Source organism: Delphinapterus leucas, chromosome 4 (genome assembly GCF_059928025.1).
Source record: "Delphinapterus leucas isolate spDelLeu-1000000601 "Yukka" chromosome 4, BTC_Dleu_Yukka2, whole genome shotgun sequence".
In the NCBI taxonomy this organism is placed as follows: Eukaryota; Metazoa; Chordata; class Mammalia; order Artiodactyla; family Monodontidae; genus Delphinapterus; species Delphinapterus leucas.
In genome coordinates this window covers 68,757,948-68,881,822 of record NC_143132.1, presented here as the reverse complement: position 1 = coordinate 68,881,822, position 123,875 = coordinate 68,757,948, and the positions used below count along the sequence as shown (strand labels likewise).

Sequence of the window (123,875 nt, the reverse complement as noted above, 5' to 3'; positions counted from 1 at the left end):
TTGAGATGTCTGTTGCTTTAATTAGCAGTAATGTTCGACTACCTGTTTTGTTTTTTTCTGAAAAAACTCCTCTATATCCTAGCTCCTCCGTTACCTCTTCAGTACAGTCCCTGTGAGCTATCCAAGAGGCTGTATCCTGGGCTTATATCCTCAGTAATGCCCCAAATAAGACATAATTCTCAACTTTCAGGTTGTGAATTTTTCAGTTGACAAGATGTTCATAGATGGAAGCAGCTTTAGGGACCAGGGCCAACACAAAGCTGTGTATGTGGTACTGACTCATCAAAAGACACTGGAAGCTGAAGCCCTTCCCCAGGCACCTCTGCACAAAAGGTGGAACTTAACAGCCCTGATGAGAGTCTTCCACCTAGGTAAGGATGAGAGAATAACCATTTTCACTGATTCCAAATATGCTTTCTTGGTGGTCCATGCCCATGGGGCTGTTTGGAAAAAGGACTGTTAACTGCAGAAAAGAAGGAAACTAAACATGCCAAGAAATTTTAAACTTATTAGAAGCTGTCATGGAGCCAAAAGAATTGGCTGTTGTCCACTGTGCAGGACGTCAGAAATCTGGTTGTCTGACTGCTTGAGGGAATAATCTAGCAGATCAAGTGGCAAAGCTAACAGTCAGGACTAAAACACCTGGGTTCCCAATTTGGCCCTTACCTCTGATATGGATTTGACAAAATGCTATCCAAAGTAGTCTTCTGAAGACTTAGAAAGGGCCAGTGAATGGGGATTTGACTGGAGTCCTGTCCATTCTCAGGAGGCTGACTATACGTAGGTACACCAAGGAAGGGTGGGTTTAGAATAGACAAGGCAAGGTGCTTGTACATGAGTACCTTATGGAAGATATAATAAATTATATACAGGGATTTTACATAAAATCCCTGCAGTGGATTCAGAAATTCACTATAGGACCAAACATGCAAAGGGCAATTCAAAAGGTGATACAGAAATGCATGGTATGTGCTAAAAATAACGCTAAACCTGGGCTACCACCAATCAAAGGAGTTGAGACTGTAGGTGCTAGACCCCGAGATTGGTAGACTGACTTCACTGTGATGCCAAGAGCCACTGGAAACCTTAGGTACTTACTAGTATTTGTGGACACTTTTACTGGCTGGTGAGAAGCATTTCCCTGTTGGTCTGAAAAAGCTTCTGAGGTTGTAAAAACCCTACTAAAAGAAATAATTCCTAGGTTTGGGTTAACTGTCCATTCAGAGTGACAGTGGAGGGGCCTTTATAGTAACTCAAGCATCTAGAGCTTGAAACCTTCGTTGGGGTTGCCATGAAGCATGTAATTTCTAATCTACTGGCAAAACAAAAGATGAATCATAATCTTAAAAAGACTAGTTTCTTGAGCTTCCCTGGTGGCGCAGTGGTTGAGAATCCGCCTGCTAATGCAGGGGACACGGGTTTGAGCCCTGGTCTGGGAGGATCCCACATGCCGCGGAGCAGCTGGGCCCGTGAACCACAACTACTGAGCCTGTGCGTCTGTCAATTTGTCAAAATTGTCAATTTTGTGACCATCCCTAACATCACTGTGACTTAGGATAAAAAGCCCTCAGATATAACCAGGTTAGGCTAATCAACAATTTCCTGCCCCCTGTTTTTTTCTTGACTAAGCCAAAATTTGGTCTTCTCCTGTCCTAAAAACAAACAAAAAAAAACAAAGAAAAACAACCCCCCCAAAAACAAAACCCTGGTGTCTACCTTTGTCAAAATTCTACTTGGTCAGGATATTGTAGAAACAGGACTGTTTTTCCCAGTCTATGTCCCTTCCATATATAATATCCGAGTGTTTCACCCAAACTGATAAAGACATTTCAATATATAAAAGGTAAAACAAGAAAAAACGTACTCTCAAGGGGCGCACACACCTCTGCCTATTTGCTAATTAAATGATTCCTCATGGATGTTGCCTTATACGGATCCCTGGCTTGACTGTGTCCTAGATAAAATTCCTAAAAATAGCATAAATTTTAACAATATATCTGGCATTCTGTGTCCCTTAGGCTACATCTTTGTGGTTTCGATTGCTAATCTTAGGCCTGTGAATGCCTTGACAGCTGGTACATAGGTAGTATTTGTTTATTGGGATACTTAGTCACCTCCTTTCTGTCCACAATCCAAATGAGACCCAACATTGGACCAGGTCTTTAAAATTGTTCTCTAGAATAAAAAGGACCACCTACTTGCTTGGGTATCAAGAAGATGAATTGCTCGTTAGAGCAATTTTGCCGCATCAGGGAGTCTCATCACATGATCAGAAACCTTACCCCTAGGCTAGCTGAATCAGCAAATGAAAATGCTTTAGCTATGACTGGCCTACAAAGAGAAATTGACTCATTAGCCAAAGTAATCCTAGAGAACTGCATAGCTCTAGATTATATTCTGGCCCAAGAGAGTAGGATTTATGCTATTGGTGATACCTCCTGTGTATAAATTAATGATTCTGCTGAAACAGAAAACAGTATAGACAATTCAGCAACTGGCTATAAGTATCCCCAGAAGTATTGGGTCCAGACTGGTTTTCAGGACTATTTTCTTGGATTCTCCAAGAGATTAGATCTATATGTCAGAGACTATTAAAACTTGGTTTATTTATACTTCTCATCCTTTTATTTGGGTATTTAGCTATAAACTGTACCAAGACTTGTTAAGCTTGAAACCAGGAACAAGAGTATTTTCAATGAATGCTAAAGAGTTTCATTCCTAAAGCCCTTGTTAGGGCTATGCTACTTAGCATGAAGTAGCCCAGAGTGGTCATAACCCCTCTTCCCTCAAGATTGAAAAATAATCAAAAGATTCAGGGGACTGAAACAGTAGGTAAACATTAGTTAATTCCATTTCATCTGTAATCTGCCTTTGTTAATCAAGGTCATTCTAATTGTTGCTACAAGACTTGCATATCCTCCAAGCCTCATGTAGCCTAAACAATAAGATGTTTGCCCGAGTTTTCCAGGAACTTGAGTTAGCTGTGTCTAGTTCAGCTGAGCCAGAGTTAGCTGTGTCTAGATAGAGCTGAGCTGGTTAAGACTGGATGGGACCACTAACCCTTCAACCGGGCATGTGTGAGCATCTTCTCAGTGACCTTTTGACATGAGGGCTAAAACTGCACCCTCAGAACATGCAGAGGCCTGTAGCCTAGTTATACCTGCACAGAACGTGGATTACCACACCTTATTCCAATCACCTTTCCCCACACTCCCCATGCTTCAGACTGCCCTGCTTCTTTATTCTTCATCCCATAAATACCCTGAACCCCTTGCCTTCCTGGAGGAAGATTTGAGATTTGTTCTCCCACACCTCTCCTGACTGCCTTGTGAATCAACAAGGTTTGCAGTAAACAGTTCTCAGCATTTTGGCTTGCTGTGTGACAGGCAAAACAAACCTAGTTCGGTAACAAATTTGGCAAGCCAGCCAGGTTACCTCCAGATGGAGCTTTTGCCCATGGATTGTTGGCCCCTTGCTGGTATTGAGAGCCTGTGGACAAGTCTCAGCTGTTCCCAGATTCTAGGGACCATCCCCTGGAATTCCCCAGGGAGGCACTGCAGACTTCTGGCACTTAATTTTCTTTTGCAGTGAAAAAACAGTTTGGGGTTTGGGTTGGAAGGTGTCTTTTGGGTGAGTAACCTCGTTAAAGAAATGTCCCTGTGCCAAGATTGTTTGGCAGTCCTGTCCAGGTCCTGGGTTGGAGGTCCCCCTGGTGAGAATTTGGCAGACAATATGAAAGGTTACAGCTGCTGAGGTACTCAGTGCCTGGGTTAAAGGCTCCGGCCTCTGGATTGTTTTGTTTGCTTGTTTTGGTCTTGTTCATGTCCATCTATGTCATTGTCTTAGTTATTAATAGCTGTCTTGGGGCTTCCCTGGTTGCGCAGTGGTTAAGAATCTGCCTGCCAACGCAGGGGACACGGGTTTGAGCCCTGATCCGGGAAGATCCCACATGCTGCGGAGCAACGAAGCCCGTGCGCCACAACTACTGAGCCTGTGCTCTGGACCCTGTGAGCCACAACCGCTGAAGCCCGCGCGCCTGGAGCCCGTGCTCTGCAGCAAGAGAAGCCACCACAATGAGAAGCCTGTGCACCGCAACGAAGAGTAGCCCCTGCTCGCCGCAACTAGAGAAAGCCCGCGCACAGCAAGGGAGACCCAATGCAGCCAAAAATAAATAAATAAATAATTTTTAAAAAAAAGTTGTCTAGCCAGAGGAAAGGTCATGTGAGCACTAAGTGGCCATTTTCAAGCCAAGGAGAGAGATCTCAAAAGAAACCAAACCTGGTGACACATTGATCTTGGATTTCCAGCCTCCAGGACTATGAGGAAATAAATTTCTGTTGTTTAAGTAAAAAAAAAAAGAAAAAAAGTCTGTTGGGGGCCTGAGTTCCTTTGCAACAGTAGCAAAACTTTGTTGCTGTGGCCACCTGGAGGAAAAACCTCTTCAAAATGAGAAATGTTGGGCCTTGCTGGTGGCGCAGTGGTTGAGAGTCCGCCTGCCAATGCAGGGGACACGGGTTCGTGCTCCGGTCCGGGAAGATCCCACATGCCGCGGAGCGCCCGGGGCTGTGAGCCATGGCCACTGAGCCTGTGCGTCCGGAGCCTGTGCTCCGCAACGGGAGAGACCACAGCAGTGAGAGGCCCGCGTACCGCAAAAAAAAAAAAAAAAAAAGGTTTAATTCGATTTTCCCCTTGGAGCATTCTCCACAATTGGGTGACTTTCAAAGGAAAAACTTTTTTGTAAGCGTGCATGGCTACAATACTCCTTAGAGTCCAGAGAAAAATGCCCAAGATGGGGCTCCTTTGACGTTCCAAAACTGGTCTTGTGTATGTGTTAGAGAAAGCTGGCTTGATTAAAACATTTTCAGAATTCTGACCCTAAGGAAACAAGTCTTTTTAGGAAGAACTTGCATTTCTATCCCTGTGCCTTTGAGATGTCAGTGTTCAACCAGGACTCTCAGGAACTCCCATCTTACTCTTATTTAGACTATCTCCAAGTCCTGAGATGAGAGAAGAAAAAGAGGCCTTTTTAAACTCAAGGAGGAAAACTGAGATCTGTCTGTGTCTATAGGGATGTATGTATGTCTATGTGTACAATTATAAATATGTCTCTACCTCTGGATTTTACCAAAATTAACTTGTAAGTGAGCTCTATTTAATTGGCTTAAAGGAAATTAAAGTTTATATGAATCCTAAAACACAACAAAAACTAAGCTAAATTTTTAAAAGGATCACACGATCTAGGATTTCTTCAATGAATAACAAGTTTAAGTTGTTGATTTAATACAGACATATCTTTAGAGTCATTAAGTATAATACTTTCATTGTACCTAGATTTACTATGTCAAGTTCATATTTGTTACAAAATGTTTCAATAAGAAAATTAACTTGGTATGATAAAACTTAAGTAAATTAAATGTAAATAAGAAGAGGTTTTTAGGTGAACTCTTCAGGAATAACTATGTTTTTGGAATGTCTAAAAATAGTCTCTACAGATTTTGGTAACTTGAAGCTTCAGAGTTTTGCTAAATTAAATAAATTCATTAAATATCCAGATTATTTCAAATAAGATACCGTTAGAACATTAATTGCTAAACAGGTCTAAGTTTACTTTTTGTCCTCTTACTAGAGAGGAACTCAAGGTGTTTGGGTTTACTAGACACACCTCTTATACCACATTGAGGAAAGAAATTATGCTGTGAGAAAATGTTTCTAGAGGCTATAGAATATGTTCATAAGTTGGTTAATCAGGAAATGCTGGTATGACAGACAGTTCACAATTACTTCTTGTTTTTTGCTGGAGATGAAGGTTTTAAAGGGTTAAATTGTAACTAAAACTACTAGAAATATGGGAAATGGTTCAGTATGCAAGGAAAGTAGGATGTATGTGTTCAGTAAAAAGGTATGAGGAATGAAAATCTATTGTGTTAAGGGAAAAGAAAGTAATTTTGTCCTAAAGCTGGTTATTTCAAAATAGGAAAGAAAATAAGGGATTAACTAACAGATACAGAAGTTTATGGGAAGTTTGTAGAAAAGGAACCTTGATGAGTTTTGTGCATGGTCAGGGCTGGTTAGATTGGATTGAATACAATGGTGAATGAATTTTTATTAAAAACCAGTGAGACTGGAGTTTGATTTCTCTCTCAGGAGAACAAAGTTTTTTTTGGGATACTGAGCTGCTATTGATAACAGATTTGATGTTTCTTTACCTTTTTAAAGTGATTTGTTGTAACTTTCTATATTGTCTTTGAAGTCTTTGAAATCTCTGTCACAAGTGAATAAGTATAATTTCACAGTGAACTATGAGCCTATTTGACCGTTTTAAAGCTTTTCTCAGATACATTTTTAATAAACTTCCAAAGAATAAAATTCCAGTTGAAGTTTGTTTGACCTCTAGCAAAATTTTATTTAGCGTTTTCCAGAAGGTCCCTGGAACACCTCAAGAGATTTCTTTTCTCTCTGTAGCAAAGAAAGATATTGAACTAATTAGGATTATATGATATGTTAAATTACATGGGAAGCACTGTCAAATGAGTGGTAAACATTTGATTACATTTTATGGGTAAATGTCATTAATATAAATGTCTTATTATCTGAAATATTTTATGGCACAGAAATACCCAAATTCCCTTGATAGTTGCATTGTAATCAAGTCTTTAACTGTGTCAAGTCTTTTTTTAATTAATTTTTATTTTATAGTATAGTTGATGTACAATTTTCTGTTTCAGGTGTACAGCAAAATGATTCAGTTTTACATATATATATCCACTCTTTTTCACATTCTGTTCCCATATAGGTTATCACAGAGTACTGAGTAGAGTTCCCTGTACTATACAGTGTGTCCTTGCTGGTTATCTTATACATAGTAGTGTCTGTAGGTTAATCCCAAGCTCCTGATTAATCTCTCCCCCACCCACGGTTCCCCTTTGGTAACCATAAGTTTGTTTTCAATATCTGTACGTCTGTTTCTGTTTTGTAAGTAAGTTCATTTGAATCAGTTTTTAAAAATTAGATTCCACATATGAGTGATAGCATATGGTGTTTGTCTTTCTGTCTGACTTCACTTAGTATGATATTCTCTAGGTCCATCCATGTTGCTGCAGATGGCATTATTTCATTCTTTTTCATGGCAGAGTAACATTCCATTGTATATACATACCACATCTTCTTTATTCATTCCTCTGTCTATGGACATTTAGGTTGTCTCCATGTCTTGGCTGTTGTAAATAGTGCTGCAGTGAACATTGGGGTGCATGTATCTTTTTGAATTATGGTTCTCTCAGGGCATATGCCCAGTAGTGGGATTGCTGGGTCATATGGTAGTTCTATTTTTTAATTTTTTAAGGAACCTCCATACTGTTCCCCATAGTGGTTGTACCGATTTACATTCCCACCAACAGTGCAAGAGGGTTCCCTTTTCTCCACACCCTCTCCAGCATTTATTGTTTGTAGACTTTTTGTTTGTTTGTTTGTAGACTTTTTGATAATGGCCATTCTGACCAGTGTGAGGTGATACCTCATTGTAGTTTTGATTTGCATTTCTCTGATAATTAGTGATGTTGAGCATCTTTTCATGTGCTGTTTGGCCATCTGTATGTCTTCTTTGGAGAAGTGTCTACTTAGGTCTTCTGCGCATTTTTTGATTGGGCTGTTTGGTTTTTTTGATATAGAGCTGCATGAGCTGTTCTATATTTTGGAGATTAATCCCTTGTCAGTTGCTTCATTTGGAAATATTTTCTCCCATTCTGTGGGTTCTCTTTTCATTTTGTTTATGGTTTCCTTGCTGTACAGAAACTTTTAAGTTTAATTAGGTCTCATTTGTCTGTTTTTTGTTTTCATTATTCTAGGAGGTGGGCCAAAAAAGATATTGCTGTGATTTATGTCAGAGAGTGTTCTGCTTATGTTTTCCTCTAAGAGTCTTATAGTATCCAGTCTTACATTTAGATCTTTAATCTATTGTGAGTTTATTTTGTGTATGGTGTTAGAGAATGTTCTAGTTTCATTCTTTAACACGTAGCTGTCCAGTTTTACACCACTTATTGAAGAGACTGTCTTTTCTCCACTGTATAGTCTTGCCTCCTTTTTTCATAGACTAATTGATCATGGGTTTATTTCTGGGCTTTCTATCCTGTTCCATTGATCTATACTTCTGTTGTTGTGCCAGTGCCATACTGTTCTGATGACTGTAGCTTTGTAGTATAATCTGAAGTCAGGAAGCCTGATTCCTCCAGCTCCGTTTTCTTTCTCAGGATTGCTTTGGCTATTTAGGGTCTTTTGTGTTTCCATACAAATTTTAAAATTTATTGTAGTTCTGTGAAAAATGCCATTGGTAATTTGATAGGGATTGCATTGAACCTGTAGATTGCCTTGGGTAGTCTAGGATGGTCGTTTTAACAGTACTGATTCTTCCAATCCAAGAACACAGTGTATCTTTCCATTTGTTTGTGTCATCTTCAATTTCTTTCATCAATGTCTTATAGTTTTTGGAGCACAGGTCTTTTGTTTCCTTAGGTAGGTTTATTCCTAGGCATTTTATTCTTTTTGAAGTGATGGTGAATGGGATTGTTTCCCTAATTTCTCTTTCTGATCTTTTGTTGTTAGTGTATAGGAATGCAAGAGATTTCTGTGTATTAATTTTGTATCCTGCAACTTTACCAAATTCATTGATGAGCTCTAGTAGTTTTCTGGTAGCATCTTTAGGATTCTTTATGTTTAGTATCATGTCATCTGCAAACAGTGACAGTTTTACTTCTTTTCCAATTTGGATTCCTTTTCTTTTTCTTCTGTAATTGTTGTGGCTAGGACTTCCAAAACTATGTTGGATAAAAGTGGCAAGAGTGGGGCTTCCTTGGTGGTGCAATGGTTGAGAGTCCACCTGCCGATGCAGGGGATACGGGTTCGTGCCCCAGACCGGGAAGATCCCACATGCTGTGGAGCGGCTGGGCCCATGAGCCATAGCTGCTGAGCCTTTGTGTCCGGAGCCTGTGCTCCACAACAGGAGAGGCCACAACAGTGAGAGGCCCGCATACAGAAAAAAAAAAAAAAAAAAAAGTGGCAAGAGTGAACATCCTTGTCATGTTCCTGATTTTAGAGGGATGCTTTCAGCTTTTCACCATTAAGTATGATATTAGCTGTGAGTGTGTCATATATGGCCTTTATTATGTTGAGTTAGTTTCCCTCTATGTCCACTATCTGGAGAGGTTTTTTTTTTTTTTAAATCATAAGTTGGTGTTGAATTTCATCAAAAGCTTTTTCTGCATCTATTGAGATGATCTTATGGTTTTTATTCTTCAATTTGTTACTGTGGTATATCACATTGATTGATATGCAAATATTGAAAAATCCTTGCATCCCTGTGATAAATCCCACTTGATCATGGTGTATGATCCTTTCAATGTATTGTTGGATTTGGTTTGCTAGTATTTTCTTGAGGATTTTTATGTCTATGTTCATCAGTGATGTTGGCCTGTCATTTTCTCTTTTTGTGGTATCTTTGTCTGGTTTTGCTGTCAGGGTGATGGTGGCCTCATAGAATGAGTTGGGGGGTGTTCTTTCCTCTGCAGTTTTTTGGAAGAGTTTCAGAAGGATAGGTGTTAACGCTTCCCTAAATGTTTGATAGAATTCGCCTGTGAAGCCATCTGGTCCTGGACTTTTGTTTGTTGGAAGTTTCCTAATCACAGTTTCAATTTCAGTACTTGTGATAGGTCTGTTCATATTTTCTGTTTCTTCTTAGTTCAGTCTTGGAGGATTGTACCTTTCTAAGAATTTGTCCATTTCTTCTAGGTTGTCCATTTTATTGGCATATAGTTGCTTGCAGTCATCTCTTATGATCCTTTGTATTTCTGTGGTGTCGGTTGTAACTTCTTTTTCATTTCTAATTTTATTGATTTGAGTTCTCTCCTTTTTTTTTGATGAGTCAGCTAAAGGTTTATCAATTTTATCTTTTCAAAGAACCAGCTCTTAGTTTAATTGATCTTTTTGATTTTCTTCATCTGTCATTTATTAATACTTCTGCTCTGATCTTTATGATTTCTTTCCTTCTACTAACTTTAGGTTTTGTTTGTTCTTCATCCTCTAGTTGCTTTAGGTAAAAGGTTAGGTTGTTGACAGGAGATTTTTCTTGTTTCCTGAGTTAAGGTTGTATTGCTGTAAACCTCCCTCTTAGAACTGCTTTTGCTGCATCCCATAGGTTTTGGATCATTGTGGTTTTTGTTTCCCTTTTAATAAACTTTTAAAATTCAAATATAACGTATTCCAAAAAGCATACAAATCATGAATGTACAAAGAACTTATACAAAGTTAACATACTCATGTAACTACCATCCTAGTCAAGTACAAGAAAACTCCAGAAACTGACCTCATATACCATCCCATCAACTAATCTCCCTCCCTAAAGGTAGCCACTCTACTGACTCCTTACTCATATATTAGTTTTGCTTGTTTTTTTTATTGGAGTATAGTTGATTTACAATGTTGTGTTACTTTCAGGTGTACAGCAAAGTGATTCAGTTATACATATTACATATATTCATTTGTTTTCAGATTTTCTCATATAGGTTATCACAGAATATTGAGTAGAATTCCCTGTGCTATAAAGTAGGGCCTTGCTGGTTATCTTATATATAATAGTGTGTGTATGTTTATCCCAAGCTTCTGATTTACCTCTCATCCCTCCATGATTCCCCTTTTGTAACTATAAGTTTGTTCTTGATATCTGTAAGTCTATTACACTTTGGAAATAAGTTCATTTGTATCATTAAAAAAAATTAGATTCCACATATGAGTGATATCATATGGTATTTGTCTTTCTCTGTCTGACTTACTTCACTTTAAATATATCGTGCCACTCCCTTCTGGCCTGCAGAGTTTCTGCAGAAAAATCAGCTCATATCCTTATGGGGATTCCCTTGTATATTATTTGTTGCTTTTCCCTTGTTGCTTTTAATATTTTCTCTTTGTTTTTAATTTTTGTCAGTTTGATTAACATGGCCTCAGTGTGGTCCTCCTTCAGTTTATCCTGTATGGGACTCTCTGTGCTTCCTGGACCCGTTCCATACTTGCTGGATTGGACCTTATGAGGTGCTACTTGTGACCCATTCCTCAGTGAAGGGAATTAAGAACGGAATTAAGACATGGATTCATCACACTCGCAGTAAGCTCCTCTTGCAGAGATCAACAGAGCCACACATCTGTCTACAGGAAATGGAAACCATGTGGAAGGAGAGAACTTTGACAGATCATGCAAAACATGGCTGGTTTCAGACCCTGACACAGGCTTCTCCAAGTGGGCAAGTGAACCTCTAACCGTTCTTAAGTTGCTTTTCAGAAGGAAGCTGCAAGAAAGAAATTGAGGTGAACAGAATTGCTGCAGTGGTAACTTTGTAAAGTAAAACTTTTCAGAAGGCAATTTAAATATCAATAGCTTGTTAGTTACCAGAATGATTGTTTTCTTTTATTATGCTTCTGCTTTGTTTCTAACTTCCCAAGCTTGGAAGAACAATTCAATAATGAGGATTTCTCAGACTTTGGCAAAAGCAGGTAATCTCTCTAACTGTTGGATATGTCATCCAAAACTATTTTCTGTATTTGACATGCTGACCCCTGGGTTGTGCCTCTCATGAATTTTCAACCATCCCTAACGTCACTGTGACTTACAAAAAAAGTCCTCGGTTGTAACATATCAGGTTAGGCTAATCAACAGAATTTCCTGTCCCCTGTTTTTTTGACTAAGTTGAAATTTGGCCCTCAGATTAAAAAAAAAGACCTTTGTGTACCTATATTTCCCAGCGTATGTCACTTCCATATTTAATATCAAAGTGTTTGAGCCAAACTAAGAATGACTGAGAAAGTCCAATTTGTAAAGGTAAGACACTGATCCCTAGCTTGACCATTCCTAAAAGCTTAATAATAGGTCTGGCATTCTGTGTGCTCCCTCAGGATATGTCTTCTGTCTACACTTTGATTACCAGTCTTGGGCCTATGAGTGCCTTGACAACTGACACATAGGTGGTATTTGATTACTGGGATTGTGGAAAGGGAATGTTGTCTGCCATTCCAGTTCAAGAATCAAGCTACCAGTCATGACAGCCACTGCCTGTTGCTCCCATGGTGTGCACTGAGGGGAATTCAGTATGGAAAACAGGACGCATGCTGTGCTTTGGATGATGGCCCTATATAGTAAAGATGCATATCTAAGGAATAATCTGAATGAGCCCAGACTCCAAAGACCCCAAATAGCCAAAACAATTTTTATTTTTTTTGAATTTATTTTTTTTATACAGCAGGTTCTTATTAGTTATCCATTTTATACATATTAGTGTATATACGTTAATCCCAATCTCCCAATTCATCACACCCCCACCCCCACCCCCACCACTTTCCCCCCTTGGTGTCCATACGTTTGTTCTCTACATCTGTGTCTCAATTCCTGCCCTGCAAACCGGTTCGTCTGTACCATTTTTCTAAGTTCCACATATGTGTCTGAATATACAGTATTTGTTTTTCTCTTTCTGACTTACTTCACTCTGTATGATAGTCTCTAGATCCATCCATGTCTCTACAAATGACCCAATCCCGTGCCTTTTTATGGCTGAGTAATATTCTACTGTATATATGCACCACATCTTCTTTATCCATCCGTCTGTCTATGGGCATTTAGGTTGCTTCCATGTCCTGGCTATGGTAAATAGTGCTGCAATGAACATTGGGGTGCATGTGTCTTTTTGAATTACGGTTTTCTCTGGGTATATGCCCAGTAGTGGGATTGCTGGGTCATATGGTAATTCTATTTTTAGCTTTTTAAGGAACCTCCATCCTGTTCTCCATAGTGGCTGTATCAATTTACATTCCCACCAACAGTGCAAGATGGTTCCCTTTTCTCCACACCCTCTCCAGCATTTGATGTTTGTAGGTTTTCTGATGATGCCCATTCTAACTGGTGTGAGATGATACCGCATTGTCGTTTTGATTTGCATTTCTCTAATAATTAGTGATGTTGAGCAGCTTTTCATGTGCTTCTTGGCCATCTGTATGTCTTCTTTGGAAAATGTCTATTTAGGTCTTCTGCCCATTTTTGGATTGGGTTGTTGTTTTTTTTAATATTGAGCTGCATGAGCTGTTTATATATTTTGGAGATTAATCTTTTGTCTTTTGATTCGTTTGCTAATATTTTCTCCGATTCTGAGGGTTGTCGTTTCATCTTCTTTGTAGTTTCCTTTGCTGTGCAAAAGCTTTTAAGTTTCATTAGGTCCCATTTGTTTATTTTTGTTTCCATTACTCTAGGAGGTGGATCAAAAAAGATATTGCTGTGATTTATGACAAAGAGTGTTCTTCCTATGTTTTCCTCTAAGAGTTTTTTAGTGTCCAGTCTTACATTTAGGTCTCTAATCCATTTTGAGTTTATTTTTGTGTATGGTGTTAGGGAGTGTTCTTATTTCATTCTTTTATGTGTACCTGTCCAGTTTTCCCAGCACCACTTATTGAAGAGACTGTCTTTTCTCCATTGTATGTCCTTGCCTCCTTTGTCATAGATTAGTTGCCCATAGGTGCGTGGGTTTATCTCTGGGCTTTCTATCCTGTTCCACTGACCTATATTTCTGTTTCTGTGCCAGTACCATATTGTCTTGATTACCGTAGCTTTGTACTATAGTATGAAGTCAGGGAGTCTGATTCCTCCAGCTCTGTTTTTTTCCCTCCAGACTGCTTTGGCTATTCAGGGTGTTTTGTGTCTCCATACAAATTTTAAGATTTTTTGTTCTAGTTCTGTAAAAAAAAAAAAAAAAAAATGCTATTGGTAATTTGATAGGGATGGCATTGAATCTGTAGATTGCTTTGGGTAGTATAGTCATTTTCACAATATTGATTCTTCCAATCCAAGAACATGGTATATCTCTCCATCAGTTGGTATCATCTTTAATTTCTTTCATTACTGTCTTATAGTTTTCTGAATATAGGTCTTTTACCTCCTTAGGTAGGTTTATTCCTAGGTATTTTATTCTCTTTGTTGCAATGATGAATGGGATTGTTTCCTTAATTTCTCTTTCTGATCTTTTGTTGTTAGTGTATAGGAATGCAAGAGATTTCTGTGCATTTTTTGTATCCTGTGACTTTACCAAATTCATTGATTAGCTCTAGTAGTTGGCTGGTGGCAACTTTAGGATTCTCTATGTATAGTATCATGTCATCTGCAAACAGTGACAGTTTTACTTCTTGCTTTCCAATCTGTATTCCTTTTATTATTTCTTTGTCTTCACTAATTGCCGTGTCTAGGACTTCCAAAGCTATGTTGAAAAGAGTGGCGAGAGTGGACATCCTTGTTTTGTTCCTGATCTTAGAGGAAATGCTTTCAGTTTTTCACCATTGAGAATGATGTTTGCTGTGGGTTTGTCATGTACGGGCTTTATTATATTGAGGTAGGTTCCCTCTACGACCACTTTCTGGAGAGTTTTTATCATAAAAGCGTGCTGAATTTTGTCAAAGGTTTTTCTACATCTATTGAGATGATCATATGGTTTTTATTCTTCAATTTGTTAATATGGTGTATCACACTAATTGATTTGTGTATATTGAAGAATCCTTGCATCCCTGGGATAAATCCCACTTAATCATGGTGTATGATCCTTTTAATGTATTGTTTGATTCTGTTTGCTAGTATTTTGTTGAGGATTTTTGCATCTATATTCATCAGTGATATTGGTCGGTAATTTTCTTTTTTTTGTAGTATCTTTGTCTGGTTTTGGTATCAGGGTGATGGTGGCCTCAAAGAATGAGTTTGGGAGTGTTCCTTCCTCTGCAATTTTTTGGAAGAGTTTGAGAAAGACGGGTGTTAGCTTTTCTCTAAATATTTGATAGAATTCACCTGTGAAGCCATCTGGTCCTGAACTTTTGCTTGTTGGAAGATTTTTTTTTTGTTGTTGTTGGAAGATTTTTAATCACAGTTTCAATTTCATTACTTGTGATTGGTCTGTTCATATTTTCTATTTCTTCCTGGTTCAGTCTTGGAAGGTTATACCTTTCTAAGAATTTGTCCATTTCTTCCAGGTTGTCCATTTTATTGGCACAGAGTTGCTTGTAGTAGTCTCTTAGGATGCTTTGTATTTCTGCGTTGTCTGTTGTAACTTCTTTTTCCTTACTAATTTTATTGAGTCTTCTCCCTCTTGATGAGTCTGGCTAATGGTTTATCAATTTTATCTTCTCAAAGAACCAACTTTTACTTTTATTGATCTTTGCTATTGTTTTCTTTGTTCCTTTTCATTTATTTCTGCTCTGATTTCTTTTATTTTTTTAACATCTTTATTGGGATATAATTGCTTTACAACGGTGTGTTAGTTTCTGCTTTATAACAAAGTGAATCAGTTATACATATACATATGTTCCCATATCTCTTCCCTCTTGCGTCTCCCTCCCTCCCACCTTCCCCATCCCATCCCTCCAGGTGGTCACAAAGCACCAAGCTGATCTCCCTGTGCTATGCGGCTGCTTCTCACTAGCTATCTACCTTACGTTTGGTAGTGTATATATGTCCCTGCCTCTCTCTTGCTTTGTCACAGCTCACCCTTCCCCCTCCCCATATCCTCAAGTCCATTCTCCAGTAGGTCTGTGTCTTTATTCCTGTCTTACCCCTAGGTTCTTCATGACTTTTTTTTTTCCCTTAAATTCCATGTATATGTGTTAGCATACGGTATTTGTCTTTCTCTTTCTGACTTACTTCACTCTGTATGACAGACTCTAGGTCTATCCACCTCATTACAAATAGCTCAATTTCGTTTATTTTTATGGCTGAGTAATATTCCATTGTATATATGTGCCACATCTTCTTTATCCATTCATCCGATGATGGGCACTTAGGTTGTTTCCATCTCCGGGCTATTGTAAATAGAGCTGCAATGAACATTTTGGTACGTGACTCTTTTTGAATTATGGTTTTCTCAGGGTATATGCCCAGTAGTGGGATTGCTGGGTCATATGCTAGCTCTATTTGTAGTTTGTTTTTTTTTTCATGTAGTACTTCTATGTTATTTATTTATTTTTTAACATCTTTATTGGGGTATAATTGCTTTACAATGGTGTGTTAGTTTCTGCTTTATAACAAAGTGAATCAGTTATACATATACATATGTTCCCATATGTCTTCCCTCTTGCGTCTCCCTCCCTCCCACCCTCCCTATCCCACCCTTCCAGGCTGTCACAAAGCACTGAGCCAATATCCCTGTGCCATGCGGCTGCTTCCCACTAGCTATCTACCTTACTACATTTGTTAGTGTGTCTATGTCCATGACTCTCTCTCGCCCTGTCACAGCTCACCCTTCCCCCTCCCCATATCCTCAAGTCCGTTCCCCAGTAGGTCTGCGTCTTTATTCCTGTCTTACCCCTAGGTTCTTCATGACATTTTTTTTCTTAAATTGCATATATATGTGTTAGCATATGGTATTTGTCTTTTTCTTTCTGACTTCACTCTGTATGACAGACTCTAGGTCCATCCACCTCATTACAAATAGCTCAATTTCGTTTCTTTTCATGGCTGAGTAATATTCCATTGTATATATGTGCCACATCTTCTTTATCCATTCATCCGATGATGGGCACTTAGGTTGTTTCCATCTCCAGGCTATTGTGAATAGAGCTGCAATGAACATTTTGGTACATGACTCTTTTTGAATTTTGGTTTTCTCAGGGTATATGCCCAGTAGTGGGATTGCTGGGTCATATGGTAGTTCTATTTGTAGTTTTTTAAGGAACCTCCATACTGTTCTCCACAGTGGCTGAACCAATTCACATTCCCACCAGCAGTGCAAGAGGGTTCCCTTTTCTTCACACCCTCTCCAGCATTTATTGTTTCTAGATTTTTTGATGATGGCCATTCTGACTGGTGTGAGGTGATATCTCATGGTAGTTTTGATTTGCATTTCTCTAATGATTAATGATGTTGAGCATTCTTTCATGTGTTTGTTGGCAGTCTGTATATCTTCTTTGGAGAAATGTCTATTTAGGTCTTCTGCCCATTTTTGGATTGGGTTGTTTGTTATTTTGTTATTGAGCTGCATGAGCTGCTTGTAAATTTTGGAGATTAATCCTTTGTCAGTTGCTTCATTTGCAAATATTTTCTCCCATTCTGAGGGTTGTCTTTTGGTCTTGTTTATGGTTTCCTTTGCTGTGCAAAAGCTTTGAAGTTTCATTAGGTCCCATTTGTTTATTTTTGTTTTTATTTCCATTTCTCTAGGAGGTGGGTCAAAAAGGATCTTGCTGGGATTTATGTCATAGAGTGTTCTGCCTACATTTTCCTCTAAGAGTTTGATAGTTTCTGGCCTTACATTTAGGTCTTTAATTCATTTTGAGCTTATTTTTGTGTATGGTGTTAGGGAGTGATCTAATCTCATACTTTTACATGTACCTGTCCAGTTTTCCCAGCACCACTTATTGAAGAGGCTGTCCTTTCTCCACTGTACATTCCTGCCTCCTTTATCAAAGATAAGGTGACCATATGTGTGTGGGTTTATCTCTGGGCTTTCTATCCTGTTCCATTGATCTATCTTTCTGTTTTTGTGCCAGTACCATACTGTCTTGATTACTGTAGCTTTGTAGTATAGTCTGAAGTCAGGGAGCCTGATTCCTCCAGCTCCATTTTTCGTTCTCAAGATTGCTTTGGCTATTCGGGGTCTTTTGTGTTTCCATACAAATTGTGAATTTTTTTGTTCTAGTTCTGTGAAAAATGCCAGTTGTAGTTTGATAGGTATTGCATTGAATCTGTAGATTGCTTCGGGTAGTAGAGTCATTTTCACAATGTTGATTCTTCCAATCCAAGAACATGGTATATCTCTCCATCTATTTGTATCATCTTTAATTTCTTTCATCAGTGTCTCATAATTTTCTCCATACAGGTCTTTTGTCTCCTTAGGTAGGTTTATTCCTAGACATTTTATTCTTTTTGTTGCAATGGTAAATGGGAGTGTTTTCTTGATTTCACTTTCACACTTTTCATCATTAGTGTATAGGAATGTCAGAGATTTCTGTGCATTAATTTTGTATCCTGCAACTTTACCAAATTCATTGATTAGCTCTAGTAGTTTTCTGGTAGCATCTTTAGGATTCTCTATGTATAGTATCATGTCATCTGCAAAGAGTGACATCTTTACTTCTTCTTTTCCGATTTGGATTCCTTTTATTTCCTTTTCTTCTCTGATTGCTGTGGCTAAAACTTCCAAAACTATATTGAATAATAGTGGTGAGAGTGGGCAACCTTGTCTTGTTCCTGATCTTAGTGGAAATGCTTTCAGTTTTTCACCATTGAGGACGATGTTGGCTGTGGCTTTGTCATATATGGCCTTTATTATGTTGAGGAAAGTTCCCTCTATGCCTACTTTCTGCAGGGTTTTTATCATAAATGGGTGTTGAATTTTGTCAAAAGCTTTATCTGCATCTATTGAGATGATCATATGGTTTTTCTCCTTCAATTTGTTAATATGGTTTATCACATTGATTTTGCGTATATTGAAGAATCCTTGCATTCCTGGAATAAACCCCACTTGATCATGGTGTATGATCCTTTTTTTTTTTTTTTTTTTTTGCGGTACGCGGGTCTCTCACTGTTGCGAAGCACAGGCTCCGGATGCGCAGGCTCAGCCGCTCCGCGGCATGTGGGATCTTCCCAGACTGGGGCACAAACCCGTGTCCCCTGCATCGGCAGGCAGACTCTCAACCACTGCGCCACCAGGGAAGCCTGTGTATGATCCTTTTAATGTGCTGTTGGATTCTGTTTGCTAGTATTTTGTTGAGGATTTCTGCATCTATGTTCATCAGTGATATTGGCCTGTAGTTTTCTTTCTTTGTGACATCCTTGTCTGGTTTTGGCATCAAGGTGATGGTGGCCTCGTAGAATGAATTTGGGAGTGTTCCTCCCTCTGCTATATTTTGGAAGAGTTTGAGAAGGATAGGTGTTAGCTCTTCTCTAAATGTTTGATAGAATTTGCCTGTGAAGCCATCTGGTCCTGGGCTTTTGTTTGTTGGAAGATTTTTAATCACAGTTTCAATTTTAGTGCTTGTGATTAGTCTGTTCATATTTTCTATTTCTTCCTGATTCAGTCTTGGCAGGTTGTGCATTTCTAAGAATTTGTCCATTTTATTGGCATAGAGTTGCTTGTAGTAATCTCTCATGATCTTTTGTATTTCTGCAGTGTCAGTTGTTACTTCTCCTTTTTCATTTCTAATTCTAATGATTTGAGTCTTCTCCCTTTTCTTCTTGATGAGTCTGGCTAATGTTTTATCTATTTTGTTTATCTTCTCAAAGAACCAGCTTTTAGTTTTATTGATCTTTGCTATTGTTTCCTTCATTTCTTTTTCATTTATTTCTGATCTGATTTTTATGATTTCTTTCCTTCTGCTAACTTTGCGGTTTTTTTGTTCTTCTTTCTCTAATTGCTTTAGGTGCAAGGTTAGGTTGTTTATTCGAGATGTTTCCTGTTTCTTAAGGTGGGCTTGTATTGCAATAAACTTCCCTCTTAGAACTGCTCTTGCTGAATCCCATAGGTTTTGAGTCGTCGTGTCTCCATTGTCATTTGTTTCTAGGTATTTTTTGATTTCCTCTTTGATTTCCTCAGTGATCACTTCGTTATTAAGTAGTGTATTGTTTAGCCTCCATGTGTTTGTATTTTTTACAGCTCTTTTCCTGTAATTGATATCTAGTCTCATGGCGTTGTGGTCGGAAAAGATACTTGATACAGTTTCAATTTTCTTCAATTTACCAAGGCTTGATTTTTGACCCAAGATATGATCTATCCTGGAGAATGTTCCATGAGCACTTGAGAAAAATGTGTATTCTGTTGTTTTTGGATGGAGTGTCCTATAAATATCAATTAAGTCCATCTTGTTTAATGTATCATTTAAAGCTTGTGTTTCCTTATTTATTTTCATTTTGGATGATCTGTCCATTGGTGAAAGTGGGGTGTTAAAGTCCCCTACTATGAATGTGTTACTGTGGATTTCCCCTTTTATGGCTGTTAGTATTTGCCTTATGTATTGAGGTGCTCCTATGTTGGGTGCATAAATATTTACAATTGTTATATCTTCTTCTTGGATCGATCCCTTGATCATTATGTAGTGACCTTCTTTGTCTCTTCTAATACTCTTTATTTTAAAGTGTATTTTTTCTGATATGAGAATTGCTACTCCAGCTTTCTTTTGGTTTCCATTTGCATGGAATATCTTTTTCCATCCCCTTACTTTCAGTCTGTATGTGTCTCTAGGTCTGAAGTGGGTCTCTTGTAGACAGCATATACATGTGTCTTGTTTTTGTATCCATTCAGCCAATCTGTGTCTTTTGGTGGGAGCATTTAGTCCATTTACATTTAAGGTAATTATCGCTATGTATGTTCCTATTCCCATTTTCTAAATTGTTTTGGGTTCGTTATTGTAGGTCTTTTCCTTCTTTTTGTTTCTTGCCTAGAGAAGTTCCTTTAGCATTTGTTGTAAAGCTGGTTTGGTGGTGCTGAACTCTCTCAGCTTTTGCTTGTCTGTAAAGGTTTTAATTTCTCCATCAAATCTGAATGAGATCCTTACTCCGTAGAGTAATCTTGGTTGCAGGTTTTTCTCCTTCATCACTTTAAATATGTCCTGCCACTCCCTTCTGGCTTGCAGAGTTTCTGCTGAAAGATCAGCTGTTAACCTTATGGGGATTCCCTTGTGTGTTATTTGTTGTTTTTCCCTTGCTGCCTTTTTTTTTTTTTTTTTGTGGTATGCGGGCCTCTCACTGTTGTGGCCTCTCCTGTTGCGGAGCACAGGCTCTGGACATGCAGCCTCAGCGGCCATGGCTCACAGGCCCAGCCGCTCTGTGGCATGTGGGATCTTCCCGGACCGGGGCATGAACCCGTGTCCCCTGCATCGGCAGGCGGACTCTCAACCACTGCGCCACCAGGGAAGCCCCCTTGCTGCTTTTAATATGCTTTCTTTGTATTTAATTTTTGACAGTTTGATTAATATGTGTCTTGGTGTATTTCTCCTTGGATTTATCCTGTATGGGACTCTCTGTGCTTCCTGGGCTTGATTAACTATTTCCTTTCCCATATTAGGGAAGTTGCCAACTATAATCTCTTCAAATATTTTCTCAGTCCCTTTCTTTTTCTCTTCTTCTTCTGGAACCGCTATAATTCGAATGTTGGTGCGTTTAAGGTTGTCCCAGAGGTCTCTGAGACTGTCCTCAGTTCTTTTCATTCTTTTTTCTTTATTCTGCTCTGTGGTCGTTATTTCCACTATTTTATCTTCCAGGTCACTTATCCGTTCTTCTGCCTCAGTTACTCTGCTATTGATCCCATCTAGAGTATTTTTCATTTCATTTATTGTGTTGTTCATCATTGTTCGTTTCATCTTTAGTTCTTCTAGGTCCTTGTTAAATGTTTCTTGCATTTTGTCTTGTCTATTTCCAAGATTTTGGATCATCTTTACTATCATTATTCTGAATTCTTTTTCAGGTAGACTGCCTATTTCCTCTTCATTTGTTAGGTCTGGTGTGTTTTTATCTTGCTCCTTCATCTGCTGTGTGTTTTTCTGTCTTCTCATTTTGCTTATCTTACTGTGTTTGGGGTCTCCTTTTTGCAGGCTGCACGTTCGCAGTTGCCGTTGTTTTTGATGTCTGTACCCAGTGGGTAAGGTTGGTTCAGTGGGTTGTGTAGGCTTCCTGGTGGAGGGGACTAGTGCCTGTGTTCTGGTGGATGAGGCTGGATCTTGTCTCTCTGGTGGGCAGGTCCACATCTGGTGGTGTGTTTTGGGGTGTCTGTGGACTTATTATGATTTTAGGCAGCCTCTCTGCTAATGGGTGGGGTTGCGTTCCTGTTTTGCTAGTTGTTTGGCATAGGGTGTCCCGCACTGTAGCTTGCTGGTCGTTGAGTGAAGCTGGGTGCTAGTGTTGAGATGGAGATCTCTGGGAGATTTTCGCCATTTGATATTATGTGGAGCTGGGAGGTCTCTTGTGGACCATGTCCTGAAGTTGACTCTCCCATCTCAGAGGCACAGCACTGACTCCTGGCTGTAGCACCAAGAGCCTTTCATCCACATGGCTCAGAATAAAAGGGAGAAAAAGTAGAGAGAAAGAATTAGTAGAAGTAGAAAGAAAGAAAGAAAGAAAGGAGGGAAGGAAGGAAGGAAGGAAGAAAGAAAGGAGGGAGGGAGGGATGGTGGCGGGAAGGAAGGAGGGAAGGAAGGAAAAAACAAAGAAAGAAAGAAGATAAAGTAAAATAAAAATATAATACACTTATTAAATTAAAAAATAATTATTAAGGAAAAAAAGGACAGACAGAACCTTAGGACAAGTGGTGGAAGCAAAGCTATACAGATAAAAATCTCACACAGAAACATACACACTCACAAAAAGAGGAAAAGGGGAAAAAATCATAAATCTTGCTCTCAAAGTCCACCTCCTCAATTTGGGATGATTTGTTGTCTAAAGGAGGGAAGGAAGGAAAGAAAGAAAGAAAGAAGAAAAAGTAAAATAAAATAAAGTTATTAAAATTAATTATTAAGAAAAAGATTATTAAAAAAAAACGGACAGATAGAACCCTAGGACAAATGGTGGAAGCAAAGCTATACAGACAAAATCTCACAGAGAAGCATACACATACACACTCACAAAAAGAGAAAAAGGGGAAATAATCTTAAAATCTTGCTCTCAAAGTCCACCTCCTCAATTTGGGATGATTCCTTGTCTATTCATGTATTCCACAGATGCAGGGTACATCAAGTTGATTGTGGAGCTTTAATCTGCTCCTGAGGCTGCTGGGAGAGATTTCCCTTTCTCTTCTTTGTTCTCACAGCTCCCAGGGGCTCAGCTTTGGATTTGGCCCCGCCTCTGTGTGTAGGTTGCTGGAGGGCGTCTGTTTTTTGCTCAGACAGGATGGGGTTAAAGGAGCCGCTAATTCGGGGGCTCTGGCTCACTCAGGCCGGGGGGGGGGGGAGGGAGGGGTGCGGAGTGCAGGGCGAGCCTGCGACAGCAGAGGCCAGCTGACGTTGCACCAGCCTGAGGCCTGCCGTGCGTTCTCCTGGGGAAGTTGTCCCTGGATCCTGGGAACCTGGCAGTGGTGGGCTGCACAGGCTCCCCAGAAGAGGGGTGTGGATAGTGACCTGTGCTCGTACACAGGCCCTTTGGTGGAGGCAGCAGCAGCCTTAGCGTCTCCGCCCATCTCTGGGGTCCGCACTTTTAGCTGCGGCTCGCACCCGTCTCTGGGGTCCGCGTTTTTAGCCGTGGCTCGCGCCTGTCTCTGGGGTTCGCGCTTTTAGCCGACACTCGCGCCTATCTCTGGAGTTCCTTTAAGCAGCGCTCTTAATCCCCTCTCCTTGCACACCAGGAAACAAAGAGGGAAGAAAAAGTCTTGCCTCTTCAGCAGCTCCAGACCTTTTCCCGGACTCCCTTCCGGCTAGCCGTGGTGCACTAACCCCTTCAGGCTGTGTTCACGCAGCCAACCCCAGTCCTCTCCCTGCGCTCCCACCAAAGCCCGAGCCTCAGCTCACAGCCCCGCCCACCCTCGGCGGGTGAGCAGACAAGCCTCTCGGCCTGGTGAGTGCTGGTCGGCACCGATCCTCTGTGCAGGAATCTCCCCGCTTTGCCCTCCGCACCCCTGTTGCTGTGCTCTCCACTGTGGCTCCAAAGCTCCCCCCTCCGCCACCCGCAGTCTCTGCCTGCGAAGGGGCTTCCTAGTGTGTGGAAACCTTTCCTCCTTCACAGCTCCCTCCCACTGGTGCAGGTCCCATCCCTATTCTTTTGTCTCTGTTTTTTCTTTTTTTCTTTTGCCCTACCCAGGTACGTGGGGAGTTTCTTGCCTTTTGGGAGGTCTGAGGTCTTCTGCCAGCATTCAGTAGGTGTTCTGTAGGAGTTGCTCCACGTGTAGATGTATTTCTGGTGTATCTGTGGGGAGGAAGGTGATCTCCACATCTTACTCTTCTGCCATCTTCCCCTCCGCTTATGATTTCTTTCCTTCTACTAACTTTGGGTTTTGTTTGTTCTTCTTTCTCTAGTTCCTTTAGGTCTAAGGTTAGATTGTTTGAGATATTTGTTGTTTCTTGAGGTAGGATTGTATTGCTATGAACTTCCCTCTTAGAACTGCTTTTGGTGCATCCCATAGGTTTTGTATCGTCGTGTTTTCATTGTTATTTGTCTCTAGGTATTTTATTTCCTCTGATTTCTTCACTGATCTCTTGGTTATGTAGTAACGTATTGTTAACCTCCATGTGTTTGTGTTTTTTACGTTTTTTCCCTTGTAACTGATTTCTAATCTCATAGTGTTGTGGTCAGAAAAGATGCTTGATATGATTTCAATTTTCTTAAATTTATTGAGGCTTGATTTGTGACCCAAGATGTGATCTATCCTGGAGAATGTTCCATGTGCACTTGAGAAGAAAGTATAATCTGCTGTTTGGGGATGGAATGTCTTATAAATATCAATTAAATCATCTGGTCTCTGTGTCCTTTAAAGTTTGTGTTTCCTTATTAATTTTCTGTTTGGATGATCTGTCCATTGTGTAAGTGAGGTGTTAAAGTCCCCCACTATTATTGTGTTACTGTCGATTTCCTCTTTTATAGCTGTTAGCAGTTGCCTTATGTATTGAGGTGCTCCTATGTTAGGTGCATATATATTAATTGTTATATCTTCTTGAATTGATCTCTTGATCATTATGTAGTGTCCTTCCTTGTCTCTTGTAACATTCTTTATTTTAAAGTCTGTTTTATCTGATATGAGTATTGCTACTCCAGCTTTCTTGTGAGTTCCATTTGCATGGAATATCTTTTTCCATCCTGTCACTTTCATTCTGTATGTATCCCTAGGTCTGAAATGGGTCTCTTGTAGACAGTATATGGGTCTTGTTTTGTATCCATCCAGTGAGCCTGTGTCTTTTGGTTGGAGCCTTTAATCCATTCACGTTTAAGGTAATTATCAATATGTATGTTCCTATGACCATTTCCTTAATTGTTTTGGGTTTTTGTAGGTCCTTTTCTTCTCTTGTGTTTCCCACTTAGAGAAGTTCCTTTAGCATTTGTTGTAGAGCTGTTTTGGTGGTGCTGAATTCTCTTAGATTTTAAAGCTTTTGATTTCTCCATTGAATCTGAATGAGATCCTTGCTGGGTAGAGTAATCTTAGTTGTAGCTTCTTCCCTTTCCTCACTTTAAATATGTCACATCACTCCCTTCTGGCTTGTAGAGTTTCTGCTGAGAAATCAGCTGTTAACCTTACGGGAGTTTCCTTGTATGTTTTTCGTTTTTCCCTTGCTGCTTTCAATGATTTTTCTTTGTCTGTCATTTTTGCCAATTTGATTACTATGTTTCTTGGCATTTTTCTCCTTGGGTTTATTCTGTATGGGACTCTCTGTGCTTCCTGGACGTGGGTGGCTATTTCCTTTCCCATGTTAGGGAAGTTTCCGAGTATAATCTCTTCAAATATTTTCTCAGGTCCTTTCTCTCTTCTCCTTCTGGGACCCCTATAATGCAAATGTTGTTGTGTTTAATGTTGTCCCAGAGGTCTGTTAGGCTGTCTTCATTTCTTTTCATTCTTTTTTCTTTATTCTGACCTGCAGCAGTGAATTCCACCATTCTGTCTTCCAGGTCACTTATCCGTACTTCTGTCTCAGTTAATCTGCTGTTGAATCCTTCTAGTGTATTTTTCATTTAAGTTATTGTATTGTTCATCTCTGTTCTTTAAGTCTTCTAGGTCTTTGTTAAACATTTCTTGCATCTTCTCCATCTTTGCTTCCATTCTTTTTCTGAGGTCCTGGATCATCTTCACTATTATTATTCTGAATTCTTTTTCTGGAAGGTTGCCTATCTCCACTTCATTTAGTTGTTTTTCTGGGGTTTTATCTTGTTCCTTCATCTGGTACATAGGCCTCTGCCTTTTCATCTTGTCTTTCTGTGAATGTGGGTTTTTTCCCACAGGCTGCAGGATTGTAGTTCTTGCTTCTGCTGTCTGCCTTCTGGTGGATGAGGCCATCTAAGAGGCTTGTGTAAGTTTCCTGATGGGAGGGACTGATCGTGGGTAGAGTTGGCTGTTGCTCTGGTGGGCAGAGCTCAGTAAAACTGTAATCTGCTTGACTGCTGATGGGTGGGGCTGGGTTCCCTCCATGTTGGTTGTTTCGTCTGAGGTGACCCAACACTGGAGCCTACGTGGGCTCTTTGTTGGGGCTAATGGCAGACTCTGGGAGGGCTCACGCCAAGGGGTACTTCCCAGAACTTCTGCTGCCAGTGTCCTTGTCCTCACGTTGAGACATAGCCACCCCCCCGCCTCTGCAGGAGACCATCCAACACTAGCAGGTAGGTCTGGTTCAGTCTCTTATGGGGTCACTGCTCCTTCCCCTGGGTCCTGATGCGCACATTATTGTGTGTGTGCCCTCCACGAGTGGAGTCTCTGTTTCCCCCAGTCCTGTTGATGTCCTGCAATGAAATCCTGATAGCCTTCAAAGTCTGACTCTCTAGGATTTCCTCCTCCTGTTGCCAGATCCCCAGGTTGGGCAGCCTGACGTGGGGCTCAGAACCTTCAGTTGGTGGACTTCTGTGGTATAAAAGTGTTCTACATTTTGTGAGTCACCACCCAGTAGTTTTGTGATTGCACCCCTCCTACCATCTCATTGTGGCTTCTCCTTTGTCTTTGGATGTGGGGTATCTTTTTTAGTGAGGTAGTGTCTTCCTGTCGATGATTGTTCAGCAGTTCGTTGTGATTCTGGTGCTCTCACAAGAGGGAGTGAGAGCATGTCCTTCTACTCCACCATCTTGAACCAATCCATCCAAAACAATTTTTAAAGAACAACTCAAATCACACTTCCTGACTTCAGACTATACAACGAAGCTACAGCAATCAAAACAGTATGGTACTAGCACAAAAACAGACACACAGATAAATGGAACAGAACAGACAGCCCAGAAATAAACCCACGTACCTATGGTCAATTAATCTACAACAAAAGAAGCAAGCATACATACTGGAAAAGAGTCTCTTCAACAAGTGGTACTGGGAAAACTGGACAGCTACATGTAAGAGAAATGAAAGCATTTTCTCAAACCATCTACAAAAACTCAAAATAGATTAATACCTAAATGTAAGACCTGAAACCATAGAACTTCTAAAAGAGAACATAGGTAGAACACTCTAACATAGATCTGGAAAAAATTTTGCTACAATTTGTCTTATAAGGCAAAAGACACAAAAGCAAAAATTAATGGGACCTAATTAAAGCTTTTGCACAGCAAAGGAAACCATTAATGAAAAGAAGATCCTACTGAATGCAAGAAAAATACCTGCAAATGATATGGCCAATAAGGGGTTAATATCTAAAAGATATGAATAGTTTATACAACTCAAGATCAAAAAAACCAATTAAAAAATAGGCAGAAGACCTGAATAGACATTGTTCCAAAAAAGATATACAGATGGCCCACAGGCATATGAAAAGATGCTCAACATCGCTAACCACCAGGAAAATGCAAATCAAAAACACAATGAGATATCACCTCACACCTGTCAGAATGGCTCTCCTCAAAGAACACAAACAACAAATGCTGGCAAGAATGTGGAGAAAGCAGAACCCCACCCAACAACTTGTAAGCACCAGTGTTGTGATGCCTCAGGCCAAACAACCAATTGGGCAGGGACACAGTCCCACCCATCAGCAGTAAGGCTGCCTAAAGGCTTCCTGAGCCCATAGCCACCTCTAGACACATCCATAGACACAGTCCTGCCCACCAGAGGGCCAAGACCCAGCTCCACCCACTATTGGGCAGGCACCGGCCCTACTCTCGAGGAAGCCTTCACTAGCCTCTAAATGAGCCTCACCCACCAGGGGTCAGACACCAGACACAGGAAAATTACAATCCAGCAGCCTGTAGACCCAGCTACCCACAGCAGGCCAGACCCTACTCTGTGACCATCTGGGCCCTGTCCACTAGCAGACCAATGCAAGCTTCAGGACACCCCAGACCCCACACTCAACTGTATTAGAAATTGCCCTAACAGTATCCACCACCCCAACAATCTGAAATGAGCTCTGGGATCCCTGGACCCTGCAGCCAGATTCCAAAAGCCAGCTCTACCTGCCAGCAGTCCAGCACTAACCCCAGGATCTGGCTTCACCTGCCAGTGGGTGGACAACAGCCCGAGTCTTCCAGACCCTGACTCTGCCCACCACTGAGCCAGCACTAGCCCCAGGGCCCCCCTAGGGTTCTGCAGCCAGCTGCCTTGTGACCAGGTCCTGCTAAGCAGCAGCCAGCAGCATCCACCCAAAGAAGGGACTGGCAACCAACCAGGCTAAGGGCCAACCAAGCCTACCAGAATGCCCACCTAGTCACCTGCCAAAACAGAAGGACCCACACAGCCCTCTTAGGGGGAACCCCTAGAGCATATACCTTGGGTGACGAGAGGGGAGTGCACTGCTGGGGCTCATAGGACGTCTCCTACAGAATGCCACTTCTCCAAGGTTGAGGCACATAACTAACCTACACATACATAAAAATACAAATAGCAACTTAGGCAAAATGAGGTGGCAGAGGAACATGTTCCAGACAAAAGAACAAGCTAAAACCCCAGAACAACAAAGTGAAGGGGAGACAGACAATCTACCCAAGAAGGAGTTCAGAGCAATGATCATAAAGATGATCAAAGAACTTGGGAAAATAATGAATGCACAGAGCAGTAAGTTAGAAATTATCAATAAAGAGAAAATATAAAGAGCAACCAGCCAGAGATGAATACAATAACTGAAATGAAAAATACACTAGAAGGAATCAATAATAGATAAATGATACAAAGGAACAGATCAGTGAGCTGGAAAACAGTACTGGAAATCGCTGTCATCAAACAGAAAAAAGAATGAAAAATGTGGACAGTTTAAGAGATCTCTGGGACAACATCAAGCGCACTAATATTTGCATTATAGCTGTTCCAAAAGGATATGAGAGAAAAGACCTAAGAAAATATTTGAAGACATAATAGCCGAAAACATCCCTAACCTGGGAAAGGAAACAGTCACCCAAGCCCATGAAGCAGAGAGTCCCATACAGGATGAACCCAAAGAGGAACACACCACAACATGTAATTAAAATGACAAAAATTAAAGATTAAGAGAATATTAAAAGCAGCAAGGGAAAAGCAACAAATAACATACAGGAAATGCCCATAATGCTATCAGCTGATTTTTTTAGCAGAAACTCTGCAGGCCAGAAGGGAGTGTCATGATTATTTAACATGATGAAAGGGAAAAACCTACATCCAAGAATATTCTACCCAGCAAAGCTCTTGTTCAGATTTGATGGAGAGATCAAAAGCTTTACAGACAAGCAAAAGCTAAGAGCTCACCACCAAACCAGCTTTACAACAAATGTTAAAGGAACTTCTCTAGGTGAAAAAGAAAATGCCACAACTAGAAACAAGAAAATTATGAAATGAAAAAGCTCACCAGTAAAGGCAAACATACAGTAAAGTTAGGAAATCATCAATATACAAAGCTAATAGGGAGGTTAAAAGACAAAAATAGTAAAAATCATCTATCTCCTCAATAAGGAGGGATACACAACACACTTAGATGTAAAATATATCAAAGGGATTTTTAAATGCATTTGAAATTAAGAGATCAGCAACTTAAAACAATCATATATACATACACACACACACACACACACACACACATATATATATAGACAGCTATACAGATACTTCCTACCAAAAATCTATAATATATATACACACAACAAAGAAAAAGCAATCCAAACGTAACACTAAAGACAGTCATCAAATCATAAGAGAAAAGAAAAAAAGAAAAAGGGGGAGAAAAGACCTAGAAAAACAAATCCAAAACGATTAACATGGCAATAGTAACATACATAATGATAATTACCTTAGATGTAAACGGACTAAATGCTCCAACTCAAAAGACAAAGAGTGGCCGAATGGATACAAAAACAAGACCTGTATATATGCTGCCTACAAGAGACTCACTTCAGACCTAGAGACACATACAGACTGAAAGTGAGGGGATAGCAAAATGTTTTCCATGCAAATGGAAATCAAAGCTAGAGTAGGAATACTTATATCAGACAAAATAGACTCTAAAATAAAGACTGTTATAAGAATCAAAGCACACTACAAGATGATCAAGGGATCAATCCAAGAAGAAGCTATAACAAATCCAAGAAGCTATAAATATATATGCACCCAACATAGGAACACCACAATATATAAGGCAAATATTAACAGACATAAAAGGAGAAATTGACAGTAACACAGTAATAGTGGGGGACTCTTAACATCCCACTTACATCAATGGACAGATCATCCAGACAGAAAATCAATAAAGAAACACAGGCCATAAATAACACATTAGACCAAATGGACTTAATTGATATTTACAGAGCAGTCCATCTGAAAGCAGCAGAATACACATTCTTTTCAAGGGCACTTGGAACGTTCTCCAGGATAGATCACATGCTAGGCCACAAAACAAGACTCAGTAAATTTAAGAAAACTGAAATCATATCAAGCATCTTTTTCAAACACAATGCTATGAGACTAGAAATCAACTACAAGAAAATAATTGTAAGAAAACACAAACACATAGAGCCTAAACAAATATGCTACTAAACAACTAATGAATCACTGAAGAAATCAAAGAGGAAATTAAAAAGTACCTAGAGATAAATGAAAATGAAAACATGATGATCCAAAACCTATGGGAGGCAGCAAAAACAGTTTTAAGAGGGAAGCTTATAGTGATACAATCTTACCTCAGGAAACAAGAAAAATCTCCAGTCAACAACCTAACTTTACACCTAAAAGCAACTAGAGAAAGAAGAACAAACACAACCCAAAGTTAGTAGAAGGAAAAAGATCATAAAGATCATAGCAGAAATAAAAAAAGTAGAGACCAAAAATACAATAGAAAAGATCAATTAAACTAAAAGCTGGTTCTTTGAAAAGATAAACAAAATTGATAAACCTTTATCCAGACTCATCAGAAAAAAAGGGAGAGGGCTCAAATCAATAAAATCAGAAATAAAAAAGTTACAACCAACACGACAGAAATAGAAAAGATCATAACAGACTACTATGAACAACTACATGCCAATAAAATGGACAACTTAGAAGAAATAGAAAAATTCATAGAAAGGTACAATCTTCTAAAACTGAACTAGGAAGAAACAGAAAATATGAAGAGACTAATTACCAGTAATGAAATTTAATCAGTAATTTAAAGACTCCCAATACACAAAAGTTCATGACCAGATTGCTTCACAGGTGTATGATACAAAACATTTAGAGAAGAGTTAAAACCTATCCTTCTCAAACTATTCCAAAGAATTGGGAACACTTCCCAACTCATTCTATATGGCCACCATCACCCTGACAAAGATATCAAAAATCAAGAAAATTACAGGCCAATATCACTGATGAACATAGTTGCAAAAATCCTCAACAAAATACTAGCAAACTGAATCTAACAATACATTAAAAGGATCATACACCATGATCAAGTGGGGTTTATCCCAAGGACGCAGTATCCACAAATCCATCAATGTGATACACCATATTAACAAACTGAAAAATCAAAACCATATGATCATCTCAATAGATGCAGAAAAAACTTTCACTAAAATTCAACATCCAGAGAGAGAGTCATGGACATATACACACTAACAAACGTAGTAAGGTAGATAGCTAGGGGGAAGCAGCCGCAAGGCACAGGGATATTAGCTCGGTGCTTTGTGACAGCCTGGAGGGGTGGGATAGGGAGAGTGGGAGGGAGGGAGACGCAAGAGGGAAGACATATGGGAACATATGTATATGTATAACTGATTCACTTTGTTATAAAGCAGAAACTAACACACCATTGTAAAGCAATTATACCCCAATAAAGATGTTTAAAAAAAAAAAAATTCAACATCCATTTCTGATAAAAACTCTCCAGAAAGCAGGCATACAGGGAACATACCTCAACATAATAAAGACCATATATGACAAATCCACAGCTAACATCATATTCAACAGTGAAAAGCTGAAAGCATTTCCTCTATGATCAGGAACAAGACAAGGATGTCCACTCTCACCACTTTTATTCAACATAGTTTTGGAAGTTCTAGCCATGGCAATTACAGAAGAAAAAGAAATAAAAGGAATCTAAGTTGGAAAAGAAGTAAAACTGTCATTGTTTGCAGATGACACGATACTAAACATATAAAATCCTAAAGATAACACCAGAAAACTACTAGAGCTCATCAATGAATGTGGTAAAGTTGCAGGATACAAAATTAATACACAGAAATCTGTTGCATTTCTATACACTAACAATGAACTATCAGAAGAATAAATTAAGAAAACAATCCCATTTACCATCACATCAAAAAGAATAAAATACCTAGGGATAAACCTACCTAAGGAAGCAAAAGACCTGTGCTCCAAAAACTATAAGAGATTGATGAAAGAAATGGAAGATGACACAAACAGAAAGATACACTGTGTTCTTGGATTGGAAGAATCAGTATTGTTAAAATGACCACACTAGACTACCCAAGGCCATCTACAGGTTCAATGCAATCCCTATCAAAATACCAATGGCATTTTTCACAGAACTAGAACAAAAATTTTAAAAATTTGTATGGAAACACAAAAGACCCTGAATAGCCAAAACAATCTTGAGAAAGAAGAATTGACCTGGAGGAATTAGGCTCCCTGACTTTAGACTACACTACAAAGCTACAGTAATCAAAAAGTTTGGTACTGGCACAAAAACAGACACATGGATCAATGGAACAGAACAGAAAGCCTAAAAGTAGATCATGCACTTATGGTCAATTAATCAATGAGAAAGGAGACAAGAATATACAAGGAGAAAAGACAGCCTCTTCAATAAGTGGTGCTGGGAAAACTGGACAGCTACATGTAAAACAATGAAATTAGAACATTCTATAACATCATATACAAAAATAAAATCAAAATGTGTTAAAGACCTAAATGTAAGGCCGGACACTATAAAACTCCTAGAGGAGAACATAGGCAGAACACTCTTTACAAATTGCAGTAATGTTGTTTTTTGGATCTGTCTCCTAAAGTAAAGGAAATAAAAGCAAAATAAACAAAGAGGAGCTAATTAAACTTAAAAACCTTTTGCACAGCAAAGGAAACCTTTGAGAAAATGAGAAGATAACCTACTGAATGGAAGAAAATATTTGCAAATGATAATCCGATAAGGGACTAATTTCTAACACATATAAACAGCTCATACAATGCAGTATCAAAAAAAGAAAAACCTGATTAAAAAATGAGCAGAGGGCTTCCCTGGTGGTGCAGTGGTTGAGCATCTGCCTGCTGATGCAGGGGACACGGGTTCGTGCCCTGGTCCGGGAAGATCCCACATGCCACGGAGCGGCTGGGCCTGTGAGCTATGGCTGCTGAGCCTGCGCGTCCAGAGCCTGTGCTCTGCAATGGGAGAGGCCACAACAGTGAGAGGCCCACGTACTGCCAAAAAAAAAAAAAAAATGAGCAGAAGAACTGATTAGACATTTTTCCAAAGAGGAAATGCAGATGGTCAACAGGCACATGAAAAGATGCTCAACATTGCTAATCATCAGGGAAGTGCAAGTCAAAACCACAATGAGATATCACCTCACACCTGTCAGAACAGCTATCCTCAAAAAGAACACAAATAACAAATGTTGGCAAGGATGTGGAGAAAAGGGAACCCTGGTGTACTGTTGGTGGGAATGTAAATTGGTGCAGCCGCTGTGGAAAACAGGAGTGAGGTTCCTCAAATAACAAAAACAGAACTACCATATGACCCCAAAATTCCACTCCTGGGTATGTATCCAAAAAAACCAAAAACACTAATTTGAAAAGATACAATGTTTACAGCAGCATTATTTACAATAGCCAAGATACGGAAGCAACCTAAGTGTCCATCAACGGATGAATGGATAAAGAAGATGTGGTATATCTACACAATGGAATACTACTCAGCCATAAAAAAGAACAAAATTTTGCCATTTGCAGCAGTGTGGATGGACCTGGAGGACATTATGCTAAGTGAAATAAGTCAGACAGAGAAAGATAAATACTGTATGGTTTCACTTATATGTGGAACCTAAACAATACAACAAACTAGTGAATATCACAAAAAAGGAGCAGACTCACAGATATAGAGAACAAACTAGTGGTTACCAGTGGGGGGGGGGAGGAGGGGCACTGTAGGGGTGGGGGAGTGGAAGGTATAAACTATTGTAAGATAGGCTACAAGGATGTATAACCCAGGGAATATAGCTAATATTTTGTAATAACTGTAAATAGAAATGTAACCTTTACATAAAAAATTTAAAAATAAATTTTAAAAAAGTTGAAAAAGCAAAACAAAAATAACACATTGCATGGACTATCAACCAAATCCTCATCTGTCCTAGGAATGAAAATTCTTGGCACCATGGGATAAATAAGTCATGAAATGCCTTCCAAACCTTGGTCAAATTTATGACCAAGAGGGGGCCCTGTGGAAAGGGAATGTTGCCTGCCATTCCAGTTCTACAAGGATCAAGCCAACAGCCACTGCTGCCCCCTGATGGTGCACCCTGAGGGGAATCCATTAGGGAGCAATACAGGAAGCATTCTGTATTTTGAATGCTGGCCCTATATAATTAAGATGCATATCAAAGGAATAATTTCAATGAGCCCAGACTCTTGCATCTTCCCATACACAGAAAAAGACTAAAATCATTACCTTGAGATGTCTGGGTTTTTTTGTGAATAGGAGTAATGTTTTGATGGTTAACTACACTTTTTTTTCCAGCAAAAAATCATATATATACTGGCTCCTCCCTTACCTCTTCAGAGCAGCTCATCAGAGATACCTGAGAGACTGTCTTCTAGGCTATAGTTCTCAGTAAGGTCCCCAAATTAAACTTAACTCACAACTTTTAGGTGGTGTGCTTTTCCTCAGTTAACAGGGTCAAAATGTTAACTTGAAGCAGGGAACAAGAGAATATTTTCAAATGAGTGCTAAACAGACTCATTCCTTAAGCCCTCATGAGGTCTAGTCTACATCCCTTATCAGCAGGATGTAGCCAGAATGGTCACTGCCCTGAAACAGGGCTCCCCTAAAACCAAGTTCCTTTGCCAAGATTATGATTAACCTCTCTATCCCAAACTGTATTCCCTTTCTTATCCCTCCCCTGTTCCCTTCAGGATTGAGGAGTATCAAAGAAAAGGGGGGACTGAAACTGAGCAGGACCTTGCAGGGCCATTCCAGGTACAAAAGACCCTTTGTGTTCCCTGTTTCCTGTTTGTAGAAAAAAGGTTTTAGTCTCCTAGGCCTTCCCTGAGTTCCAAAGAGCAGACTCAAGCAGTTACTAATTAGGGAAGCGAGAGAATGCAGAAACCAAAGAAAAGCAGTCAAGCAAGTAATGATAGCTTAAACAAAACAGTCCTAGTTCCTCCTCAAGGGACATATATATATAACAATCTGATGCATATCTCTGAGTTCTGCAGAAACTAAGATCCCCACCTAGGTTGAGGATAGTGACTACATGCTGACCACAAGCAGTAGAACCCAGACTGGTTGGAACCAGAAGGTTGATGATTAAAATTCCTGAAGCACTACCCTGTTACCTCACCACCAACCAATCAGAAGAAGGTCATGCCCCTTGCAACCCTTACCCCAAATGTTGCCTTTCAAAACCTTCCCCTGAAAGCCACCAGGGAGTTTGGGTCATTTGAGCACAAGATGCCTGTTCTCCTTACTGGGCACCCTTCAATAAACACTGTACTATCCACCACAGCCAGGTGTCAGTATATTGGCTTTGCTGTGCTGTGGCTAGCAGACCTAAGTTCTGTTCAGTAACAGCCCCTCTTCCCCCATGACTGAGGAATGATCAAAAGCTAGGGGGAACTGAAACCATGGGTTAAATCCATTTCACCTGTTTTCACTAATCAAGGTAGTTTTAAGACTTGCATGCCTTCCAAGGGGCACAGAGCCTAAAAAACAAGATGTTTGCAGCTGTGTCTAGTTCAGCTTAGCCAAGAGTCAGCTGTGTCCAGTTCAAGATGAGCTGGTTAAGACTAGGTAGGACCACCAATCCTTCAACTGGGCATGTGCAAGCATCCTCTCAGTGACCTTTTGACATCAGAGGGCTGAAGACTCCATCTTCAGAAAACGCAGAGGACTATAGCCTAGTTATGCCTGCACAAAACGTCAATTACCACACCTTTTTCCAATCATCTTTCCCCACACTCCCCATGCCACAGTCCACCCTGCTTCTTTATTTATCCCATAAATACCCCAAGTCCCTTGCTTTTGGGGAGGTGGATTTGAGATTTGTTCTGTAGTTTCCTTGTTTGCTTTGCGAATAAACCCTGTCTTTGCTGCAAACCTCAGCATCACAGCATTTTGTCTTGCTGCACATCCAGCAAAATGAACCTGGTTCAGTTAACACTCCCACCCTGCTGTGGGTGGTGGAGACCAAGCCTCAGGCAGGCCCATGAAACCATGCACGCAGGCATGTGCACACCCAGGGCACACCACGACAACAAAGGACACATCTCAGACCTTCCCATCCCCATCTCCATTGAGCTAATCTCAGAGAACATGTTCGTTTCTCCCATAGAGATTTATACCTTTTTTTTCAAAAGCACATCCATACCTAGAATGTTAACTGGCAAGGGCACCATTATTATGTAGAGTGAGTTTTGAACACCACTTTAATGCCCACTGACAGCAAAGAAGTAAACACTGCTAAAACAATGATCTGACTTCACCCAACAGGGGGATGACTTGATGGTGGTAGGGAGGTAGCAATGTTAGCAGGAAGGCACAGTGAACCTTGGTGTACTGAGAAAGCTGAAGGTAAACATTCACCAGGTAGCCATGTTACGTTAAGACTTTCAAAATTACAAATAAATTTACAGAACTTTTCCTAAAGCAAATTTCACCTGAGTGGCACATAGATAAATCATGCTCAAAACTGTAGTCTTTACAAGATAAAACATGGGTGTTTCCATATGCAATCTGGCCATGAGTTGCTAATCGATAGAAAATGAGCTTCCCAGAGCCTGCAAGAGATGTTGAGTTCATGTTGTCATAGGGCAAGAAAGCATTCTTAGGCACAAGATGTACACACCCAAAAGTAGTGCTGAGCAGACTCACTGCCACCTGAACAAGAGAACTGCACAGGTAGGGACAAGTACACTATGAAAACCCACAGCTTTTGAATTTTTCTAGATCGAAACAACTCCACAATGAAGAGAATACTGTACAGATCATCATGTCCAGAAGGGAGGAGTGACACGGCTGGGCCACGCTGGCTGTGGCAAGCAGCATGGAACACAGGTGTCAGGAGGAGAGTTGGAAGCGCTGGTGTTATCTGTGGGGCTGGGGGGTGAGGGGACAGACGACCGGAGAATATCATGTCCCCTCATTTGGATGAACTTCACAGTGAATAAAGAGCTTTCACGTACATTTTCTCACTGTGCTTCCCCCTAGGCCTAGGAGGCAGTGGGAGAAATTGGTGCAGCTCCTGCAGTGGCTTGGACACTTGGGGACAAAAGCTGTGGCATTAGCCCAGGGGCACTTCTGTTCATTGGGCCCACCTGGCTAAGTACCGATGATCTTGGCAGGAACAGAGGGCTCGCCACTCTTCAAGGTTGACAGTAGGTGAAATGAGATCCCATTACTGTGGTACCATATAGCTTTTCTTATCTTTCCAAACTTTCAAAAAGGCCCTATGGTGGGTTTTTTCCTCTCTGTCTTGGGAGGAAAAATATATTTGCTCTCTTCCTCTAGCCTGTCTTTCTTTCCTACCGGCAAAGTCACTGCTTCACAAGACAGACACAAGAACAAAGCCAAGTGAGGCCATTAAAATGGCTGACCTCCAAGGTTTCTTCCTCCTATGGCATTCCCTAACTCTAAATATTTGTGCAACTCTTTATCCTATCTTCATGTGCCAGACTACATGGATGGTGAAAACATAAAACACAGTCCAATTAGGATTTTAAGATGCTAGAGTCAACAGCAGAGACAAAAATGGGATGAAAACATGTTGCCAAGGGGGCTCTGTGGGAAGATCACCTTCAAATCAAAGTTGGAAGCAGCCTTTGTTCTATCCTCCTCCTGCCAACCCAGCAGCGGCAGCAGTGATGCATGATGGATGCCCTTTTCTATCAAAAGCCCTGATCCACGGAGTGGGGAGAGGTGATGGAGGTCAACCTAGGTTCACAGAGCAATCAGAGGTCCAGAAAGGCAGGATGATGGTGAGAAGACAAAGAGAAGGAAAAGGATTCTTTGGGGCTGAGGGGTAAGTAGGCATCCTGTCCCCACTGGCTTGCCTGCCCCAAACCTCACCGTCTGTTTCTAGTGAGCAGAGCTGAGCTACCCTCTCCCTTGGTGAGTGCATATTCATCCCCAAGGCCCTTTTCACATTGCTGGTCTATTAGGCCTGTGAATTTAAAGTCTCACTGGCACAGATGTAGAGAACGTATGGACACCAAGGGGGGAAAGCAGGGGGTGGTGGTGGTGGTGGGATGAATTGGGAGACTGAGATTGATATATATACACTAATATGTATAAAATAATTAATATGTATAAAATAGATAATAACCTGCTGTATAAAAAAATAAAATTCAAAAAAATAAACTTCACTAGAATCTATTGGGAGCCTCCTCACTTTTTCCCTCCCAGCCAATTTCCAATTTAGACCCGCCTGTAATCTCTAGTTTGTCAGCATCTCTGGTTATTCTAACTTAGACTATTTTCCAATTTTGCAAAATTTGCTTCTCTGCTTTGACTTTGTTAGCTAAAGTGGCATTTCCCTGGCTCACATGGGATTTTTTTTTTTTTTGGAGGGGCGAGGGGGGCATTCTCTTCCGATTACTCTCAAGAGCCACACTGCATTTGCGCTTTTTAAGAGTGCCTTGAGCTCTCACGTCCTGAGCGTCTATATATTTCCATACTGCGCTTGAGGGCTGCTGGCTGCCTTCCCCACCCTTTCTCTCATCCATACACAGACCACATGCACATACACACCCATGGGGGCCCTATAGAGTAGTGGACATTAGGTGGCGGCCATCCAGGAATACCCGATAGACCGAAATTGGATGTTCAAAGCAAAGGATGATGGGGCCATAGTGCTGGTGCCACACTGTATAAGGTGAGGTTCCCAGAGGTACCTTCCCCACTTGACAGCAGTGCTCCAGTACCTAGGAGACTTCAGGGTCCTGGAGAGCAGTCTACTTCTTCCAGGCTGAGTGACACTGGATTAAGTGAAAACTTAATCCTGCTTACTTACCTCAAATGGAATTTGTTAAGCTCACATAAAGCCTGTATGTAAAACACCTGATGTACAGCAGGCATTTGGCAAATGTCAATCCCTCAATTCCCTTCTCTGTCTTTGAATGCATCCCCAGTGCACTGCCCAGAAATCTTCACACAAGAGCTTGCCAGGGCAGGGCACCCGCCTACTAAATATTTCAATAGGATCCTCTCTTAATTCACAATTTCCGAAAAGCTATGTGCAATGATATATTTGGGGGCATTTGTGATTTAAAAGACTCCTATTATCTTGAAAGTAATAGTAACACCAACCAGAGAGACCACAGCGAGGTAGCAAATGCTGTCCTAGCACTTGCTGCGCCAGGCTCTAGGTGATGTACATTTATTGACTCATTCAATCCTCACAACACTTTGCCCAAAGCACTATTATCTCTACTTCAAAGATGAGGAAACTGAGGCAGAGAGGTTACATGCCTTGTCGAGGTCACAATGCCAGTGGCAGGGAGAGCCAGGGGTCTGGCTCTAAACTCATTATCACTATTCGATAAAGCAAATAGTTACCTTCTATCTTTTGTTTAATGTTTTCAGATGTAGGGACTACTTAAAGCAGAATTCCCATGAAATTACTTCATATTAAAGAACCAATCTATGCTGGCCTTCAGCTAGAAAAAGTAAATATTTTTAACACATGAATCACCAATGAAGCTTTAACATTCTATGTCAAGAATCACTAACTTGGGCTTCCCTGGTGGCGCAGTGATTGCGAGTCCACCTGCCGATGCAGGGGACATGGGTTCGTGCCCTGGTCTGGGAAGATCCCACATGCCGCGGAGCGGCTGGGCCTGTGAGCCATGGCCGCTGAGCCTGCGCGTCCGGAGCCTGTGCTCCGCAACGGGAGAGGCCACAACGGTGAGAGGCCCGCGTACCACAAAAAAAAAAAAAAAAAAAAAAAAAGAATCACTAACTCATGTTAGTTTTATGAGAAAGAATAAACTTTATACCTCCTTGCCCTAAAATCTAAGGCACACTTAAGGTTCACTATACCTATGGCAGCCATCTGTCCTATGTGACTGTTATAGATGTAGGAGTTTTAGGAAACAATTTTATTCAGTCTAGGACATCTATACTGCAGGAATTAGCAGTGACCTGATCTCTTTTAAGAGCAATGTGTGTTACTTGTGTATATATATATTCCTTATATATTTCAACATATCTCCTAGCTTAATATTTACAGGGTGGTTAAAGAGTGTGAGTTCTGAGTAAGACTGATCTGGATTGAAATCCTGGTGCCACCACATAGGTTAGATTGTGACTGTGTTCAAGTCACTTAACTTCTGTAGGGCTCAGGTGCTTCATCTATAAAACAGAAGCCTTCATAAAGCTTCCTGTGAGGATGCTTAGCATACACAGTGCTATCTTCCCCTCCCTGATGGCTTCATCTGTTCTCTCTGCTGCTGTAACAGTAAGAGCCCAGTGTTGTCAGCACATGAAGAACTTTCTCTCTGAAAGGCTCTGTTGGCATGGAAAAATGAGCACCAATTTTCGAGTCGTTTAATCCTGAATCCCAGGTTTGAACCTGAGCCTGTTTCCTCAAGTGAACATGAGATAGTGCCCATCCCCGCCACCGTAGGCTGCCATAAGGATTAACTACTATGTAGGAGGTCCTCACTAGCGCAAAAGGTGCTAACAAGCTTTCTTACAACATTAGTCCTAGGTATGGAGGAATTCAAAGTGCAAGGGCAAAATATTCTTTGTTCACCTTCAGGCAAGGTCCCCTTGACAACCCAGCCTTAAAGAAAAGTATTGGCCCAGAGGAGGCAGGTGACCTAGGCAGAGCTGGGAAGGGGCTGCTGGGACCCGACAGGCAACAAAACATACGAGCCCTATTTTCCTACTGTTAGATGGAGCCTGAATGTGCTTCTGCAGGCGATGCTGCACTGCTGTACTGTGGGATGTAGGAGAAAAGGGCAAATGTGAACCGTGGGTGGGGTTGGGCTGAAAATACCGTTTGTTGCCAAGAAAACATCAGGAAGAATTCATAAGGCTACGGTACTGATTTCAAGAACTCTGAGAATGAAGCCTGTTCTCTCCTTGAGTTTCCTACGGACTCCACTGTGCTTAGACTATTCATTACACACCAGCACCACCAATACAGAAGAAAACGTGTGCACACGTGTCAATGCCACTCACTGTAAACAAGCAAGGAGGATACAAGCCATGTGGCTTCCAACCATGCAGTGCTGCAACACTGTGATTTCATCTGCTGAATAAAGAAACCTAGAAAGGTTGGCCACCCAAGGAAGAGATGTTACAAGAGTGGCAGCCACAGATACCACTTCTCTTTGAAAAGCTCAATGCTCAAACAGAAGGCTGCCAGCATTCAACAGCAGTCTTAGAACATTGATGAAGATGAGCAGACACCTCTACTCCTAATCAGTAAGACTAGAAGAGTAAAATCCTCAGCTGACATGGCTTCTATACACAATTCATTCATAACCCTTGCAGTTGGAGGGGTTTCTTCCATTAACTTTAGGCTTGGCTATTCCTAAAGCCAATTTAAACCAAAAATCAGGTTTGATTTTACCACAGTATTTTTAGGTGGAAAGACTCCATTTCCTTAGAGATAATAAAGCAGAAAAATACAAATTGACCACAGACAAAGAATGCAGCCCTGAAGAGTGACCCATAATGTGTGGTAAAGCTAAGTGTTCAATTTGGCCTGAGTGGTGGCTGATTTTGAAATAATTTATTTGTTCTTTTACCACATACACTATTATAGCTCTAACTTTTAAAGTGAACAGAAAGTCTGTTAAAATAGCAAAAAGTGAAGACACACACACACACACACACACTTTGCTGTGTCTCTTGGAAATCCAACAGCCTGGAGTGGGTCCTTGGGTTACTCAGTAAACCTTCTGGAATAAAGGCCAAGCGACTGCCTTTTTGGTAGGTAGCTAACCCCAGGAGGAAGCCCTTTTGTGACATGGGGGTTAAAGACTCACCTGACAAAGCTGGTCGCTGTGAAGCCTTGACAAATCAGGAATCTAATGAGATTCCAGACATAGCCCAACAGAAATGGAGCTATGTGTTTCTCCAGACTGCATTCCACTATGAAAAAGACCATATTTAATACCAAATAAATGTGCTAACCCAGGGACAGCAGATTCATTTTACATAAGTTATAAAATTATAAAATTGGGTAAAGGTTTTCCATGTCTCAAGGCATTTGTCTTGAATGGATTTTCAAGCTTTAACACAGATACTTGTCTTTAGCTTAGGAGCAGAATTCTCATGGGAACAAAATCCTCTATTAACCACACAAAAAAAACCTTGAAATGAAAGCCTTTGAAAGCTGGTACAAAGTTGAGGATCCAAGGCACAATCGTAATACAGAAATGTGTGTAAAACAATTGAGGATTTTGTTCATTTTAGCATTTCACAGGACCCCCAAGAGCAAACATTTTTACCTGAATTCATCAGGAAGACGTCTCCTCTGAGAAACACGCTTTGACTTATAGAATATAGATCAAGGCAAAACTTGTTTTCCTTCTTCTAGCCTTGACTTCCAAGAAGTTCAAGAATCAAATTTTATACTAACAGCAATTTGTTCACCCTTCCTTCCAGTTTCATTGGTCTTGCTTTTCCCCCCTTAAAGTTCATATTTTGTTAACATTATTTGGTATGTCTTTTCTGGGTATGCTGCTTCGAATTGTTTGGGGAAAGAGCCCAGGTATAAATACACTTCGAATACAGACCAAAAAAAGCAAGCAACTATTGCAATTACTTTTAGGATATAAAAGGAGTATCTTTGCCCTCATAGCATACCTCAATCAAAAGCAGTATTTCAGAATTACCTTAAGGAAGAAAATATACACCTAGATTTGACAGTAGCTGGCTAAATCTCATTATTTTAAGAAGTCCCCAGTACCTCAATTTTATCAAGGACATATTCCCTGAATATAATCTTAGTTATCTTCATTACTTTCCACTCTAGTGGAAAAACCCTGGGCTAAGAGATTAGAAACTGTGTGTGTTTTGCTCTTGACCCTAGGTAAGTCATTACCATCTGATTACCTTAGTGTCCTCCTTCCTAATAGGAGAGCAAATACTATTCCCCGACACTACAAAACCCATTATGATTAGGTAGGTAAATGCGGACTTGCTCTTAGAAGTAAAATTGCAATATAAACACAACGTATTACCATCATACACATTAGAAGCCTAAGTGATTCTCTCTCAAGAGCTTAAAAACTTCTTTACATTCATGGCAAAAATTTATCTTTCCAAATTAAGTTTCTTTGGCAACAACATGATAGAGGCAGGGAAGTTGTATGAACACTGAGAGATGCAGGCACCAAATAATGAAAGAAAGCATTTCTATACATAAAACATTATTTATACCTGTTTTCATTTTTTACATTAAAATGTAAACATCCCCTTATCCAAAATAGCTGGTGAAAAAGCAAAACAAAAACAAAAAACAAATTAAGCCTTTAAAGATAGCTGGTGAGTTTTCAAGTGTCCTTGCTCAATGTATCCAAATACCAAATATTATAATTCAGTAATTAGGAGAACCAAACTGGTAAAAGAGCTATAAAATATCAATATACAGCAAAATCACAATGAACCAGAATACTCCAATCTCCTGGTTAATCAACTATTTACAAGAAAACACCTCTTGCTTTAACCATTAGTTTAGAAAAAAAACTTTCTAAATTGAACCACTTTATTTTCCTGGCTCAGTAACTACAAAATGCCAAACATAAATCAATTTTATTTTGATGATTTAGGATCATGTGGTACCTTGGGATATCTCTCAGAATATTCATAATTTCTGTGCAGTTTTGTTAGAGGCAGAAAATTGGAGGGAACTGGAGTTTCTTGCGTTAAATAAATCACCGAAATCGTTAAGCTTACTGTCTTCTTTTGTCTCATTCTCCTGAAAGAAGAGTGTAGCAAAAAGGTTCTAATTAAGCAAGATTTCTCATTGTAGACATACCTATGTATACTGGTTCTGGAAACAGTGCAGTTCAGTGACTTTACCTCTCTGGACAATTTCTTGTGGAAAATTAATATACCCAGAACATGAATTATATGTAATGGGTCCACTGTTTTTCTGGATATCAAATTTCAGTACCTTATGAATTCCTTAATTGGAATCTTTTCTCAAGAAAATCACTCATGAAGATGACTTCGAAACCAGAAGAGCTGTAGATTTTTGCTAATGGAAACAAACTATGCTTCCTCTATTATTAATTCAAAGCTGCTTAAACAATCTTTATAAAGTTATCAAAAAGGAAGTAAGTTCTCTAAGATAGTAGGTGCTTAACTCCTCAAAGCCATAAAATAATAAGAGGAATAATAAGTGCTGAGAGAAGAGTCACCTTCTGATTCTTTTAGAACAGCTCAGTGTCTCCATAGTGCAGGACCCATGCCACTTGGTGGCATGCAAGATGATTTTAGGTGATACACAACACAGAATTAAATAATGCTGAATCACAGTGAGAATGGCATTCCCTTTATAATTTTCTTTTAAACTTCTGATAATTCCACAGACAGAGCTCCATTTTTGTGCTGGGTAACGTCTCCCTCACTGTAACAAAGAAAGAACAGGCTTTTTGGATTCAGAGCCTTGCCAGGAATTAGTATCCAGCTAGAATTTAATAACATCTTTGTTTTATTTTTATTTATTTTGTAGTTATCATTTTTTATGGCAAACTGATGCTGGTTTTCTACTTGGAATAGAGGTTAGTTTCTTTTTTAAATATTTTAAAATTTAAAAGATAAATATTAAGTAAATAATAGCATATGTAATACTCAACTGATAGAAGTTTGGCAAACAATGGCTATAGCCTAACAAATATTTTTAAAAAGTGATTTCAAAAGAAAGTATAAACATGGCCTAGGAAAGAAACATGTGTCACTGTGTTTTCAATACTTGCGATGCTCCAGGGATGAGCTCACCAGAGCCTTCTCCTACATCGGGTGATTTCCAGGGTTAAGATTCAAGCAAAAATATAAAAGGAAAAAGAACCCATTCCACACCAATCTGGACTTCACAAACTCATGGTACCATAAATGTGCAAAATCTAATATTTAGCAAGTAATTTGTTTTACACATAAACTTTCCAATTCACTGCAGCATCTTTTTATTTGGTCTACACTAATGCCTCACAAAGGCAAACCCAGGTTGTAGAGCTCCTGCTTAGTTCTCAGAGCAAGTACCACACATAATTTTTGACTGAACTCTCCAGCCAGGATTCAGGGCTGCTGGCCAAGTCTTCCAATGGCATCTGACTGTTCTTCCACTGCCATGGCCCTGCAGAGAGGTCTCCTCATCTTCTTCTGACTGATAATCTCATGGCCAGCATTCTGCTGAGAGGAGTTTGCGTAGCAGGTATGGCATGCTCATTGGCATGCCATGCTGACTTAAAACGAAAAGGACAGCTGGAGAGAAAGACAGCAAAGCTTCTCATTGGTGGTGAACAGTTTCTTCATCACAGTGGTAGTTAAGATATGCTCCCTCCTTTTTCCCCTGAAGCCAAGGCAACAAGTCTGAAGGATGGTGTCAGACATCATAATCAGGAGCCTTGCCCTGGGCTTGCCTCAGCCAGATCTGGAGTGTAACAAATGCTCCCACAGTCACGTGGAAGAAAAGCTGCCAGAGGTTGCGCAGTTCATAGAGATACATGTTGCATAGACAGATTAAGCCAAAAGTCAAAAAAGATTTGACATTCCGCCAGCTGGTGTAGTAGACAAATAAATAACACTGTTGAAAATATAAAAATGAAAGATGATTAGGGTTACAGGAAAAGAAACAGATGCTTCTACTATAAAGCTGTAACAGGTCACAGGGTAAAATATGAGAGTGGAAAAGGGGATTTTTCAACTACGGATAAGACAGTGTAATATCTTTAATACACTCAGCTATACACTCAATGTATCTTTAATATACTCCCTATTTAAAAGGGAAATAGGTTTAAGAAATAGGTTTGCATAACCTGGAATCAGAGGAAAAGAGCTATAGAGAACATTTTGGAGACAACATAATCTGAATATGAATCCTCTATTAGATAATACTGTATCAATGTTAAATTTCTTGGGTGTGATAAAGGTATCATGGCTACGTAGAACGATGTCTTTGTTCTCAAAAGATACGTGTTCAAGTTTTTAGAGGTGAAATATCTTGATGTTTGTAACTTATTTTAAAAACAACTGTGCAGGAACTTCTGCTTCTGGGATCATGGAGTTGATGCACTTTCCTCTATTCTTCCCACTAAGTACAACTAAAAACCCTGGACATTATATATCAAGCAAAAGATGACTCTGGATGATGAAGAGAAGAAGGCAGATAGGCTAAGGACCTTGAGACCCAGGGAATGACACAGTGGTAAACTACCTTTTTTTTTTTTTTTTTGCCTCATATATCCCAAACTTGGAGCTGAAGAAGCTGGCAACTAGAAACACCAATGGATGCACACCAACAAAACAAACAAACAAAAAAACACTCAGTAAAATCTTGTTCTCTCTAGCCAAAAGACCATGAGAGGGGTACCTTTCCGAGACACAGAACTTTTACATAATAACTATTCTACTCCAGCCACCAAAAACAAAACAAAGCAAAGCAACCCACAAAAAAACTGTGACCACCCACACCCACCCCATCAAAGCCTATGTGGGGAGCCTATACTGCTCTAAGGAGATGTTCTAACATTCCAGGGCTTCAGAGAAGGCAAGTGGGAAGCCAGAACTTTGACTCCCACCCTGTGGTGTCAGTGGAGACCAAGTGGGACTCTGGACATTCACCTCCACTTGGCATTAGCAAGGCAATGGATTTCTCATCAGAAACCATAAAGTTCAGGTAAGAGTGGAACAACATTTTTCAAGTGCTGAAAGAAAAGAGCTGTCAATCCAGAATCCTATACTCAACAAAAATATCCTTTAGGAATGAAGGGAAAATAAAGACATGAGAGAAGACTAAGAGAATTTATCACCAACAAATGTACTCTAAAAGAATGGCTAAAGGAAGCTCTCTAGATAGAAAGGAAACAACAGAAGAAGGAACCTCGGAATAATGAATAGAAAAGGAACTCAGCAAAAATACAGGTTAATGTAATAGGCTTGCCTTTTTAAGAACTTTCTAAAATGTTTGATGGTTGAAGTAAAAATTGTTAACACTGCCTGATGTGGTTCTAAATATATGTAGAGGAAATATTTAAGACAATTATATTATAAATAGACGAGGACAAAGGGACATAAAGGGAGGTACACTTCCTATGCTTCACCTGAACTGGTAAAAGGATAACACCAGAAAACTGAGATAAGAAGGTGAAATGCAATACCTAGAGCAATATTTCAAGCTATACAAAGAGACATACTCAAAAACATTATAGATAAGCCAAAATGGAGTTCTAAAAGAATGTTCAAGTAATCCACAGGAAGACAAGAAAAAGAAAACAGAAAAATGAAAAACTGAAAACAAAAAATAAGATGGCAGACTTAAGCTGGAACATATCAATAATTATACTGAGTATAAATGGCTTAAATATAGCAATTAAAAGATAGAGATTGGCAGGGTATATTAAAAAACATAAATGAACTCCATGTTGTCTACCAGAAAATCAATCCAAATGACATAGGCAAGTTAAAAGTAAAAGGATGGAAAAAGATATAGCATGCAAACATTAATCAAAGGCAAGCAGGAGTGGCTATCTTACTATTAGATAAATATAAAAATATTTCTGGACTTCCCTGGTGGTCCAGTGGTTAAGACTCCAGGCTTCCACTGCAGGGGGCACGGGTTCTATCCCTGGTCAGGGAACTAAGATCCCATGTGCTGCATGGCGCCACCAAAAAATAAAAACTTAAAATAAATAAATAAATAAAAATATTTCAAAGAAAGTAAAAATAACCAGGGACAGAGAGGGATATAATGATAAATGGATCGGAGAGAGACCTTCAAGATGGTGGAGGAGTAAGACGGGGAGATCACCCTTCCCCCCCCCCCACAAATACATCAAAAATACTTCTACATGTGGAACAACTCCTACAGAACACCTACTGAATGCTGGCAGAAGACCTCAGACCTCCCAAAAGGCAAGAAACTCCCCACGTACCTGGGTAGGGCAAAAGAAAAAAGAAAAAACAGAGACAAAAGAACAGGGACAGGACCTGCATGTATGGGAGGGAGCTGTGAAGGAGGAAAAGTTTCCACACACTAGCAAGCCGCTTCACCCCCCGGAGATGGGGGGTGGTGGTGGGGAAGCTTCAGAGCCACGGAGAAGAGTGCAGCAATAGGGGTGCAGAGGGCAAAGCAGAGAGATTCCCGTACAGAGGATCGGTGCTGACCAGCACTCACCAGCCTGAGAGGCTTGTCTGCTCACCCACCGGGACAGGTGGGGGCTGGGAGCTGAGGCTTGGGCTTCGGAAGTCAGAGCCCAGGGAGAGGACTGGGGTTGGCTGCGTGAACACAGCCTGAAGGGGGCTAGTGCACCACAGCTAGCCGGGAGGGAGTCCGGGAAAATGTCTGGACCTGCATAAGAGTCAAGAGACCACTGTTTTGGGGTATGTGAGGAGAGGGGAGTCAGAGCACTGCCTAAACGAGCTCCAGAGACGGATGTGAGATGCGGCTATCAGCATGGACCCCAGAGATGGGCATGAGACACTAAGGCTGCTGCTGCAGCCACCAAGAAGCCTGTGTGCAAGCACAGGTCACTATCCACACCACCCCTCCTGGGAGCCTGTGCAGCCCACCACTGCCAGGGTCCCAGGATCCAGGGACAACTTCCCCGGGAGAACACATGGTGCGCCTCAGGCTGTTGCAATGTCATGCTGGCCTCTGCTGCGGCAGGCTGGCCCTGCATTCCATACCCCTCCCTCCCCCCAGCCTGAGTGAACCAGAGCCCCCAATCAGCGGCTCCTTTAACCCCGTCCTGTCTGAGCAAAGAACAGACGCCCTCAGGCGACCTACACGCAGAGGCGGGGCCAAATCCAAAGCTGAGCCCCAGGAGATATGCGAACAAAGAAGAGAAAGGGAAATTTCTCCCAGCAGCCTCAGGAGCAGTGGATTAAATTTGCAGAATCAACTTGATGCATCCTGCACCTCTGGAATACCTGAATAGACAACAAATCATCGCAAAATCAAGGCAGTGGAATTTGGGAGCAACTATAGACTTGGGGTTTGCTTTTTGCATCTAATTTGTTTCTGGTCTTACGTTTACCTTAGTTTAGTATTTAGAGTTTATGATAATTGGTAGATTTGTTTATTGATTTGGTTGCTCTCTTCCTTTTTTTTATATATAGATATATATACTTTTTACCTTTTTCTCTTTTTGTGTGTATGTATATGCTTCTTTGTGTGATTCTGTCTGTATAGCTTTGCTTTTACCATTTGTCCTAGGGTTCTGTCTGTCGTTTTTTTAAAATTTTAATATAGTTTTTAGTGCTTTGTTATCATTGGTGGATTTGTATTTTGGTTTGGTTGCTCTCTTCTTTTTCTTTGCATTATTTTAATTTTTTAAATTTTCAATAATTTTTTAATTTTAATAATTTAATTTTTTCTTTCTTTCTTTTTTCTCCCTTTTCTTCTGAGCCATGTGGCTGACAGGGTCTTTGTGCTCTGGCCAGGTGTCAGGCCTGTGTCTCTTGAGGTGGGACGAGTTCAGGACCCTGGTCCACCAAAGACCTCCTGGCTCCACGTAATATCAAATGGCGAAAGCTCTCCCAGAGATCTCCATCTCAACACTAAGACCCAGCTCCACTCAACGACCAGCAAGCTACAGGGCTGGACACCCTATGCCAAACAACTAGCAAGACAGGAACACAATTCCACCCCCATTAGCAGAGAGGCTGCCTAAAATCATAATAAGGTCACAGACACCCCAAACACACCACTGGACATGGTCCTGCCCAGCAGAAAGACAAGATCAAGCCTCATTCACCAGAAGACAGGCACCAGTCACCTCCATCAGGAAGCCTACACAACCCACTGAACCAACCTTACCCACTGGGCGCAGACACCAAAAACAACGGGAACTATGTACCTGCAGCCTGCGAAAAGGAGACCCCAAACACAGTAAGTTAAGCAAAATGAGAAGACAGAGAAACACACAGCAGATGAAGGAGCAAGGCAAAAACTCACCAGACCAAACAAATGAAGAGGAAATAGGCAGTCTACGTGAGAAAGGATTCAGAATAATGATAGTAAAGATGATCCAAAATCTTGGAAATAGAATGGAGAAAATACAAGAAACATTTAACAAGGACCTAGAAGAAAGAACTAAAGAGCAAACAAACAAGGATGAACAGCACAATAACTGAAATTAAAAATTCTCTAGAAGGATTCAGTAGCAGAATAACTGAAGCAGAAGAATGGATAAGTGACCTGGAAGATAAAACAGTGGAAATAACGACCACAGAGCAGAATAAAGAAAAAAGAATGAAAAGAATTGAGGACGGTTTCAGAGACCTCTGGGACAACATTAAACACACCAATATTTGAATTATAGGGGTCCAAGAAGAAGAGGAGGAAAACAAAAGGACTGAGAAAATATTTGAAGAGATTATAGTTGGAAGCTTCCCCAACATGGGAAAGGAAATAGTCCATCAAGTCCAAGAAGCACAGAGAGTCCCATATAGGATAAATCCAAGGAGAAACATGCCAAGACATATATTAATCAAACTATCAAAAATTAAATACAAAGAAAAATATTAAAAGCAGCAAGGGATAAACAACAAATAACATACAAGAGAATCCCCATAAGGTTAAGAGCTGACCTTTCAGCAGAAACTCTGCAAGCCAGAAGGCAGTGGCAGGACATATTTACAGTGATGAAAGGGAAAAACCTACAACCAAGATTACTCTATCCAGCAAGGATCTCATTCAGATTCAACGGAGAAATTAAAACCTTTACAGACAAGCAAAAGCTAAGAGAATTCAGCACCACCAAACCAACTTTACAACAAATGCTAAAGGAACTTTTCTAGGCAGGAAACACAAGAGAAGGAAAAGACCTATAATAACAAACCCCAAACAATTAAGAAAATGGTAATAGGAACATATATATCGATAACTACCTTAAATGTAAATGGATTAAATGCTCCCACCAAAACACATAGGCTGGTTGAATGGATACAAAACCAAAACCCGTACATATGCTGTCTACAAGAGACCCACTTCAGACCTAGGGACACATACAGACTGAAAGTGAGGGGATGGAAAAAGGTATTCCATGCAAATGGAAATCAAAAGAAAGCTGGAGTAGCAATTCTCATATCAGACAAAATAGACTTTAAAATAAAGACTATTACAAGAGACAAAGAAGGATACTACATAATGGTCAAGAGATCAATCCAAGAAGAAGATACAACAATTGTAAATATTTATGCACCCAACATAGGGGCACCTCAATACATAAGGCAAAAGCTAACAGCCATAAAAGGGGAAATCGACAGTAACACAATCATAGTAGGGGACTTTAACACCCCACTTTCACCAACAGACAGATCATCCAAAACGAAAATAAATAAGGAAACACAAGCTTTAAATGATACATTAAACAAGATAGACGTAACTGATATTTATAGGACATTTCATCCAAAAACAACAGAATACACTTTCTTCTCAAGTGCTCACGGAACATTCTCCAGGATAGATCATATCTTGGGTCAAAAATCAAGGCTTGGTAAATTTAAGAAAATTGAAATAGTATCATGTATCTTTTCCGACCACAATGCTATGAGACTAGATATCAATTACAGGAAAAAATCTGTAAAAAATACAAATACAAGGAGGCTAAACAATACACTACTAAATAACCAAGAGATCACTGAAGAAATCAAAGAGGAAATCAAAAATACCTAGCAACAAATGACAATGAAAACACGATGACCCAAAACCTACGGGATGCAGCAAAAGCAGTTCTAACAGGGAAGTTTATAGCAATACAATCCTACCTCAAAAAACAAGAAACATCTCAAATAAACAACCTAACCTTACACCTAAAGCAATCAGAGAAAGAAGAACAAAAAAACCCCCAAAGTTAGCAGAAGGAAAGAAATCATAAAGATTAACTCGATCAGAAATAAATGAAAAAGAAATGAAGTAAACAATAGCAAAGATCAATAAAACTAAAAGCTAGTTCCTTGAGAAGATAAACATTAATTGATAAACCATTAGCCAGACTCATCAAGAAAAAAAGGGAGGGGGCTTCCCTGGTGGCGCAGTGGTTGAGAGTCTGCCTGCCGATGCAGGGGACGCGGGTTCATGCCCCGGTCCGGGAAGATCCCACATGCCGCGGAGCGGCTAGGCCTGTGAGCCATGGCCACTGAGCCTGCGCGTCCGGAGCCTGTGCTCCACAACGGGAGAGGCCACAACAGTGAGAGGCCCGCATACCGCAAAAAAGCAAAAAGCAAAACAAAAACGGGAGAAGACTCAAATCAATAGAATTAGAAATGAAAAAGTAGAAGTAACAACTGACACTGCAGAAATACAAAGGATCATGAGAGATTACTACAAGCAACTATATGCCAATAAAATGGACAACCTGGAAGAAATGGACACATTCTTAGAAAAGCACAACCTTCCGAGACTGAATGAGGAAGAAATAGAAAATATAAACAGACCAATCACAAGCACTGAAATTGAGACTGTGATTAAAAATCTTCAAACAAACAAAAGCCCAGGACCAGAGGCTTCACAGGTGAATTCTATCAAACGTTTAGAGAAGAGCTAACACCTATCCTTCTCAAACTCTTCCAAAATATAGCAGAGGGAGGAACACTCTCAAACTCATTCTACGAGGCCACCATCACCCTGATATCAAAACCAGACAAAGATGTCACAAAGAAAGAAAACTACAGGCCAATATCACTGATGAACACAGGTGCAAAAATCCTAAACAAAATACTAGCAAACAGAATCCAACAGTACATTAAAAGAATCATACACCATGATCAAGTGGGGTTTATTCCAGGAATGCAAGGATTCTTCAATATATGCAAATCAATCAATGTGATATACTATTAACAAATTGAAGGATAAAAACCATACGATCATCTCAATAGATGCAGAAGAAGCTTTCAACAAAGTTCAACACCCGTTTATGATTAAAAAAACCCTCCAGAAAGTAAGCATAGAGGGAACTTACCTCAACATAATAAAGTCCATATATGACAAACCTACAGCCAACATCGTTCCCAATGGTGAAAACATGAAACCATTTCCTCTAAGATCAGGAACAAGACAAGGTTGTGCACTCTCACCACTATTATTCAACATAGTTTTAGTTATACTCCAATAAAGATGTAAAAAAAAAAGGGCTTCCCTGGTGGCGCAGTGGTTTAGAGTCCACCTGCCGATGCAGGGGACACAGGTTCGTGCCCCGGTCCGGGAAGATCCCATATACCGTGGAGCGGCTGGGCCCATGAACCATGGCAACTGAGCCTGCGCGTCTGGAGCCTGTGCTCCACAACGGGAGAGGCCACAACAGTGAGAGGCCCGCGTACCACAAAACAAAACAAAACAAAAAGTTTTAGCCACAACAATCAGAGAAGAAAAAGAAATAAAAGGAATGCAAATCAGAAAGGAAGAAGCAAAACTGTCACTGTTTGCAGATGACATGATACTATACATAGAGAATCCTAAAGATGCTCCCAGAAAACTACTAGAGCTAATCAATGAATTTGGTAAAGCAGCAGGATACAAAATTAATGCACAGATATCTCTTGCATTCCTATACACTAATGATGAAAAATCTGAAAGAGGAATTAAGACAACACTCCCATTTACCACTGCAACAAAAAGAATAAAATACCTAGGGATAAACCTACCTAAGGAGACAAGACTTGTATGCAGAAAACTATAAGACACTGATGAAAGAAATTAAAGATGATACAGACAGATGGAGAGATATACCATGTTCTTGGATTGGAAGAATCAACATTGCGAAATGACTATATTACCCAAAGCAATCTACAGATTCAATGCAATCCCTATCAAACTACCAATGGCATTTTTCACAGAACTAGAACAAAAAATTTCACAATTTGTATGGAAACACAAAAGACCCCGAATAGCCAAAGCAATCTTGAGAACGAAAAATGGAGCTGTAGGAATCAGGCTCCTGGACTTCAGACTATAGTACAAAGCTACAGTAATCAAGACAGTATGGTACTGGCGCAAAAACAGAAATATAGATCAATGGAACAGGACAGAAAGCACAGAGAAAAACCTACGCACATATGGACACCTTATTTTTGATAAAGGAAGCAAGAATATACAATGGAGAAAAGACAGCCTCTTCAAAAAGTGGTGCTGGGAAAACTGGACAGCTACATGTAAAAGAATGAAATTAGAACACTCCCTAACACCATACACAAAAATAAACTCAAAATGGATTAAAGACCTAAATGTAAGGCCAGACACTATAAAACTCTTAGAGGAAAACACAGGCAGAACACTCTATGACATAAATCACAGCAAGATCCTTTTTGACCCACCTCCCGGAGAAATGGAAATAAAAACAAAAATAAACAAATGGGACTTAATGAAACTTAAAAGCTTTTGCACAGCAAAGGAAACCATAAACAAGAAGAAAAGACAGCCCTCAGAATGGGAGAAAATATTTGCAAATGAAGCAACTGACAAAGGATTAATCTCCAAAATTTACAAGCAGCTCATGCAGTTTGATAAGAAAAAAACAAACAACCCAATACAAAAATGGGCAGAAGACCTAAATAAGCATTTCTCCAAAGAAGACATACAGATGGCCAACAAATACATGAAAAGATGCTCAACATCACTAATCATTAGAGAAATGCAAATCAAAACCACAATGAGGTATCACCTCACACCAGTCATAATGGGCAGCATCAAAAAATCTAGAAATAATAAATTCTGGAAAGGGTGTGGAGAAAAGGGAACCCTCTTGCACTGCTGGTGGGAATGTAAATTGATACAGCCACTATGGAGAACAGTATGGAGGTTCCTTAAAAAACTAAAAATAGAACTATCGTATGACCCAGCAATCCCACTACTGGGCATATACCCTGAGAAAGCCATAATTCAAAAAGATATATATGTACCACAATGTTCATCGCAGCACTACTTACAATAGCCAGGACATGAAAGCAACCTAAATGTCCATCAAGAGATGAATGGATAAAGAAGATGTAGCACATATATACAATGGAATATTACTCAGCCATAAAAAGAAACGAAATTGAGTTATTTTTAGTGAGGTGGATGGACCTAGAGTCTGTCATACAGAGTGAAGTAAGTCAGAAAGAGAAAAACAAATACTGTATGCTAACACATATATATGGAATCAAAAAAAAATGGTTATGAAGAACCTAGGGGCAGGACAGGAATAAAGATGCAGACACAGAGAATGGACTTGAGGACACGGGGCGGGGGAAGGGTAAGCTGGGACGAAGTGAGAGAGTGTCATGGACATATGTACACTACCAAATGTAAAATAGATAGCTAGTGGGAAGCAGCCGCATAGCACAGGGAGATCAGCTCGGTGCTTTGTGACCACCTAGAGGGGTGGGATAGGGAGGAAGGGAGGGAGACGCAAGAGGGAGGAGATCTGGGGATATATGTATATATATAGCTGAGTCACTCTGTTATAAAACAGAAACTAACACACCATTGTAAAGCAATTATACTGCAATAAAGATGTTAAAAAAATGATAAATGGATCAATCAACCAAGAAGATACAGCAATCCTAAATGTGTATGAACCAAACAACAGAACTGCAAAAGCTGATAGAACTCAAATGAGAAATACACAATTACAGTTGAAAAATTCAATATTCCTCTCTCAACAATTGACAGAACTAGCCAGAAAATCAGCAAGGATACATAAAAACTGAACAAAGCCATCAACCAACAGAACCTAATCAAAATTTATAGAACACCCACTCAGAAACAGCAGAATACACATTCTGTTCAAGTGCCCAAGGAACATATACCAAGACAGACCATATTCTGCGCCACAGAACAAACCTCAACAAATGTAAAATAACTGAAATCACACAGAATGTGTTCTCAAACTACAATGGAATCAAACTAGAAATCAATAATGGAAAGAAAACCAGAAAATATCCAAACACTTGGAAACTAAGCAACACAATTCTAAATAATCCATAGGCCAAAGAGGAAATCCCAGGGAAAATTTTTTTAAATACACTGAATTAAATGAAAATGAAAATACAACAGCTCAAAATTTATGGAACACAGCTAATGAAGTGCTAAGAGGGAAACCTGTAACACTAAATGTATACATTACAAAAGAGAAAATTCTCAAATCAAATCATCTAAGCTCCCATCTCAAGAACCTAAAGAGCCAAATAGACAAAGCAAGCATGAAGAAAGAAATAATAAAATAAAATAGAAAATAGGAAAAAAACAACAAAACAAAGAGCAGGCTCTGTGAAAAGATCAATGAAATTAACAAGAAAGACTGATAAAGAAAAAGAGAAGATACAACTGATCAATATGATGACTGAAACAGGAAATATCACTGCACAGCCTACAGACATCAAAAGGATAGTAAGGGAATACTATAACCATTCGACACACAAATTTGATAACCTAAGTGAAATGGACCACTTCTTCATAAAACACAAACCACCATAATTCACCCAGTATAAAACATTATTTGAATATCTCTATAACTATTAAGAAAATTGAATATAAGACTTATTAAATAGCTGAAGTAATCAAAACTATATGGTATTGGCAGAGGGACAGACACATAGATCAATGGAACAGATACACAGCCCAGAAAAAGATCCACATAAACATGCCCAACCGATTTTTTTTAATGCAAAAGCAATTCAGTACAGAAAAAAAAAAAAAAAGGGAAAAGTGAAAAATTAAACTTCATAAAAATTTTAAATGCTTGATCTGCAGAAGACTCTGTTAAGAGGATGAAAAGACAAGCTAAGACTGGGAGAAGATATTTGCAAACTACGTATCTGACAAAGGACTAATATCTGGAATATATAAAGAACTCTCCAACTCAACAGTTTAAGACAAACAATCTCATTAGAAAATAGGCAAAAGACATGAATAGACATTTCACCCAAGATGATACAAAGATGACAAATAAGCACATAAAATTATTTTCAACATCATTAGCCACTAGGAAACTGCAAATTAAAACCACAATGAGATATCATTACACATCTATCAGAATGGATAAAGTATTAATAAAACAATAGAGACGACACCAAATGCCAATAAGGATGCAGAAAAACTGGATCACTCACACAACGCTGGTGGGAATGTAAAATGGTACACTATTCTGGAAAACAGTTTGTCTCTTAATAAGCATGCAACTACTATGTACTACCACATGACCCAGCAATTGCACTCCTGGGCATTTATCTCAAAGAAATGAAGACTTTTTTGTTCACACAAAAGCCTGTACATGAAAGTTTATAGCAGCTTTATTTATAACAGCCAAAAACTAGAAACAACTCAGATGTCCTTCAAATGAGTGACTGATCAAACTGTGGTACAGCCATACCATGGAATATAATTCAGCAATAAAAAGGAACAAACAATTGATACATCCAACAACTTGGATAAATCTCCAGAGAATTATGCTGAGTAAAAAATGCCAATCACAAAAGGTTACATACTATATGATTCCATTCATATAACATACTCAAAATGAGAAAATTATATTAATGGAGAACACACTAGTTGTTGCCAGAGATTAAGGAGGGGTTAGGGCAGGAGGGAACTATAAAAGGCAACATGAGGAGTCTTTATGGTGATAGGACTGTTATATATCTTAACTGCATCAATATCCATATCCTGTTGGGATACTGTATTATAGCTTTGCAAGATGGAACATTGCGGGGAAGCAGGTAAACATTATACAGGCGCTCTCTTATGACTCCACATGAATCTAATTATCTCAAAATAAAAAGTTTAATAAGAAAAACAACTTTATACATTCATTTTATCTGCAACTTACATTATAAACAACAAATATACACACTATACGCACAAACATACAAAGAGAGAATGAGATAAAGCAAGTGCTGCAAAATGCTAACAATTGGTCATTCTAGGTGTACCAGTTCCTCAACTTTTCTGTAAGTCTGAAGGTTTTCAAAACAAAACACTGAAGGAAAATAGTCTCTAGTTTCTTCAGACTTCCTCTGATTTCCTATTTTACCTTTTTTTTTAGGTCATGCCACGTGACTTGCAGGATGCTAGTTTCCCGACCAGGGATCGAATCCGTGCCCCCTGCAGTGGAAGTGTGGAGTCCTAACCACTGGACCACCAGGGAATTCCCTGATTTCCTATTTTAAATGCTCCATATCAAGATTATCTCTATCTGGCTGAACGCTGTGATTCCCTAAGTACCCATGGCCTGGAGGAAAAGGCAACAAACCATGTAGTAGTGGCCTTTGAGGTCTGATCTGACGGAGATGAAAAAATATCCTGACAATTGGAGATAGTGCATATTATATGGTAAAATGTAGTTTTTACTGTGGGAAAAACATTATTATCACTCTGCTCAGCATATTTGGAAAGCATGCAGTTTCATGACTGTCAATATGAAGGAAATTGGTTTTTTGATTTTCTTTTTTAAAGCATGAATTTGTTTATTTTTCTCAAGTTAAAAGGTCACCTGGGTGACACTGCTCCACCATGAGGCAACTCTAAAAACTACTTTTAGGTGTTCTGAGAAAGGTAACAGAGGTGTGTCTATCTATAGGCAAGAGCACTGGTTCTGGAGTTGCCTGGGTTCAAGTCACTGACTGGCTGTAAGAACTGTCTGGGCCTCAGTGAAAAATGGTGATAATAATAGGATTAGTGTGGGGCTTTCTTTGAGGATTTAATGGTACAAGGAAAGCAAAGAGCTTAGCACAAAGCAAGAGCTCAACGTATTTTTGCATTATTATTAGAATTTAAAATTATTTCACTAAGGCAAAACAGCTAAAAGTATATTTTATAAGAACAATCATTCAGGAAATTATTTTAAAGTTAATATTTACCTCACACTGTTTTAGAATCATATGAAATAATGCCTATAAAAGTTATTAAATTGTAACTTTATAGCATTATAAAAATCATGTAAATATAGGAATTTTGCTTAGAGACAGCATGATATAGTGGAATGAATATGACACTGAAAATCAGAAGACTCAGACTTCTGACTCTACCACTTACTGGCTATGTGACCTCAGGATAGTACTGAAACTGTCTCAAATTTTTCCTTTTCAAAAATGAGGATATATACCCTGTGTGATAGGACTGTAGAGATTAAAGTAGAAAATCTACATAAGAATATTTCATAAAATTAAAGTACTTGTGACATCAACGAATACAAGCCTTCACATTTCCTGCATGAAACGTCATTAATTAAATTCAATCTGCCAAATTTTACAGGAAAAATCTCTGAAGCTAATATAAATGATTAAGAAAAATTAGGGGATTGAAAAAAAAATGGTGCTGGGACTTCTCCGGCGGCCCAGTGGTTAAGACTCTGCGCTCCCAATGCAGGGGGCCCAGGTTCGATCCTTGGTCAGGGAACTAGATCCCACATGCCACAACTAAGAGACAGCATGCTGCAACTTTAAAGATCCTGCGTGCCACAACTAAGGCCTGGAGCAGCCAAATAAATACATTTTTAAATGTGGCCACTGAAACTGAAATTTCTAATATATCTTTACATAAAAGTCAAATGCATATATTTAAAATATTTCCTGGGACTTCCCTTGTGGTTAAGACTCTGTGCTCCCAATGCAGGGGCCACAGGTTCAATCCCTGGTCGGGAAAGTAAGATCCTGCATGCCGCACAGCGCGGTCAAAAAAAAGTGTACATGTACTTTATATATATATATATATATATATATGTATGTATGTATTTTTATTTCCCTAAAGGCTTCTACCGAGTTTTAGGTAGTCTTTTATTTGCAGTCCTGAACCTTTCTAATGTTTTTCTATGCAAGACAGAGAAATGTGCCACTTAGAAAAGTTAGGTCAAAATGCCTTGCTTGCTCTAAATGTCTTTAGCAAAGACATTCTTTTTTTTTTTTTTTTTTTGCGGTACGCAGGCCTCTCACTGTTGTGGCCTCTCTCGTTGCGGAGCAACAGGCTCCGGACGCGCAGGCTCAGCGGCCATGGCTCACGGGCACAGCCGCTCCACGGCATGTGGGATCTTCCCGGACCGGGGCCCGAACTCGTGTACCCTGCATCGGCAGGCGGACTCTCAACCACTGCGCCACCAGGGAAGCCCAGCAAAGACATTCTTGAATCTGGGTAATTGGCATGGTTACCTCTCCCTTCCCTAACACATCTGTGCTTCCTCTGTTCTTAGAAATGGGAGTACGTATCTCCCTATCACTCAGGTACAAAACCTCCTCCCTCCTAAAGTCTCAGATCTATTCTGTCTTTGAGTCCTAGTGAGTCTTCCTTCTCAGCGTCCTTCCTTTTCCTATCCCTCCTGCCATTACCATTAGCTTAGGCTTTCATTACCTTCTGCCTCTCAACTCATTTCCTTGCTTCTAGTCTCTCTGTTCTGACAATCCATCCTGCTCATCAGTGCTAAATTAAATATCCTAAAATCCTGCTTTTACTGTTCCCTCTTCAAAGACTTTCCCCAAAGTACAAAATCCTCAACCTGGAGTAAAAGCAGAGCTTTGAAGCTGAATAATAAGTCACCAGAATATCTAGAAGTATAGTCTTTACTGCCATAGGCTGAGGACCTGCCGCCAATGAAGCCCCAGCACAGGAGAGGGCTAACACTGAGTTCACTGGGATCTATGTCCATTCAAAAGGGTCACAAAGCTAACAGAGGCTCAAATTTAAAAAAGGGGCAAAAACTCAGACATTATTTTTATTTATTTAAAGTGCACAAGAAATTTTTAGAATTGATACCTGAAACAAGCAATAATGGGAAAGTGTTTCTTAAAATCAGAGAGAACCTACCTGGTAAAGGCAGGCTGCTGTTCCAAGGAAAAATGCAACAATGTAATTAAAATCCTCGCCGTCACTCTGCAAAAACAAAATAAAAATTACTTTTTTTTTTCCGGTGCAAGCCCATTTCCAAAAACAATCCATTGGGATAGGATACGACAACATTTATGCACAAATGGTCAAAATTTTCAAAAGTGGCATATAAAAATTCTCAAGAGTCCTGAAATAGAAACATAAAATACATTATAAGAACCAGGGAGTGTGAGGTAGAGGAAGGCTACCAGTCTTCCTCTATGTCTGGGCCTCTCCATCAATTATATCTTATCCAAGAGAAGATGAAAGCCAATGGAAACAAATTTCCATGTAACGTAGAAAGCCTCTCTTCTTGCTACTAAAGAAACCAAATAAAAATGTACAACACCCCAGGGACTTCCCTGGTGGCGCAGTGGTTTAAGAATCCTCCTGCCAGTGCAGGGGACATGGGTTTGATCCCTGGTCCGGGAAGATCCCACATGCTGAGGAGCAACTAAGCCCATGTGCCACAACTACTGAGCCTGCGCTCTAAGAGCCTGTGAGCCACAACTATTGAGCCCACGTGCCACAACTACTGAAGCCCGCGTGCCTACAGCCCGTGCTCCGCAACAAGAGAAGCCACTGCAATGAGAAGCCCATGCACCACGATGAAGAGTAGTCCCCGCTCGCCACAGCTAGAGAAAGCCTGCATGCAGCAACGGAGACCCAACACAGACAAAAATAAATAAATTAATTAATTGAAAAAAAAAAAAAAGTACAACACCCCAGTGGCCTATAAAGTTAAGCCTGCTTGATAGGATTACTATTTGGCTCAAATAAATATTGACAAACTTTACCATCTAGTAAGCACATTACTGAACTGTCCAATAAAGTCTCTGGCATGATTTAAAAAAAAAAAAAAAAAAAAGACAACCCAAACTGAAAAGCTACTGTCCACTAGAGTGTGCTATATCCCAATGAGGAAATTCAGTTGTACATGATATGCTAGAAAAAAAAGCACCCAGAGGAAAAACAGAGATAGATTATTCATAGAATATTTCTTTTAAAAGAAAACTAATAGAGACATGTAACAAACCCTTTTTTTCTATTCCTTTCTGATTCTTCTTAAATATCTATATCATTTCTTTCAATGTTTTTATGAAGTAGAACATAAAGCCCACGCAGGAGCATCAAATTTCTTTCTTCTAGGTAGAAACATTAAATTTGGCCCTTATTTTAGAGAAAAAATCTCTTTATACAATAAAAATTTCCAGAAGACATGGGAGTGTCTCTCACGACCATGTCTTCAGGAAATAATATAAAGAGAAAATTGCTTTTCCATTTGCTATTGGACAACAGAAGTGCCTGTAAGGCAGAGGGAGAGGGGCTTATCCTAGTGAGAGGATCTTAAAATAGAAACCATTAATCTGTCTGGGATGGTTAGGCCAGTTCAATCCCAGAGGCGGGGAAGGTCAACACAAAACCCTTCTACTTTAATAATTCTAAGACTTTTAAATAAGTTCTGCTTGATTGTTTTTTCTTCAGTCCATTAAATGATCTTTTTTGATTATAAAAGTTCATGTTCATTGTAGAGAATCTGAAACAGAATGTTACAAAGAAGAAACTCGTATAGTCCATAATATCACAACTTTGGGAGAATTACTATTAACCACTTAGGTACTTCCTTCCAATCCTTTCTGTACAAAAATATATGTACGTTAAAAAAATGGAATCATACTTTTACATACTGCTTTCTAGTACTTCACACTATATCATAAACATGTTCTCAAGATACTAAATATTTCTCAACTACTTAATTTGTAATAATTATATAACCTTTAATTGTGGGACTATATAATAATTTAATTACTGTCTTACAATTGAATACTGTATTTTCCCTAAATTTACACTATCACTTTATAACTCTCTTAATTGCCTTTGGAACACTTAAAAGCATGTTTCTGGATAATCAGATCTGGGTTCAAATCTTTACTTATTAGCTGTATGATCATGGACTATTTATTTAACTTCAATTCCCTTTTTTGAAAATAAAAGTTGTAGAATTCAATGAAATAACATTGGCAAAAATATAGAACAGTAACTGACACACAGTAAGTATTCAAAAACATTCTCTAACTTCTCTTTCCCAGAGGTTACTGTCTGCATCATTCATCAGATAATTAGGATTACCTTTCAATATTGTTTAAATCTCTAATGTACTGGCCTTGTCTTCTCAATGAGATCCTAACCTTCCTTCAGGGCAGAAACTAAATCTTACTACTTGCATGAAACTGTGCACATAGTAGGAATTCAACAAATGCATGCCAAATTGAGTTCAGCTTTGAAAAATCTTTATTTCCCCTTGCTAAAGAGAATATCTATAAACATATTCTTCCATTCAATAAATAGTCATTCATTAAACACTTATGGGCCAAGTACTGTGTTACTAGACCAAGGACAGAAAACAAGTCAACAGCTACTCAAGAAGCTCAACTCTAAACAGGAAGGCAGATACAAAGAGCAACAATTCCCACCTGAAGTGGTAACTGATGGGATAGGAGTGTGTACAGGGTACTACGGGAGCCTGCTGGAGACACATTTAATTCTACCTGGAGAAAAAAAGGATCAGGGAAGGTTTGGCACAGAAAATAAAGCTTAATTTGCATTTTGAAGGACGGACTAGTAGACAAGGTAGGAAGAGAATTCCAGGCAAAGGGAGTAGCTTGTGCAGTTTCAAGAAGGAAGAGGCTAGGATGACTCCAAGGTCTCCTATTCAGGCAACATTTAAATGATACCATTCACCAAGTTGGGGATATAGGAGGAAAAGTAGGTCTGAGAGCAGAAAAAACTTGAGTTCATTTTGGACAAGGTATTTTGGAGTTGCTAGTGACACATCCAAATAATTATGTTTAGTAGACATTTAAGTCAGCTTCAGGGAACAGTTTAACTAGAGCTCTAGTTTAGTTGCCATATATTTAAATAGTAGTTAAATGAAATAAAGGACTATGACAACCAAATGCAAAGCTTAATTCTTGATTGGCTGATAGACTGGAGAGAGAAAAAAGTATATATAAAGGATATTCGGGGTCAATTTTGAATTGTGAAATTTGAATATAGATTTTATATTAGCTAATACTGCACTGATCTTCAATGTCTTTGGTGTAAGAATGGCATTGTGATTATGCAGGAGAATGTCCTAGTCCTTAAGACAGACATATTGAATAATTTTGGAATATAATGTCATAATACCTACAATTTTACTTTCCAATGATTCAGAAAAAAAAGAAAATAAAGAGATAAAAGAAGAAAGGTAGGTATGTATACAGGTAGATGTTAATTGTATTGTTTTTTTAAAAACTTTCTGTAGGTTTAAATTCTTTCAAAATAAAATGTTGTGTGGTGGGGGAAAACAGGGATACAAATGAAAATAAAAATGCTATGCAGTCACTAAAAAGGATCTCTATATACTGCTATGAAATGATCTACACATTGTCAGGTGGAAAAAGATGCAAATCACTATGAACAGTATACTGCCATTTATAAAGGAATAATTTTAAAGGAATAATTATATAAGTAAATATAGAAATACATATGTATTAGCATATGCACATAATCGCTCTAGAAGGATACACCAGTGGTTGACTCTGGGGAGGAGAAATGGGAAGAGAATTACTTACTGTGAAAATTAAAGGCTTTGAAATTTACCATCTACACATTTTACTGTGTGTATGCGTGACTGTGGATATTTGTCGATATACATGTATTAGCTCTTTAAGTTATGAAAATATCCAAAGAGAAGGTATAGAGTTAGAAGAATATAAAGCTCAGGACATGACACAAACGCTACTATTTAAAGGAGAGGTGGAGGAAGAAAGTTTACCAAATAAACTGAGGAACAAGAAGAGATAGGAAAAAAATACAACAGGAGAAAATTGTTTCACAGAACTGAAGGAATGAGATAATGTCAAGAAGAATAAAGGAACACATCAAACTATTAATAGTGAGCTGTTTCACTTGCTTCTAAGTTTTCTAAAATAAACATTATTTTTGAATTTAAACAATGAGTTATTTTCAAAAGGAAGAACTGAACAGTGTGTGAGATGAGACAGAGAGGAAACATCAAACAAGGCCTCAAGAGTGGCTGCAATATTTGGCAACCAGAAAGACACTGGTGAACTTAATGGTCGATGTTTGAAAGAATTATGAGGGCGGAAAGAGATCACAGTAAACTAAGAGAACAGAGGTAAGAGAACGGGGGCAACAGGCATAGTCTATGCTTTCAAAATATTAGAAGGGAACATGCATCAAGAGGTTTTTTTTAGGGTTTTTTGTTCGTTTTTTAAAGATCAGCAGGCTATAACATATTTATGAGCTGAGAGAACAGAGCCAGTAGAGAGGAAGCAGATGAAAAACAGATGAATAGCTAGAGGTTGGGGAAACATGGGGCAGAGATTTAGAGAATGGACAGAAGTGGGAGTGGGGTGGGTGCAGGGTCGACACGAGAAGGGATAAAGGTGGGGTGGGGAAGGAAGGGCTAAGGTAAGGAGTTCAAATTTTTAAAAATCACATTCACTTTCAGAGGATGCTAGATTACCAACATTGCTTGAAAAATAACAAATAAAGGGAAAGAATTTTTTTTTAAGGTGATGATAAAGAGGTAAGCAGAAGCTTCATATAATAGCCATACAAATGTATTAGAACGATACTATTTAAATGTTTGTAATAATTGGGAAAAATTCACTGTTTAATCTTAGGTGAAAAAAAGGACACAAAGTTACATAATGGATATGATATGTATATATATGGTATATATTAATAAAATAAGAACATTTGGGATTTTTCTTTTCTTCTTTATACATTTTCCCCCAATTCTTTAACAATGAGCATAGAACTCAGGAAAAATACATTTATTTTTTTAGAAGAAAGCAAGCAATGCATCTTAGCATAGATATTACGCTACTAAATAAATCCAAACTTCCAGTGAGCTTTAATAGGTATGTAATTTCTTTAAAAGGTAGCAACAAATCTACTGGAAATAAAGAACTCAAGGAATAAAAGCAAGCTGATTACTTTTAGTTGTAGTATCCATTACAAACAATTTTAGAATCAGAGAGTTAGCACCTTAGTACTGAAGTGGTCCTTGAGCCTATGTAGTCTAAAACTTTCCTCTTGCAGAATAGGAAAATGAGCTCCAAGAAGGTAAAATAACCAATCCAAGGTCACAAAGTTAGTTAACTGGCAGAGGGGATCCAGGTATTCTGACTTCCAGGTCAGCATTTCTACTGCTGTATCAGAATACTCATATTTTTTCCTAATGTACCATGTGCGAATTACTTCTAGGTTGGCATCAGCTTAATTAAGATCATTGCTTCAAGGCTGATCCTTAAAGGAACACAGGAAAAATAAACCCAATGTGATAAAAGCTCATACATTTGTGAGGTGTCAATTCACAATAAACTTATTAACATCTCTAAACTCAGAACGAAGTATGGAAATGAGTGAAAATAATCTAATTTACACATTACTGTGAACACCAAATCAAATTCACCAACTTAATAAAAAAAACCTGTATTCATCCTAAACCTCCTCAGTCTGAACTCAAGATACCAAAGAAACACTTCAGTACTACACATTTTAATAAATCCCTCCTTATCACCCTAAGAGGCAGTTATTAATCTAGAAGGAACAAACCTGTGCTGAAGCTTCAAACAGCGTTATACAGGTATGTTGGTTCATGTGGGTTCTGAAATTTAAACATGCCTTAGGCACCAAGCTACATACTAGAAGATAAACGTGGCAATCATTTTTAGCATTCAAGAAGAGTATTTAGAATTCACAGCCTTAAGAAAGCAAACTTTAATTTTTTTTTTTTTTTTTTGCGGTATGCGGGCCTCTCACTGTTGTGGCCTCTCCCGTTGTGGAGCACAGCCTCTGGACGCGCAGGCTCAGCGGCCATGGCTCACGGGCCCAGCCGCTTCGCGGCATGTGGGATCTTCCCGGACCGGGGCATGAACCCGCGTCCCCTGCATTGGCAGGTGGACTCTCAACCACTGCTCCACCAGGGAAGCCCCAAGAAAGCAAACTTTAAATTAATATCGATATATTGCTCACACTCAGGAAATACACTACACACTTTCAGCTAGATCTAAAAATATGATCCCCAAATAAATCCTTTGCTCTTAAATCAAGTATTAAAGAAATGTTGAGGCCACTTAATTTAGGTACTGTCTTTCCACCTCCTCTATCACCACCATGATCTATCTGAGTTAACACCAATACAGGTAACTTCAGGACAGATAAAAGTTTAAGCCCCATGTCCTGGATTTTGCATTCAAGTCTACACAGCAGACTACCTCAAAAAGATCTACTTTACTGACCAAAAATTAACCAGCGACTCTAGAGATTATTCCTAACACAAAGTACAATGATGAACCAGAGAGAAGGCTAAGAGTACGTCTTAAGTTCAATGTCTTTAGTGAGAATAAAAAGGACCTTTTAACCAGTACAAGTCATGAACAATGATAAAATAGGTGCTAATGCGGGAAAATTAAAAGGGAGAGAACTCAGGCCCCTAATTTCGTGTATATTTTTTTTCAGGTTAATTCAAGCTATAAAGGATGTACTCACTGAAATTAATCTAGCTTGCACCCCTAATCCTATCCTGCTAAGAGGTCTAAGTTTATCACAGTGCTCTCTGCATTCTGACATTCATCTCCATTTGCTTGCCTATGGTCCATTCCATCTTTTAGGACACGGAATCCAACACTACATAGTACTCCCTCATTATTCTCATAACAAGACAAGGAAGCATATCTCCAAGCACCAGTCACTTACCAGAACATTATCTCTATGCAGATGTAAAATCCCCAATAACTGGAACAATGGGATCTCTACTTTTGGTCCAGTGAATTTCCAAAAGCAGTATTTCTCATTTAGGTGAGGATCAGAATTTGCTGGAAAATACCTTAAAACTACCTATGAGTGACAAAGTACCTGTGGACTACATTCCCCCAACTTTGCACTCTTGTTTCCTCACTGCTCTCTTAAAGCATCACTGTTTTAGGAACCTCAACTGTTGATGAGTTGATGAATGTATGTGGGTTATGGCAGAACAAAGATTTGAAACAATGCTAAAAGAACAGAATAAGCAGGTGTCCCTAGTTCCCAGACAGCTAAAAATCCCATATGGGCCAATTTACAGTTCCCTGGGTCAAGTGAGAAAGCAGTGCTGTTGGAGTGAATTTAGTCTAGGACGACAGTGAAAAAGAAAGAATTCCGTATCAACCATCAGAAAGACACATCTTGAAAGGTACAAGCATCCAGAGAGTGCCCAAATTATAAATGATCTACTACTTTTACTATGAAAAAGACCACTCTAACCTTTTCTCCATCCAAAATGTACCCCATGCTGCTTTCACGCCCTACCACCACAGTTTTAAGGAACTATTTAAAACAAACAAAAAAACGCTTGAAGCTTCTACAGAAATTGTAGACTCTAAGACAGAGGCAAGAAGCATGTGTATGTGTGTGTGTGTGTGTGTACGTACGTGTGAATAGACTGCTATCTTTAGAGCAGTTTTAGGTTTACAGAAAATGAAGCAGATAGTACAGAGTTCCCATATAACCATTTTTCCCCTACCCAGTTTCCTCTATCATTAACATCTTGCATTAAGGGGGTACAACTGATGAGCCAATAGTGACATACTATTATTAAAGTCCATGGTTTACATTAGGGCCCACTCTTTGTGTTGTACATTCTATCGGTTTTGACAAATGTATAATGACATAACCACTATTACAGTAACATACAGAACAGATTCACTGCCCTAAAAATCTCATGCTCCTACTATTTATCCCTTCCTCTCTCCCTCCAAATCTTTTCATTTTACTGTCTTTAGAGTTTTGCCTTTTTCAAAATGTCATACAGTTGGAATCATATAGTATATAGTTTTTTCAAACTGGCTTCTTTCATTAAGCAATATGAACTTAAGGTTTAGCCATGTCTTTTTCTGGCTTGATAGCTCACTTCTTTTTATATATTACTGAATAATATTCCATTGTATGGATTGCTGAAGTTTATCCATTCACTTTTTTTTTTTTAATGATGGATTTATTTGGGTGTATTCTGCTTTTTTTTTTTCTTTTCGCCACGCCACATGGCATGTGGGACCTTAGTTCCCCGACCAGGGATTGAACCCATGCCCCCTACATTGGAAGCACAGAGTCTTAACCACTGGACCATCAGGGAAGTCCCTATCCATTCACCTTTTGAAAGGCATCTTAATTGCATCCAGCTTTTTGAAATTACAAATAAAGCTGATACAAACATTCATGCACAAGTTTTTGTGTGGATGTAAGTTTTCTACTCATTTGGGTATATAATACCTAGAAGCATGACTGCTAGATCATACGATAAGTCTATGTTCAGCTTTGTGTGAAACAGCCAAACTGTCTTCCAAAGTGACTGTATCATTTTGATTTCCCATCAGCAATGAGTGAGAGTTCCTATTGTTCCATTTCCTCATCAGCATTTGGTATTGTCAGTTTTTTGGATTTTGCCATTCTAATAGATGTTTAGTGGTATGTTGCTGCTGTTTCAATGTTCATTTTCTTAATGACATATGATGTTGAGCATCTTTGTATATGCTTATTTGCCTCTTGTATATCTACTTTGTTAAGGTGTCTGTTCAGTTCTTTAGCCCATTTTTTAATTGGGTTGTTTGCTTTCTTCAGTTTTAGAGTTCTTTGTATATTTTAGATACAAGCCCTTGTCCCTTGTCAGATGTGTTTTGCAAATATTTTAATACTTTCTTCTAGCTTATGGCTTATCTTTTTCATTCCCTTAAAAATGTCCTTTGCAGTTTTAAAATTGAGTCCAACTTACCAATTTTTTCTCTCATGGATCATGCTTTTGTTATTGATCTAAAAATTCATCACCACACCCATGGTCACCTAGGTTTTCTCCTGTTACCTTTTATAAGTTTTATAGTTTTGTTTTATATTTAGGTCTGTGATCCATTTTGAGTTAACTTTTTTGTCCAAGGTGTAAGATCTGTGTCTAGCTTTTTTTTTTTTTTTGCATGTGGATGTGCAGCTGTCCAGCACCATTCATTGAAAAGAAAATTTTCTCCACTGAATTGCTTTAGTTGCTTTGTCAAAGATCAGTTGATTATATTTGTGTGGGTCTATTTCTAGGCTCTCTATTCTGTTCCATTGACTAAATTATTTGTCTGTTCTTTTGCCAGTAGCACACTGTCTTAATTATAGCTTAACAGTAAGTCTTGAGATTGGATAGCATCAGTTCTCTTTGTTTTCTTCAGTATTGTGTTATTCTGGGTCTTCTGCCTTTCCATATAAACTTTAAAATCACTTTGCCAGTATCTACAAAATAAATTGCTGGGATTTTGATTGGGATTGTGTTGAATCTACAGATCAAGTTGAGAAGAACCAACATCCTAACAATTTTCAGTCTTCCTATCCATGAACATGGTAGCCCTTCTTTTACTTCTTTTATCAGAGTTTTATGGTTTCCCCATATAGATCTTCTATGTATTTTGCTAGATTTATTCTTAAGTGTCTCATTTGGGGGGGGCCAATATAAATGGAATTGTAATTTTAATTTCAAATTTCAATTGTTCCTTGCTGATATATAAGAAAGCAACTGACATTTATGCATTAACTTTGGATCCTGTGGCCTTGCTACAATCACTTATTAGTTCTAGGAGTTTGCTGATTCTTTGGGATTTTCTATATAAATAATCATGCCATCTATGAATAAAGGCAGCTGTATTTCCTCCTTCCCAAACTGTATACTTTTTGTTTTCTTTGTCTTATTGCATTCACTAGGTCTTCCAATGTTGAATAGGAGTGGTGATAGGGGACATCCTTGTCTTGTTCCCGATCTTAGGAAGACAACATGTACTTTCTCATCATTCATGATGTTAGCTGTAGGGTTTCTGTAGATATTCCTTATCAAGTTAAGGAAGTTCCCCTTTATTCCTAGTTTGCTGTGAGTTTTATCATGATTTTGTCAAATGCTTTTTCTTTTTGTTAATTAATTTAATTTATTTATTTTGGGCTGCATTGGGTCTTCGTTGCTGCGCGCAGGCCTTCTCCAGTTGCAGCGAGCGGGGGCCACTCCTCGCTGCGGTGTGCAGGCCTCTCACTGCGGCAGCCTCTCTTGCTGCGGAGCACGGGCTCCAGGAGCGCGGGCCTCAGTAGCTGTAGCATGCGGACTCCAGAGCACAGGCTCAGTAGTTGTGATGCCTGGACTTAGTTGCTCTGCGGCATGTGGGAATCCTCCCAGACCAAGGCCCGAACCCGTGTCCCCTGCATTGGCAGGCGGATACTTAACCACTGCGCCACCAGGGAAGCCCCCAAATGCTTTTTCTGACAAAAAAGCATGATATGACCATATGATTTTTCTTCTTTAGCTGTTGATGTGATAGATTGTATTAACTGATTTTCAAATGTTGAATCAGCCTTGCAAAACTGGAATAAAACCCACTTGGTTGTAGTGTATAATACTTTTAATACATTGTTGGATTCAATGTGCTAATATTTTGTTGAGGGCTTTTGCTTCTATGTTCATGAGAGATACCGGTTTGTAATGTTGTCTTTTTAAAATATAAGTAGGCTGAGAAGTCTCAGAGCTATCAGTCAGTTACACATAAGCAGTAGTTTAATCATATTACTATTTTTCTGAAAACCTCAACTGTGATGAGGCAAAGACACTACTGATCAGAGGGAGAACATGAAACACTTAGGAATCAAGGCAGGCATCAGTCGGGGATATCAGCTCAAAAGCCATGAAAAGCTGTAGTTTATACTACTTGCTTAGTTTTTTAAAAAATTTATTTTACTGAAGTATAGTTGATTTACAATGTTGCATTAATTTCTGCTGTACAGATAAGTGATTCAGATATACATATACATACATTTTAAAAATATTATTTTTCACTATGGTTTATCACAGGATATTGAATATAGTTCCCTGTGCTATACAGTAGGACCTTGTTGTTCATCTGTTCTATACTACTTGCTTAGTTTTGAAGTTGTGAATCAGAGGAAAGAATCAGTCCAGAAAGAGGAAGGATAGGATGTGAATGCCTGAAAAAATTGTGAGATATGACAGCCTTGCCTGAATTTTAACTTAAAAATCATGCAGACTAAACCCCAGGTTCTGCAACTTATGTACTGTCTTCTAAGTCAGGGATGGTAAAGCTCTCCTTTCCTCTACCCAGGCCTGCTCCCTCCCTTTATTAGTTTGCCAATTTCAAACAACCAGAGAATTATTTTAACAATGAAATTTTAACCTCACAGAACCACCTTCATAATTTTTGACAACTCTAAATACTAATTATACCATTATTTATTAAGATATGTCATAAAGGTGACTTTTATTAAAATTAATTTCTTTTAAAAGGAAATTTTCATATCTCTACCATTAACAGAAACTAGTATCCCTTACCAAACACAGACACTATACATTAATATACATTAAATACATAACTCTTAAAATTAAAAATGTTTCTCTCTCTACCACCTAAAGTCATCTATTGTGTAACCAGGTGTAAATGTGTCCTATTCTTAGAGAAATACTCATCAAATCCACCTTTCTCCTTCATTTTATAAGCAATAAAACTGAGGACCAGAAAGTAAGGTGAGCTACTTAAGGTCACCGAGCTAATCAGTAGCTCAGCTGGAGCCAACCCTCTCTCTCGCTCTCTTTCTTCCACAAACAAAAATCAACTCTTCACACTCCTATGCTACTGTTCTTTCCACTACATCAAGTTAAAAAAAAAAAAAGGCAAGAGAGGATCTTATTTATTAGTATTTTGAGTCAGCAGTCTCCAAATTGCCTTTGTTTCTTTTTGGCAGGTTGTTTAACGAGCTCGAAATTGAAATCCTGCTGGAATAAAGCTAACTGGCTAAGGAACAGGGGCAGGAATGACAAGAGACAATAGCCAGCTGTCCTGTGCCTGAAAGGGAAGAGGGGCTTTACCTGCATGCCCAGGATGTTCGGGAGAGGAATTTGGAAGTCATGAAAAGACCCCCAACCCCCTGCAGGCAAAGCTCAGCTGCCTGGAACCTGTGATGTCCTCAGCTATTGGCTTCATATGGCTGAGGACGTTCAGAGGGTACTCAAAATGGCACTCTCTTGAGTATTCCCCCAAACTAACAGCTACTTAAAAACAGAATAGAAGGTGTCTTGATTGGGTTTTTACAAATGATATTCTTGGCTTAATACTGGCCAAAAAAAGAACTAATTTACAACATGGGAGTGTCAAAAAAATCTTCAGGGGAAGTGAGTAGAAACATGGAAAGGAAGGCTGAGATGTGCTTAACTTTAAGAAAGGGAGTTTCAAAAGTTTACAAAAAGAATAAGAGAAAAAGTATACTCTGATAGCTTTACTCTCTGGAAGAAACTCCTCTGGAAAACAAAATAGTTGGCAATATCTCAAGAAATTAGTGATTTCACAGGCAGCCACCAGTAAAAAAGGAAAAGGAGCAGATAACTAGGTAGGAATACCCAGCGGTAGGACAAAAACCTGCCCATGAATGCTCTCTTCTTTCTTCTACTCCTCTCTGTCCACTCAGATCCTTCTAGGTCCCGCTCACCCCTCCCAGAGTTTCCCTCACCACAGAGCTTCCTTCTCCTATCCTGACTCACACTGACCATTCCTCTTCCAAACTTTCTGTACTTGACATTTGTTTGTGGACTTCTTTGCCTCCCCAATTCAACTCTAGGGTCTGAGACTGCAGGGCCCTCGTCACATGTATCTTGGTGTCCCCGGAATACCTCTAAACAGTACCTCCTGGGAGAGTAGATAATAAATAAATATGTGTTAATTAGGTCAAAGAAGTCAACTAGAAATCAGTGTTTTTAGAGGAAGGGGAAACTAGAGTAGGTATAAAGAATACAAAATCTGAGCATGCATTTTAAGTTGTACTAATACCCAAATCAATTTAAATCAATTGTGTAACAAGTAAAATCAAAAGGCATAGTCACCTGAAATTGCAAAAATAGCACAGTACCTGCAGGAGACTTTCTATGGCATGAAAGCCTCGAATTAAATTCAGAGCTGCGCATAAAAGACTAAGGATAAATGCCACAATCCCTGACAGAGTTGCTGGTTCCAGTCGCTGGTGAGCTGGAAAATAAAAGAAGTGATTAGGAATAAACATCAATATCTCACGTCAATACCTACAGGTATGTAAAATGAAATTCACTGCTCAATTTAAAGGGGTCAAATACTGATGAATCTTCATAAAATTATTTAATAATGCACCTTAGAAATTAAATATTTTTTAAAATGCAAAATGTCTGACATGACAGCTTAATTCCCCTGAACTCAAATTAACTTCTTTTTCTCTACACTTTTAACAAAGACACCTAATTTGCATTTGGGGTATACAGTGCTAAGGTGTCCTCATATCTGGCAGTAAATCATATAGGAAAAACCCTTATGCCTAAATATGTCTACCATTTACAAGTAGCTGCAAATATTTGCAAAGGTGAGTCTGCTCAGAAATTCACTACATAATTCCTACTTTTTCTGAAAATGCTTACAAAACAGTTTTAAGGACAAACATAGCTTGCTTTTAAGCAAAGCTCTTCCTTATCTGGGTTCCAGCTCTATAAATACCACAGGATACATGTGAAAGCTCATCTATAATCACCGATCTGAACTCTACAGTAGAATGGATTCTTATAGTTAGGAGGTTCCTGGTCTCTGAAGACCATTTGAAAGTAAAAAAGCTAAAACAACAGTTGAAGAAGTTGCAGCATAAGATACTTAGATATACAACAGCTTCCCTTCATCATCTTGCGGTTAACAGAATTAACTATAGAGTCAAATGAAAACACGAAACTAAATACATAATCATCTAGACCTCAAAAGGGAGAAAGAGAGGACAACAGAACTACATTTAGATCATTTGATTTAAATCACTGAAGTGTAAAAGCCCTAACAATGAAGTTAATGAGGTGGAACATTAATATAAGGAAGGGCTTAAATCTTTGCAACTTATATTCAGCCATTACAGCAGAAAAGCTTCCCTAAACAATTCATAAAAACACGAAAACCCACATGTCGCAAAAAAGTATTTATTCCCCAGGTTCAGCAGAAAATCCACCTAATACAGGATGAGTTTTCTTAAATTTCTTCTGTGCCCGAGCTGACTGCTTGGTCTCCTAATCAATTTCCTTGAGATTTTAATATGAAAACAAAAAACTAAATGCCTTTGTAAAGTACTGATACCAAATTTTCTATCACTACAGAAAAAAATCTCGCAATTTGAAAATCTATCCAGTTGGTCTATCAATTAGTCATGTTTTACATCCCTCCCTCCATGCTTCCCCACTCCCTCTGAGTAGTAAGGGGGAACTGGGCTCTAAGTAAAAAAGAGATCCTTAACAAGGGCCTCAAGCATAAAGGCACCTGATAACTAAATAGATTATAGAAATAATATTTCTAAAGTATACAAAGCAAGTTTACCTTACAAAAAAACCAAACAATATTCTGTACTGTAATTAAGAACCATAGTTTTAAAAAAAAATTTTTAATGAGAATTCAGATAGCACTCCATCCTTATCGTTCTTTTTAATATAACTTGGAAGTTAACCATAGTTTTAATTTACATTTTCATTAAAATTAATGCAGTTATCATGAGTTTTTTTTTAAAAACATACTTATTTATAGTATATATATTTGTGTGTATGGTATAATGTCACTTTTATGTGTATATAAACACACATACATGCATACATAGAAACAGACAAAAAACTGAACAGATATACATCAAGATGTAAAACACTATTACAATAAAGCTGCAATAAAGTTTCAATCAAAAATTTTTTCATACCAAAAACTGAGATATGCATAACATATAACACTGTGTAGTTTAAGGTGTACGATGTGTTGATTTGATACATTTGTATATTACAATATGACCATCATAGTGTTAGCTAACACCTCTATCATGTCACATAATTATAATTTTTGTTTTGTTTTTTGTTTTTTAACATCTTTATTAGAGTATAATTGCTTTACAATGGTGTGTCAGTTTCTGCTCTATAACAAAGTGAATCAGTTATACATATACATATGTCCCCATATCTCTTCCCTCTTGCATCTCCCTCCCTCCCACCCTCCCTATCCCACCTCTCTAGGTGGTCACAAAGCACCGAGCTGATCTCCCTGTGCTATGCGGCTGCTTCCCACTAGCTATCTATTTTACATTTGAAGAACCATAGCCTTTTGTGGTCAAGTAAGGAACAGCCATTCTTGAACAGAAAAATATTACCATTTTAATGTGTTGATCAATACCTATTTAAGAAATAAATAATATGTCTATACAAATTAAATATTTACTCAGTTGCTAACACTTGCCTCTTGCCCTTGGAGCACTCTCTTTATAATGATAGTATACCATTTATAAATTAATTATTTCAAATGACCAGAAATATTTTTAAAGACATGAAAGCAAATGACAAGCCTCCTTTAACAAGGACAAGGCACACATTATGCTGAAGGATAGGCTGGAGAAGTGCCAAATCACCGTGAGAAAGGAAATTCTCAAGTGGAGATTCCCCCACTCCCACCCTACCCCCTTCCTAAGAACTGTGGGAATGCTTACTAAGAAAAAACTCCATCTGCACAGAATGTGAGGGTGACACTTTCTCATTTTAACAAATTGAACGAGATATTTAATCACATTTTAATGTATTATGTTATATGATATTCTTTATTTCATAAAACAGGTTTTATATCAGTTGTTATCCACAAATGCTTACTTCACACCTCAATCTGGCACCATGATAGGTACTATTAGGTACAGAGCAGATTTGGAACAGTAAGAAATGAAGAAATAAGAGGCGATGTAGAAAAAAATAATTTTGTTGAATTCAAAACAGTGTCACCTGGTCAGTTTTTGTTTTGTTTTGCTATTATTGTCTTCTGCTACAATGTTTTTTCTTTAATTAGTCTCCTTGAGCCCAATAATTTCATTTTCATGACAAAATTAAAATTTTCATGTACCAACGATTAATGGAGAGTTTACAAAAATTCCTAAAGAAATAAGAGTAAATCCTTTGGAACAAAAGGGCTATTGGTTATAGTGAATTTAATATATTTATTAAGCAAATACTTTTTGTCATGATTCTGTGTAAGATGGTGTGTTTTAGAGGATAAAAGAAATGAATTACACAATCTGCCCTCAAGGCACTTCTAGTCTTTTAAAGGGAAATGGACTGATAAGCACATGAAAGTAATAAGTATTCTAAACGAAAAAGAGTTAAAGAATTCTGAAAAGGAAAGATAACTAGGGGAAAGGTGGTGACACAAGAACCAAGGGAGATCTTTAAAGATGGTTAAAATTTAGACAGGTACAAATGGGAAGAACTGCATTCCATGCAGAGAAAAGAATATGAAGAGCCTGGAGATGGAAATGGGAGAAGCAAATAATAACAGCATCAACAAAAACTATTACTGCTACTCCTTCTACTAATCCTTCTAAAAGTGGCTGCTTTCAATGTGCCAGGCACCAACTGCTTTATATACATAATCTCATTTTATCCTTCCAAGAACCCAATGCAATAGGCAGTATAGTTATCCTAGTTTTTTCAGACAGGAGACTAAGGTTTAGGGAGATTGAGAAATTTGCCCAAATTGGGTAAAGGAACTGGGATTTAAATCTAGGTAGCCTGACTCTAGAACTCATGCTCTTAACCACTTTGCTATGGGGCATTGCTACTGGTTTTGTTTTGCTCAAAAAGATGTTTATAAGAGTAGGAAGAAATAAGGTCAGAAAGGGAGGCTGAAGCAAATTAACAGTCTGAAACACTAGGCTAAAAATTATGGGCAAATTAGACAATGGGGAAACACGGAAGAGCAAGAGATTGACGATTAAAGCTGTGCTTAAAGAATATTAATCTGTTAATGGGTTGTAAAGAGATTAAAAGTAGGGAGAGATAAGTAATATTTTTTTAGTGCCTTCTCACTAGGTATACACTGTCCCATTTATCCTTCAAAACAGAGTACTTCATGAGGTTAAGAATGACTAACTTCTCTGTGTCTGAATCTTCTCATCTATAAATTGAGGTTAAATAATTTGCTCTAAGCCAGACAGCTAGTAAGTGCCATCTTCACAATTAGCACTTGGGTTTGAAAAGCCCGTGCTCTTTCTACAATTCTGTATTAGGAAGTTCATGAGGGAGTCATTGCAAAAGACTTACTGAAATGAGGACCTAAATTAGGATAGTGACAGTAGAAGTAGAGAAGAAGAAAGAGGGGAGAGAGATCACAGAGGCTAAAACTATTAGGCTCGGCAACTAACTAGATGTGGGAAACAAAAGAGAAAAAAATCAAGGAAAATGCCAAGGTTTGAAGTGTGGGTGATTGGAAAGATAAGGGTGCTATTAACAGACCCAGTGGAAGAAACTCAGGTTTGATCGAGTATGGAGATATTTTAAACATATCAAACTTGAAGTGATGGTGAGGCATGTTTAATAAGCAACTGAAGAATGTAAAAGCAGTGAGCTGGAGAAACAGATGAGGTCTGCATATGATGGGACGGGTTCAGATGAGATTACCAATGAAAGAAGTGGGCCAAGGGCAAATCCTTGGTAAACACTACCTTTAAAGGGAGGAAGAGGAGGCAGGGAAGACAGATGTAGAACAACCAGAAAAGGAAAGAGCCACAGAAGCCTAGGAAGGGGAGACCATCAAGAAGAAAGATATGACTTACAAAGCCTGTAGACAGGCCAAAGACAATCTGAACTGAAAAAGAAAAAAAAAAAAGATTAGATTTATTGACTAAGAGATGGTTTCGACCCTTCATAAAATAGTTTCAGAAGAGAGGCTGAAGGCAAAATTCAGACAGCAAAAGGTTAAATAACTGGTGAAGGTAAGAGACAGAAGCAGTAAGTGAACACTTCTGCAGTTACAGGAGAGGAAAACAGGATGATAGCTTGACAGATACAATAGGATTGAAAAAGAGTTATTTTCCCCCTGTAATGGGGTGGAGGAGGGAGATTTTAATACATTTATAGGTATAACAACAAAATTCAGTGAAGATGAAATAGAAGAATCAAGAGAAAGGAAAAATAATTGGTGAAACAGAGTACCAGAGCAGTCATAATGAGGATTCAAAAAGATGGTACCATTCTAACCCTCAAACCTCATCCTAATATGTGTCTATGTTCTGAGTCAAAGATAAAGTTCAGAAGGTGCAGTTATTCAGTGATGCCCAAAATATCTGGAGAAAAGGGTTTTCGAACATTAGAGAGAGATTTCAAGTCAGTTCTATCTAAATGAGCATAATTTATTACTAAATTATGACTAAATGAGACTAATTGTATGGTTCAAAAACACACTATTCTTTTCACTATGAGGCCCTTTCTTATCATCACCACCTGTCAAAACCTGCATGTCCTTCAAGGCTCCAAGGTCTAAAAGGGTTACTTCCTTTTTCTCTCTTTTAGAGCATGTATTGCATTCTACCTTGTATTTTACTTATTGACTTTTATTTGCTTTTCCCATCTTGAAGGCAGATAATGTGCTTATTATCTTTATAAAATGCCCTACAATATTTAGCATAATACTTTGGAGAAAATAAAGCAATAAATACTTGTTAGATTGTGAGGGGTGTGTGTGTGTATGTGTAAGAGAAAGAGATTGAGAAATCTACTTGCCTTGTGGGGTACCAGCCAAATACAGCAGCATTTTCAGGCAATTGACAAACTGTCTAGAAAATTGTATAGATTGAAAAAAAGGCTGATTAACCAAGTATTTATCTTAAAAATAGAGGTGTCAAAGAAACTGAGAAAAGGGTATTAAGTTTAGTTTCAGGAAGTGTTTTTTTTTAATTTTAAAGGATATTAAATTTAAAAGAATAACAACATTAAATTGTTGGTGAGGATACAGGGCAATCAAAACTCTCATACATTGCTTGTGGGAATGTAAAATGGCACAACTATTTCAAAACACTGGCAGTTTCATAAAAAGTTAAACATGCACCTAACCCTTGACCTAGCAATTCCACTCCTAATACTTACTCAAGAGAAATGAAAACATATGTCAACAAAAGATGAATGTTTATAACAGGTTTATTTACAATAACCAAAAACTGGAAAGAAGCTAATGTCCAATGTTTATCCACTCTGGATAAACAAATTGTGGTATGTTCACACAGTGACTGCTACTCAGCAATAAAGAGCAACAAATTAAAGAGACAAGCAACATATACATATGACGTGTTGAGCAAAAGAAGGGGAACACAAGAATTACATGATATAATCTTGTTTATATCAGGTTCTAGAACAAATAAAACTAATTTAAAGTAAAAAATCTGAACACTGGTTGTCTGGAGTGGGGCAGAGACTGACTGGGAAGGGACACAAAGGAACTTTTGGGGAGATGGAAATGGTCTACATTGTGATAGGGGAATGTACTAATCATGGTTTTTTACTCTGTATTTTTGGTACTTTGACATCTTGGGGCCTTGCTGACATCAGAGGACTGCCCGTCCCAGGACTATCTAATTCCTAGAGATAGCAAACAACTCGCCTGCAAGAGTGCCTTTCATAAGCAAACCCCTAATCTGGAGCCGACACTCCTAACTATCTCCTCTAGGGGTTCTCACGCTCGGGGCCACTATTCCCCTGCCCAAATCATGGCAGGGTCAGGTATCAGACAAAGAGCCCTATGTCCCACAGCTCAATAAAAGTATTCAAACTAGCCAATCCTAAACTTGCTTACTCTGCCTCTCCAGTTCCTTCCTGGGGAAATCACACTAAAGGCTCTTGCCCACATTTCCCTCCTGCTCCTTTGCCTCCTGACCCTCACTGGCACTTCCCCATGTGGCTGCTGGTGCTGTGCTCCCTTCTCTTGGGATCCATGAGAACTATCTTTTCAACAGCTGTTGCCTCCTAATCTGTTGGCCTTGCCATACTTGAATAACAGTAAAATCTACATTTTGAAACAGTGTGGTTTATACAACTGTATCCATTTGTTGAAACCATATAGCAAATATTTATACATTTCAATATGTGCAAATTTCCCTTAAAAAAGAACTGTGGGAGGTACAAACTATTGGGTGTAAGACAGGCTCAATGATGTATTATACAACATGGGGAATATAGCCAATATTTTGTAATAACTGCAAATGGAAAGTAACCTTTATAAATTGTATAAAAAATTAATTAAAAAAGAAAAAGAGAAAGAACTGTAGAAATTATCAAGTGGATAAGTGGGGAGTGAATGGAGGTATAGATAAAACAAGAATGTCAAAATGTTGATATAGTTATTATAGTTGGGTGATGTGTTAGTTATAATATTCTATTTACTTGATATATGTTTAAATTTTTCTATAATAAAATGTTTTAAAAAGAAAACAAGTAAAAGAGGACATACTACTCAACATATTGACCCCAGGAGAACATCTGTAGACTTCAGAAAATAATAATATGGAAAAAAAAAAAAAATTTATGCCTGACTGTGGAGAGACAGGTCACAAGGTTAGGAAGAGGAAAGAAAAAAAGTCAAGAAATACAAGAAAAAGAAATCAAAAGTAAGATATTGTAACAGAGAAAAAGGTCTGCAAAATAAGGTTTATCAAATACCTATTAACCAGATTCCAAAATAAAGTAAATTTATTTAGGAAAGAAAATTGTAAAACAGGAAAGTATATTTAAACTGGAAGACTACAGAAAATATTATGCAGGCCTGGTCTGAATTAAAAACAAATTTAAAGTTAATATTAAAATAATTTCTAATTGTGAATTACTTTAAACACTTCTCTTTCTTTAGACTTTTCTCTCTTTCTCTTTCTTAAAACCATAACAAATCCCAGATTCTCCCCATTTTTCAAGTATCTCCTATTTGGTTATCCAAGATACCACTGCAGTCTACAGGTCAGAGTGGAGACTTACGGATGTCAAGTAATACAAGGAGTTTCTAGTAGAGTCTGCCTCCTAGTAGGTCAAGTTGGACCCCTACCCCAAATTAAGGTAATTCTCCTGGATCCTGAGTGTGTATGTTAATGGACATACATTCTTAGCAACTGCCAAGCCTATGGAATTAAAAATATTTGAGAAAGAAAGGCCAATGGAAGTCTTGGAGCTCCCCCAACCCAAATATCATAAAAACATTAATCCCTAGGGTAACTGCAGAGATCAGTGCCACCATCCAAGGCTTGTTTAAAAAGACACATGTATGGTGATTCCTATTATACTCAAAAACTTTTAACTCTCTAGTTTGTCTCCAAAATGGGTGCATCTTAGAGAATGACAACAGATTACTGTAGGTTCCAATTGCACATGCTTTACCAGATGTGGTCTCCATGTGGAACAAATCAATTAATTCCCTGGCACATAGGTACTAATTTTTGAACACTTTTTTTTTTCTCTATCCTAATAAACAGAGAAAATCAGAAGCATTTTACTTTTACTTAGTAGAGATATCAGTACATTTATGATATTGCCACCAGGTTATATCAACTATGTGCCACTGATTAGTCGATAGCAGGGGTTGCCAGACACGACCCATAGGCCAGATCCAGCCTAGCACAAATTTCTGTAAATAAAGTTTTACTGCAACACAGCTCCACCTATTCTTTTCCATACTGTATATGGTTGTTTTCATACTACACCAGCAGAGTTGAGTAGTTGAAAGACAGACCATATGGCCTGTAAAACCTGTACTACCTGGCCTTTTACAGAAAAAGTTTGCTAACTCTTGGCTTACAAAGGACCTAACATCTTAACACCTCATAGGACATTAATCTACTTTACTGATGACCTCATGCTGATAGTACCTGAAGAACAGACAGTATATGCCTTAGATTAGATACCTTGGGATGACACGTATATGCCAGAGGGTAAAAAATAATCCAGGGCTTCCCTGGTGGCGCAGTGGTTGAGAGTCCTCCTGCCGATGCAGGGGACATGGGTTCGTGCCCCGGTCCGGGAAGATCCAACATGCCGTGGAGCAGCTAGGCCCGTGAGCCATGGCTGCTGAGCCTGCGCGTCCGGAGCCTGTGCTCCGCAACGGGAGAGGCCATAACAGCGAGAGGCCCGCGTACCACAAAAAAAAAAAAAAAAAAAAAAAAAAAATCACAAAATTAGAAAAGTCTACAACCTCAGTCAAGTTTCAGGTAGTTAAAGGTATAGAGTACACTGAAAGTAAAGATCAAGTTGCACCTTTCAACCCATACCACTAAGAAAACATACTTCTAGAAACATATGCCTTTCTACATTTCAGTATGATGCTCCAACTTATTTACTAAATGACAATGGTTGAGGAGGGCCCAGAGCAACAGAAGGATCCAGGCTTCAATAGAGGACGTTCTGCCACTCAGAGCTTATGACCCATGGATCCAATGGTGCTCAAAATATCCGTGGAAAACAGGGATGATGTTTTGAGGCTGTTGCAAACCTGGAAAGAAGAATCATAAAAGAGGCTCCAGGTATTCTGAAGCAATGACACGGCCCTTAGGCAAAACCTGTTTTCATTTTGAGAACTAATTCTTGGCTTGCTTGTTAGCCATGGCAGAACCTAGTGGCCCTACCACAAAATATTAGATATATACGATAAAACCCAAAGCAACCACAAAAACAAATGAAATAAGGAGGTAAAGTAAGCCAACAAAGAACAGAAAACAGATCAAAAGTAACCAATACAAAAAGAGGCAGGAAGGGGCTTCCCTGGTGGCGCAGTGGTTGAGAGTCCTCCTGCCGATGCAGGGGACATGGGTTCGTGCTCCGGTCTGGGAAGATCCCACATGGCGCAGAGCGGCAGGGCCCGTGAGCTATGGCAGCTGAGCCTGTGCTCCGCAACGGGAGAGGCCACAACAGTGAGAGGCCCACGTACCGCAAAAAAAAAAAAAGAGGCAGGAAAAGAGAAAAGTGATCAAAACCAGGAAGGACAAAAAGAAAACAAATAGCCAAGATGGTGGGTTTCAACCCAGCCATATCAATAATCACATTAAATATAAATGATCTAAACACCTAAATAAAAAGGCAGATATTGTCAAATTGGATTTTTTTTCAAAAGACCCAACTACCTGATACCTAAAAGAAACCTCTTTAAATATAAAGACACAACAGTCTCCCAAGGCAACAGAAGTAAAAGCAAAAATAAACAAATGGGACCTAACCAAACTTACAAGCTTTTGTACAGCAAAGGAAACCATAAATGAAAAAATAGACAACCTATGGACTGGGAGAAAATATTTGCAAATGATGCGACCAACAAAGGCTTAATTTCCAAAATATACAAACAGCTCATACAACTGAATAACAAAAAACAAACAACCCAATCAAAAAATGGACAGAAGACCTAAATAGACATTTCTCCAAAGAGACATACAGATGGTCAACAGGCACGTGAAAAGATGCTCAACATCGCTAATTATTAGAGAAATGCAAATCAAAACTACAATGACCTACCACCTCACATGGGTCAGGATGGCCATCATTAAAAAGTCTACAAGTAACAAATGCTGGAAAGGGTACGAAGTAAAGGGAACCCTCCTACACTGTTGGTGGGAATGTAAATTGGTGCAGTATGCACCAAGGTAAATTGGAGAACAGTATGGAGGTTCCTCAGAAAACTAAAAATAGAGTTGCCATATGATCTAGCAATCCCACTCCTGGGCATATATCTGGACAAAACTATAATTCGAAAAGATACATGCACCCCAACATTCACTGCAGCGCTATTTACAATAGCCAAGACATGGAAGCAACTTAAATATCCACTGACAGATGAATGGATAAAGAAGATGTGGTACATAATATACACAATGGAATACTCAGTTATAAAATGAATGAAATAATGCCATTTACAGCAATTACCATACTAAGTGAAGTAAGTCAGAAAGAGAAAGACAAATACCGTATGATATCACTTGTATGTTGATTCTAAAATATGACACAAATGAACATATCTACGAAACAGAAACAGACCCACAGACATAGAGAACAGACTTGTGGTAGCCAAGGTGGAAGGAGGGTGGGGGAGGGATGGACTGGGAGTTTGGGATTAGTAGATGCAAACTATTATACATAGAATGGATGAACAACAAGGCCCTACTGTATAGCACAGGGAAGTATATTCAACATCCTGTGATAAACCTTAATGGAAAAGAATATGAAAAACAATGTGTGTGTGTGTGTGTGTGTGTGTGTGTATATAAAAAACTCAATCACTTTGCTGTACAGTAGAAATCAACACAACATTGTAAATCAACTATACTTCAATAGAATAAATTTTATATATATATATATATATATAAAAAGCACAAAAACGTTAAAAGAAAGAAGATGGTAAAGACATACCATTCCAACATTAATTTAAAAAAAGAAGATACCATGGCTATATTAATAAAGTAGACTGCAGAGCTAAGAATACTACTAGGTATGAAGAAAGTAATTTCAAAGTGACAAAGGTGTGCATGCACCAAGAGAACAAAACAATACTAAATATTTAACAAGATTTAAAATATACAAAATAAAAACAATAGACCTAAAAGGAGAAAAATATAAATTCACAAATACAGTCAGAAATTTCAACACCCCTTTCTCAATAATTAATGAAGTAGACAGAAAAATCAGAAAGATATAAAAGACTTGAACATCATCAACCAACCTGGTCTAAATGATATTAATCACTGATATTATATTGGGTGATCAGCTACCCAATAACAGTAGAATACACATTCTTTTCAAATGAACGCAGAAAAATGACTCAGATAGACTACACTCTGCGGGAATAAACCAAGTCTCAATAAATGTAAAAGGATTAAAATCATACAAAATTTGGTATCTGGCCACAATGAAACTAAATTTGAAATCAGCTAACAGAAAGACATCTGGAAAATCTCTAAATATTTAAAGCTGTGCAACACATTCCTAACAAATCCATGGATAGCAAAAGAAATCAAAAGGGAAATTAAAAAGCATTCTGAAAGTGAAAATACAATGCATTTAAATGTATGAAATTTAGCTGAAACAATATTTAGAGGGAAATACATACTACTAAATGCCTGTATTAGAAAAGAAAGTTCTGAAATTAATGACCTCAACTTCTACCTTCATAACCTAGAAAAAGAAAAGCAAACTAAACCCTAAGGAAGCAAAAGACAGGAAATAATAAACATCAGAACATAAATCATGAAACAGAAAACAAAAACAATAAAATGTCAAAGAAAGCAAAAGCTGGTTCTTTAAGAAAATCAATAAAAATTATAAACTCTAGTAAGACTGATGCCAAACTTTATGCCAAAAAATTCAATAACTTAGGTGAAACAGACAGAATCCTTAAAAGAAACAAACTACTAAAAATCAAGAAGAAACAGATAACTTGAATAACCCTACATTCACCAAAGAAACTGATTTGTGGTTAAAAACCTTATCACAAAGAAAACCAAAAGCTCAAAAGGCTTCACTTACTAAACACCTAAAGAAGAAGAAATAAAAAATCTACAGAAACGTTTCTCAAATTTTGAAGTAGAGGGGATACCTCCCAATTTATTCTATGAGTCCAGTTTTTTCCTGATAGCAAAACCAGACAAAAAACATCACAAAAGAGGAAAACTACAAACCAATTCCCTCATGAATACAGATACAATATCTTAACAAAATTTCAGCAAATTGGATCTGACGATATATAAACAGGATAATACATCATGACCCACTGGGGTTTATCACAGAACTGCAAGGTTTATTTAACATTTGAAAAGCTAACAATGTAATTTACCACATAAAGACTTTAAAAAGAAAAATCATACAATCATCTCAATAAATGCAGACAAAAAACATGCTGACAAAGCATTTGACAGAATTCAACTTCGGTTCCTGATAAAAACCGAATTCATCAAACTGGGAATATAAGGGAATTTTCTCAACCTGGTAAAAAGGCATCAGTATAAACCCTAAGTTAACATCGTATTATATTTAACTCTTTAAGACTGAGCTTTCCCTGGTAACATCAAAATCAGGAACAATGCAAGAATATCCACTCTTGCTACTTCATCCTTTCAGGATATTTTTGTTAGGCACAGAATTCTACATTTGCAGTTATTTTCTTATATCCTTTAGAAGACATCATTGTCTTCTGGCTTCCATGGTTCCTGAGACCATGTGTGTGTGCACACGCATGCATATGTGCTTCTAATAGTTTGCATTCACAGTCTAGTCTCTTCAGGAGCCTGGTTATTTATGATTATTTGCCATTCTATTTTCAAAATCTTGTTGTAGACATAATTTGAAGCTTGTGAGACTATTTCTTACAGGAAATTTATTTGTTTGCTTCTGCCAGGATCTCTGGAACAAAGCACTGTGTAATCAGCTCAATCCAATTTTAGAGACCAATATGATTCAAAACTAAGTTGTAGTCCTGATAAAAGCCTACTTCATATTCCTCTCTACCCATACTCCTAGAGTGCAAACATGCAAAATCGTAACCCAAAGCTGAAGGGTTGCTCATGAGGTTCACCACTTTGGTGGGCTCTGCTCTAATCCCTGTCTCCCAAGTCTTGAGAGGCCATCAGCAGTTCCCTTCAGAACTGGTAAAGGCTCCAAAAAGAAAAGTAGCTCCAAACATTGGGCTCATCTCCCTGAGCCTCCATTCTCCCCTGTATCCTAGTAATTCTTAGTAATCTTGTTGGATCTCCAAAGACTTCAGGAAGATTATATTTTAGATTAATTCTATATTATATTAGACCTATATATTCTATATAATATATACATTCCATTTAGCTTTCCTACATGTATTTAGCGGGACTGTTGGTCTGAATTACCTATTCCATCATTACTGGAAGTCTTCAAAGTAATAACCCCTTCATTTATTACTGATTTTAAAAACTGAAATATAATCCAAATACAATAAAATTCACCCTTTTAAAGTGTACAATTCAGAAGTTTTTAGTATATTCACAGACTTGTACAATCATCATCTAATTCTGTAACATTTTTATTACCTTAAAAAGAAACCTCATAACCATTAATAGTTATCACTGCCTATTTCCCTCCAGCTCCCATCAACTGCTAATATACTTTCTGTCTCTATGGATTTGCCTACTCTGGACATTTTGTATAAATGAATTATATACCTTTTGTATCTGGCTTCTTTCACTTCTTTCATGTTTTTAATTTCACCCATGTTGTACCATGTATCAATACTTCATTCCTTTTTTATTGCTTAGTAATATTCCATTGCTTGAATATGTCATATTTTGTTTATTCATTCATCAGTTGATGTACATTTGGGTTATTTCTACTTTTTAGCTGCTATGAATATTCGTGTACCCATTTTTGTTTAGACATACATTTTCAATTTCTGCGGTATGCACCCAGAAGCAGAATTGCTGGGTCATATGACAACACTATGTTTACCCTTTTGAGAACTTCCAAACTGTTTTCCAAAGCAGCTGCACCACTTTACAACCCCATCACCAACGTAAGAAGGTTCCAGTTTCTCCACATCCTTGTCAACACTTGTTATTGTCTGTCTTTTTTATTATAGTCATCCCAGCGGGTGTGAAGTGGTATCTCCTTATCACTTTGCTTTGCATTTTACTAATGACCAATAATGTTCAGCATCTTTTCATGTGCTAGTCACACATTTTCTTTGTAGAAATGTGTATTCAAATTCTTTTCTGATTTTAATATTGAATTGTTGTATTGTTACTTGAGTTGTGTTACTTGTATATTCTGGACACAAGTGCCTTAGAAGATATATGATTTGCAAATATTTTCTCCGTGTCTGTGAATTCTCTTTTCAAATTCTTGAGTGTCTTTTGAAGAACAAAATTTCTAATTTTGATGAGGTCTACCTTGTCTACTTTTTTTTCATTGTGTTTTTGGTGTCAAATCTAAAAAAAAAAAATTGCCTAATACAAAATCGCAAAGATTTACACCTAAGTTTTCTCCTAAGAATCTTATAGTTTTAGCTGTTAAATTTAGATCTTTGATTCATTCTGAGTTAGTTTTAACACATTTTGTAAAGTAGGGGCCTAACTTCATTCTTTTGCATGTAGATATCCACTTGTCCCAGCATCATTTGTTGAAAAGACTATTCTTTCACAGTGTCTTGGCATTCTTCTTAAAAATGAATTGACCATAATGTAAGTCTTTCTTTCTGTATTCTCAGCTCTATTCTGTTGACCTATATGTCTATCCTTACACCAGAACTACATAGTCTTGATTACCTAGCCTGGTAGCAAGTTTGGAAGTGTGAGTCCTCCAACTTTGTTCTTTTTCAAGATTATTTTGACTATTCTTGGTTCCTTGCATTTCCATATGAATTTTAGGATCAACTTGTCAATTTCTGCACAAAAAAATAGCGCTGGACTTTTCAGAGTTTCATTGTATCTGTGTATCAATTTAGGAGTATAGCTATCATAACAATACTGTCTTCTAATCCATGAACACAGGACTACTCTACTTTCCATTAATTTAGGTCTTCTTTAATTTGTTCCTATGTTTTGTAGTTTTCAGTGTATGAGATTTTCTTTCTTTTTAGTTGCAAACAACAGAAAGCATAATGTCTTGTTTTGGCCAGTAGTTGCTAGGATTTTCTTAATTTCATTTTCAGATTGTCCACTGATAGTAGAATACGACTGATTTTTATATTTTGATCTTGTATCCTACAACCTTACTGGATGCATTAGTTTAATAGTTTTTTAGTTGATTCTTTAGGATTTTCCATATACAAGACCATATCATATGTGAACACAGCTATTTTCTTTCTCCTTTTGCAATCCAGATGACTTTTCTTTTCCTTGCTTAACTGCACTGTCTAGAACCTCCAGTACAGTGCTGAATAGAAGTAGTGAAAGCAGACATCCTTGTCTTGTTCCTGATCTTATAGGAGAGTATCTGGTCTTTCGTCATTAAGTATGAGGTTAGCTGTGGGTTTTCGTGGATACTTTTCATCAAGTTGAGAAAGCGCCTTTCTATTCCTAGTTTGTTGAGTGTTTTTATCATTAAAGGCTGCTGAATTTGCCAAATGCTTTTTCTTCATCTATTGAAATGATCATGTGGTTTTTATTTTTTACTTTATTGATATCATGTATTACAATAATTGGTTTTCAGAAGTTAAACCAATCTTGCAGCACTGGAATAAATCCCACTTGGTCGTGGTGTATAATGGTTTTTATATGCTGCTGTATTTGGTTTGCTAGTACTATATTGAGGATTTTGGTATCTGTGTTCATAAAAGATATTGGTCTGTAGTTTTCTTTTCTTGTGATGTGTTAATCTGGTTTTGGTATTAGAATAATACTGGCCTCATAAAATGAGGTGAAAAGTATTCTCTCTCTTCTATTTTTTGGAACATTTTGTAAAGAATTGGTTAACTCTTTAACTGATAAAATTCACCAGTAGAACCACTTGGGTCTGGAATTTGTGAATAGTTTTTTATTACTAATTTAATCTCTATTCTTGTTATAGATCTATTAAGATTATCTATTTCTTCTTGAGTCAGTTTCTGTAGTTTGCATATTTCTAAGAATTTGTCCATTTCATCAAAGTTGCCTAACTCATTTGCATACAGTTTTTCATAGTTTTCCTTTAAAATCCTTTATTCTGTAAGGTCAGTAGAAATGGCCCCTCTTTCATGTCTGTATCTAGTAAATTTCTCTTTTTCTTGGTCAGTCTAACTAAAGGTTTGTCAATTTTGTTAATCTTTTCAAAGAACCAGCTTTTGATTTCATTGATTTTTCTCTATTGTTTTTGCTTCCTATTTCATTTTCATTTATTTCTGCTTCAAATTTTACTATTCCCTTCTTTTTGATTGCTTTAGGTTTAATTTGCTTTTCTTTTTCCAGTGTCTTTAGGTGGAAGGTTAAGTTATTCATTTGAGATCTTTCTTCTTTTTTAATATTGATATTTATAGCTAAAAACTTTCTTCTAAGCGCAGCTTGAGCTGCATCTCATAAGTTTTGGTATGATGTGTCTTCATCTTCACTCATCTCAAAGTCTAAATTCCCCTTCTGATTTTTTTTTTTAATGTGATGAATATTTTATTTCATTTTTAAAATTATTTATTTATTTTTGACTGTGTTGGGTCTTTGTTGCTGTGCACATGCTTTCTCTAATTTTGGTGAGCAGGGGCTACTCTTCATGGTGGTGTGCAGGCTTCTCATTGCAGTGGCTTCTCTTGTTGCGGAGCACGGGCTCTAGGCATGTGGGCTTCAGTAGTTGTGGCACAAGGGCTCAGCCATTGTGGCTCGTGGGCTCTAGAGCGCAGGCTCAGTAGTTGTGGTGCACAGGCTTAGCTGCTCCACGGCATGTGGGATCTTCCCAGACCAGGGATTGAACCCATGTCCCCTGCATTGGCAGGTGGATTCTTAACCACTGTGCCACCGGGGAAGTCCCCTGATTTCTTCTTTGAAGAAAAAGAAGCGTATTATTATTATTAGAGGAATGTATATTTATTTAGGAGTGTATTGTTTAATTTCCACATATTTGTGAGGCTTCCCAATTTTTTTCCCTGTTAATTTCTTATTTCTTTTCATTGTGGATAAAGAACTTTGTGTTATTTCTATCCTGTTACGTTTATGAAGTGGGGCTTCCCTGGTGGTGCAGTGGTTGGGAGCCCACCTGCCGATACAGGGGGCACGGGTTCGTGCCCCGGTCTGGGAGGATCCCATGTGCCGCGCAGCAGCTGGGCCCGTGAGCCATGGCTGCTGAGCCTGGGCGTCCGGAGCCTGTGCTCTGCAGCAGGAGAGGCCACAACAGTGAGAGGCCCGTGTACCGCAAAAAAAAAAAAAAAAATTTATTAAGTGTCTTGTTTTAATGGCTTAGCATAAGGAGAATGCTCCATGTGTACTTGAGAAAAATGTATTTTCTAATAATGAATGGAGTGTTCTATTGATGTTTGTTAAATCTAGCTGGTTTATGGTGTTAAGTCTTCTATTTCATTGTTTATCTTCTACCCATTTATACCCATTACTGAAAGTTAGGTATTTAAGTCTTCAACTATTACTGCTTAATTGCCCATTGCGCTCTTACTTCTGACAGGTTTTACTTCCTGTATTTTGGGGCTCTGTTGATAAATGCATATATACTTATAATTGTTATACCTTAATATATTGATTCTTTTATCATTATAAAATGTCCACTGTCTCTAGTAGGAATTTTTGTCTTAAAGTCCGTTTTGTCTGATATCAAAATAGCCACTCAGGCTCTCTTTTGGTTGCTGTTTGCATTATATAACTTTTTTCTTCCTTTTACTTTCAATTTATCTGTATCTTTGTTTTTTCTTAATCCACTTTAAAAATCTCTAACTTTTGACTAGAATGTTTCATCCATTCACATTTTTAAAATCCATTCACATATGTGATTTTTGAGACAGTAGATTTATACTGCCATTCTTACTTATTTTGATATCTCTCATGCCTTTTTGCTCTATTCCTCCTTTACTGCTATAATTGCAATAAGTGAATATTTCATACTGAAGTATTTTTCTTTAATGATTTTTCACTATTTTTTGAGTTATTTGCTTAGTGGCTGCTCTAGGATTTACCATCTATCGATACATCTTAATTTATCAGAAACAGATTCAGATTTATACTAACTTAACTCAAGTGAGCTATAGACACATTACTCTTATATAGCTCTATTTCCTTTCTCCCATATTTGTGGCATTGCTGAATATATGTGTGATATATATATATATTACATTTATAAATATTATAAACCCTAAAATACATTGTTATAATTATTACTTTACATAATTTTATGTCTTTTAAAGAAACTAAGAGAAAAAAGGACAATTATATTTTTGTAGGTTTTGTTAATATGAATTCTTATCATTTCTGGCTTTCTTCATTTGTTCCTGTGGAATCAAATTACTGTATGGAGTCATTTCTTTAACCCAATGCAGCTTTGCTACCATCCACCTCCCTTGTACTGTTGTTAGAAAATGTATTACATTTCTATATGTCATAGGCACCAAAATACACTATATACATTGCTATTTTAATTTTCATTGGAATATAGTTGCTTTACAACGTTGTGTTAGTTTCTTGCTGTACAGAAAAGTGAATCAGTCATATGTATACATATATCCACTCTTTTTTAAGACTTCCTTCCCATTTAGGTCACCACAGAGCATTCAGTAGAGTTCCCTATGCTAAACAGTAGGTTCTCATTAGTTATCTATTTTATACATAGTAGTGTATATATGTCAGTCCCAATCTCCCAATTCATCCCACCCCCCTTCCCCCCTTGGTAACTCTAAGTTTGTTCTCTACATCTGTGACTCTATTTCTGTTTTGCAAATAAGTCCGTTGCTACCATTTTTCTACATTCCACACATAAGCGATATTATATGATATTTGTTTTTCTCTTTCAGACTTACTTCACTCTGTATGACAATCTCTAGGTCCATCCATGTCTCTGCAAATGGCATTATTTTGTTCCTTTTTGTGGCTGAATAATATTCCACTGTATATATGTACCACATCTTCTTTATCCATTCCTCTGTCAATGGACATTTAGGCTGCTTCCATGTCCTGGCTATTGTAAACAGCGCTGCAATGAACATCGGGGTGCATGCATCCTTTCAAATTATGGTTTTCTCTGGATATATGCCCAGGAGTGGGATTGCTGGGTCATATGATAGCCCTATTTTTAGTTTTTTAAGGAACCTCCATACTGTTCTCCATAGTGGCTGTACCAATTTACAATCCCACCAACAGTGTAGGAGGGTTCCCTTTTCTCCACACCCTTTCCAGCATTTATTGTTCGTAGAATTTTTGATGATGGCCATTCTGACTGGTGCAAGACGATACCTCATTGTAGTTTTGATTTGCATTTCTCTAATAATTAGTGATGTTGAGCATCTTTTTGTTTGTTGACCATCTGTATGTCTTCTTTGGAGAAATGTCTATTTAGATATTCTGCCCATTTTTTGATTGGTTGGGTTGGTTTCTTTTATACTGAGGTGCATGAGCTGTTTGTATATTTTGGAGATTAATCCCTTGTCACTTGCTTTGTTTGCAAATATTTTCTCCCATTCTGAGGGTTACCTTTTCGTCTTGTTTATGGTTTCCTTTGCTGTGCAAAAGCTTTAATTAGGTCTCATTTGTTTATTTTTGTTTTTATTTTCATTACTCTAGGTGGTAGATCGAAAAAGATCTTGCTGTGACTTATGTCAGAGAGCGTTCTGCTTATATTTTCCTCTAAGAGTTTTTTTATAGTATCTGGCCTTACATTTAGGTCTTTAATCCCTTTTGAGTTTATTTTTGTGTATGGTGTTAGGGAGTGTTCTAATTTCATTCTTTTACATTGTAGTTTTCCAGTTTTCCCAGCACCAACTACTGAAGAGGCTGTCTTTTCTCCATTGTATATTCTTGCCTCCTATGTCATAGATTTGGTGGCCATAGATGCATAGGTTTATCTCTGGACTTTCTATCCTGTTCCATTGATCTATATTTCTGTTTTTGTGCCAGTACCATACTGTTTTGATTACTATAGCTTTGTAGTATAGTCTGAAGTCAGGGAGCCTGATTCCTCCAGCTCTGTTTTTTTTCTCACGATTGCTTTAGCTATTCAGTGTCTTTTGTGCTTCCATACAAATTGTAAATTTTTTTGTTCTAATTCTGTGAAAAATGCAATTGGTAATTTGATAGAAATTGCATTGAATCTGTAGATTGCTGTGGGTAGTACAGTCATGTTCACAGTATCGATTCTTCCAATCCAAGAACATGGTATATCTCTCCATCTGTTTGTGTCATCTTTGATTTCTTTCATCAGTATCTTATAGCTTTCTGAGTACAAGTCTTTTGCCTCCTTAGGTATTTGCCTCCTTAGGTATTCCTAGGTATTTTATTCTTTTCAATGTGATGGTAAATGGGACTGTTAATCTCTTTTGATCTTTCATTGTTAGTGTATAGGAATGCAAGAGATTTCTGTTTATTAATTTTGTATCCTGCAACTTTACCAAATTCATTGATGAGCTCTAGCAGTTTTCTATTAGCATTATTAGGATTTTCTATGTATAGTATCATGTCATCTGCAAACAGTGACAGTTTTACTTCTTCTTTTCTGATTTTGATTCCTTTTATCTTCTTCTCTGATAGCCATGGCCAGGGCTTCCAAAACTATGTTGAATAAAAGTGGTGAGTGGATATCCCTGTCTTGTTCCTGATCTTAGAGGAAATGCTTTCAGCTTTTCACCACTGAGTATGATGTTAGCTGTAGGTCTGCTGAATGTGGCCTTTATTATGTTGAGGTAGGTTCCCTCTAAGCCCACTTTCTGGAGAGTTTTTATCATAAGTGAGTGTTGAACTTTGTCCAAAGCTTTTTCTGAATCTATTGAGATGATATATATACACTGTTTTATATGACTGCTTTTTAAATCACTTAGCAGAAGGAAGAAAATGCATTCTTCCTGTCTTTTATAATTACCTTTACCATTGCTCTTTTTCTTTTTTTTTTTTTTGGTATGGATTCAAATTATTGTCTAGGTCTGGCTTTCAAATATGAAGAACTACTGTATTTTTTTAAGGTGAGTCTGCCAGCAACAAATTCTCTCATCTTCTGCTTATCTGCAAATATCTTTATTTTACCTTCATTTTTGAAAGATAGCTTTGCTGAATACAAGGTTCTTGGTTGAGGTTTTTTTTCTTCCTTTGAGTATTTTGAACGTGTTATCCCACCGCCTTCTTGTCTCCATTGTTTCTGTTGAGAAGCCAGTTGTTAATTTTGTTGTGGTAAACCTTGTAAATGACAAGCTGTTTTTCTCTTGCTGCTTTAAAGATTTTCTCCTTGTCTTTGTCTTTCAGGATTTTTAGTATGATTCATCTATTTGTGGATCTCTTGCATGTATCCTATTTGGAATTCTTTGAGCTTCCTGGAATAGATTAACATTTTTTGAGTAAATGGAAACTTTTCAGCCATTATTTCTTCAAATACTTTTTCTGCTCCCCTCTCTTCTTCTTTCCTTCTGGTTCTCCCATCATGCATATGTTAGTGTGTTTAATAGTGCCCCATATTTTTCTGAAGTTCTATTCATTTTTCTTCATCTTTCTCTCTGCTCTTTGACTTGGATAATCTCTCTCAATCTATCTTCAAGTTTACTAACTCTTTCTTCTGCCGGTTCAAATCTACTGTTGAGCCCAACTAGTTAATTTTTTATTTCAGTTGTATTTTTCAATTCCAGAATTTCAATTCCAGAATCTGGTTCTTTTTCTTTATAATTTCTATCTTTTATTAATACTGCCTATTTAATATGACATCACCATCATACCTTCCTTACTTCTTTAATCATGGTTTTCTTTACTTCTTTGAAGAAAATTATAATGGCTACTTTGAACTCTTTGTCTGTTAAATCTGACATCAGATCACTCTCTCAGGCAGTTTCTATTGCCTGCCTTCCCCACCATACCCCGTCCCCAGTGTATGAATTATACTTTCCTTTTCTTCTGAGTGTCTTGTAATTTTTTTTAATTGAAAACTGGACATTTTAGATAACATATTTTTAACAACTCTAAGTACTGATCCACCTCCTCTCCCCCAGGGTTTGTTACTGCTATTTGCTTGTTTACTTGTTTCCTGACTAGCTGGATCATTTTAGTGAAATCTGCTTCCCCTTTTCTCCCATAATTTGTATTAATCAAACCAAATATGAAGTGTTCTGTTCAGCCTTAAATGCCACTTTTAAAGAATACCAACAAACAAAAGCATATAAAGAGGAATCTTCCAGGATGAGGAGGGTTTCAAATTACCAAAGGCTAAGGAAACTGGGGATATTTTATATGAAGTCAATCAGACTAAAAGGATAGAAAGGACACAGAGTTGCTGACATCAAAGTTCTGGTACAGCTGAAGTCAGGGAGGGATAAGTCACAGAACTTAGACAAGTGTTAGCATTATAGGGAACAGATTTTAGCTCAAAATACACGAAAGAATTTTTAAAATGAGCAATTCAACAATGGCATATGCTACCTTATAAAATAACAAGGGTTTCCACTTTTAAGCAGAAGTTTTCAACATGTCCCAACTGTCGAGAACTGTATTCCTTGTTTGGGAGGGGATGTCTGAGTAGATGATCACATGTGCTGTGACAGTCAAGAACCCCAACCTTGAATGTAGTCATTTTTACATAATGCAAAGCACTTTACATGCCTATAGGCATATATTACAAACAAATTACTCTTTTCTAGAAGAATGTGTACCAAGAAATCTTCTTGAATGTCTCCCTAGCAAAGAGTTCCTTTGAGATTGCTGTTGAAAAGCAACTGAGATTGCTGATTAGTCACATATCTGAGAGATGACTATATAAAACACTGGGAGAAACGATTACTTTGAACTTCTACATTCTCTCATGTACTTACTTTAAAGTTTTAGACTAAATTAATTCATTTTTAAGAGTTCCTCGGTTCTTAGAAAATATTTTTTAAATGAAGTAATTGAGATCCAGAACTCACCAGAAGAAATCTTACCAGCACCTTTATAGTCAACAGAAAATGCAGATGTGACTCCATTGGCTGACCCCAGTTCACCCATGGAAATTTGATAAGGGGGCCTCAGCTTGATTTCCATCTGCATGTCAGACAGATTTATCTTTGTTGAAAGAGACCTGGGATTATTATATCGCTGCTTGGTCCTCTGAATGAAGTTATCTATGTAAAATAAAAAATAAATTTCCTTGCAGTCATTTGTTAATTAAATCATTTGAAAGTGTGATGTTTATGGACAGTAAATTTTGCAATAAATGGTTTAATTTGCTATCCCAAACTGTTCAATCTGTCATGAATGTCCTAATATTATTTGTGTTTATGGTTAATATATCATGGCATCATCAGTTTTTCTCACTAGAAATTATACTCTAGAAATTAATAATTATAAATATACTAAGGATTTAATATTACATGACTGTGAGAATATTTCTACTATTATATCCACTTCAAGGAATTACTTTGAGCTTCTACAAGAAAACCAAAAACAGCTCCCTTTAAACTTAAACCAAAGTCTTCATTTTTATAGGGATTCAGATCTCATAAAATATTAAGTCTGTCAGTATTTACCAGTTGTAATTACATTAAAACATACACTGTAAATTGCGTGTTCATATAAATCTGTTTTCTTATTTATTGCTTACACCATTAGAACAGATGTTTTAAAGAAAAAATTTAATGAAAACAATAAAAGACATTTCCTAAATTTCTTCCAATTTTATTTTCACTATTTACACCTTGAATTTACTTTTTTTCCCTCTTCTACATCAGGAGTCAAGCAAACTAATGTCCATAGGCCAAATCTAGCCTGATTTTTTTGTGTGTGAATAAAATGTTATTAGAATATAACTATACTTATTCATTTATGTATTGCCTATGGCTGTTTTCAAGCTATAATAGCAAGGGCTGAGTAGCTGTGACAGTGACCAAATGATCCTTAAAGCCTAAAATTGTACTATCTGGTCCTTTCCAACAAATGTTTGCCAACCTCTGTTCTACATTAAGCAGCCTAAAAATACTACCACATAAAGACAAAACTCTGAACCTCTAGCTTATAAATTTCTCACTGAAAAATTAACCTCTGGAATTAATTCTTTGAACCAATAATCAGGATCCTCTACACAGCTCAAACAGAATTTTTTTAAGAGGCACCTAAATGAAGAAGTTGCCATAATTTATAGACCATTTGTCAAATTATTCTGTCAAAAGCAAGCTAGCAGAATTTTCTGAGTTTTCCCTCTGCCCCTCAGTATTAGATGAAAAATCATTTACGACTGAATGGAGACAGGATAATGAAAAAGAAAAAAAAAATCAGGCCCTTACCAAATTCAATGAAACAGTATGGTCTGACAGCAGTATTTGTCTTCATCATGTTATAAGTAGTAATGAACTCCTTCTGAAGCTCATCCAGGAAAGAGAAGGCCAGAACATTTGGGTAATTTTCAGTGCACAACATCATGTAGCTCACTCCCATAGAGCTAATAAAACTACAGTGTAAAAAACATTGGATTTAAAATTTCAAATTAAATCAAGGTAATTCGTTACTTCAGAAGACTGGCTCTATACACCATAAACTGCTGCTACAGAGGCAATGACAATATTAACATTTATTACATATTTCAGCAAAAAAAAATTAAAGGAACCAAAATATGATACTAGTTTCAGTTGTAATTTAAAAACAGTAGACAACAAAGTGGGATGTATTCACTTTGCTGTACAGCAGAAACTAACACAACATTGTAAATCAACTATATTCCAATAAAAATTAATTTAAAAAAAAGTGAAATGTATCTAGAGAGGGACACATATTATGATTCTAACACTTCAGTTACTTATCACTTGGGGTAGAAATCAGGAAAGACTATTCAGACAGATAAGGGTAACAGCTTAACATTTCAACCCTTCAACCTAGTGGAACTTAACACTGTTTAAATCAAGAACTTTTTAGAGGTTCTGATGAAAGTTATGGACACTCTCCCCAGAAACAACCCAGAACCTGGCACACAATTTCAAGGTCAGGTGATTACTGACCTCCTAAAGTCATCCACTGACCCCAGCATCAAATCCTCTACTCACATAATAATGAATTATGAATCATTAGGGGGAAAGAAGAGAATTTATGAGTTCATAACAACAAACAAAAGGGAAGAAAGGAAGACTAGTTCACCGCAGAATGCTGAGTGACACCTGGTGAATGTGGAGATAGTGTTAGAACTGGAAAAATCAGCATTTTGCAACCCACAGAGCAAAAACTGGATCAAGCAAGTATAATCAATGGATGCTAAATCTAGGTGGATATTTTGGTGAGGAACAGGAAATTTTGCATGGCTTTAAAATGTCTTCCCATGGATTGTTTATTGGCTGCAAGGGAATTCTACTGTATTTATTATACAGTAGAAACTAGACAATACCTTGACCAAGTACTCTAAAATCACTGATGAGGGGAAGATGGGCTTCCTGTGCCTCAGTAAGACATGTCAGCTATGTAGTATTCTGGCTAAGAATGCATAACCTGAATCTAATCATGAAGGAACATGAGAATAATCAACATTCTATTTTCTTTAAAAAGGGATGGGGGTGCTGTATTCTTTAAAAACCTCAATGTTGGGCTTCCCTGGTGGCGCAGTGGTTGAGAGTCCGCCTGCCGATGCAGGGGACATGGGTTCGTGCCCCGGTCTGGGAAGATCCCACATGCTGCGGAGCGGCTGGGCCGGTGAGCCATGGCCACTGAGCCTGTGCGTCCAGAGCCTGTGCTCCGCAATGGGAGAGGCCACAGCAGTGAGAGGCCCACGTACCGCAAAAAAACAAACAAACAAAAAAAAACCCAAAAACCTCAATGTTGTAAACAAAGAAATAAAGGCTTTGGAAATGTTTCTGATCACAGGAGGCTAAAGAGACACAACTAAATGTAATACCTAACCCTAGTCTGAATCCTGTGCCAGAGAGGGGGAAAAATGCTGTAAAGGATATTCCTGGGTCAACTGACAAAAACGGAAAACAGGCAGTACAGTAGTTTAGGTGAAGTATGGTATCAATATTAAATTTAATAGACCTGATAACTGTACTATAGTTAAGTAAGAGAATATCCCTAATCTTAGAAAATACACTTTGAAGTAGTTAGGAATAAAGGGGCATGGTATTTGTAAGTTTCTCTCAAATGGTTCAGACAAAAATAAATCAGACAGATAGGTAGACAGATAAAACAATAAAGCAAATGGGGTAAAATGTTAACAAAAGGTGAGTCTGGGAACAAGTATTATTTGTAATTTTCTTATTCGTACTACTTTTCTGAAAGTTTGAAAGTATTTCTAAATAACAAGTTAAAAATTAAAAACAAAAATGTTTAAATTAACCATCTTCTATTGAAAAAAAAACTTTCTAAAATAAAGTATACACTCCCCTGTAACAAGCACAGTATGGGACAAAAATTAACCCTTTTTAATGAGTCACTTAAACATTCTTTCATGGTACTATCAACATAGCTCTGGTCTAGATCAAGGGGAGCAAACAGAGCATACAGGCTGTAACTCCCACTCCCATGCCAGACACTGCTAATCTATCAAAGCAATTTTTACTGCCAAACCCTGATCCATGTTGGAGTCCCCCTCTCCCCTCTTTTCTCTAATACTGTAGTAGCAGAATTTATTTATTATTTTTAATTTAACTTTTAAAATAAATATATTCACGACTCAAATTTTTAAAGAATGATAAATGAAAGGAAATACTATACTTGAAGTCTTATTCCCACCTCTGCTCAGACAGCCAGTTCTCTGTCCCTCTAGCAACTCATGTTATTAATTTCGTATGTATCCTTCCTGTGAGAGTTTATGCATATGCAAGCAAATGTACGTATATCTTTCTTTCTTAAAAGACCATCCAAGGCAGCCAAATGATGTCGGGTTTGCACCTATTAATCGTCTATTATTAACGGTGTGGGATATACTACTAGTGAAATTGTGCTGATCTTATGCTTCTGGAATAACCTGGAATTCCTTTCTGAAGTTCCACTTAACACATAGTCATTTCATGCAACGTTTTTCAAACTGCAAGTTGTGACCCACTAGCGGATCATAAAATTAGTTCAGTGAATTACACACAGCATTTTCTTAAAAATGGAAATAGAATATAACAGAAAATACCAGAATGTTGTTTCATAAAACTTTTGTTTATCCTATTTGTATGTTAAGTAATGGTCACAAAGTAAAATGCATCTCTTCTTATGGGTCACAGTCAAAAAAGTTCAGTCATAACATACTGTATTTTCCTACAAAATTGACAACTAAATCAAAAATCAAGGTATGATTTTCCCAAGTACTTTTCCCTTTCCAAAATAATCTTCCCTGCCGTTATCAAAATTCTTTGACATGTCATTAGCATTCAAATATATCTTACAATAACTTGAATTGGGATAAAACACAATTGGTGATTGGCTTCTACACACTTGGAACTTCCAAGTGGCTAGACAGGAGTTATTTCACTATCCTTCAATAAGACGACTGAAGCTTTTAGACTCTATTTCTTGTTCTATAACAGGGTTTTACTGTACTTCCATATTAATAAGTGAACCAGAGACACCTACGTGAGTTTATCCCAAATGGTTTTTCTTGCTTGAGCTCAATCTAACTAGAGAATTTTTTGTGAAATTGAAAAATAAAATAACCTATGTTTTTAAGATTGTATGTTAACATTTTCAGAGTCTTTATTCCAAAGTCTTTATTTTCTATAAATGCATGATATTCTCTGAAAATGCTATATTCTATAATATTATGACTTTTCATAGTGAATTTACCTTTACAATGCTGTCTTTATTTGAAATGCAAAGCCAGTTTTCCAAAAGTACATACAGCTCTGTTGATTTACCTTTGTTATCAAAAGTTCTGCTTTTTCATATCACTGGTACAAACTGAAAGACTCCTACCATCGCACTGAGGACTACTCACATGAAACAGTCTAACGTCACCAGAGGCATGCCAGTTTGTGCAGCCTTTAGCCCGTCCATCAGGTTCATTTAGCTCACTTGTTATAGACAATCTGGCTGTTACCCTTCTGCCTTGATGAGGAGGAAGAAAAGTAGTAGTAATAATAGTAGCAGTAGCAGCTACGGTTTACTGACCACTTAGTGTGAACTAGGCCCTTTGCTAAATATATTACATATTTTATCTAATTTCATTACTTTATTGTAAACAAAGCACCTGTTAATTTTCTTCATGTAACTAACCCAGCTCGTACTTATATATTTGTATGTTTGTTGTAATGTCTCTCACTAATATCTATGCTCCATGAGAGCAGGGATGATTTCTTTATGGTTCACCACTGTATTCTTAGCATCTAGAATATTATGTCTAGTACACAATAAGTGCTCAGTAAATTAGTAAATAAATGAGTGCATAGATGGCATCATTATACCTAATTTGTTTAGTATATTGTGCACAGATAATTGCACAGCTCAGTGGTATCTACACAAAGAAGAAGGTCAATAAATACTTGACAAATGACAGAAGGGAGCAGAACTTCACCTGCTCTTCCAGGTCAGTGTTACCAGAAGGCTTCAATTCAGATCACTGAGTCTTCAACATCCCCCTACTTAAAACACAGGGCTGTTCTCAGGGACCATGTAGAATCACTCACCTCTGCAGTGAGTACCTCCAGATGGTTATAAAGGTCTAACAAGTATGTCTGCTTTCCTTTTATCACTGTCATTAACTAATCTCACAACAACACAAAGTCGTCTTTTCTCCACCTTGAGCACAATTCTTAAATTGCCATTGTTTTCTTCCTACTTTTCTCTAATTTCCTTTTTCTTTTTTATTTCCTTCCACTTCTGTGCTTTGGGACCAATGGGATTTGATCTCTATAGCTACTGCCTTTCTTCTGGCCAAGGAATTTATCCAACCTCATTACATCTTTGGTTCCTCTCCACAGCACACACACTAGGAACTTCTTTGGGGCCTTCCAAGATCAAGTGTGTCTTGAACAGGTAAGGCTGGTGGAAGTTCAAACTCTAGGTAGAAGGATTTACCCCTTTCAATCACTTTGTTTAAAAGCTAATTTTATCATGTATCCAAGCAGGCCATACCTCAAGCGATTCCTAAAGTCCAACAAAACGAATAAGTGGTTTTAGACATTAAACTTTTCCTGGTATCTAGTTTTATTTATGAAATGTCAAAAAAATTTTAGACATCACCAATTAAACACCGACATTATTAGGACTTGCTGTACCAAACTAAATAATAAGTGAAAACGATGATTTTCCCCACAGCAAATAATAGAGCACCTGGCGTATGTCCAGCATTCTACTCTATAGGCTTTGATGTCAAAGACCAAGTCCCTGCCCACCAGGCGCCTGCAATTAGGTACTGGGAATACACTTAAAACGATATACAAAACAAGATTAAAGAAACAACACTGAATTTTTTAGCATGCCAAATGACAAAGTATATAGCAAACTATTTATAAATCGAAACAGCAATAATATTTGTATTACATATAGTTTTCATACTGCTATTGTATCATTGCACACAGGAAATCTGCTTATCCTCTGTAGTCATATTTACCCAGTAAATAGCTTCCCTGGGTGAAGAAAAGTTCTGTAGTAGGACATGAAATCTCTAATCTACTCTTAAAATTGCTAAGCATAAGAAAAATTTTATTTTCGAAAGAGAACCTTCCATACTGAACTCCATTCCCTAAAATAAAGCGTTTACACTTTTAAATATAAAAAAGGGTTTCATGTTATGAAAGTCAGTATACATTATGAATTTATTATCACCAAATACATCTGATGAGAAACAAGGTGAAAACAAGACTTCGTCATCAGTAGGACAGTAAGGTGATAAGAACCAGAAAGAGAACTCAGTAACACTGTCTGCCATGAGCAGCATTCTACCAGGAACTTCGTATTTTCTCACTTATTCCTCTCTTAGGTAGCCAACCTTCAATTACCCTCCAATGGTGAAGAGCTAAATACATTATCCCATAAATAAAAGACCCATTTTAGTCACTAATTTAAACCTCATTAAATAAGAAAATATGTATTAATATGTAATATGCCAGGTGATAGCAACTTATAACAGTAAGCTAAAGGAGAATCAGATGATTTTAAGCAGCCAAAGGTGATTACACCATCAAAACCTTGGATACAAAATTTGCCTTTGACATCCTTTTCTTTTTCTGCAGAGTTAATCTCCTGATTCACCCTTTCCCACTAACCCTAGTACCTTCACACTTTCACACACCAGAGAATAAAGATCCTGACTTTTTTCAGATAACCAATCGTAGATAGTCCCTCATTTGCCTGTTCGCTGTATTCCAGAAGTTTACTGCACCTACAGAAACTGTACTGTAAGAGTAATTAGATTCCTAGACCAGTTCATAAGAGCCTATTTAACATATGTGGTGCTGAAAAGCTGTGGATTTTACCATAATTTTAAACGGTAGAAAAGTGATATGATGCTAATAATGAGACAAAACACAGGTTACATTCTCCCCCCAAGTGGTCTGGTAGCTACTGGTGGGTTGCATTCCCCTGTCACACCCCCTCCCCACCAAACACCTTGTCTTCAATGAGACAATGCTATCTCATCAATTTCAGACTTCACATATACTCTGTTCCTCATCATTACTCAACCAAAAAGGGGGGGGGGGAGTAGTTTCACTTAATTCTCTTCCCTGGTTAATTTCGCTGTCCATAAAGTGAAAAGGATTAGGAGAATTAGGAATGCACCCTGTCAAGAAAGAGGTTAAGGGTAAAAGGAGATAACTCCATCTTTTACCAGAGAATAATGTGATTGCTGAAGCAAAAAGACTGTATGGGGCTTCCCTGCTGGCACGGTGGTTAAGAATCCGCCTGCCAATACAGGGGACGTGGGATGGAGCCCTGGTCTGGGAAGATCCCACATGCTGCAGAGCAACTAAGCCCGTGAGCCACACTACTGAGCCTGCACTCTAGAGCCCATCAGCCACAACTACTGAGCCTGCGTGCCACAACTACTGAAGCCCACATGCCTAGAGCCCGTGCTCTGCAACAAGAAAAGCCACCGCTATGAGAAGCCCACGCACCACAACGGAGAGTAGCCCCCGCTCGGCGCAACTAGAGAAAGCCTGCACACAGCAACGAAGACCCAACGCAGCCATAAATAAATAAATAAATAAATATATATATTTATTAAAAAAAAAAAAGACTGCATGTCAGATATACCATTTATTAGCTTTGTGACTTTGAACAAGTTTCTTTACATCCCTAAGTCTCAGTTCCCTCTTCTGAAAATAGGGTTGGTAGTACTATAATGGCTATCTGCCCAGCATCTCTTCTCCCCTTCCCTTTGGAGAACTATTTCCAGCCCCACCACCTACTCTATACGGCTTTGATCAAGCTGCCCATCAAACGGGTGGGCATGTAATCCAGGCCAGGCCAACTAAGAGTACCTTAGCCCTCCAACCACAATGTTAGTCCAGAAATGGGCCATCACACAGCAAGGCCAATTGAAGTCCTTTTCTTGAAACATGGAGGCAGTGGCGTTGCCAGCTGGAATGAAGTAAGCCTGAAGCTACCTGTGCAGTGTTTTCCAATATGTGCAGAATATCTGTCTGCAAAAGGAAAGACTGGAGAAATGAGACAAAGATTCCTGATAACATCTGATTCCCTGGCTCCAGCCAACTAGGTAACTGGCTTATCCTTCACAATACCCTTTTTTTGCTTAAGCTCGTGTGAGTTGTTTTTGCCCTTGGCAAGGGGGAAAAGTTCTATTTAAAAGCCATTCACAGAGCTGTTGCAAAATTTAATGAAAAGTAACTAAATTGCCTGGCAATTGCAGGTACTTAATAACTGGGTCCTTGTTGAAGCTGTTACTCCCGTAATCAGAAAATAACACCGAAGAGTGAAAGGAAAGCCAGAAACAAAAACCAAAAGGCAGGTAAGTCTAAAACAGCATTCCTGGCTGCAGGTAGCAGTCTGGAGACAAATATGAAGAAAGCAATTCCTCAGGTAAGGAGAGAACCTATGAAGTTCACAGCCATTATCAGACTTCAAATGAATTTACTGTGAAAGAACTAAGGAATTTCACTTCTTGCACTAAAACTCTCAACAGAGTATGACTGACCTCCCAAAGTGTTTGTCTTTTCATAAGATCAGTGTCTCAACGTTTATCAAAATGTACAACTATGATTTTTAAGCACCTAAAACCAATCTCAAAGTTTTAAGGTCTCATAAGACACAACTTAATTTTCATATGGTTCATAATTATTGCTTCAGTCACTGTTGTTTCCTAAGTAGTAACATAAGTTTATCTATTAAACATTTATTACAATTTAAGTATCCTTCAACTAATAAAACAGATGAATTCCTTAAAATTTTATACAAAGAATTATAATATCACTATGTAATGTGAAAAGAAATCACAAACCTGGATTACCCACCCACCCCCACCCCCAATCAATGAGTCAAGCTGAAGAATATTGGAGGAAATGAAGGCTTAACTTTAACTCCATTGCACTCAGAATCCTGCCATACCCCACAAACAACCATCCCTCATGTAACAGCTACTATGATATATGCAAGGCATTGTGCCAGCACAAGCCAGGCTCCACAGAATGTGCTCCATTAGCTGAACTGAATTATTCGGCTACTACAATCTGATGAAATTCATCTTTTTCCCAATACATAGGGGTAGAAAATTAAAGGAATTTTCACAATTTTAAATGTTACCTATTTCTTTTCCTTAAAACTTTGGACTTCCTTTACCTACTCAACTAGAATCTAATGTGAGGTACCATCTGATTTAGCACATAATTAGACACTTAGCTTTGCTTCTCAGAGGTATTCTGCAAAGAGCACTTAAATTTCTGTAAAAATTTGAAAACCACAATGCTAAGAGATGAGGAATCAAAAATAATATAAGCCAGGGCACATCAACTATCTCAATGAGTTACAACCTAGTTGTAGAGAGTGGATATAGAAATTTTTAAAAATATTATTAAGAAAAAGATGATGAAAAAGTCAGTCAACAAGTTCTACAGGCAATCTGTGAAGGGAGTAAGATCACTAAAGAAATCATTGGGTTGGCCAAAAGGTCGATTCGTTTTTTTCCATAAGATGGCTCTAGTAGCACTTAGTTGTCTTTAACTTCATTCGAAACAATTTTGTTAGGCTGTATGTGACAGCTGTCATATCAGCGTACATTTAAAAAAAGACTTATCAAAGTTGGTGAATTTTTTTTTTTTTTTTTTTTGCGATATGCAGGCCTCTCACCGTTGTGGCCTCTCCCGTTGCAGAGCACAGGCTCCAGACGCGCAGGCTCAGCGGCCATGGCTCACGGGCCCAGCCGCTCCGTGGCATGTGGGATCTTCCCGGACCGGGGCATGAACCCGTGTCCCCTGCATTGGCAGGCGGACTCTCAACCACTGCGCCAAACAGGGAAGCCCAAAGTTGGTGAATTTTTGTGTAGCCATTTTAATACTGAAGATGGAAGATAAAAAAGCAACACTTTCAGCATATTTTGCTTTATTATTTCAAGAAGGGTAATAACGCAACCAAAATGCAAAAGAAGATTTGTGCAATGTATGGAAAAGGTGCTGTGACCGATCAAACACATCAAAAGTAGTTTGTGAAGTTTTGTGCTGGAGACTTCTCACTGGACGATGCTCCACGGTCAGGTAGACCAGTTGAAGTTGATAGCAATCAAATTGACACATTAATTGAGAACAATCAATGTTATACCATGCAGGAGGTAGCCGACAGACTCAAAATATCCAAATCAAGTGCTGAAAAGTATTTGCACCAGCTTGGTTATGTTCATCACTTTGATGTTTGGGTTCCACAACAGTTAAGTGAAAAAAACTTTCTTGACTGTATTTCTGCATACAATTCTCTTCTTAAACATAATGAAAACGTTCTGTTTTGAAAACAAATTGTGATGGGTGATGAAAAGTGGATACTGTACAATAATGTGGAATGGAACAGATCGTAGGGCAAGCGAAATGAACTGCCACCAACCACACCAAAGGCCAGTCTTCATCCAAAGAAGGTAATGTTGTATATATATGGTGGGATTGGAAGGGAGTCCTCTATCACGAGCTCTTTCTGGAAAACCAAACTATTAATTCCAACAAGTACTGCTCCCAGTTAGACGAACGGTAAGCAGCACTCCACAAAAAGCGTCCAGAATTAGTCAACAGGAAACGCATAACCTTCCACCAGGATAATGCAAGGCTGCATGTTTCTTTGATGACCAGGCAAAAACTGTTATGGCTTGGCTGGGAAGTTCTGATTCATCCGCCGTAGTCACCAGACGTTGCATCTTCGGATTTCCATTTATTTAGGTCTTTACAAAATTCCCTTAATGGAAAAAATTTCAATTCCCTGGAAGGCTGTAAAAGGCACCTGGAACAGTTCTTTGCTCAAAAAGATAAAAAGTTTTTTGAAGATGGAATTATGAAGTTGCCTGAAAAATGGCAGAAGGTAGTGGAACAAAAGGGTGAATACGTTGTTCAATAAAGTTCTTGGTGAAAATGAGTCTTTTATTTTTACTTAAAAAACTGAAGGCACTTTTTGGCCAACCCAATAAATAGTAGTAATGAGGCAGAAGGTGATTCAAAAGACACAAGCTATAAGCTGGGCTTTGAAAGAAAGAGAAGCATTTAAAAACATGGCTGAGAAAGTAGACTGGTGCCAGCTTCATGCTGTGCTACAACAACTACTGCAGATCTGTGAGTTTTATCTGGCAAACTCATGGTGGTTAAAAAAAGAGGTGTCCTATGAGAATTTTAAATAAGTCAGGTAACACATAAATTCCCAATTTTATATATTTCAGGCTAAATTTATTGTCATATAGCATAAAAACCTCAATAACCTAGAAACCAACTAACAAGCCTTCCAATCAATAATAGAAAATATATGAAATCCAGGTTCTTGTCAGGAACTAGAACTGAAAATTCTGTTATTCAATCCTTTTTTAAAACTTGTTTACAGGGCTTCCCTGGTGGCACAGTGGTTGAGAGTCCGCCTGCCAATGCAGGGGACGCGGGTTCGTGCCCTGGTCCAGGAGGATCCCACATGCCGTGGAGCGGCTGGGCCCGTGAGCCATGACCGCTGGGCCTGTGCGTCCGGAGCCTGTGCTCTGCGGCAGGAGAGGCCACAGCAGTGAGAGGCCCGCGTACCGCAAAAAAAAAAAACCACTTGTCTACAAAAATACACAAAGAGGCTTTTCTATGTGTGGTTCTGGGGGCCATGTAATCTATTTAATCCTTTAGACATTTCTAAATTGTATTCTTAAATCAGGCTGATTAGACCTCTGCTGATTCACCACACTCCTAAACTCACTAATAAATTGCTTTTGCATCATGCTATTTGTTTACACTAAGGAATATTATAAGAAAAATCATAAAAAGCTCATTGTTATGGTTCCTGGAAGAATGCTATCCAAATTCTGTCTCTCTTTATGTATATCAGGTTTCAGTAACATGAAAAGCAACATTTTTATCCAGTGGATACTGTGAATCCTATAAATGATCTATTATCCCCCTTTGTTTTGGCCCCAAGGAAGTTCAGAACAATGTTTGTAGCCCTTTTCTAAAAAATGAACAAACTACATAGTTTGCATCTCCAGAAAAAAATGTTATTTCAGTTTATTATTCTATGTTTATTTTTTCGCTCATGTGATTCTCTTACCTGTACTCTTGAATTTTTTTTTAATTGCCTCACATCCTTTGTGGAATAACATGGGGTGCAAATAAATAATACAAAATCTAGAATTCACAACAATTAAACAGCATTGGGCACTGGAGGGGTGTTAACATTTTACTACATTCTACTCTACTTTTAAGACAATAGGTAGAGGAACAAAAAACATTTGCAAAGAAGTTCTTTGTTTTTTTTTTAAAGTCCAGGATATCTGCCAGAATTAATACACATTCAAGCCAATCTTCTGTAATGCTGGTGTCTGTCTACAACACTATACAATAACTGAAACTCCGAACACTACACCCAGAGCACTAAAAGAGCCTATTAAATATTAGAATGCTTCAGGCTTTTTCTTCAAAAAATAGAAGTACACTAAGACATCGTTTTAGACGTATTTTAACTACCATGACCACCACCACATTTTCTAGTTAAAACTCTCAGAAAACCCAATTAAAGATAATACCTCATTATCCCAGGTAATCCAAGTAAATATGGACCTTCTCTAAGGTTCTATTCTGGGCCTCTCTGAAACTCAGTGGGGATTTCTACCCTCACAGTTTCAGTTTCTATGTGAATGATTCCAAAATCTCTATCCCACCTCAACTGGACACCTTGTCATAACCTCAATTAAAATGCTCAAAATGGAGCTTCACTGTCTTCCTCTTCTCCCTCACCCCATAAGCAACCTTTTCCAAAGATCTCATTCTGTCCAATTCCAATTCCAAGTCATCTCTGTCCCTTCCTTCTCTTCATCTCTGGTATTCTATCTTATCAGGCTCAACCGTTTCTTCTTCTGAAGTGTCTTTCTGGTTGGCATTTTCTTTTTCATTTGCACTTGTAAGTTACTAGTTCAGGCCTTAATTATAAGTTGACGCCTCTCCTCTCCTCAGACTTTCCATTTCACCCTCTATTTCACTGTCTCAGCATTGTTTTTTATCAAGTCATTTCCCTCAATCCTGCAGTAGGAGTTTCCTATAACCTATTACATCATCAAAGTGACATCCCTCAACCTGAACTTGCAGGGAAATCCAGGATCTGGCCCCACGCTAAGTATCTCACATTTCCCATAACTATCCCTAAATCACCATTCACTACACCAGGCCAAGCAGGTTAATGCACCTACCATGCTAAGTCACAGTCTTTACTTTTTCTGCCTCCTCTCTACACCTGGAATTGCCCTCCTCTCTGCCTTAGCCAAATCTTACTAATTCTCCAGGACATGGCTCATGTCTCATCTCAGTAGCGAAGCCCTCTCCTTATTATATCACATATGGACTTTGTTCTTATCTGATTTCCCACTGTATACACAATCAGTATTAAATTGCTCAAGTTAATTGTTCTCTAATTGTTTCATGTGTATGCTCTCCCACTTGGTCTCATCTATTCCCATGGTTTTAATTATAAACTGTAAGCTAACTTCCAAATCTAAATCTCCACACTTGTCCTTCTCTTCACTAAACTTAAGACTTATACATCCAACTGCCTACCTGAAGTCCCATTTGGATGTTTAAAGGACATCTCAGACTTAACAGTCCAAACAGAACTCTTGATTTTTACCACTGAAACACATATCCTCCAGTCTTGCTCATTTCAGTCCCATTATCCAAGTAATTATGGACATTGTTTAGGCCAAAAATCTAGAGGTAACTCTGATTATTCTCTTTCCCTCACATTCCACTTCAATCCATTAGGAAGATTTGTTGGTACTGCTCCCAAAATACAGCCCAAATCCAACCCCTTCTCATCCTTATCACTCTTTTTTTTTTTTTTTGCAGTACGCGGGCCTCTTACCGTTGTGGCCTCTCCCATTGCGGAGCACAGGCTCCGGACGCGCAGGCTCAGAGGCTGTGGCTCACGGGCCCAGCCGCTCCGCGGCATGGGGGATCTTCCCGGACCGGGCACGAACCCGTGTCCCCTGTATCGGTAGGTGGACTCTCAACCACTGCGCCACCAGGGAAGCCCCCTTATCACTCTTATTCAAGTTATAAGCATCACCTCTACCTGAACTTCTCTAAGAGTCTCCCAAATGACCTCTCTGCTTCCTCTCTTAGAGCCCATTCTTCATATAGCAGTCAGGATGATCTACTCAAAGCCAAAATTAGATTTATATAACTCTCCAGCTTAAAACTCTCCAATGGCTTCCTATTACATTAAACTCAATCCAAACTCCTTATCATAGCCTAGAAGGCCCTACGTAACCTGTCCCATTCCTACCTTTCTAACCTCACCTTCCACCACTCTATTAAGTGTCCGTATTGCTTCATTGTCTTGGTTTTCCTTCCATCCCTTGATCTGTAGTGAAGGCTTTCTGCACTGGCTATCAGCTCTGCCTTGATCTTCATCCACTGCATTCTTAAGACTGCCGTCTTTCACATCTTTTAGGTCTCTGTTCAAATGTAACCCTCTCAGAGAGGCCCTTGACCACCATGAAGTCACTATTCCATTGCCCGGTTTTACTTTCTTTACATACAATAAATAGTGATGAGCACTATCCCCTCTCACTAGGATGTAAACTTCTTAAGTTCATTGAGGGCAGATATCAGGTATGATGTTTTATATTTCCCATGACAGTTTTCCTGGGCATGTAAGAACACCAATAAATATCTAATGATCAATTATAAGATACAATATCTGTAATCTGCAAAACTATAAAATTTTCTAAAGCCAGACATAAACACAGAGAAACTATAAGAAGGGTGATTACGTGATGAATACTATTTAGTATAAGTTCAGAACCACATGATTCTTGACTTGAAAAGTTCTCCTCATCAAACACTAATTTCTATTTAGACCACTTAAATTTCATTAAAATGACAACCACTAAGCAAATGATTCTAATGGAGCAAACCGACATCTTACTTAATGTTATAATGTCCAGTTTTCAGTGTACATCTATCAGGAAGCTGAGCCAGTTTTCTCGAGAGCATTTTAAAATACTTTCTGCACTCCTGCATGCCTGTGCCTTGTTCACAGTCAGTAGAAGCAGAAAGTGGCAGTCCATCTCTGACACGAATGACTGAGGCAGATAAAATCATAGACATTTCAAGTGACAGAGAAGACCTGAAACAAAATGAACAATTTGGGTTAGGTAAGAAATTAAAGCCAAAGCTGATAAACACAGTGCAAAAATGTGCAACTCACTAATAATCAAAGACATATTAATTAAAGCAATGATATATCATACTTTCCTTCACAAATTAGCTGTTAAAAAAATACTTCTTTCTGGTATTTCCATAAGTATATGTGGAAGTACATATTGGAATAAAAACCATTCTCAAAACAATGTGTTGATATTCAACAAGAGTTTAAAAATATTTATGCCCTTTGACCACAATAGATTTTTTTTTTTTTTTTTTTTTTTTTTTTGCAGTACGCGGGCCTCTCACTGTTGTGGCCTCTCCCGTTGCGGAGCACAGGCTCCGGACACACAGGCTCAGCGGCCACGGCTCACGGGCCCAGCCGCTCCGCGGCACGTGGGATCTTCCCGGACCGGGGCACGAACCCGCGTCCCCTGCATCAGCAGGCGGACTCTCAACCACTGTGCCACCAGGGAAGCCCTGACCACAATAAATTTATGTACATAACCCTATCTTAAAGAAAATAATAAGAATTAGACAAGATTTTAAACAGAAAGACATTCTTCTCATAGAAATAACTGAAAACAACCTAAACGTTCAACAATAGGGGGATGGTGAAACAAATTATGGTACACCACTATGATGGAATATGATGCAACAAAAAGTTATGTTTGTTAAAAATAATTTAGTAATGTGGTAAAATGCTTATATGTTAGGTAGGAAAAAAGCAGGATCAAAACTGCATATGCTGTTTTCTATAAAGACACAGAGGAGGAAGAAGGGAGGGATAAATAGAGAAATAGATATTGGAAGGAAACATGACAAAATTAGAATGCTTATCTCCAGAAAATAGTATTATGGGTTATTGTTATCATTTTATAATTTCCTAAATTTCTGTAATGTTCCACAGTGAGCACATATTACTTTTCACAATGAGCACATATTACTTTTATAATCAGAACAAATGTTTTTATTTAAAATAAATTTTAAAGCTAAAGGAATACTACTTTTTTTTTTTTTTTTGGCCATGCCTTGAGGCACACAGGATCTTCCCCCACCAGGGATCAAAACCGTGCCCCCTGGGGCTTCCCTGGTGGCGCAGTGGTTGAGAGTCCTGCCAATGTAGGGGATGCGGGTTCGTGCCCCGGTCCGGGAGGATCCCACATGCCGCAGAGCGGCTGGGCCCGTGAGCCATGGCCGCTGAGCCTGCGCGTCCAGAGCCTGTGCTCCGCAGCGGGAGAGGCCACAGCAGTAAGAGGCCCGCATACCGCAAAAAAACAAACAAAAAAACCCCGTGCCCCCTGCATTGGGAGCACAGAGTCTTAACCACTGGACCACTAGGGAAGTCCTAAAGGAATACTACTTTTAATGTTGTTCTCAATCTTTTTATCAGGAAGCAAATCATAATTACCTTTTTTATTATATTCTAATCATGCTTTACAAAAATAGATAAAAGGACTGCATAGGCCTATGCAGTTCTGAAAGAAATCAGGTAAATAGTCAAACTTTGATAAAATACACACACAGACACACACACAGTGGTCCCCTGTGTAAAAACCATTGGAATTTTGATTAGAAATGCAGATTTCTGGGTCCACCCTCCCCCCAAAATTCTGATCCATTGACTATGGGGTGGGGCTTGAGAATTTTCCATTTTCAGCAAATTCCCTAAGTAATTACTATGCTTATTATCTAAGGATCATACTTTGATAAACACTGAATTAAAACATGTTCACAGTCTGAAATTAAGTGATAACTCTTTCCTGCCAGGCAGGAAAGAGCACAATGCCACTAAATACTTCTCCTTCACTAACAGGAGGCACAACTGGTAAAAAACTGAAAAATCTGGTAACAATTTCATAGGCTTTTCTCAAGATATTGTATCTCAGAGACTAAATTAATCCTTACCTGCCCAGCTCAGCTAGGTCAATATTATCTCACCCCAAAAATGAAAAACTTAGTAATATATCAAAAAAATGACAAAGAAAATCAACTGCTACCAATTTTGGAAACCAGTGGTCCCTAGCTTTTGTTGCTATGTCAAGTTAAAATCTGAGTGCCCATTCATGATGGTAACTGACTGACGTTAAAATCAATCCAAATAATAAAGCTAATGCTTTAAATTTACTTCCCCCTTTTCCTCTGAGGAAAAGCTAGGTATTAATATGTCATTACCCTTTAATATTTTTCTCCTCCATTTATTTAAAAGGAAAAAAACCCAGCAGGAATTAAATTAGCCTTTACCATAATGGAACCTTCGAACGAAAGTTCCAACATGACATATCCAAATCATTTTTTTCCCTATTCAACCAGCTTCTTTTTTCTTCTAAAAGCAGTAGCAAAAGAAAGCAGAGATCCCTCAAGGGATAAGGTCTATACTATAAATCTCTTTTAAAAATTGTTATCACACTTCTTTATTTATTAAACCACAACTGAACATTTAGCCTAAGTGTAACAAATTAGGAAAATGTCTTCATACCCTTACAAATTTATGATTTAAATATAAAACTTTGTCTTTCCAGAAGTATACTGCAACACAATGATCACTCTGGGAATTAACATGAGAGCAGGGTTGTGTCTTGTAGTTTCCAAACATCCATATTCTTAGTAGTATTTAAAAGCAGACTGCATTCCTTATGCCTGATCTTTCTAGGATCCCAACAGAAATATTAGGAATAATCTTTATTATAGGGTGCCAACTTTCATGTAATCTTCAAAGTTGCTCTTTTTTATGACTTAAAAGACAGAAAGATATGATTCATACTTCCTAAAACATATACTGAAAACAGAATAACAACCTGGTTAAGTTCAATTCATTTAACAAATATTTACTGAGTACATACTGTATGCCAGGGGCTATTTCAGACATTAGGAATAGATAGTTCCTACCACCGAGAAGCATCAGTCCAGAATTAAAGAAATTCAGATGTAAAGAGCAAATACAACACAAGCTATGTTGCCCACTGCTTTAACTGGAACACTATAGTTAGACAAGCTTGCCTTTCAGATATTCCTAATACACACTTTTAGGCTTGTCATGGAAAGCACAACACAGCAGTGATATTCCCTTCCCAAATTCTTGAAAGGTTTTCAGAGAATTGCTTGTATTTATCAGTAGATAGGATTTTTCTGAGGAGAAAAAATTAAATCTCTTCCTTCCCGAGTCATTTAACCTAGCATCCAAACCAGTGAACTAACAAAAGAAACTGGGATGACTGTCCAATGAACAATGTGAGGCTTGACCACTTTGCAGACAGACTTCAATCACCTTAGGATAAGCAATCTCTCTTTTATCAACTCAATAAATATACCCCCCTTTTTTTCTTTTTACCTCGAATTCTTAATACAGTTCCTTAAAAAAACAAACACACACTCCAATCTTATCTGGACTGTGGTAGTAGAAAAAGGAATCTGTCAACATCAAGGCCAAGCTAGGGTTAGGATACCCTTAGAGAGTAGGCAAGGTGGTGGCTGGAAAAACCAAGGAAGAGCCAGTAGGAATTGAGGAAAGGAAGAGGTTAAAACACTTGCATGGGAAGATTCAAGAGCAGTCGTAGTTTTATTGGGGCCACAGATACATTTTTAGGCCACTGGTCCATTTTCCCTCACCTTTAACAGAAAAAATATATAACATATGCCTTTAGACAGCAGCAGCAAACTCACAGGGAAATCTGAGTGCTGGCTAATATATTGTTTGCCCAATAGCAACTGCTAGAGGAAAAAGCCCAAAGCAGAATCTAGGTAGGTCTGGGTAAACATTTACATAAAGGCTGAGGAAAATAAACTTCCACAACACCAAACACCTATAGCAGTGGTTACCAGCCTTTTAGACCCAAGATAACAAGATGCTGACCTGTCTTCTTCAGAACCTTGTGGGGTGATGACTGTAGGCCCAAGGTTCCAGGAAGGTAATCACTCAAAAAGTAATAAACAAAACCCAACATATAAGTACATTTTATATCTACTTTCCAGCAAGATGCTTTCATAAATGCCTCTTTTAAGATAAAAAACATTTCATAATAGGTTAATCACTCATATTTTATTTTAGTCCATTATTTCCCAAACTTCAGTCACCCAAGTACCACTTTCAGAAGTCTTACCATATCTGCATCTCACCTGTACTATTTTTTACCTAATACAGGTCTTTCAATTGATTTATTTTTTTGCCCTATGCTTAGTAATAGTATCTGTGAAATCAGTTTAGAGGTGTTAGGTTCTTCTCCTAATTTAAATTAAAACATATAAAGAACTTTTGTTTCATTCAAATGTGTGTGTAAATTTTTGGAGAATTTTTTTTTAAGTTCATCTGCTTATCATTCAAATTATATTACCTATCTGATGCTACCAAAGTTTGGGAAACACTACCTTGGTACATACTATTTTATAAAAGTGCTAGCTGAGATCTGGGACTTGGGGAGTTACTTGTGGAGAAAGCTACACTAATTGTGATGCACAGCGTTGGGGCAAGATTGAGTGAAAAGGGAAGGATTTTATAGAGCCACAGGTTAGCAGGAAGTCACTAGGGAGACAGAGCTTGAAAAGAGGGGGAAAGGGTACCAAGAACAACCAGAGTTTATTTTGCAGCTTGGCCTGTGCTCCCCACCTTACCAGCAGCCTTTGGTATTCCTATTACAGGTGCTTGTACTGCACAGTATGTACAAGACCTCGAGTTCCAGAGTAGATTATATCTACGAAGAGGGCCGCCAACACGTACACAAATACATCAATCATTTGCATAACACCTCATAGTTCACAAAGAGTGAGGTAGGTAAAACCTCCATTTTACAGATGAGGAAACTGAGGCGCCCTTTCTCAATGTCCCACTGCTAATATATGACAGTGCTTAAAACTAAGTCTCTTGTATCTCTACATCACTGTGCTCCTCCTATAACCAACAAGGGGCAAGAACCCAGTGATACAGAAACTATCTAGCTACTCATTTTGAAATAATAACAATTTTAAACAACAGCTTATGTTTTCTTTAAGAGGCAGTATAGTATTACAGATAACGGGATGAACTCTGGAACCAGATTGCCTTGGTTCAAAAACTGGCTCCACCATGCAGTAACTGGGTAAACTTGGGCAAGCTTTGTCTTTTTATGCTCAATATCCTCATCTGTCAATTGTGGCTACCAACAGTATCTATCTCATAGGGTTATTTTTAAAACGCTAATGGTATCTACCATATAGGAACATGTAAGGAACCCGAAACATCGCCTTGCAGACTGAAAGTGCAATATTAAGCGTTTGCTATTATTATTTATTGACTGCCCTCTATTTACCAGACACTTTATACACATTACCTCATTTAAGCCTTCCAATAACCTGTGAGGTAGGTATTATCAGTTCCATTTTACCTTTGAGGAAATTCAAGCCCAGAAAAGTAATTTATTCAATCCCTAAACTATCAAGTGACAGATTTAAAGTCAAGCCTAATTCTAACCACCCTATGAGACATTGCCTCTCAACATATTCAAGCTTCTTACTCAACTACCTGGACAGGAAGGTCACAGGCACCCCTTTGAAAAGACCCAGGCTCTGTTCACACACCAGTATAAAATATACTTAGATTTTTAAGAATCATTCATACACACAAGCACTAAACTGATCATGGTTCTCAACACAGGAAATGCCCAGATGTCCCTTAAGTTAGGGCATGGTCACAGATGTCATATTCAAATACTGAACTACAACCTTCATACACCAGAAACTGTAGGTACTATTTAAGGTATTGCTTAATTCCTTATTATCTTAGAACGTGAGCAAATGCCAGTAACCCAAAATGTGATTCAGAGAGTTTCAAAAAGTGGCTGTTCCACCTGTTAGCTGAGATCCCAACATCTCCCGCCTGGTGGCTGCCACTGTAGCTCTGGGCTTTGCCTTGGCTGAAGAGGCATAGGAGGAACTGGATCTCAAGCTCTCCCACTGCCTCAGGTGGATGATCCAGGAAACTAAATAGGAGAAAAAGCCAAAGCTGTTTTCACTTTCAGAGAGATTTAAGCCAGCTGGGGCTCAGCCTCCTATTTCGAAACCTTCTTCCACCTGTCGAGCTAATTGCTCAGGTCTCCTTTACACCACATCGTTCCCAAAGTGCCATTAACAAGGCCTTAAGAGGTTTCCGTGAGCCAACGGGGGCAAAACTCTGGGTTCAATGCTCATTCAACCCCACAAAAGGCAAAGTAACCCTACCTAAAAAATAGGAAGTGCCACATCAAGCTCTCTGGGCCACCTAAACAGCCTAGGACGATCACCGTGTTTCTGACACCTGGGCGCCAGGAAATGCTGCCCCACCGCTGGCAGCCCAGAGCGACTGTCCTCCTCCTCGGGCCCCCTACAACCACCCTACGAGTTGCCCCATATCAGGGCAGGTCAGCTGAAGGGCAACCGCCGTTCGCGCGGCCCACAGACCCCTCAAGTCGTTGGGGACGAAGTCCCCGTAATCCCACCCCTCCAAAGCTCCGCGACTCCGACGACTCCCCGCTCCCGCCCCCACGCCACGAGCTTAGTTCCCGCCCGCGGTAGGTAGGTCTGTGGTCCCGACGGCGAGAGTCGGAGGCCGTGGCGAGCGAGGGAAGCGGCCAGCCAGGGGTTCGAACGACGCGGAGAAAGGACGAACGAGCACTGGGAGGGGCCGAGCCATACCTGTCTAGCCAGAACCCGCCGCTACGAGTGACGCGGCCCGCAGTGCATTGTGGGGCCGGGGAGTGGCTGTTCTGCCGGGCAGCCCCACGTGAGACGTGGCTGGCGCCCGGCGGGATCAAGCTCCGCCCCCGTTCCCTCGGCTCGTCAGGGCCAATCCGGTTCTCGGGGAAAGACACACCGACTCGCCCCCTCCAAGGGAGTTGGCAGCTTTTCCCTCTTGTACGTCAAGAGAGTTCAAAATCCTCGGGTGACAGATTATGCTGTCTTTCGCACATAAGGCTGATCTCTCCCGCCTGCCGCCTGTATCTGGAGGCAGTTTGTTTCTTACGCGGCCCTACAGCAAACACTTATCGAACAAGCAGGGGGAAAAGCCCCCTCTGAGTGAACAAGAAGACCTGCCCCACCTACCACTACACACTGGGAGGCATCTATCCTTGGCGAAGGAATGCCAGATGCTGTTCCTGCAGCCGCTTCCAGCTTTTGTATCGATCACGCATTATTAAACAAGGACTTACTGACTGCATACTATGTGCCAAGCACAGTGTTAGGCAATGGGTTACAGGAGTGAACATAACACTCGATGGATCTAAAGTGTGATAGGAGCAAGAGATGTTAAAGCATAAATCATTACATAATTTTAAATCGTAATCAGTTCTACGAAGGAAAATTAGTGGTGCGATGATAGATTAACCAGGACTATCAGGGAAGAGCTCTTTGAAGAAGTGCCTTTTAAGCTCCAGGCATATGAAAGAGCCTAAAAGAATGTTGCAGGCCAAGGAAACATTATGTTTGAGGTTGCTGGGGCATGAAAGAAATTGATGTGTTCTAGGAACTGAAAGGAAGTCAGTGTAGTTGAGGTGTAGGGAGCAACTTGAGCTGAGGTGAGGCAGAGAGGCCAGACTATGCAGGCTCTTACTGGCCACATTATAGATTTTGGACTGTATTTTGGAATGTATCTTAAGGTCAATGGGTAGCTAATAGAGTGTTAAGTAGGATCAGATTTACATATTTAAAGGCTCACTTAAGCTGTTTGTGGGGAATAGTTTGGAAGAGGACAGGAGGGCTTGCTGGAAGTCCAGTCTGGAGACAGTTACATTAGTCAAGGCCAGAGATGATGGTGGCTTCAACTAAGGTAATGACAGTAGAGACAGAAAGATTTGGATAATTTTGAGACATATATAAATCAGAGGTTGAACCCAAGGGACTTAATAATGGATTGGTTTGCCAAGAAGGATAAAGAAAATACGGGCATTAAGGATGAGTCCGTTAGTAACTAGATGAATTAAGCCAACCTAGAAGGAGGAGAAAATGGTTTTGTATATGTTAAGTTTGAGATGCTTATAAATGGAGGTGTCAAACAGATATGGATATGTAAGTCTGGACTGACTATATAAATTTGGTGGTTTTTGGAGTGGGTTAACCCAGCAATTCCACTCCTAGGTATATATGCAACAGAAATGTATTCATATGTTTGCTACAAGACATATATAAGAATGTTCATAGGATAAATAAATTTTAGACTATCCACATAGTGGACTAGTTTTCAGGAAAGAGAATGAACAATCAACAACTACATGCAAAACATGAATGAATCTCACAATCGTAAAATCGACTGGTATAAGCCAGACACAAAAATTGTGTATTACTTGATTCCACTTATATAATGTTCAAAAACATACAAAAGTAATATATGGTAATAGAAATCAGACTATTGGTTATCCTTAGGTAGTATTAATGTTTGGAAAGGGCCCCTAGGGGGCTTATGGAGTTCTAATAATGTTTGAGCTGGGTGTTGATTACACGTGTGTTCAATTAATGAAAATTAACCAAGTTGGGAATTCCCTGGCTATCCAGTGGTTAAGACTCCATGCTTCTACTGCAGAGGGCACAGGTTCAATCCCTGGTAAGGGAACGAAGATCCCACATGCCTCACAGGGCAGACAAAAAAAAAGAAAAGGAAAAAAAAGAAAATTCAACAAATTGTACATTTAAGATATATGCAATTTTTCAGTATGCATTTTATTATTCAGTAGAAAGTTTACATTTTAAAAATGTTATGGTGATCCAGCCATGAATAAATAACTGGTACCAGACTAACCTTCCTACCACAAACAATAGAAAACTGAACCAAATCTATGAAACAAGTGTCTTCAGACATTGGACAATAGGCACAGTAGAACTGTGATCCAGGAAAGAAGAAAAACAATTAAGATGAGCCCAAGGTTTTCCCCAGATTTCTTTCTGGTGCTATTTGCCAAAGCACAGGATAGAGGAAAGCTAAGCAGAATACAGTACTCTCGCTAACTGAGAGAGAAATTGGAAATATGAGAGATGGAGGCAACTGAAATTTGCAGGGCAGAGAACCAGATGAAGAGCTCCAGAAATATGCATGAGTCTCCTTGAATCTTTGGTGTAGGTTTAATGAAACTCCAGGAGGCTGGTTAAATAACAACTACTGTGGGAAGTGTAAGCTGAACAACTACTAGATCTTAAATAAAGTTTGGAAACATTCAAGTTCTGACCAACTGGAATGGAAAAACCCTATTAAACAGTTGGGGAATTTGGTAAAAAGACCTCAGAAAGGCCACACTTTAGAGATAAGGCTAAACTAGCCCAAGAGTAAAGGCTATTCTAGATTCACTCAAACAAAGCCAAAAAAGCTTATCTGCAAGTAAATTAACTGCTTCCTTGAATGAAACTTAACAATCTTTTTTTTTTTTTTTTTTTTTCGGTATGCAGGCCTCCCACCGCCGTGGCCTCTCCCGTTGCGGAGCACAGGCTCCAGACGCGCAGGCTCAGTGGCCATGGCTCATGGGCCCAGCCGCTCCGCGGCATGTGGGATCCTCCTGGGCCGGGGCACGAACCTGTATCCCCTGCATCAGCAGGCGGACTCCCAACCACTGCACCACCAGGGAAGCCCGAAACTTAACAGTCTTTAAAGAGAAAATCCAGGCACTAAGCAATGTAACACCCACAATGTCCAGTATCCAATAAAAATTATTATATATGTGAAGAAGCAGGAAAATGTGAACCATGAACAGGAGAAAAATTAGTCAATGGACCCAGAAATGACAGTGATTATGAAATTATCAGAGGACTTAAAGCAGCTGTTAAAAGTGTGGTCAAGAATTTAAAGGAAAACGTGAAAGAAATGAAAACTATAAAAATAACCAAGCAGAACTTCTAGGGCAGAAAAATACAATATCCAAAATGAAAACTTCATTGGATGGGCATAAAAGCAGCTTAGACACTACAGAAGAAAAGACCTGAGAATGAGGAAACAGTACAAAAGAATTATCTACACCAAAGCACAAGTAGCAGAAAAGTTGAAAAGAAAATGAAGAGGAATTCCCTGGCAGTCAAGTGGTTAGGGTTCTGTGCTTCCACTGCAGGGAGCATGGATTTGATCCCTGGTTGGGGAACTAAGATCCAACAAGCATGCAGTGTGGCAAAAAAAAAAAAAAAAGAAAAAGAAAGAAAATGAACAGAGCCTTAATGACCTGAAGGACAATACTAAGTTACATATCACCTGTATAAACAGAGACCCAGAAAGAGCGGAGTGATGATTTTTAAATATTTGAAGGCATAATAGCCAAAACTTTTCTAAATTTAAGGAAAAATATAAATCTACAGATAACAAGAAATCAAACCAACCCCAAACAGGATAAACACAAAGAATCCTCACCAAGGCACATTACCCCAAAACTGCTGAAAACCAATAATTAAGAGAAAATATTAGAAACAACCAGAGAAAAAGCCACATTGTATACAGAGAACAAAGACAAGAAGTACTA

The 123,875-nt window shown here is 38.5% G+C and overlaps 1 protein-coding gene across 6 annotated transcripts; it reads right to left on the bottom strand.

The window, feature by feature from the left end:
• Positions 1-45,387: 45,387 nt before the first annotated feature.
• On the bottom strand, positions 45,388-120,136 carry SEC22A (SEC22 homolog A, vesicle trafficking protein). 6 transcript variants are annotated; one of them, XM_022567190.3, is made up of 8 exons: positions 119,629-120,056; positions 119,259-119,390; positions 113,222-113,422; positions 99,010-99,173; positions 97,657-97,851; positions 74,252-74,367; positions 61,214-61,279; positions 45,388-46,024 (listed from the first exon to the last, which is right to left on the bottom strand). In XM_022567190.3, exons 1-8 carry the CDS (start codon positions 119,649-119,651, stop codon positions 45,824-45,826), a joined length of 1,098 nt encoding a protein of 365 aa, XP_022422898.2. In that variant the 5' UTR covers positions 119,652-120,056; the 3' UTR covers positions 45,388-45,823. The 6 variants fall into 6 exon arrangements, with proteins under 6 accessions (XP_022422898.2, XP_022422919.2, XP_089766721.1 ...); XM_022567211.2 differs by lacking the exons at positions 119,259-119,390; positions 119,629-120,056 and adding an exon at positions 120,082-120,136; XM_089910595.1 differs by having other exon boundaries at positions 115,919-120,056.
• Positions 120,137-123,875: the final 3,739 nt, after the last annotated feature.

Bases quoted from the DNA above. Each gene is read 5' to 3' on its own strand.
- SEC22A (XM_022567190.3), bottom strand. From the start codon at position 119,651: ATGTGGCACTTCCTATTTTTTAG. The intron at 97,852-99,009 runs GTAAGGGCCTGA...TATTTTACATAG, and splicing joins ATACTGTTTCATTGAATTTG to ATAACTTCATTCAGAGGACC. The intron at 74,368-97,656 runs GTGAGTTCTGGA...TTTATTTTCCAG, and splicing joins TGCTGGTAAGATTTCTTCTG to CTCACCAGCGACTGGAACCA.